Below are 133,580 nucleotides of genomic sequence, written 5' to 3' on the forward strand. Positions count from 1 at the left end.
CACAGCCTGGAGCCTGCTTGGGATTCTTTGTCTCTCCCTCTCTCTGCCCCTCCCTGCTGTGCTCTGTCTCTGTCCCTGTCTCTGTCTCTCTCTCAAAAGTAAATAAACATTAAAAAAAAAAAAAAAAAAAAGAGCACAGAGATTTGGGTCCTTATGTGATTTTTCAATAAAGGCTCAAGTTTCTAGAATTGAACAGAAAACTGTTTAGACACCAAAGGAAATAACTGCAAAATAGTTACCTATAAAAAATTTAGATTCTTAATTTTTACAAAAAATATCTAAAAACACACATTATACTGCCTTTTGAATTTTAATGACACTAATAGCTTTATTTAACAAACATTGAGAGACTACTATGTGCAAAGCACTGTGCTAGGTGCCATGAAAGATACAGATATGAAAAAGACATAGTCCCTGCCCACAAGGAGCGTATAATCTAGTGGGGGAGACAAATACACAAATAACTAGAATACAAGGCAGTAAACAACAGAGGGGCAGTGCTGACTGTGGCCTGAGTGTGACATAACTAGCCTCAAGGTTCCAATTTGAAACACTGGTGATCTGGTGTTGGCTGCTTTGAAAAAAATCCCATCTCAAGATCAGCATAACAGATGTTTAAATGGTCACACCCAAGCAGCTGGAGGCAAAAGACTAGGCCAGGTGGAGGGGCTGTTTGCAACTGTCATGCCTACATACGTGGTGCTGATACAAGTATGTAGGGACAGCTAAAAAACAAAAACAAAAACAAAACAAAAAAAATACATATATCATCTGTCCTTTGGTTAATGGCTATAGCTACTGTTTTAAACAATATATTTTTATATAAAAAGGAATTTGTATAATCCCAGAAAAATCAATTTAAGGATTAATAATAATTCAACAAAGAATCTTGCCATAGGCAATTTTCTTATTTACTAGTTGATTAAGTCTTTTCTCTAAATATCTATAAAGCTCTGTAGCAATTAAACAATTAGACATCTAAGTATTGCTGAGTAAAAACCTCTTATGTTTAGCCTTCTGAAGGAAATGGTCACATACCTGATAACCTGATATAATACTATTCTAATAGCAACAAGAAGGCTTTAAAGAGATTTAAGGAAAATAATTTTTAATGCTTCAAATGCAAATGGAATACACGCTGATTAAATACAATTCAATGTTCTTTGAAAATACCTCAGTGACAGCATTTGATACCAGTTAAGGCCAGCAAAATTGAAGTGAGGAAAATATCACATGTATTGTCTTTCATTGGTTTCGTAGATCATTGCCTAGGACCATGGCAACTCAATCTTTTCTTTGAAAATTCCATTTATTGGTATTGGTGAACTTTGATTTGCTTTTAGCTCATATGCTAATAACAGCTGCTGACCCCTTCCTCTTGGTAGTGCTATTTAATATAAATGTCAAAGTAGAAGCACATTTCCTGGCTGCTTTTCCTACTTCCTGAATTGGAGGATTCACTGCTTAGCCTGTTTCCTTCCGTGTGTCACTGTGATCCTGGGACCTCTGCTGCTTTCGCTCAAGGAAACGAGCACGTGCATCTGATATGGACTTATCATCATTTCTTCTTTGCATTTTCTTTAGGACTTCTTTTGAGATTCCATCTGAAAACATTATAAATTAATCCAGTTAAACTTTAGTTGTGAAACTCAGTACTAGAAATGTTAAGAGAAGGAGATGCCCTGATTTTCCAATGCCAAGGAGGAAAAAAAGAAAACTAAAATTTGCCCTTTCAAAAGAAACAATGTAGCCTATGGTTAAAAGATAAAGAGCATGCCGGCACCTGGGTGGCTCAATGGGTTGAATTTCCAAATTCAGCTCAGGTCATGATCTCACATTTTGTGAGTTAGAGCCCTGGACTGGGCTCTGAGCTGGTGGTGTGGGGCCTGCTTGGGATTCTCTCCCTTTTCTTTCTACCCCTCCCCCACTCTCGTTCTCTCTTTCAAAATAAATAAAATTAAAAAAAAAAAAAATTAGCATGGAGGAGTGCCTGGGTGGTTCAGTTGGTTAAGCATCCAACTCTTGATCTCGGTTCAGGTCACAAGACCAAGTTTGTGAGATCGAGCCCCACAATGTCAGCATGGAGTCTGCTTGGGATTCTCTCTCCTTCTCTCTCTGTCCCTCCCCTGCTCATATTCTCTCTCTCAAAAATAAATAAACTAAAAAAAAAAAAAAAAAAAAAAAAAAAAAAAAAAGAGCATGGAAAAAATAAATAAGTCAATTAAAATAAATAAATGAATGAATGCATGGAGGCCTAAAGAGCCAGAACAACTGACCCTAATTTAATCATGTACTACAGTTATATACTGCAATAGAACACTACATTTCTAAAGACTCTTCCAGATCTATTTTTCATGACATTAAAAAAGGATCATAAAATTTGCTCCATAAATCAGCCTCAGAAAGCTTTACTGAAAAGCTTTTTGTATATGTGAGCTGAGAATTAAACTTTCTGTCCTACTTCATTCAGTACAACTGTTTACACCTCCCAACTAGGGATCTCACATTTCACAGAAAAATCCCCTGGGTGGGGTGGGGGGGAGGGGAAGATGTTCTGAAGTAATAGTCACAAAATTTTATAAACAAAATAAAAACAGCAGTGGACTACTGGGAAACTGTATGGCATTATGGTTAAGAGTTTAGGTCATCACGTCAGTTTCCTTGGATTCAAAATACAGACTCACAAATTATTAGCTATGGGATTTTTCAGTAAATTATTATACACTGCTAAGTATTTCGTCATCTATAAAGGGGGGATGTGTACTTCCCTCATAGATAGGGTTATTGTGAAAACTCAATGAGGTAATTAATGCAAGTTGTTAGCACATGGTAAAAGCTCAACAGATATTGTTTTTATTAATAATGTTGTTGGACAGAGGGATTAAGGAAAACATTATTAACTGGAAGAAAAGAAGGAAGTCAAAGTATCAAAGTCTGAGACTCATGACAACTCTTTGCTTTCTGAGGAGATAGAGCCAGAATCTAAGCTCTATACAGTATTTCCATAATTATATGAGAATTTGGATATTTATGCTCCCTGGACTTAAGTTACTAGAACAAATGACTGACTCACCCTTTAGATGCTTTACATTTTCCTTATTTGTCCATCTCCTTCTTGCATCTTCTCTCACTTCACGTCGGGCCACACTGCTCAAATCATGTGCATTAAATTCATGCAACTTGGGTAACAAGTCTCTCACCCATTCATAACGGATTGGACACACAATTCTTGCGTAGACTTTGGTGGTAACTAATACCTCATGAAAAATGATCCATTCGAGTTTGGTTTCTTGTTCATGAAGCTATACAAAAGAATTTATTTAAGGATGGTTAACTCAGTAACCTGCCTTATTCCACATTAGACCAGCCAAACACTAATAGCCCCAAATCTTCTGAATTAATTCCTATATTTTTCAATCAAACAGAAGGCATGGGCCAAGCAGTGCCTTTACAGCTTTATGTAATAAAGATATATGCTAGGGGTGCCTGGGTGGCTTTATCAGTTAAGCAGCTGACTCTTGATTTCGGCTCAGGTCGTGGTCTCAATGTTGTGAGGTGGGGCTCCACACCAGGCATGGAGCCTGCCTGGGATTCTCTCTCCACCCCCACCCCCCAAATAAATAAATGGACTTAAAAAAAAACGGACTAAACATAACCACAAAGTGAAAAGTAGAAAACATTTGTGTATTACTTATTCCCATACCTTTACAAATGTCTTCCCTTTATTAAAAAATAAGACACTTAAGGGGCGCCTGGGTGGCGCAGTCGGTTAAGTGTCCGACTTCAGCCAGGTCACGATCTCGCAGTCCGTGAGTTCGAGCCCCGCGTCAGGCTCTGGGCTGATGGCTCAGAGCCTGGAGCCTGTTTCCGATTCTGTGTCTCCCTCTCTCTCTGCCCCTCCCCCGTTCATGCTCTGTCTCTCTCTGTCCCAAAAATAAATAAACGTTGAAAAAAAAAAAATAAGACACTTAAAAAATAATAATAGGCACTTACTGCTGAGGAAGGATGAATGTGGACTGGGCTTCCACGCCCATCCATTGTGCAAAATGTTCTCCCAACAGATCTAAAAACCAAAAAACCAAATGATAAAGATAAGAACACTAAAATAATTAAATAAGTAGAGCACTAAGTCTAACAATGTACAATTATAATAATGTGTTCTACCACAAAGAGTTTTATAAACAGAAGTTTAAACTTACTTGTCACTATAACTTCTCTACCAAGCCATCTTAAATAATGATACATCTTAAACAGTCATTTCAGTTAAGTAGAAACATTTCTTGTTAATAAGTATTAATGTTAACAATATTGATAATATTTATGCTTAAACATTTCTAAAATGATTTTGTAATAAATCCTCAAAACAACCTATGAGTTTTGAGAGTAAGTTACTTTTATTAAGAGGTCAAAACAGATTCAAACAAATCAACTAGCCTTCCAAAGGTCACAGAGTTAATGTATGGTGAAATCAAGTTCCAAACATAGGTCTTCTGACTTAAATCTTTATATGATGATCTCTTTTTAAAGGGATAATTTTCACTATTCTAAAATCTGATAATTAGAATTTTGCACCTATCGTTTCTGTAATTCATGTTAACTTCAAATTCGTATCCTCTTCTACAGTTCCTTACATAAATGTTATTCCAAAAACTTGTCAAAATATTAGCCCTAGTTCAACCATCACCACAGATGATTTCCTATAATACTTTATATACATTCCCATTATAACCCAGATCAGATTGCATTATAATTATTTATATACTATGCAATATATATATATACATATATGTATATGTATATACATACATACACACATATGTGTGTGAAATATATATGTGAAAAGTAGTATATGTGTGTGTGTATGTATGTATATACATATACGTATATATATATACATATACGTGTATATATATATATATACACACATACATATACGTGTATTTATATATATATATATTTGTACAGTACAAAAAAACATTTTTTTTTTTTTGAGAGAGAGAGAGTACCCATAACCAGGGGAGGACCAAGGGGGGGAAGAGGGAGAGGGAGAGGGAGAGGGAGAGGGAGAGGGAGAGGGAGAGGGAGAGGGAGAGGGAGAGAGAGAGAGAGAGGGAGGGAGAGAGAGAGAGAGAGAGAGGGAGGGAGAGAGAGAGAGAGAGAGAGAGAGAGAGAGAGAGAGAGAGAGAATTCCAAGCAGGCTCCACACCTAGCTCAATCCTATGTACTATGAGATCATGACCTAAGCCAAAATCAACAGTGGGATGCTTAATTGACTGAGCTACCCAGGTGCCCCCAAAAAATCTTTTTTACTTGAACCATTTGAATTAGTTACCAACCTTATGCCCCATCATCCCCAAATATCTGAGTGTGCATTTCCTATAATCAAGGACATTCTCTTAAATAACCATAATACAACCATCAAAACCAGGGAATTAACACCAATACCATCACTAACATCTAATCCTCAGACCCCACTGACGTTTTAACCAGATGTCCTAATAAAATCTTTTATAGCAAAAGAATCCAATTCAGAATCGAATATTAACTTTACGTTTCATGTCCCCTTAGTCTACCTCATTATGGCAATCTTTCTTTGACCTTCATGATCTTGACAGTTGTTTTGTTATCTATCTATCTATTTATTTATTAAGTTTATTTATTTTGAGAGAGAGAGAGAGAGAGAAAGCAAGCATGTGCGTGGCCAAGGGGCAAATAGAGAATCCCAAACAGGCTCTGTGCTGTCAGTGCAGTGCCCGACTTGGGGTTTGTTCCCACGACTGTGAGATTAGGACCTGAGCCGAAATCAACAGTCAGGCACTCAATCAACTGGGCCCCTATTTATCTTTTTTGAAAGAGAGAGAGAGCTCATGAGCGGGGAGAGGGGCAGAAGGAGAGAGAGAAAAAGTCCCAAGCAGGCTCCATGCTCAGCATGAAGCCCAACTCGGTGCTCAATCCAATGACCCTGGGATCATGACCTGAGCTAAAATCAAGAGTTGGATGCTTTACGACCCTAGCCACCCAGGCGCCCTTTGACAGCTTTTTGAATAGTAATTTTTTGTACACCCCTCAATTTGAATTTGTCTGTTTCAGGATGATTAGATTTAGGTAATGCATCTTTGCCAGGAACATCACAGAAGTTAAGCTGTGTTTTTCATTATATTCTATCAGGAAGAACATGGTTTCAATCTGTTTTATTACTAATGGTGTTCACTTTGATGGCTTGATTTGGTTACCATCTGCCAGGCTTCTCCATGAAAAGTTACTTTTTTCCTTTTTCCCTTAGTAATTAAGAATTTTGTGGAGGGGTGCCTGGGTGGCTCAGTCTGTTAAGTGTCCAACTTTGGCTCAGGTTGTGATCTCACCGTCCGTGAATGAGCCCCATGTTGGACTCTGTGCTGACAGCTCAGAGCCTGGAGCCTGCTTCAGATTCTGTGTCTCCCTCTCTCTCTCTGCCTCTCCCCTGCTCTCTCTCTCTCTCAAAAATAAACAAACATTAAAAAATTAAAAAAAAAAAAGAATTTTATGGAGAGGTGCTCAACTAATTCCATTTGTCATTAAACTTCTAATTTATTCATTTAGTAATTTATATGACTATAGACCCATGATTTCAGATTTTATTTAGTGGGCTATATAATCCATTACTATCATTATTTATTCTGATGCTTAATATGTCCTATATTTGTTCAATTGGAGCCTATTCAAGCTAGCTCCAGTGTACTTCTAACATGGCCTCAACCTTCATTGATCCCTTCTTGCTTGCTGGCAAAATAAGATGTTCTCAGCTCATCTTGTACTTTCCCACCCCTATTTCTCCAAACAGTTCTGAGTCCTTTATGTGGCAGATGGCTGTTTCAAGTCAAGATCAAGGGCACTGAGTATATTTATTGCTATTACGGTGTTACTGCTCCCAGTGCATCTGAGAGCTAGGGTATTTTTGTATGTATGTATTTACACATATACAAACACATATAACATATATATACCATAACATATATTTTCATTCCCACATGTATATATCCATCCATCTAACTATATTGAAAACCATAAGTTCACAATAAAACCCTGAAATTTCAATCCAACACCACAGGGTTTATTCTCATTTTCTCCCGTTCAGTATTTATAACTCCCTTCACCATTCCTTAATATACTGAATTATGTGATTAATTCCTTTCTATATAATGAATCTCCCATCATCACCATTGTTACCCCTTTCCCTAAGAAGATGCCCTCCTTCTCTAACACTCAGACTCTAACACTCAACACCAAACATATCCCATATGAGTGCCTTCTCCATCCTGCTCAATTACTAACATTCCACACCACCCTATCTTTCCTCAGGGATGCCATGCTCAACGTGTTTGTCTTTCATACGCCACACAGAGCCTCACTCCTCTGCAAGAAAACCCTTGTCATTCAACTTAGGTGCTGATATCCCATGCTAGACAGCTGTCCTACAAATTCCCTCCTACCAAACTTGAGTTCCAATATCCCACTCTGTGCCACTGCAGTTCCCCCGGCACAAGTGAAAATCATTAAGAGTCATTGTAATTGATGTCATCATAATCACGGAGCTTAAATAAACCACCAATCTTTAATATTAAATAGTTCAACATTGTAGCCAAATACAGTAGTATTCTTTATCCATTTCTCAAGCTCATTATTGCTTACCTTCGAGCTACATTTTTGAAATAGCCTGCACAAAGACATCTCCGTAGTACTTCATGTTTAGGGCCTTCAAAGGTCTCTCTTGGGAAATCACTTTGCTATAGAAAGAATATATATACAGTGGTAATCTCACAGAATAATATGAAATGATCTTTTATTTTGAAAACTACATGTTTCTAAAGACTTCTGTTTCTGGCCATATGAAGTAAGAGGGATTAGATTTACACTTCTGCTTGAAACAACCAAAAAATGTTTTATATGAAATAATGATTTCCAAAACACTGTATATCAAGTAATAAAGGACAGTGATCTCTGAGAAGTAAATGAAGTATGGGAAATAAGTGAAGTAAGTCCAACAACTGCCCCAGGTTACGGTCAACCTTGAGAGAGATTCTAGATGAAGGGTCAGGGAAGGAAAAACCCAGCGGAACCTGAAGAACACCCTGAGCTACAGAGGCAGAGCTGAGAGTCCAGGAAGACCAAGATGGCTAGAGTTCACAGGCCAAGAGTTCAGGAGAGAAGAGAACTCAGATAGAAACAGAACTCCAGAGATCTGCAGGAGAGCCTCTGCCAGTGTTCAACTGAGCACTAAATTAGCATATAAATGTGAGGAAACTACCCAAGGCCAGGGAAAGAACTTCCCCAAAGGATAACAGTGAACAGTGCTTGGTACTCACGCACACAGTTAGGAATGGGGTCTATTCCTACAAACCGGAGATCAGAATACCTCATAATTTGCATAGTTTGGGGTACAGTACTCAGAGAATCTTGCCAAAATTTGACTTAAGAAAAGATCACTATAGCAATCACCTGTTTAAGCTTCCTGATTAGTTCTCGAAGTTGAGCTTCAACACGAAATGCTGAAAATAAGCATCTCCAATGAATCCAGTGTTTTTGGCACCACGAAGCTGGAGCTCCACTGCAGAACAAAAATACTGGTATCTTTAAAATACCCTCTCGAAGTGAAAGTCTAACAGGTGCACCTGGCGGGTTCAGTCAGTAGAGCATGTGACTCTTAATCTCAGGGTCATGAGTTGGAACCCCATACTGGACATAGAGTTCACTTAAAAAAAAAAAAAAAGGCAGTCTAACATTCTCATTTCTATTACAAAACTAAAAACAAATAAGCATCAGTTAGCCCTTTTATGAGACCTGTCCCATTACTGAGAAAGCCACTTAAGGAATTTGAGGAAACAAATTAATGTAGATGCCTCTGAGTGAATTAAAAATAATTTGTAAATTAATTTCTTTTTATACATATATGGTTTAACAAATATCCAATCATTTTCTCATCTAAGGTACTTCTAGCGAATCAAAATTCTATAAGGTCATTTTCTTTTTTTTTTTTTTCATGTTTATTTATTATCGAGAGACAGAGAGACACAGAGCGTAAGCAGGGGAGGGGGAGAGAGAGGGGGAGACATAGAATCTGAAGTAGGCTCCAGGCTCCCAGCTGTTGGCACAGAGCCCAACCCGGGGCTCGAACTCACAAACCGCGAGATCATGACCTGAGCTGAAGTCGGATGCTTAAGCAACCTAGCCACCCAGGCGCCCCTATAAGGTCATTTTCAAGAAAGAATTAGGAAGAGAAGAAAGAAGAGAACTAATATTATATAATAAATGCCTACTTAGTAATAGTCACCCAACATAGATAAATCTCACTAATGTTCACAAAAATGCCTTAAGGTCAACAGTATCCCCACTGAACCTTACTGTCTAAAGTCACATAGTAAATACATATTGGAGCTATATTTTAAACTGACACTTTCTAGGGGCATCAGCGTGGCTCAGTCGGTTAAGCTTCCGACTCTTGGTTTCGACCCAGGTCATGATCTCAGGGTTCATGAGTTCCAGCCCCACACTGGGCTCTACCCTGACACCACAGACAGAGCCTGCTTGCAATTCTCTCTCTCCCTGCCCCTCCCCTGCTTGCTTTCTCTCTCTCAAAAAAAAATTAATAAACTTTAAAAAAAAAATTAGGGACACCTTGGGCGGCTCAGTCAGTCGAGCATCCGACTTTGTGTCAGGTCATGATACTGCGGTTACTAGGTTTGAGCCCCAGGTCGGGTTCAGTGCTGACAGCTCAGAGCCCAGAGTCAGCTTCAGACACGTTGTTTCCCTCTCTCTCTCTCTGTCCCTCCCCTGCTCGTGCTCTGTCTCTCTCAAAAATAAACATTTAAGGGGCGCCTGGGTGGCGCAGTCGGTTAAGCGTCCGACTTCAGCCAGGTCACGATCTCGCGGTCCGTGAGTTCGAGCCCCGCGTCAGGCTCTGGGCTGATGGCTCAGAGCCTGGAGCCTGTTTCCGATTCTGTGTCTCCCTCTCTCTCTGCCCCTCCCCCGTTCATGCTCTGTCTCTCTCTGTCCCAAAAATGAATAAACGTTGAAAAAAAAAATTTAAAAAAAAAAAAAAAAAAAAAAAAAAAAAAAAAAAAAAAAAATAAACATTTAAAAAAAATTTAACCTGACAATTTCTAGTACAAAAACTATTTCACATTACCTTGATTTGCACTGTTCAAAGATGACAGCTAAAGTTGCAAAGTCATTAAATCCTCCAGCTTTAGCTGCCAATTCTCGATGTCTTTGTTCTGCTTCCTTCTGGTACTCTGGATCAACTAAAATGACAAGTTGAGAGGCAATTTAGTTATACTTTACATCAAATGCCTACATTCATTTTGTTTATTCAAGGTCAGTAGAATCTGCCTCACCATCTGCAGTGGAATAAGACAGAACTATATTAATTCTTGGGGAAGGACTCTATTTACTTCCATTACTTCTTTTCTTCTTTTTTAAAAAATTTTTTAAAAATGTTTGTTTATTTTTGCAAAAGAGAGAGTGTGAGTGGGGGAGGGGCAGAGAGAGATGGAGACCAAACTCCAAAGCAGGTTCCAGTCTGAGCTGTCAGCACAGAGCCCAACTCGAGGCTCAAACCCACAAGCCTTGAGATCATGACCTGAGTTGAAGTCAGATGCTTAACTGACTGAGCCACCCACTCTTCTTGTTTATTTTATTTATTTTGAGAAAGAGCACGAACGTGCACACACAAATTTGTGCACACACGAGTGGGGGAGGGGCAGAGAGAGAAGGAGAGGATCTTAAGCAGGCTCTGCATTGTCAGCATGGAGCCCGACTTGGGGCTGGAACTTAAGAACCATGAGATCATGACTTGAGCCGAAACCAAAGGTCAGACGCTTAACTGACTGAGCCACCCAGGAACCCCACTCCTTTCCTTCTTTTAACCATACTTCAGAGATTTAACCAGAACAGTAACATTAATTCTCTCAATACATTTGCCTTTAAAATAGTATTTAGCATTTATTTTTTAAGTTCAGTTTGATCATAAGAGTAACCCATGTTCATGGTAAAAAAATTATGTAAAAGTTCAACATTCCCCACTTTTGTCACATTACCCATAAACCAATCCTCATGGCTAACCACTGTTATGAATGTGTGTCCTTCAAGATATTTTCTTTCTTTTTTTTTTTTTTTTTTTTTTAATATTTATTGATTTTGGGGAGAGTGCAAGTGGGAGACGGGCAGAGAGAAGGGGACAGAGGATCCAAAGCCAGCTCTGCACTGACAGGCTGACAGCAGAGAGCCCGATGTGGGGCTCGAACTCATGAACCCTGAGATCATGACCTGAGCTGAAGTTAGACGCTCAACCGACTGAGCCACCCAGGTGTCCTGTTCAAGTTATTTTCTATATGTATACCAGCCAATGAATACAGTGGTTTATTTTTACATAAATCCATTATATGTTTTGAAACTTCATTTAATAATGGGCTTCATGTCAGTACAAGTAGAATTATTCATTCTCAAAATAGCTTCATTGTACTCCCCAGGGATATAAGGAACATTTGAGGAACACAATTTAACCAGTCCCTATTTATCCAGTTCCTATTTATGGGCAATTAGACCATCATATAAGCAGAACTGAACTACTACTAGCCTTTTGTTTTTTTTAACTTTATATTGAAGTAAAACATGCATGCAGAAAACTACCAGATCACAACTGTACAGCTCGATGTTAATAAACATAATATACCAATGTACCCAATACCCAAATCAATAAACAGAATATTACTAACATCCAGAAGCCCTCTTTTTGCTCTCCTTCCAATAACTACCTATTCTCTTCCACAAACCATGTTCTGACTTCTGACCCCACAGAAGGCTTTTGTATAAATTTTGTATAAATGTACTTCATGTGTCTGATTTCTTTTGCTCAACATTTGTTTTTGAGATTTATCTCTTACTGACATTGACCCTATCCCACTCAGGATTGATATACTCTCTGATTGCCCAAGTTCCCTACATACCACTTTGCCCAAGCTAAATTTCTTTCAGAGTACCACTTTTTTTTTTTTTTTTTTTTTTTTTTTCAAAATTTCCTAGGGCTCCTTCATTCATCGTACCACATCGTACTGCGGTTTGTTCTCCTTCAGTAAACCCATCACAACTAGATTTAGCATAGGCACCATGTTCCCTGGTATTAGAGAGAAGTACTTATATAGACTATGAAGTGAATCTGCAAAGCAGCAGACCCTGGTCTTAGGAGGAAAGGAATCTGATTAAAGAAAACACCCATGAAGATAAAAAGTCTTTCATCCCAGGCTTTAAGTAGCTTCGACCTTTGTTACCTAGGTGACAACTAAAGGAAGCAGTTAGAAACAAGAGGAGAGAGAATATGATTACGGGCCATACAAACAGCCCTGTCAAGGTGAAAATACAGTTCCCATCTCCTGAACCACTCAGGGAAATTGACTTTTAAGCCAAAACATTTAATTTCAAGCACTGAATCACCACTGCCCTAAAGATATTATGACAAAAGTCAAATTGCACTAGACTCAAGCATCACCCTGACCTGGCTCCCAACACTAGGAGACAAGCCTATCTATCAGACAGGAGCTCCTGGATCAATGAATTGTGTTTCCTGCTATAGAATTGTAGAGTGCCAGTTGCCTTGGACCCCTGGGGTATGAACCTTCAGAGACACTTCCTACCTGGGCTCAGTTCTTCCTTTCTCTGCCTCTAGCTGACCATTCAATTTGGCTGTAATACCTACTAGCACAATTTACACAGGTGGCTTACTATCTCTTATTAAAATGTCAGAATAACTGCAACAAATTTTAGTGTAGATTAAAATTTTAAGCTCAGCTCATATTCTGTGAAGATTAACTCTGTGTAGTTAATGTTGGATCCCTGCTGTTTAGAGCGGTGGCTTGCTCACTCACGTTTTTAAAAATGTAGAGAGCATATCACTTCCCTGGTTGTCCATCCCACATTGCTACCTTCTCTATGTCTCTGTCTCTTTCCTTCATTATTCTCAAAGTCAAGAGAATAGAAACATTTTTTTGTTCCTTTTCCCTGACTCTCCCCCCAAAATAGACTAATTAAAATTAAAACACGCAGAAGTCCCATAGTAAATTCCGGATATGTACAGGAAAGTCACAATCCATATCATACACAGTTCCTACAATCTCAGCAAGTTTATCCTCTAACTAAACAAAAGTTTGACTAGCCATCTTTATTTTCCAGTAGGCTTGTCACTGTCTTTAATTTATTATCTTTCCCCAGATGAAATTCTATTATCAGTTTTATCTCATGCAAATAGGCAAATATTACTGAGGGAAGAACTGTAAGAAGGTGAAGCAGCAAAACAAGGTTATATCAGCTGAACCTTTCCATTTGGGAAAATAATTTAATACTTTTCTATATAGCAATCAATCAGAAAGCAAAACTATTTCACAGAGGATATCAATAATAATAACAGTCCTCAGAGTTGAAGCAGAAGAATAAAACAATGAGTGTCCCATACACATAAAATACCCTTTATTTCTAAAAATATCACAGTTAAAATGAAAGATTTAGAACCTACCCAGTGTTGTTATTTTAAATTTGTTCCATTTTAAGGCAATGCCTTTAGGTGGTTTAAAAAAAAACCTAGAAAATATTTAACAGCCCTCACTCCATTGTCTGACTTCTAAAGTAGTCCCTATACTAGGAGACATTGTATGCAGTTCACTACAGCAAAAGAGAGATTACTAAAAATGTTGACAGTATGATCATTTTGATGTTTATAATCTCTGTTTAATGTTAGATCTGAGAATACTACCCAGTTTTACCAGTAAGGATACAGTAAACCAAATTAGATGATCTATAAAGACCCAAGCCAGAAAGTACTGCTTAACTTATAAAGACTACAAATGCAGCTGGAAAGCCAATACACGTTTTGGGTATAACAAGATCTCACCAAGTCACAATCTCAAAACCTGAAGCTACATTTTGCAGCAGCTAAAGTTCTTCATGATCCAGGTTTAAAAATTAGGTGTATATTTATATATAAGCCATAGTATCTAAGTATGAAGAAAAAACTGGTAGCAATTGTTGCCTCTAGGAATCAGACCTAAGGACATGTTTAAGAGAGAAGAACTTACTTTTCATTTAATACTTTGTGTAGTGTTTGAATTTTTAACTATATACATGTATGGGGAATAGTATGAGGAGTTAGGTGAAACCTCTCTTCCAGATAGACATTTGTTACACTAGTCAAAATTACCAAAGACAATCATTCAAGGTCTCTGGAGATTGACTGAATCTATGGAATTCAGTAAGAACAGTAGGCAGCATCACATCTGAGTAGGAACTACACTCAACCCCCCATAGTTTTGTGTGTGGAAGAGGGCTTAGCAGCCTGAAAGCGGCACCCTTTTCCTCACCTCCAGCTCCTACTCTGTAAGGAGGATCAGGTGCAAATAGCTAATGAATGGGGGAACAGCTAATGACAGTGCATCACAGCTTTCCATTCCCTTACAGCTCTGTAACGCAGAAAAGCTGTCCTAGTGAGCACGACAGCTGAGTGGTAGCTCCCGCTACTCCCAGTTTTCTAGAGCTATTCCAGGTTTCTGGGTTGTTGGGGTTTTTTGGCAGCTGGTAAATATCTGCAGAGGCCATCTCACCAAGCTTTGTGCTGAAGAAGATGTATACTGGGCAGTGGTGGTAAGTGAAGCAACAGTTCCCACCACCTCTCACTTCAACCTTCTGCTCTATAGACAGGATCCTGGTGGGGCAGCCAGTGAATAGTAGATTCCCAATCTACTCCCAGCTCCTGCTCCATAGCACAGAGTTTCTTTCCAGGAGAGGATGGAGATAAGCACTGTTAAAAACCAGCAATAATTTGTCCCTGCCAAGGTGGATGGGTAACTTTATCTGGACTAGACTTTGGAGCAATTTATGCCCCAAGAACACTGTCAAAAACAACAGAGAAATCAGCAAGCAATCAGTGGAGACTAATAGCTTAATCTGTTACCATTTGAGGCAGACTAACAAAAAATTAGGCAGATAGGCCAAATCTTAACAGAAAAATCAGAGAACCTACTAAACCCATAGTTGTCCTGATATTCTAAAAGACTATGTAGATGCCCAAGGTTTTACCTTCTGAGAAGCAAAAGGAAAGGCAACATCTGCGCCTCTGGTCTATGGCTGAACACAGAAGAAACTCATTAACTCTCTGAACTATGAAAACAGTCTCCAGACCACACAACACAGATCCAAAAGTAAAGGGTGAAAACATCACTAGCTTAAGTCTTAAGGACAACCTCCAACCAACTAGTAGCTGAGTAGCTGACTCTCAATAGCAGTGAGGGCTGGCAGAAGAATCAGCAAAATATACATCAAGAGAGAGTATGCAATCCAAAGAACAGAGAAAAAAAGAATGATGAAAGATGAGCAGTCTCAGAGAAATGATGTATAATGGACTGTCAGAAGGAAAGAAGAGAAAGAGGCAGAAAAAAAGTTAATGAAATGATGGTAGAAAAATTCCAAAATCTGATGAAAAACATTAATCTACACACTGAGGAACAGTAACGAACTCCAAGTAGGATAAAAGAAAAAAGATCCACCAACACATAATAGCCAAAATACTGAGAATAGCTAAAGAAAAATGACTTATTATACACAAGAGAAAGCCAATAAAATTAACAAAGGACTTCTCATTAGAAGTGATAGATGCTGGAAGACTGTGGGGTGATATATTCGTAGTGTTGAAAGAAACTGTCAACTAAGAATCCTACATCCAGTAAAACAATCTTTCAAAATGAAGGCAAAATAAAAACATTCCCAGATAACAAAACCTGAAAGAATACATTGTGGTAATACCTGACTTACTGGAAATAATAAAGGAAGGTAATCAGACTGAAAGGAAGTGACACTAGACAATAATTTGAATGACACTGAAAAAGAGCATTGATTAAGTATGTAGGTATGTAAAAAAGAGAATATAATTATTTCTTCTATCATATCCCCTTATGTGATTTAAAAAGAAATTGCATGAAACATTATCTATAAAATTGTGTTGTTTGGGGGCACCTGGGTAGCTCCATCGGTTAAGCACCAGACTTTTGGTTTCAGTGCAGGTCAGGATCTCACGATTTCATAGGTTTGAGCCCTGTGTAAATAAACTTAAAAAAAATTGTGTTGTTGGGCCTATAACATAGAAATATATTTGACAATAACAACTCATGTATATGTATTATCTATTTGTTAAATTTATCTATTTTGAGAGAGAGAGTGCATGTGCGGGGAGTAGGGGCAGAGATAGAGGGCTCTGTGCTGCCAGCATGGAGCCCAATGTAGGGCTCGAACCCACAAACTGCAAGATCATGCTCAACTGACTGAGCCACCCAGGCGCCCCTATTTTTGAAAAAAGAGGCCGAGGTCAGTATTTATGGGGAAAAAACCTCAATCCTGTGTCTGACATAACAATAGAAAAGGTCACTGCTTTATAGCTACATTTTCATTCTGTGGAATTTAGAAACACTGATAAATCTCTGAGATACCTTAGTACTTTCAGGGTCATTCATGTTTCATATCCATTTACATGACCGACATCAAGCGCTTCACAAAGGCAAGACTTAATCAAAAATATCGTACCAAATCAAAGCACAGACTCTAAGACATATTCTTATTGGTTATAATCTCTGAATAGTCTAAAGAGTTAGATTTATGTCCACAGATATCTAAGACCGAGTATTAGGATCACAAAGGGAAGTCTCTCATTTCCTTGAGTGCCTACAAATATAATTCACTTTCAAATAATGTTTTGCTAAAGTGTAGGTCCCAAATAAAGGCCTTTGAGATACCAAAAACGAACTTAAGGACTTGATTAAAAACAAAACAAAACAAAAAACCACACACAAACATAGTTAAAATTTAAGACCTGAAAAACCTAAAAAGCTAAGAACTTGAGTCAATAATCTTCTGAGACAGATTAGAAATAAAAATTTTAAAACCAATACCTGGACTTCTGCATCCAGTTCTGGAATAGACTTAATTTTTCATCCTTTCTTGCTTAGGTACATTACAAACCCCAAATACAGTATTATAATATTTCCTTTAAAACTTCCTATGTTTTAATATATATGACAACAATTGCACACACCATGGAGGAGTAAATGGAACTAAATTGTTGCAAGGTTTCCTATATTCACATGAAGCAATATTCATTGAGTAAACTGTGATTAAAGATGTATATTATAATCCCCACAGGAAGGACATGTTAAGCAGAAGAATAAAGAGTTCAACATAATCCATATCAAAATTCTAACACGCTTTTCTTGAAAAAGCTGATACGTTGATTCTAAAGTTTATACAGAAATACAAGGAATATAGAATAACCACAGTGGTATCAAAAAAGAAACAGTGTCAAAAGACTTATAATACCTGATTTCAAAATGTATCATAAAGCTATGTAGTCAATACAAGGTGACACTGACATAAGGACAGACAAATCAATGGAATAAAATAAAGTCCAGAAATAGGCTCACATATATACAGTCCATAGATTTTCCACAAAGGTGCCAACGCAGTTCAATGGGGGAAAGAAATCTTCTCAGTAAACGTGCTAGAATAAGTGGATATTCACAGAGAAAAAAAGTAACCTAGACCTCTACCTCATGCCATATATAAAACTTAATTTCAGATGGATCACTGTACTAAAGTTAAAAGCTAGAAACTGTAAAGCTTTTCCAGTTTTTTTCCAGATCTCTTAGCATTCAGAAAGCAATAACTACAAAAATATAGTAATTGATGTATTAAACTTTAACAAAATTCAAAAGCTCCCTCATCAAAACATACTGTTCAGAAAGCAAACAGAAAACCCACCGAGTGGGAAAAACTATGTGCAATTCATACATACCAAATAACTTGTATCCAGAATAAGTTAAAAACTCTCAGATTCCAAAAATAATTTTTAAATTTATTTATTTATTTTGAGGAGATAGGGAGCACAGAAGAAGCAGCAAGAGAGGGGGAGAGAAAGCATCCCAAGCAGACTCCACACCATCAGCACAGAGCCCAATGGTGAACTCACAAACTGTGATATCATGACCCGAGCTGAAGTCAGATGCTTAACCGACTGAGCCACCCAGGCGATCCCAAAATCTTTTTATAAATTTAAAACATGGATAAAAGATGTTAACAGATAATTCACAGAGGAAGACAGATAAATGGCCAACAATCATGATTAAGTGCTCAAAAATATTAGTTACCAAGAAAATGCAAATTAAACCATAAGGAAGAATCACCAATACATAATAGAATGTAAAAAATAAAGTGGCAACATCAAACATTGAGGAAGACATGTGGTGCAAATTGCACTATCATTGCTGATGGAATTTTAAAATGGCATAGCCATTTTGGGAAAAGGGGTGGCAATTTTGTTTGTTTTTGTTTCCATGGAGCAAACCTAGAGCTTGAATTCACAACCCTGAGATCAGGACCTGAACTGAGATTAAGAGTCGGATGCCTAGGGGCACCTGGGTGGCTCAGTCCGTTAAACATCGAACATCGACTTAGGTCATGATCTCATGGTTCATGAGTTTGAGCCCCGCATCAGGCTCTGTGCTGACAGCTCAGAGCCCAGAGCCTGCTTCAGATTCTGTGTCTCCCTCTCTCTCTGCTCCTCCCCTACTCGCACTATGTCCCTATCTCAAAAATAAATAAACATTTAAAAAAAAAAAAAAAAAAAAGAGAGAGACACTTAAACCAACTGAGCCACCCAGGTGCCCCAGCAATTTCTTTTTTCTTTTTTTATAATTTTTTTTAAATGTTTTATTTGTTTTTGAGAGAAAGAGAAAGAGAGAACAAGTGTGCAGGGGAGGAACAGAGAGAGAGGGAAACACAGAACCCGAAGCAGGCTCCAGGCTCCGAGCTGTCAGCACAGAGCCGGATGCAGGGCTCAAACCCACAAACTGTGAGATCATGACCTGAGCCAAAGTCGGATGCTTAACCAACTGAGCCACCCAGGCGCCCCTCCAGTAATTCTTAAAGTTAAACACACACCTACTCAATAATGCAGCAATTTGCTCCTAGGTAGTTACCTAAGAGATATAAAAATATACATCTACAAAAGACCTGCAGAGGAATGTTCAAAACAGTTCTATTTATAAACAGCACCAAATAAGAAACAATTCAAATGTCTATCAATAGGGTAATAGATAAAAACTAATTTTAATACGTTCATACAGTGGAATTACTACTCAATAAAAAGAACAAAGCACTGATTAAATACATGGATGAATCTCACATACATGATGCTGACCAAAAGAAGCCAAACACAGAAAAGTACATACTGTATAATTCTATTTATACAAAGTTTTACAAAAGCCAAATCTAAAAAAAAAAAAAAAAAAAGATAGAGGAATGACTCACTGAGGGAAGGTAGGGTAGCATCTGACTGGGAAGGGGCATTGAGGAAGTTTTCTGGAGTGATACAACTGTTCCATACCTTGACAGGGGTGTGGGTTATATGGTATGTGCACTTTGAAAAATTAATTGAATTATACACGTAAGATTTATGTTTCACTACATATAAACTTTACCTTAAAAAAAAAAAACAAAAACTGTAGGGGCACCTGGGTAGCTTAGTCGGTTAAGCATCTGACTCTTGGTTTCAATTCAGGTCATGATGATCTCACAACTTGAGAGTTCGAGCCCCACTGCAGAGCCTGCTTGGGATTCTGTCTCCCTCTCTCTCTGTCCCTGTCCCACTCATGCTGTCTCTCTCTCTCTCTCAAAATAAACAAACATTAAAAAAAAAAAAAAAACACAAAAACTGTAAGCAAAGAATGGTATACCTAAAGAATTTTAAAACTACTTTTGTATATTCTAGGGAAAATGGACAATTTGAATATGGACTCTGGACTAGATAATAGTATTATATCACTGTTAAATTTCCTATTTTTGATAAATGTTCTATGGTTAAATAAGAGATTGCCTCTATTCTTAGTAAATATATACATATATATAAATATTTTGTGGTAAGAGAGAGCAATGTTCCCAAATGATTCAAACAAGAAAGAAAGAAAATGCATATATGTATATCAAGAGAGAAAGAGAAAAAGAATAATAAAGCAAATGCAGCAAAATGTTAAAAACTGCTAAAACTAGGTAAAAGGTATAAAGGAATTCCTCTACTATTCTTTCAACATCTCTGTAAATTTGAAATTGTATTACAATAAAAAAGGTAATAAAAAAGAGCTAACACGAGACTGGTATTATCTATTTAAATATTCCAATGAGGAAAACCAATTCCTTTTTCTGGCCTTAGACTGGATCACCCTAATCTATTCTAATTCCCCGGTTTCACAAATGAAAAATGAAGTCCAAAAAAACTAGGCCAATAGATAATTAGACTGGAGTGGAGTCAAGTTAGAACTCTGATCTCTTCACTCCTACTTCAATACTCCTGCAATAGTTTTTAGGAGTATTTTTAGCTTTGAAAAATAGCCAAACTTATTTATTTATTTACTTATTTTTTAAGTTTATTATTAAAGGATAGTTGACATACAATGTTATATTAGGTTCAGGTGTACAATATAGCGATTTGACAATTTTATATAATACTCAATGTAAGTGTAGTTACTACAAAACATTATTACAGTATTATTGACTATTTTCCCTATGCTGTACTTTTCATCTCCATGACTTATTTATTTGGTAACTACAAGTTCATTTCTCTTAATTCCCTTTACTTATTTCACCCATCCACCGACCCACAACCCAACCTTATTTATTGCATATGGTATTTACCAGAAAAAAACTACTGTAGCTAGGGGTATTACTAGAACCAAAATTCTGACACTTAAGACTATAATCTATTTGGGAGAGGCAGCACACTGATTAAACCAGAGTATTTTTATAGAAAAATATATCCTCCATTACAATCTTGGCAATAACAAACCAATCTGGACCAAACGCTCACAGTCTATAAAGGGATAACACCAGGATGATAGTACACACTATTGTTAGTCTAGGCTGTAGGCAAGATATACTGTCTACTCAGAAATTCCTTTGAGGGGCGCCTGGGTGGCTCAGTTGGTTAAGTGTCTGACTTCGGCTCAGGTCATGAACTCATGGCTCATGGGTTCGAGCCCCGCATCTGACTCTGTGCTGACAGCTCAGAGCTGAAGTCTGCTTCAGATTCTGGGTCTCCCTCTCTCTCTCTCTCTGCCCCTCCCCAGCTCACACTCTGTCTCTCAAAAATAAACATTAATAAAAAAATTGGGGGTGCCTGGGTGGCTCAGTCGGTTGAGCGTCCGACTTCAGCTCAGGTCATGATCTCTCGTGGTTTGTGGGTTCGAGCCCCGCGTCGGGCTCAGAGCCTGGAGCCTGCTTCGGATTCTGTGTCTCCCCCTCTCTCTGCCCCTGCCATGCTCATGCTCTGTCTCTTAATAATAAATAAACGTTTAAATTTGAAAATAAATTGTGATTTTCCCCCATTAGAAGAAATTAAAGCTGACATGGGATGAAGTAAGTTGTGTCCCACACCAAGAAAGGAAATAAGCAGAAGTTTAAAGGCATGGAAACTTCAAAACAATTCTCTTAGAGTACAAGGGCTGAACTTCGATTTCTTTTGTTTCTAGAGGGAAAAAAAAGTTAATGTATTACTAATGTACTATAACAGGGCAAAGGTCCACCATACTATCTTTCTTTACCAGTGAAAGGACTCTCAGCCAAGAACATTATAACTCTCTATTTCAAACAACTAAGTTAAAGGATAACAAAATGTAAAATTCGTTTATCCTCAGTTTCATGTCTCATAGGGCTAAATATATGGTAATAAAAACCGCCCAGTGAATTACTGGAGAATATAAATAAATGGAGAGATACTTCATGTACATGGATAAACAGGCTCAATACTGTCAAGATGTCGGTTCTTTCCAACCTGATGTATAGATTCAACATAATTCCAAATAAAGTCCCAGCAACTTATGTTATGGATATCAACAAACTGGTTGTAAAGTTTATGTAGGAAGGGAAAAGACCCAGTGTTGAAGGGGAGGAGCAAAGGCCAAGAACTGACCCTATCCAACTTTAAGAGTTACTATAAAGCTCTAATAATCAAGACAGTGTGGTATTGACAGAATAGAAAAAGAGATGAATGGAACAGAATACGGGGCCCAGAAATACACCCACAAAGTACAGTTAAATGATCTTTGACGAGGGGGAAAAGCTTTTCAATGGAAAAAGGATAGCTTTTTGAAAAATGGGGCTGGAACAAATGGATATCCAATTCCTAGAAGATAACATAGGAGAAAATCTAAAGGACATTGAGTATAGTGATGACTTTTCAAATGTAACAGCAAAGGCATGACCCATGAAAGAAGTAACTGAAAACTGGACTTCATTAAAATTAAAAGCTTCTGCTCTGTGAAAGACCATGTCAAAAGAATGAGAGGACAAACCACAGAATGGGAGAAAATAGTTGCAAAAGATATACCTGATAAAGGACTGTTTTCCAAATATACCAAGAACTCTTAAAACTCAACAATAAGAAAATAAACAACCTGATTTAAAAAGACCTGAGGGGGTTGGTGGCGCCTGGGTGGCTCAGTTGGTTAAGCATCCCACTTTGGCTCAGGTCAAATTACTGAGCCAAAGTGAATTACTTAAAAATAAAATTTAAAAATCTAAATGGATACCTCACCAAAAAGATACAAAATGGCAAATAAGCATATAAAAAGATGATTAACATCATATTTCATCAGGGATCTCCAAGTTAAAATAACAAGATACAGGGGCGCCTGGGTAGCTCAGTCAGTTGAGCGTCCGGCTTCGGCTCAGGTCATGATCTCAGTTTGTGAGTTCGAGCCCCGCATCAGGCTCTGTGCTGACAGCTCAGAGCCTGGAGCCTGTTTCAGATTCTGTGTCTCCCTCTCTCTCTGCTCCTCCCCTGCTCATGCTCTCTCTCTCTCTCAAAAATAAATAAACATTAAAAAAAAATTTTTTTTTAATTAAAAAAAAATTTTAAAAATAACAAGATATCACTACACACCTATTAGAATGGCCAAAATCCAAAACACTGACAACACCATATGCTGGTGAGGATGTGAAGAAAGAGCAATTCTCAGACTCATGGCTGGTCAGAATACAAAACGGTACAGACACTTTGGAAGAGAGTTTAGCAGTTTCTTACAGATATAAACATATTATACTATAACTCAACAGTGAATTGAAATCCAATGTCAACACAAAAACCTGCGCATGGGACATTTACAGCAGCTTTGTTCATAACTGCCAAAACTTAAAAGCCACCAAGATGTCCTTCAACACGTGAAAAGATAAACAAATTCCATAAAATGGAACATTGTTCAGCAACAAAGAAATGAGCTATTATGCTACAAAAAGACAAGGAACCTTAAATGCACATTGCTAAGCTACAGAAGACAGTCTGAAAAGGCTACGTACTGTATGATTCCAACTACCTGGCATTCTGGAAAAGGCAAAACTATGGAGATGTAAAAAGATCAGTGATTGCGAGAGTTTGGGGTAAGGTATGTAGGGATGAACAGATGGAACACAAGAGATATTTAGGGCAGTAAAATCAGTTAGTATATTATTGTAATGGTGGAAATGTGTCATTACAGATTTGTCAAAACTCAAAGAATATACAAGATAGTGATCCTTTTAGTTAATGATAATGTATCAATACTGGTTCATCAATACCAAATGTACCACACTAATGAAAGATCTTAATAATGAGGAAAATGTCTCTACTTACCCTTAATTTTTCTGTAAACATAAAACTGGTCTAAAAAATAAAACCTATTAATTTTTTAAAAACTCACCAATAAACTTCTTACCAGGTCTAATGAAGACATTTTCCACAGACAACATTGCTGCTATTGGAAGTAGTAGATCTTCACAATCTAGAGAAGCAGCCTTGATTACTGCACATGTCAGATGTGGAGGGAGAGGAAATTCCACCATAGACAAACCCAATCTGGTCACATGGCCACTCCTTAATAGAAAGAAAAGGTTCTTAAGTCTTTCTACCTTGGGAGAGTACAAATGAAATTCATTCGGAATTCAGAATAAATCAGATATAATTTATATTACCTTAAATCAACTCTAGAAATTCAATTCAATACAAGAAATATGATACACTGGTCATTGATAAAAGAAACATGAAGATGATAAATTCCCTGCTTTGGAAGGCCAATACATCCAAAAAACTAAACAATGAGACACAATAAAGTAGTATGATAAAAGACCATACAAATCGGTATAGAGGCATAGAGGATGATGTCCTTAAAGAAATGAGAGAATGATAATTACCAAAAATTTCCCCATTACACAATCATGAGAACAAGGACTCTGGCTCTGTTATTATTTTGATATACCCAGATTAATGCCTGGCACTGAAACGATACTCAAAAATTACCTGTTAAATAATACTAAATATAAACATAATTTTATCATAAAATTTTTATTCATTTGTTTTTTTAAGTAGGCTTCACACCCTGCATACAGCCCAGCATGGGACTTGAACTCACAACCCTGAGATCAAGACCTGAGCTGAGATCGAGAATCAGATGCTTAACCGACTGAACCACCCAGAGACCTTTATCATATAATTTTTAAATTCAGAATTGTGGCAAAGAAAAACTGAGGGCAAATTCTAATTTCAGGTAAAACAATCCATTCAATTCAAACAAATCATTTTCTGCTGATAAAAGAAACTATTAGGAACCCTATTTTAAAAGGACATTGCAGTGCCTGGCTGGCTCAGTCAATAGAGCATATGACTCTTAATCATGGGGTTGTTTGACCTCCATATGTGGCACAGAGTTTACTTAAAATAAAAATTAAAAATTAAGATAAAATAAAATAAAACAGAAAGAGATGTTAAGAGATTAACAGATGTTAATCTGTTGTGGTTTAATTTTTGTTGTTGTTGTTGTTTACCTGTCAATAGCATCACACTGGTAAAGTTGTTTAAGAGCTTCCAAAATAAGCCTCTCATTAGGTGGATCCAAATAGGGAAACCTGTGTGTTTAAATGAGATATGAAATAAGATTCCATTCCCTGACCATGATTAAGATTTCATACAGACTCGAAAATTTCTTTATAAGGTTTTACTTCTCCTATTTTTCAAGCTCTCTTTCTTTTTCCTAAGCATTTTATGATCATAACCGGCATTCAGCAGAGGAAATTATTTTTTCTGAATCACACTCTTCCTTTAAATTCAAGAAGCACTTCTTTTTGATTCCCCCTTAGCTGGAACACTCACCATTCTTCTCTGTTTATCTTAACCCTGCCCCATTCTTCATTAGTCAATGTCAAATCTACTCTGTTCTGTAGCCCACAATTTTTATTACAGTTTTATAAACCAGTGGAGAAAATTAATTGAAAGTGGCCAAACACTACAAGTTGTTTAAGAGCACTTAAACATGTTTTTTAATAAAATGGTAAATATATTTGATTAATTTTACTATATTTGCTGTATGTATATTCTTATTTTCTCCTGAACTACCTGAAAACAAGTTGCAAATACAATGCCAATTCACTCCCAAAATACTTCAGCATGCATCCTCTGAAAATTAAAGACGATCTCTTACATAACCACAATACCATTAATGAACATAAGACAATCACATTCACAAGGGTGGCATATAACCAAACATGAATATATGTATTACATATATATATTTTTTTGTTTTAATTAGAACAATAATTGCTTAATGCTATCTGCACTAGATTACTTTTTCCACTATAAGTCTTGAGATGGTAAATCATCTACTCCAATTTCTCACCTTGAAAAAGGTCCAACAAAGGACAAAAGGTCCAATACCTTACACAAAAGTCCATTCCAGGATTCACAGCTCTATTTAAAAACAAATAAACAAAAATCTTGTAGACTGTTCTACAGTCAGTTTTCCTACAACTTGTACCAACAAGTCCTGGCATCTTCTAGAGCAAGAGTCGGCAAACACTTTCTGTAAAAGGCCAGATAGTAAATATTTTAGGTTCTGCAGGCCATATGGTCTCTGTCACAATTATTCAATTCTGCTATTGTAGTGAAAGCAGCCATACATGAATGAACAGACATGGCTGTGTTCCAATAAAACTTTCTTTACAAAAACAGCCAGTGAGCCTGGACCATAGTTTTCGACCCCTGTCCTAGAGCAGTATCAAACCAGTCATCCGTTTCTTCTGTAGAAGAGCCCTTTCAGATTTGTAAAAACTACCATTATTTCTCTCCCTTGATTATACCAATTACCAATTCTGTCAAGCACTCCTTGTATTATTTGCTTTCCAAGAGACCCACTATACCTAATTACTATCTTTTAGAAACACTCTAGTTTGTCAAACTCCTCATAAAATGTGGTAATATCCAAAACTGAACTCCAAAGGTAGAGCGACCAACACAGAACAGGAATGCTATAATTCCAGTCATTTGAACTTTGCAGTCTATTAACATAACCAAAGTCTACGCCAGCAGAAATTTTTTCTTGTTTTCTAAACAGAATTAATAATTGCAAGCTCATATTGAGTTGTGGTGATCTGATCATTTTAGATCTTTTCCACATTAATTTCCTTAATGTACAACCAAAACACAGGATATAAGATGTAACCTTTCAGACTTTTGCCTTGTTGATTTGACCTGTGAGATCATTCTAAACCTTCCAGTTTTAATCATTGATTAGATATTAAGACATTTTCCAGAAATCTGATAATCATGACTTCAATATCTTTACTTAATACTGGCATTTAAAATGCTTATGAAGAAAGAGCAAAAGTCAGTTTACTATCAGCACATCCTCCATCTAGGATATACTACAAAATTAATCAATACTTTCTGAATTTGGCTCTTTGGCAACTACTCTATTCAGCAGTCCTATCACCTTATTCACAAAGATGTCAAATGTAATCTTATTAAATACTGTGTAGAAAACAAGAGACATTAGGTTATCATTCAATAAATACTTATAGTGCACCCATTATGTGGACAGGCCTGTATTCAAACTGAAAAGGAAATGGTTTATTATGACATAGTCTTTGTGAAACATTTTGATTCATACCAATTACTATAAATCACCATTAAATTCTCTAAAAACATTTTCTAATAAAAATATGCTAGAATTTGCTAAGACCAATTTCAAGCACACTGGGCAGTTGTTTACAGATTCTGCCCTTTTCCTAAATGAAAAAATCAAGACATTTGTATTTCTCACAATTTTCTGGCAACCTGTTCTGCATAATTTCTCATAGATAACCCAAAACCTACAAGTTATTTTAGTGCCATGGAAATAATTCCTAAAGCCTCAAGACACTCATTTAGAGTCATTAGGTTTTATCTCATTTCTTAATCCATCTTGGTCATCAATTCCTTTTTATTTAGACTTGTGTTCATGTTTTAAAAACATTCTTGATAATGGAGAAAAAAGAAGCAATAAATGAAAAGCTCCATTTTCTTTCTGTCATCTATGAGTACTATAACATCTATCCCAAATACTGGTTCTATTTCTATACACATTAAAAAGAGAGAGGAGAGGGGTGCCCGGCTGGCTCAGACAGTGTAGCATGTGACTCTTGATCTCAGGGTTGTGAGTTTAAACACCAGGTTAGGTGTAGAGATTACTTAAAAACAAAATCTTTTTTTAAAAAAAAGGGAGAGAGGAAAGAGAATTTTTTTTTTTTTTTTTTGTCTCTTGCATTTTGGGGACTTTTAGTACATTCTAGTCTTAAAACTTAAGATGGAAAAATAACTCCGTGCAGAAGTTATTCGGTAATTATTATTCCTATTTTTCTAACATACATTTATTCTTGATTACATGCCACTCTTGATATTATTCCTATCTTTCTAATACATATTTATTCTTGATTGTATGCTGTTCTGTGATTATATATTATTCACAAAAATAATACTATGAATATTGTTTTTAAATTGGGCTCATCTGAAAGCTTTTTGTTTAGCCATATGGAACTCTTTAGATGATTCTTCTTTCTCGCTGGTATCATTCATGATTACAGTTAGAATTTCATATATTATATACTTTCCTCTTTTTAATTATCTACATTCTCATTTAGAACATCTCTAGTCTTAACACTATCCAAAAAATTTTTTAATTGGTTTTCCAAGAGTATATAACACATATTTGGATATATCTAGTAATTACTTCCCTTCTTATGAACTTACAGAATGCATGGTCACCTCCCAGGGTTCCTGACACTTTCACATTCATAGACAAATAAAACTAAAATTAAGAGCAAGACAGTACTTTCCTTCATTATTTCCTCTATCACATATAATATGAAATTTCAAGCCCCTACAACAATATTTCATCCTATACCAATTGATTATATAGTTTAACATTTGAGTAATTTAACAGTTGTTCTACTGTTTGCTTCATGTGTCTGAATCTTGCTTCCTTAATATAACTTAAGTTCAGTGAAAGCAAAATACTACTATGGAGTATTATTCTGCCTCTCACAATACTTGGTACAATGCTAGTCATACAAAAGATGCTATGAGAAAACCACTTTCTGATTGGAATAAGGGTCATTATATACCTTTCATTACAGATAAACAGTGGTCACTAAATGATCCAAATAAACTTCAGCATGAAGCACCCCATTAAGCCAAGGTTAAAATATGAGCAAGGGATCAAATCACAGGAAAGCAATGCAAAGAAGCTTTTTTTAAAAAATTTTTTTAATGTTTATTTATTTTTGAGAGAGACAAAGACAGAATGAAAGTGGGTTGGGGCAGAGAGAGAGGGAGGCACAGAATCTGAAGTAGGCTCCAGGCTCCATGCTGTCAGCACAAAGCCTAACGCAGGGCTTGAACTCACAAGCTGTGAGATCATGACCTGAGTGAAGTCGGACGCTCAACCGACTGAGCCACCCAGGCGCCCCAAAGAAGCCTTTTATTTGGGCTTAGGTAAACCGTGAAAAGATGTGATATAGGAATCAAATACTTCAAAAGAATTCTGGCTCCACCCTAACAAATTTTTCTTTTTTCAAATTGTCTACATACCTTATAACATCGTGTATGGCAAGGCACTTTAAGGTCAGAACTACAGATGTCAAACTAGTTCTCTTGATCTCAGGGATCACATGGTCAGGCATACACTGGTTCCAAAAATCTTTACTATAGATCCGAAAGCATTTTCCTGAGGAAGTCCTGCCAGCTCGGCCACTTCGCTGTAACGCCTCACTCCTTTAAAAGGAAAAAACAAAACAAAACACAAAAGTCCCCAAAACATACTGCAGGTTTCCTAAGTAGTTAACATCATACCCCCAAGCCAGCTAGAAATGATCTAATAAACTGTTCTCTGAATAAAAAAGCTTTAGAGACTTACTTTGAAATTGGAACCACCTCCAGGATATCCAACCCTAATCTGGGATTGTGATTTAACTGCTTCACAAAGCCACCATCTACCACATATCTAAGAGGAATGAAAAAGTTATGTTTTTAGAAAATAAGGAAAGACTTGTTGCATTTTGGTCACTTTGTATTCTCCTTTTCTACCAAACTAACAACTACATAATGACTTTTATGTTAAACGTAAAACTTGAAAGTCAAGAAACTGCAACCCTGTACATCACTAATGGGAATATGGTTAAGCCAATGTGCAAAACAGTTTAAAGTTTCCTCTAAAGGTTTAACAGAATTACCACATTATTGAGAAACTGCATTCTTAAGCGTATACCCAAAAGAACTGAAACAAGTACTCAACCAATGTTCGTAGACATATTTTCATAGAAGCACTATTCGTAAGAGCCCAAAGGCAGAAATAACCTAAATGTCCATTAGCCATTAAGGGATAAATGGATGAACAAATTATGGTATATACATGTAATGGAATATTATTCAGCCATAAAAATGAATGAAGTGCTGATACATGCTACAATGTGAATGAACCTCTCAAAAGCATATGAGTGAAAGCAAGACATATTGTATGACTCCTTATAGATAAAATATCCAGAATAGGATTTCATAAAAATAGAAAATACACTGGTGGTTGCCAAAGGCTAGAATGGAGGAGGGCATGGGGAGTAATTTGCTTAAAGGGCACAGGGGTAATAAAAATGTTTCAGAAGAGAAAGAGTTAGTATTAGTTGTAGTACATCATAGAAGTACTAAATACTAACTATTCACTTTTAACTGTTAATTTTATATTATGTGAATTTCTCCTCTAAAAAACAAACCTGAAAGTCACCTCTAGACCAACAATACCATTTAAGTCAATTAAACAGAGAACAAGTCGAGTAAAAAACTAAGTTAGGAGTAATAGCAGGTTTACCATTCACTAATGGAACATTCCAAAACACACTATTTAATGACTTTTGCCATTGCTGGAAACAGAAAATTGCAGAGGTTAACTTACTTCAGACAACTGCTCTCTTAAGCCCTTAGTGAAACCATTATTTTTAAAGTAAAGAAGAAAAGAAAAGAAAATTAAACTGCCTCTCAGATCTGATCATTTTACCCAAAAGAAATATATACAATCTTTGAGATTCACATCCAGCCTTCCTATAGCAAGCAGGACATAAAATATTAGTCAAGGACATAAAATATACTGGATTAAAGATAAATACCCAAAAGGGCTGTGGGTTAACAGTCTGAAAGAACTTCACATTAACCATCAGTCTAGATTTAAATTTTCCAAGTGTTTCTCCACTAAATTTACTCAAAAATTTGATGTATTATTGATTACATAAAAAAATAAGAGACTCGCAGGGCACCTGGGTGGCTCAGTTGGTTAAGCGTCCAACTTCAGCTCAGGTCATGATCTTGCGGTTCAGGGGTTCAAGCCCCACGCTGGGCTCTGTGCTGACAGCTCAGAGCCTGGAGCCTGTTTCAGATTCTGTGTCTCCCTCTCTCTCTGCCCCTCCCCTGTTCATGCTCTCTCTCTCTCTCTCAAAAATAAAAATAAGAAACATTTTAAAAAAAGATAAGAGACTTGCATTGTAGTTCATTTCACAAAAAGGTGAAAAGTGAGAAACAGTACCTTCAGAAAAACACTTGGATATACAACACTTACTCCACCAAGTGAAAGTGTCAGATGAGAAAGGAATATCAGATCATCTTAGGTATAGGCTGATAATGAGCAGAGACAAATAAAAATAGCTTTGGTTTTCTATCTAATGAATAATGAAACCTGTGAAACATTACGTATCATCTTAAATTTTGGAAGAGAAAGCTACAAATTGCCAAATAAAAGTAGTTAAAAAGTATACTAAAAGTATACTGTGTACCTCCTACTCTATTTTCTAACCATGGCAATCAATAATTACAAAAAAGTGATAGGTGATTACAAGTATGTGAGGAAATTAGTGTATGACACAGAGGAGGAAACACAAAATTAAGTGGCTTCCTTAGCTTTAAAAGAAAACTTAGGGGCACCTGGGTGGCCCAGTCAGTTGGGCACCCAAATTTGGCTCAGGTCATGATCTCGTGGTTCATGAGTTCGAGCCCCACATTGGGCTCTGTGTTGACAGCTCAGAGCCTGGAGCCTCCTTCAGATTCTGTGTCTCCCTCTCTCTCTGCCCCTCCCCTCCCCGCACTCTATCTCTCAAAGATGAATAAAGATTAAAAAAAAAATTTTTTTAAAGAAACCTTAAAAGTTGTACCTGATTCCATCTATTGTCAAAGATGTTGCAGAAATATTGGTGGATATGACACATTTTCTAATTCCAGGTGGAGGTGGCAAAAATATTCTCCTCTGCTGATCTAAAATACACATAAAGAGAAAATGTAAATTTACAATATGCATTTGTCAAACTCCACTTTTGAGAAACTTACTTCTTTTCATTAAAAGTTACGTTTCCTTGGGGCGCCTGGGTGGCGCAGTCGGTTAAGCGTCCGACTTCAGCCAGGTCACGATCTCGCGGTCCGTGAGTTTGAGCCCCGCGTCGGGCTCTGGGCTGATGGCTCAGAGCCTGGAGCCTGTTTCTGATTCTGTGTCTCCCTCTCTCTCTGCCCCTCCCCCGTTCATGCTCTGTCTCTCTCTGTCCCAAAAATAAATAAACGTTGAAAAAAAATAAAATAAAATGGGGTAGATTTTAAGATTTAAAAAAAAAAAAAAAGTTACGTTTCCTTCACCTCTTTAATTATCTTGAATTCAAAACAGCAAAACTTATCTTTGCCTCCTCACCTCTTGCTGCTAAGATTTCTAGATCCATTAAATCGCAGATTATTATTGCTAAAATAAACTACAGCAGGGTCCTTTTATGTAGGTCATAGTTCCCTTTGAGAATATTTTAAAAACTGTGGCCCTCTTCTCCATTAAAAGACACATATATACACACATACAAAAATTTCAAATAATTTCAGCGTGTTCAGGGATTCTCTGAAGCCCATCCATGGATGACACATTAAGGACCTCTCTCTGCCTTAAAGACTGATTAGCTAGGTGGTTTTTACTTTTTAGGGAGTCTTTCTGATTACTCATGGCTACCTCTCTAAGCAAGTAACACCATACTCCTTCCCCTTAGCCATACATTCTAAAGGATGAACCCAAGCAGTAATGCTTGTAGTACTGTACCTTGTTCCTCCAGCCATAGTTTATGGCACCAAAGATAAACATCTCCCCCCAAGCTGGGGCAATCTGAATCTCCTGGAATTTGGAATAAGGTCCAAAAGATGCCAATTTGATTAGGCTACTCTCTGGCAAAGATGAAAAATAAACTTGTGAACCATACAGAACTGGTTAATATACATGGAGGAAAGTCTAAAAGGAGAAAAGAATGAATTAGCCACGAGAGTTGACAAGAGAGTACTTCTGGGCTCCTGGCACTTCCCAGGCCTTAAAAGGACTGGGTGTAAAATAAGTAGCAGACAGATTTGGCCAGACTTGCTCTCTTGCAAGGTTAAGCACAAAATAAGACAAGAGAGTTAAGTATGTTTGCAAGGGAATGATTATAGTATGGGTGAAAGAAGATAAGTGACAGTTGATAAAGGACAGGTGTCAAAGCATTCTGAAACCTGTTGGATTAGAAACAGTGGAGTGTCTGGCAAAAATATAGGAAGTAGTCATCAGAAAGATGTTTAAAACTGCGATCAGGGGCGCCTGGGTGGCGCAGTCGGTTAAGCGTCCGACTTCAACCAGGTCACGATCTCACGGTCCGTGAGTTCGAGCCCCGCGTCGGGCTCTGGGCTGATGGCTCAGAGCCTGGAGCCTGTTTCCGATTCTGTGTCTCCCTCTCTCTCTGCCCCTCGCCCGTTCATGCTCTGTCTCTCTCTGTCCCAAAAATAAATAAATGTTGAAAAAAAAATTTAAAAAAAAAAACAAACAAAAAAAACTGAGATCAGAAATGATGGTAATGATAAAGTCTAAGATAGAAGCTTCTGAATGGGTGGCTGAGGTGGGGTAAAGAAAAAGATCACTTAAGCTATAGAAATCAAGGAACTCTGAAGCAAGGAATCTGAGTGGATCACTGTATTTCAATAATTTCCAAAAATTAGGAGTGATTATGCCAGTGAGTACACAAGTCAATCCACTGGGGTATGAAAAGAAATTATTAGCATTTCTATCTATAGTTTCTATAACATCTTTTTAAACTGTTATATGTATTTACTATTGTACATTATATATTAGAACAATAAGTACATATACATACACCTTAAGGAAAAAAAATTAAACACCTGGCTGTATTAGTTTTACATGAGATATGCCCATATGTGTTTAGAAAAGTCACCTTTTCTACCTGAGCAATCTCAAATTGTTTTCCTTTCCGTAGCCAAGAAAATCTTACAAAACCTGCTTTGAAATAATAAAGTACAAAACCTGTTCTCAAATAAAATCTTTCAAAGATCCATGTATTCCCAGTATATGTAACAGACCAAAGCTAAACTACTATTATAAGGGAGAAAAGGAGTGCACACACAAAAAAAGGAGTGGCACAGATGAACAGTTTTAAAATCATGGAACTAGGCCAGCCATTTCATTTTACAGATGAGAAAACTAAATCCCAGAGAGGTCAAGTGACTTGCCAAGATTTACATACAGACAAACAAATTTGAAACAAGTAATGTTGCTTTTCTTCCACATTATTCAGAATTTAATTTCACAAGTAAAAAAAGTGCTAGAAAGGCAGCTTATAAATCTGTGGGGAAATTTTGAGGTGAATACAAAAATAATTCCAAAAAGATCTACTTCTTTTAGATTTATAGTTTTTTGGTAAAAAACTTAAGTGTTAAGAATAATTTTTTAGGTATTAGATTTAGGTAGCTCATTTCTTCCAGATGGTTCAAACGAGTTGTATACTACTTTGTAGTTCAAGTTATATGTTTATACATTATTTATGGTCTATTTATTCTGCTACAATGTAGCTCCATGAAAGCAAGGACTTTCTTTTGTTCAAGACATATATCCCCCACTACACAGAACAATGTCTGGACCATAGAAAGTGCTCAAAAAAGTCCAATAAACTGATAAATTAAAAATGCATTATATAAATAATAAATTAAGATCCTTCTACCTTTAAAATTCCTCACTACCCTAAAACTTTACATAAATGTTTACATTTTTTACATGTTTATTTATTTTTTAGAGAAAGAGAGACAAAGCACGAGTAGGGGAGGGGGAGACAGAAGGAGACACAGAATCTGAAGCAGGCTCCAGGTTCTGGGCTGTCAGCACAGAGCCTGACACAGGGCTTGAACTCATGAACCATGAAATCATGACCTGAGCCGAAGTGGATGCTTAACTGACTGAGCCACCCAGGTGCCCCAAAACTTTACATAAATTAAAAACATCCTTTCTGAACATATTTATCTCTAATCAAATCTGTTTTTCAATCAACCCATTTCTAAAAATATCTAATTTTTAAGTCTTCAGTTCAAGCAAAATTTCAGTTTCATTTACCATTTTGTTCACTATAATCAATTAAAAAGTCTTGAAACTGCTGTTTTGACAAGACTCACATTTATTTCATTTACATTTCATCCACTTTATTTTCTTTAATTTTTATTAAGCTTATGTATTTATTTTGAGAGAGCATGTGTGTGTACGTGGAACTGGGGGAGGGACACAGAGAGAGAGGGAGGGAGGGAGAGAGAGAAATTCCAAGCAGGGTCTACACTGTCAGCGCAGAGCCCCATGCAGGGCTCGATCTCACAAACTGTTGAGATCATGACCTGAGCCAAAGTCGGACGCTCAACCGAGCCCCCCAGGTACGCCTAACCCACACACTTTAATACCATATTCCACAAGGATAAACACATACTAGGTTTTTTTTAAGTTTATTTTTTTTAGTAATCTCTACACCCAATGTGAGGTTTGAACTCATGACCCCAAGATCAAAAGTCACATCCCCTTCCGACTAAGCCAGCCAGGCACCCCAACACATACCACTTTTATGTTGGTTTATAAAGATTTGGAAAAAAGTTAAATACATATATCTTAAAGCACATTCTCACTCTCCAGGAAGGAAAGGGGAAATGGAATACTTTCATTAGGATGTAATAAAGTACTAGGATGTTATTAAGGGGGGAGGGGGGCACTGGCAAAGAGGCAAAAAAGATACTCCAAAGTCTACCAAGAAATGAAGATACCGAGAGATCACTCAATACTCATAATGGAGTAACACTCCTAGAATATGTGCATATGACATATTATATGTCAAGGCCAACTGAAACTTCCTCATAGAATTTCTTGTCCCAACTTCCCCCAAGATTCCAAACCAGAACTATTTCTGAGAGTGAGACAGACAGAGAAGGAGAGAAAGAGAAGGAAAAGAACATAACCTAAAGTAATAAACATAAACCATCAATCAATGGGGGAAAAGATGATGATTCTGGAGAAGAAAGAGGCATAACACTGCTCAGTTCTAACTCTACCCCTCCCCCAAGAAGTCATTTTTGGGTGAGTCAGAAATATCGAGAATTCTCACTAACAGCTGAAAATCAAACTCTCGACACCAAAAAAAGGCCTGAGATAATCAGTAAATGCAACTGAAAAAGTAACTAGGAGGAAGTTAAAAAATATGGATGACAGGCAATCCAACATAAGAATAATTGATATCCCTGAAATACAGAAACCAATAGATAGATAAAAATTATAGTCACAGATACAACGCTATAGAGTCTCCATGAAATAAAGGTTTGAATTTGCAGATTAAAACAACACATCATAAAAGTTCATGTTTATGGTTGGTCGTCATTACATGGGTACATACGTTTGTCAAAATTCATTGAACTGTCTATTTAAAAACCAGCAGTTTATTCTATGTAAATTATACCTCAATAAAGTTGATTTTTTTAAGAAAGCACATCAAATTCCAGGAAATTTTAATATAAAACACTCAACACCAAAAAATATCCTAATTAAAACCACTGAACTTTAAAAATAAAGAGAAATTTCCAGGCAATCAGACAGAAAAAGCAAATGACTTACAAGGAAGGGAAAAAAAATCAGGCTTGGCCTCAGACTTCTCTGCAGCAACATTCAATGCCAGAAGACAACTGGACAACGTCTACCAAGTTCTAAGGAAAAGAAAGTGTGACCCAAGAACATAAAACCCAGCCATGATGTAGTTCAAGTATAAAGGCAAAAGCCGGACATTCTCAAACATAAAAAAATAACAACAAAAAATAACACGTAAGAGCCCTTTTATCTATTAACAAAAAAAAGCTTAAAAAATCCAGGCAATCTAAAATTAACCAAAAGTAACTTGAGAATAGAAAAACCAGGGGCATCTAGGTGGCTCAGTCGGTTAAGCATCTGACTTTGGCTCAGGTCATGATCTTGTGGTTCGTGAGTGCAAGCCCCATGTTGGGCTCCTCACTGCCACCTCAGAGCCTGGAGTCTGCTTTGGAGTCTGTCTCCCACTGTCTCTGCCCCTCCCCCCGCCTCTCTCTCTCAAAAGTAGATAAACATTAAAAAAAAATGGAAAAACCATAGTGAAAGGATTGACGATAAATACTGATACATCTAAACAGTGTAAAAATAACTAACAGAAGGGAAGGATACAGAAGAATAAAAGTACTTAAGTCCTTATTTTTCAAATCAGACAATCAACAGCTAAGATCTAAAACGAAGATATTAACTTCAGCTTCTTAATACTTTTCGTCTTTTTAAACTTTAAAGCAATCTTTTATAAAATATTCTCATGTGGTAAAGATTTACTCAAAGTTTAACAATTCCTTCAAGTAAATTCAAGTAAAATTAAATACTTTTTTAAAAAGCAACTAAGAGTATAAGTATTTCTATCAACCTGCCTATATATTTACTTATCCTTCTGTATGGTCACACACACATACACACACAGATCTAAATGTTTTCCTAATGTTAAAGATGTTTATTTTTGTATGGACAAACTTGAGATGATTTCTTTACTTTCACCTTTGTAATTTTGTACACTGCTTGAATTCTTTATAATGAAAATCGTATCATTTTTCCTTAATTGACTAATATTTCTTAAGTGAATATTGGAGCAAAAATGCTGAGACATTAAGAGTGTGTTAATTCTGCATAGTGGGAAATAGACTGTTTTTGCACTTTTCTATATTTTAAAAATTTCTACAAAGGGCTGAAGAGAAAAACAAAAGAAAACACATAATATAATGCCATTTTTTGTTAGAAAAAACTAAACAATAAAAATATATTTAAATATATAAAGAAAAAGTTCATATACCTCAAAATATTAATAGTGATTATTACTTAATCATGTTGGTGAGATCTAATCTTAATTACTTTTCTTACTTTTCTGATTCTATTTTACAACTATGTACTCTTTACAAGACAAAAGAAAAATTTTCACACTGAGCATGAAGCCTGCTTAAGATTCTCTCTTTCCCTCTGTCCCTCTCCATTTGTGCTCTTTCTCTCTCTAAAAAAAGAAGAGAAAATATTGCACACTAATCCAAGGCAAATCTCCTTTCATTTTCTTCATGTATTCTGGAAACAGGTACTCATTTTTTCCGTCCCTACTGAATAGATAACCAGTTATGGAATGCAGTTTTACCCTGTGACCTCAGGAACATCACTTAGTCTCTATCTGTAAAATAAAGAAGTCTGATTATGCAAAAAATAAATACATGGGTATATTTGCATTTTTCTAGAGAAAGAAACCATGGCTTTATCTTTTAAAAAGAATCTGAGACTCCATCCTCAAAAAAGGTTAAGAACACTGAATTAGATAACTGCCAAATTCCATGCAAATATTTGTCACTTATGAAATAACAGGTATATTTCAGTATACCTGAAAAACTGCAAAACTTTGAACAGGTTTTGCAAGAGGGAAGTCAGAAGAGCAAAAAGGTTTGAGGGAAACAAGAATAAGGTTATAGACATAGCTAGCATTTGATGCAAAACATCAACAGAATGTCTAGCAGAAAGTGAAAACTCTGGAACTCAATTTAACAAACATCTGATCAGGACTTTTTCAACATATAATACTCAAGTAGTTCATAATCTCATAAAGGAGATGAGGCGACCATAACACAAGGTAAGATGTGTGAAGTGCCACAAGAGGAACAGGAAAGCACAGTGAGGATTAAACGAAGACGAGATCAAAGCCAGTTGTAAGGTGGGAAATCGGGAGGTTTTTATGGAGGTGGTTGCACTCATGAAACAAAATAGCAGGATTTCAGCCAGTAAGAGGGGAGAATAAAAGGCAAAGGAGGAGTTCAAGTTAAGGAAATAGCAGATGCAACCACAAAAAAGATGTGGAAAGAGAGTAAAAAATACTGCCTACACTTTGAGCTTGAGAGAACATCACAAAGGGTGGGGGGTTAGTTCAGCCCAGGGAGCAGGATCATATAATCTTGCCAGTAGAAGGGATACCACAGCATCTCTTCACATTTGACATTTGAGAATTTTTTTGTCAATTAGAGAGATACCTTAAGATGTCCCTTTAAAACAGTAAGCCACCCTCATAGCTAGCCCAGAAATAAAAGCAAACAACATATCCACCTCAAAATCTTCACTTACTCACTAAACCTAGGTATGAGTCATTTTTGAACCCCCTCACAACAGGCCACAGGCAGGAAACCCTTCTTTGCTCTCCTCACTCCCAAGTCCAAGTTTTCTATTCCTAAAGCATAATGGGAAATAAAAGAAATAACATATAGTGTTTCTCTCCATCACCCAAAGTAGCAATAATAAAGAAAATATTATAAGTATTATAGTAACCAGGCTTTTAAAAAAAGAGCCTATGATCCCAGGAATCTGCCACTCTCTCCCAACTTCACGTTACCCATTACTCAGTACCTCATTAGCTCAATTTGAATGCCTCTCTGCATTCTTATAAATTGCTCCAATAAATATTATTATGCTCATAATGGATCACCAGTAGCTCAACTTTATCGTGCCCTTAGAACCAGAAGGGAAACTAAAATAAACAAACAAAGCCCTTCAGTAATGGTTCTCCTGACACCCAGTTCTATATCTTTACCATTCACACATACACACCAACACAGAAAATCTCATACACTGGGAATTAAGGCTGAAAGCAGGTTGAAATCACACTGGAAGGATAATAAATGCCAAGTTATTAAGTTAGTATTTTAATTCAGTTGGTAATAAGGAATGGCTGAAGATACCCAACAAGAAACTGACACAATCAGAGATGTGCTTCTGAAAGATTAAAACAGATTAGCAGATTATGTTAACAATTTAGGAAAGCAAACTGAAGATTCCAACTCTAATGATGACAATGAAAAATGAAAAAGAATGAATGAATGATCTGGACAAAAGACCAACCCCCCCCCCCCAAACACACACACACAAAACACCTATAGGTGTGGTCACATTTGGATTGAATGATCTAGGATGATATGATGCAGACCAGTAAGCCCCATTAGGAAAACCAGGAGGTCCAGAGTTCAGGAGAGAGACTGAACTAGAGACAGTCATCCATAGAGAAGTGACAGGTGAGTCCTAGGATCCAACCTCTCCAAAACAAAGAATTCTAAGAAAACAGAAAACTAAGGATAAAACCTTAAGCAATAGTCACATTTAAAGAGAAACAAAGGCTGGGAAGGGTGGGAGGGCAGCACACCTAGAGAAAGAGTGGTCAGGAGAACTAGGTAATTAAATATTATCCCAGACGACAGCATTTCAGGGAGACTTATTATCACAAAACCAAAATACAAACTAATGGAAAAAAAACAGTCATGAGATTTGAGAAGTAGGTCATTAGCAACCTTTAAAAGTATAAAAACTGGATTTCAGGACATTAAACAAGATGCACTAGCAGACTCAGCATGTTATTTTCAATATGACAAAGAATGAAACTATTTATACAGAAAAATGCATTTATATTATTAATAGTTAATAACAAAGCAACCGTGGGGCGCCTGGGTAGCTCAGTCAGTTAAGCATCTGACTTCAGCTCAGGTCATGACCTCCTGGTTCATGGTTTGAGCCCCGTGTCCAGCTCTGTGCTGACAGTTCAGATTCTGTGTCACCCTCTCTTTCTGTCCCTCTCCCATTCTCACTCTCTCTTTTTCTCTCTCTCTCTTAAAAATAAACATTAAAGGGGCGCCTGGGTGGTGCAGTCGGTTAAGCGTCCGACTTCAGCCAAGTCACGATCTCGCGGTCCGTGAGTTCGAGCCCCGCGTCGGGCTCTGGGCTGATGGCTCGGAGCCTGGAGCCTGGAGCCTGTTTCCGATTCTGTGTCTCCCTCTCTCTCTGCCCCTCCCCCGTTCATGCTCTGTCTATCTCTGTCCCAAAAATAAATAAAAAATGTTGAAAAAAAAAATTTTTTTAAATAAACATTAAAAAAATAATTTAAAAAAAAATAACAAAGCAACCATAATTAGTTTTGAATTACCTTAGCAGTTAACAAAGTAAATTATAAAGGAGCCAGAGGATCAAATCTCCAGAAAACAATGAAAACCTTAAAATATCAAATAATGACCCTAAGAATTCCCTTAAAGATATAAAAACCTAAAAGAAGATTTCAATATTGAGGGCAAGGGCCTAATATCATCACAAAAGAGATTTCCAAACCAGCATGTGGTCTACAGTTATTTATAAAAATATATATTCCTAAACTTTTTTTCTTAATATAAGAGTAAGAACTGGGCCGCCTGGGTGGCTCAGTCGGTTAAGCAGCCGACTTCGGCTCAGGTCATGATCTCGTGCTCTGTGAGTTCGAGCCCTGCATCGGGCTCTGTGCTGACAGGTCAGAGCCTGGAGCCTGCTTCCGATTCTGTGTCTCCTTCTCTCTTTGCCCCTTCCCTGCTTTCTGTCTCTGTGTCTCTCAAAAATAATAAACATTAAAAAAAAAAATTTAAAAAAAAAGAGAGAGTAAGAACCACCTCCTCAACGAAACAAAAATACACATAAAATATAAAAACACTCATATTATTTTTACATTAAATGCTAATCACAATCAAATTATAAATAACTTCTCTTTAGTTTTACATATCAAATTCCATAATAAAGTAGTTTTACTAAACAAATCCTAAACCTAATTCATCACTATTTATTATGAACAAATATCAGGGTAAGAGTTTGCATTTGCTCTTTGAAATTACAAAAGAACATCATCATTCTTGAAAATCAGATTAATATGTGCTATTTCAAAAGAAAACCATCTACTGTGTTTATGTCTCAGATGTACCTAGATGTATGTTTCTAGAAATTCTTTGGCACTGGCAAATTAGGTTTGACTTATGGTACTTTTATCAAGAAATTATAGCCCTGGGGCGCCTTGGTGGCTCAGTCAGTTGAGCATCCAACTCTTGTTTTCATCTCGGGTCATGATCTTGCAGTTTGTGGGATGGAGCCCTGCATCAGGCTCTACACTGTCAGTAGAGAGCATGCTTGGCATCCTCTCTCTTCCCCTCCCCGACTTGCGCATGTGCACAGGAAAAAAAAGAAAAAGAAAAAAAGAAATAATAGTCCTCATTTCAAAAAAATTACCAACAATATTTTTGTTCTGTTGGGAGAGACACAGTCCACTCTTAACACCAAGGGTTGTCCAAGGCTCTTGAAAAAATGAATATGAAAAGACTTCAAGGGAAAATCCCTTCCCTAAGGAAGGCTGGTTCCCTTAACGTTCTGTTTTATGATCTAGGTGCTGGTTACAAAAATGAGTTGTTTGTAAAATTAATTGACCTAAATACTCGGGATCTGTGCACTATTCTGTACATATGTGATTTTTCAATAAAGTTTTTAAAAAAATTAGTCAAATTATCTATTCTAGTGAGGAATTACCTGTTGTCATAGATCCGTAACATGGCAATATTAACAAACCATCCAGAGTTGTATCTTGAACATCATAATCATAGTCAACAGACTCCGCCATCTGAAAAAGTAACTCACAACTTTTTTCAATTTCAAACTGACCTGAAATGAGGGAGGAAAATAACGTCAGCAAATGAACAGCAAATATTATTTAAGAATGGGGGAAAAAAGCCTTCTAGATTAAAATTAGTTTTGCATAATAGTTATTTTAAATCTCATTTGATCTAAAGGAGATGAACACATAAACTGTACCAAATCTCAACAATAAAATTAAAAACTGAACACCAGTTCCCAAGCAATTTAAACCTCTTCAGGAATAAAAATGTTTATAATCTTCAAGACTTTTATCTTGTTAACACAGTATTTGAGAAAGACTCAGTAAAGTTAATCATTAATATAGGAGTATCTAGTCCAAGAGATACCGCATTTAGGTGTATTTCAAAATACTTAAAGTAATCTGAAAAAGGCAGCAATTGTTACAATGTCTCACTTCTGACAGTACAAGGCAGAGTAGGAGGAGAGCGATGAAATGACTCATTTCTGTTAGTAGGATGCTGCTAATTGAAGAATCACACTAGTTTAGGATTTAACTAATCTATTTTTGACTTCCAAAAAAGGCCTGTCTATGAGACATGGATTTAACACCTCGTGTACTGCTATCACACAGTACCATCCCACCACTCAAAGAAGAAAGGAGCTGGTAGGATGTCTTTTGAAATAATGGAATTAATCATTCAGATCCAGGACTGTTTAGTGTGGTCACACCTCTATATAAGGCAGACTAAGAAAAATATTAATACTTTACCATTTAATATCTTTTTACTAAAAGGTCAGTGTATTTTATGTATGTTTACTAATGAGACTGGCAGTTTTTATGGCAGTATAGAATTCTGTTATATTTCTTATATAAGGCATGACATCTACAACTATTCAGATAAATCATAAAGAGGCAATGTGAGTTAAATATGAGCTCAGATTTCCCAACAAAAGTAACACTCTATTGTGCCACATTTGCTTCTCATAAATAGTTAAATTTTTAAACCTGATACTGAATGCTCACCAGTCAGGAAAACCAATATGTCTCCAGCCATTTCATTTAAATGGATATCCATGGTCACTTTCACAATCTAAAGCAAGAAACACAAGCATAATATGCTATAATATAATATAGTGGAAATAGAGTACCCCACTCCCAATCATTTCCCCTTGTTCCACAGGAAAATTAAATTTGGTTCTCAAAAGTGCAAGGAACTATGAGGGCTGCCATTAAAATAAAAGGGAACAAATGAATTACTAAACTACTTAATCAACTAGAATCAGAATATAAAAAAAAGACATAAAAAGGATGTCAAGTACTACCGCTTGGATATAAGCAGTATTTTCTCTGTCTCGTGGGCCAATCAAATTGCAGAATTTTTCTCTGACTGGATAAAGCCTTCCAGGTATATCAAATATTGGACAATTTCCAAAGAATGCAGAGAGCTTGGCTAATTCCATAGTTGCTGACATCACCACAACCTTCAAATGCTCTTTCCTGTTAGGAGCCTTCTCCTGAAATAATTTCTTTAATAAGCCAAATAAGATGTCCTGAAAAAAAGTAAATTTCTAGTAAGTCACAAGTATACCTAAAAACCAACTTATTTTAAATATTTTGGTTTCCTAACCAAAGAACTCCTATTTCAACAGATTAAAATGTAAGTAAGACCAGACAATTCTCTACAAGGTAAAAGTTACCCCAAAGAAATAAACTAATAAATAACCATTATATTAAAATACTCACTGTAGTTAGAGTTCTCTCATGGGCTTCATCTAAAATGATGACGCTGAACTTGGTAAGATTTGGATCTCCCAGAATATGTTTCAGTAAACATCCATCAGTCATATATTTGATTGCAGTTTCCTAATGTTCAAACAGCAGAGTATATCAACTTACATATACAGTGTTACAGAAATTCACCCCTACTTTACAGACTAAAATTTCCCCCAAATGTACAGACATTAGGTATTCTAACTAATCTGACTAAATAAAAAAGTACATAAAATAGCCTAACAACAAGGATGGTAAATTATAAAACACGTGACCTACACAGGGACAGAGATAAGGAACTAAGGTGGATATTCTAGGATAAAGCAACAAAAGTGACAATACGGAGATATAAAGTAGTCAGGGGAAAGTGGTAAGATAATGCAATGCCTTCACATGAGCAAGCTGTAGGAAGCAGCAATGAAATGCGATCCATCTCTGTCTCAGCCACTGTTTTAGAGGACTCAGGAGAAAAGGTAGACGAAATAGGTGCACAATTTCTTCTCACTCTCTTCTTCCCTCACTACTCTCTTATTTTAAAAACTATGTAAGCCGACTAGCATTAAAAACAAGGTGAGAATAAGAACCAAAGGCTACGAGTTAACAGCAATATAAACATAAAACAAGGGAAGACAAAAGAAAGAAAATTCCCCACTTCCCACTAGGAAGGCAAAGACAGTATTTTGGGGAGTCACTGTGTGCCATAAATGATGGCCATTCCTATTAAGAACCATATTCGAATAGGGATTGTTTTGTATCTGATACAAGATTTAAAAAATCCTGAGGGAATATAAATTGTGACCATTAACTACTAAAAATAAAACAATTTTAAACTTGTTGGTACCATGAATACAGAAGATACTCGATAAATACTTGCTTACTGACTTTTCTAAGTTGTCCATTTTCCATTGACTTTAGCAATACAAATATACAACATGGATGAACCTTGAAAATATTATGATAAATGAAACAATCCAGACACAAAGGACCAAATATTATATGATTCAACTTATAACTGGTACTTAGTAAAGGCAAATTCATAGAGATGGAAAGTAGAATAGAAGTTACCACAAGCTGGAGGGAGGGGGGATGGAGGGGCTAATGTTTAGTAGATATAGTGTCTGTTTGAGATGATAAAAAAGTTCTGAAAATAAAGAGTGGTGATGGATACATAAGATTGTGAATGTATTTCATGCCAATGAACTGTACACCTAAAAATTATTAAAATGGTAAATTTTACATTATATATATTTTAATACTATAAAAATTGTTTTAGAGAATGCAAATGTAAATTATATATCAAGGATTCTTACAGCTAAAAAATAAGAGAATCCTTAAAAAAATAAACATGTCACTTATAAACTAACTGAGAAGACAGAAAATAGGAAAGCTAATTCATTCACAATGGGCAACAAATCATTAACAATGGGCAAAAAAAATTAATTTCTTTTTTTTTTTTTAAGTTTATTTTTGAGAGAGAGTGAGACTGTGAGCAGGGCAGAGGCAGAGAGAGAGAGAGGGAGAAAGAGAATCCCAAGCAGGCTCTAAGCTATCACTGCGGAGCCCAAAATGGGGCTCAAAACCCCAAACCATGAGATCACGACCTGAGCCAAAATCGAGAGTCGGATGCTTAACTGACTGGGCTCAGGTGCACAAACAAGATTAATTCTAATCTGAGGCTTTGTTTCTTAAAATTATAAATGCAGGGGCTGGCTCAATCAGAAGAGCAGGCAATTCTTGGATCTCAGGGTTGTGAGATCCAAGGGGAAAAGTGGTAAGATAATGCAAGCCCCATATTGGGTGTAGAGATTACTTAAAAATAAAAACTTTAAAAAATAAATAAAATAGGGCGCCTCGGTGGCGCAGTCGGTTAAGCGTCCGACTTCAGCCAGGTCACGATCTCGCGGTCCGTGAGTTTGAGCCCCATGTCAGGCTCTGGGCTGATGGCTCAGAGCCTGGAGCCTGTTTCTGATTCTGTGTCTCCCTCTCTCTCTGCCCCTCCCCCGTTCATGCTCTGTCTCTCTCTGTCCCCAAAAAAATAAACGTTGAAAAAAAAAATTAAAAAAAATAAAATAAAATAAAATACAAGTGCAAATTTGAAGTTAAAATCTTTCATAACTTTCTCCAATCTGTCTATAAGTTTACAGGACTTATAGCAATAAAACTTTTGTACCTTAGAGCTGCAATCATCAAAACGAACTTGGTACCCTACTTTGGATCCCAAAGTGCATTTCATTTCTTCAGCAACCCTCTGAGCAACTGATATAGCAGCTACTTTTCGTGGCTGAGTCACCCCAATCATACCATGTTGTGAAAACCCTATCAAAAACAGAGGTAAAAAACACAAAACTGTTAACAACTGCTTCCAATTAGAGCTAAATTGTTTCTGACCAATCAACACAAACTGTTCAAATGTTTCCAAAAGAAAACCCTGCAAATTAACAACATACCGTTTTACCCAATGTACCATGGAGATTTTAGTAATAAAAAAATAAAAATACATATTCAAAATATACATATTTTAATTAGCTTTTTCCAATTTCAGTCTAATGATTTACACTAAAGAATAAGTCTAAAATTTTTAATCCCTAGGAATCCCATAAATTCCACAGAATTCCTAGATTTACTTTTGCCACAGAAGTTTAAACATACCACCTTTCATATTTTTACCATTTTAGTATTTCTGAAAGATGCATCTTACAATTGATGCTTTTTTCTTTATTAATTAATAGGATGCAAAACTATACTATTGCAAAAATAGTATGCAAAAACAAGACATTCCATGTCTTAAAAAATGGCACATCAGATTTAATGGATTAGAATAAGTTAATATCAGAGAAGAAATTTTCATCTTTTATATGAATAACATCCAATATAATTTTGCTCTATACCAACCTTATGATAGGAAGTTTTACCATATTGAAGTTAAAGACACTTTAAGGGTAGGAAATTTGTTAGTTGGCTTGGTGTTATGGAATCAGGGAATAAATATTTACCTGACAACCCTCTGGAGAAGGAACCAAGAAATACTAATGTCAGCAACAGATATCACTATATCCCTTCCTCCTGAAAATTATTTCAATACCCAGTGGTTAACTGCAAGACAACCTCATTCTATAGCAGAGAATCATTATCTACCTATAATTTTATTTGAGATTATTATGACAATTAAAAATGGAAAAAACGTCATCTGAATTACCTCCTGAATGTGAAATAACACCATAAAAAAGCAGGAAAGATGTAGGGAGGGTGTGTCAATAGAAGAATCGGGACTGTAAAACAAATGGTGGGTATTTGTGCAATACAGAGTCCTATTAGCTTTTAAGAGGATTTTTTTTAAGTTTATTTATTTATTTAGAGAGAGAGCACACACTCGCACATGAGAGGGGAAGGGGCAGAGAGAAGGGGAGAGAGAGAATCCCAAGCAGGCTCCACGCTCTCAGCAGACCTGGACTAGGGGCTCGATCCCACAACTGTGAGATCATGACTTCAGCCAAAATCAAGAGTCAGAGGCTTAACCAACTGAGCCACCCAGGTGTCCCAAGAGGTTATTTTTTAAATACTCCCAATATTATCCCAGAATAAAATTACCTGCTTCATATAGATATTTTGGGAGTTGAGTGGTTTTACCACTTCCTGTATTTCCAGTAACAATAAGGAATGAATTGTCCCTCACAGCTTGAATAAGCTTTTTTCTTTGTTTTTGAATAGGAAAAGTTGGAGTAGTTCCTCCCTCCTGTGATGTGCATCCTTTCTCTTCTGTAATAACAGAAAAACAATTGTGCAATTAAAAGGCCTGTAAAGATATCTCTAACTCAATTTCCCAGAACTGAATAGAGAAAGACAACAGAATTTTGGGGCTGGAATGGATCGATCCATGACTTCTCAGGTAAGTCACCTTTGTCAAATTGGTATGTAAGGGTTTACAAGCCCAGAACAACTTTTTAGTAAAATCTAACAACGTGAGTACTTGACAAAGTAGGCCTAGCACAAGGCAATGTACATGCGAGCATACCCATACAGAAGCACCAAGCCCAATTTTATTAAACAATAGACCAAAAGCTAGAACACTGCAGGAAACTCTCGGCTGAATTTTAAAAAGCCACCTGTGTTTGCTTCTGATTCATGGTTCAAGTTAGGTCCCTGTTCAGAGTGACTGATATCCCAGAAGGCCAAGTGGTGGGTAACCATGGAAACTGGCTCCTGGAAACTGGCTCCCTTCATACCATACCCAAAGGCAAGCTGGCGGCCCGACGAGCGGGGCGGGGGGTGGGGTGGGGGGCTGGATGGGTAGAGAACAAAGGCTTTAAGAACCTGTTTAAGAGCAGAACGCGTCTAGGCGTTGGGGTTCACTTTTTTGTCCCCCAGCAGGGTTTTCACCCAACTTGGATCTGGGACCGCCCCCCTCAAAACCAAAGTGCTCACTGGAGGCAAAGTTCGCCTCCGGCTTGGACGGCGAGAAGAACGCTGCAGCCTCCTCTCCACTTTTCTCTGCTCGCCAAAGGCGTACTTTTATCCCCCCAAAAGCCCCCATGCCGAAACTCCCGCTGGCCTCCGCAGCGTCCCGCGGACCGCACCTCTATCAGCGATGGAAACAGCCGAAGGCCGCTCTTCCTGAAGGTCTATTGACCGCTCACCCTCCTCCTGCCGCCTTGGCGCCCTGCCCGCGACGGCGGGAAACCGGGACATAGACCTGGCCCGGAGCGGAGGTGAGCACGTCCACCGATCTGGGGAGATGGGAGGGGAAAGGCGAAGACGCGCCCTGATGACGTCGAGGTGTTTACTTCCGCGCGTGCGACTTGGAGCGAGGGGAGGGGGAGCTGTTAGGTGACGTGGCGCCCTGCCGCCGGAAAGCTTCCCCACGCCCGCGACCTGGCCGGGCCCCCAACCGGTAGCCCACCCCCGAGGGTTTCCCTCCACCTTCGGGTGTGTGCTTCGCCTTGGGCCTTGATGCCGCCCCAAGGTCCAGGAGGGCCCTCTCCCACTTGTGCGCAGAAGAGCCAGGTGATATCCCTTTACTAAGCTACTGTGGTCAGTGTAACCCTGTTCTGCCTGCACACACCTATTGTGATGTGACCCTTTGCCAGAACTGGAACCTTTCTGAGTGCAGCGTTTCCAGGACACAGTCTCACCTTGCTCAGTCTGTAATCACCTGTTCATTTCAGAACTACTGCGTTGCAGAGCTGAACTTCGAGTTCTGTAGTGTCCAAAACCTACGGCCCACACGCTATGCATTTCCTTCATAGGACCCTGCATTTCAATGTATTTTCTTCCTCTTTCTCACAACTAGACACAAAAGCAGGAACTTTAGAAAACCACAGTACATTTCGGCCCAGCAAAGTAATTCAAAATAAGCCATCAATATTTGTTTAATTTTCTGGATGGATTAATGAATTATTGATTTTCACAGGATTTAAGCTCACTTAATGGATAATGGACTTCTTGGAAACCACAATAGTTGAAAGGATAAACAAATACACAACAGAGGTGGGGCGACTTTTTCAGAAAAGGTATTTGTGTGTGTGGGGGGGGGATCTTATTATAGAACCTTCCAACTTTGTAAGTAGTATCAATTGTAACAAAATCAATGCTGAAAGAAGATTGTTTCCTGGGCTTTTCAACTATTCTTACTGTTAGAATTAACCAACACTTCCTGCCAAACAAGACAACTCAAAGTTGTCCCTTCACCATTAATTAAAGGCCACTATGCTCCTATCTGATCAGGCTTCAAAAGATGTCATTGGACCCCAAGATTTTTCTGTGCTCATAAAAATGTACCAACTGCTTTTAGGTGGCACTGATTAACATCTCCTAAAATGCAAACTTATTGGATTTTGAATGGTACCAAATGAAATCCAGCTAACAGCTCTATAGCTCTAAAACCTGGGTGCTACAGGAATAAACCTAGCAATAGGAGAATATGTCAGATTTCTCTCATCCATTAAAGGAATCTCCCAACCTTCTAGATTCTCTTAGAAATTCAAAATATTTACAAGTCAGAAAACAAAGCAAAAAACACATTTGTAATACAAAGTATTGGTGAATAACAGGGCATGGTATTTTAGTATATGGCACTGTACTATCAAAGTCACTTCATAAGAAAGTGAACAGAATCATTTCAGACCAATGATAGTTACCACTTATTGGGCACTTAATAGTCAAGCATTTAATATAAATTTTTTCATTTATTCCCCACAAAAACTCAGAGAAGTAGGTTATTGTTATACCTAATTTTCACATGAGAGAATCAAGGCTCACACACTTGCTCAAGACAATAAAACAAAGAGGTAATAGGACCAAGATTTGCCACATTAATAACCACTATACAGTGATGGGAGATGGAATTCTCTAAATTATCTAAATCTTGGTGCCTAATATGTTTTCTTTCAATGTTTTCAAGTTAACTATTATAGAATGACTCCATTCTTGATTGAGAATCACCTAATGAGTGTATCCAGGAAAAACCCCTGCAAACCGAGAATAAGGAAAAGTAAAAGTGAAAAACTCAAATGTTGTTGATTTTAAAATCAAGGACATTTAAAACATGTCACCATTAATAGCATATGCTCCAGGCTACTCCAAATTAAAAGAACAATTATTTCCCGTGGAGTTAGTTTACAAATTTCAATGGCAAACAAGATACAAATAGACAATAAAAATAGAAAATGCATGGGTTGAATCTAAGAAGAAAGGTTAGTATTGCAAACAACATTGAATCTATTTCCTGTTATCTTTGGGTCACAAGAAAAACCTGAAATAAGTTATATTTAAAGAAATGTGAGGAGTATAAATTGCACCCTGCTGCTATTATCTCATAGGCAGTCTTTCAAAATATTCTTGAATCCAAGAAATTTGTTTCTGACCATCCAAAAGACAGGAAGAAACCTCAATATTAGAGATGTACAACAATGGAATGGAATTTTAAAATCATCTCCAGGAAAGATAGGAGAACATAGAATCAATGTTACAATGTAAAAGAAATAACTGGAGGGGGTGCCTGGGTGGCTCAGTTGGTTGAGCGACAGACCGGCTCAGGTCATGATCTCGCAGTCTGTGAGTTCAGGCTCTGTGCTGACAGCTCGGAGCCTGGAGCCTAATTCATATTCTGTGTCTCCCCACCTCTGCCCCTCCCCTGCTCATGCTCTGTGTCTCTCTGTCTCTCAATAATGAACTTAGAAAGAAAGAAAGAAAGAAAGAAAGAAAGAAAGAAAGAAAGAACTGGAGCAGAAAGAAAAATTATCAAAGAAATTAATGCAAAAAAACCCAAAAATTTACAAATGCCAGACAAGTGGTGAGATGTAGAAAGTTAATCAAAACAGGAAGTCAGGGAAAGATAGTGAGCAATGGTGTCAAATAAATGGATTTTTTTTAATTCATAAATTTGACCAAAACAATGGTTGTCTTGGTAAAGAGAGGCAGAGAGAAGCCAGATTGTAAGTGGGTGAAAAGAGAATTAGAGAGTCAATTGAAGACATACATAATGAGTTTGGAGATGTTTGGTTAGAATCAACCAAGGTAAATGAAAGGGAAAGAAAAGGATAGCCAGAAAAAGATGCCACTGCTACAGTGTATATATGATGATTTTAAAAAGATGTGGTCAATGAAATCATCGGGGTACCGTTAGAAAGTGTGTTTCGAGAGCTGAAACTGATGAAGAGAGGTGCTGATGAAGGAGAAAATGCAAGTTCACATTTTGAGAAAAGATGCAGGATTGGAAGAGAGAGAACAAACTTTTAGTCAGGGTAAGTGTTATAAATCTGCATTTGTAGCAGATTTGTATGCCAAGATATGAATCTGATTGTTTCTCTGTATTTTCCTTCTCTATTTTTATCTTACTTGTAAACCAAGGGCCTTTCTTCCTTTTCAGCCCTCACCCGAGTAGAAACAAAGATTCAAGGACATTGCTGACCTGAGGGCCAAGACTAGAGCCTCCTGTACATGAAGAACTGGTTATTTTCTCTCTCAGGACTGATAGGACTGGGCCTAGAAATAGGGAAGAAAGAAGGAAGAATGTAATGAAAAATAAGGAGCACTAGAAGGCATAGAGCCCTCAAAGTGGGCAAGAGAAATAGGCTTGAAAGTTCTAATAGAAGGAATTCAAGAAGATGAACCATCCTCACATGTGGACCCCTCCTCCTTTAAAAAACCAAAATCTATGACGTTTGTCATTTAGCAGTCTTGGATATGTAGCCCTGAAAGAGAGGGAGGGGAGCTTGTACATTCTGGAGGGAGTGGAAGCATGAAGAAGAACCTCACTCCTAAACCAGGTAGAACTAGATAGAAACAGTTGGGAATTTTTCTATGAGTGATGTGATCGACACCATATCAGTTTCTTTGTGTGTGTGTTGGGGGGGGGTAATGTTTTTAAGTTTATTTTTGAGAGAGAGAGAGAGACAGAGTGCAAGCAGGGGAGGGGCAGAGAGAGGGAGACACAGAATCCGAAGCAGGCTCCATCCGGGGTCTGAGCGGTCAGTGCAAAGCCCAATGTGGGTCTTGAACCCACCATGAGATCATGACCTGAGCCAAAATCAGACACTTAACCTAATAAGCCACCCAGGCACCACCATGCCACTGTTATGTATTCTATTAACATGTCTGTAAGATATTAGCAACTTGGAGATTTGGAGGAAAAATAGACAGACATATCCTAGAACTTAGCGAAGTACCCATCTTTCAGTTCAAATGTAAAAGAAACTATCACACTTTCTTCTCTTTTTAATCTTATGTTTCTGTTGTCCACATATTAAGATGTGAGTTAGTATCATAAAGATCCTCACCATGCAGTCATTAATTCACTCATGAATGTTATAATTTAATCAAAAGATTAATAAAGATTGAGACACTTCTAATCATTGTCAATGAAAATTGATGCTTTATACATATGCATATAATCTTGAATAAATGTGTAGAATTCCATTATTCTATTAGTAAAATAGACCCTCTTTCAAATGAAGGCTCAGTGATGACTCTGACTTCCTATTCATTCATTCATTCATTCATCCATTCATTCACATATTCATTCAATAAATATTAGAATACACAACTCTCATTTGTACACTTTTGTTTTGTTTTGCTTGGCAGGATACAGTATACTTTATTGATGGTACATGATAAGGTAGGGCTCCCCAAGCCCCTCCCCTTCTTCAGGGGGTCTGGGATGGAAACTGGAGGTCAGGAGATTCTCAGGTGTGTTGGGGGATAAGTTGGGGCAAGGACTCTCCAGCAGCTGAGAGCCTCTCTCTTCTTCCTCTTGCTGGGGCTGGTGGTCCAGGGGGCTCTTACTCTTGGAGGCCATGTGGACCGTAAGGTCCACCAACTGGTTGCTGTAGCCAAATTCATTGTCATTCTAGGAAATGAGCTTGACAAAGTGATCATTGAGAGCAATACCAGCCCCAGCGTAGAAGGTGGAAGAGTGGGTGTCACTGTTAAAGTCGCAGGAGACGACTTGGTCCTCGGTGTAGCCCAGGATGTCCTTGAGGGGGCCCTCTGGTGCCCGCTTCACCACCTTCTTGATGTCACCGTATTTGGCAGCTTTCTCCAGGTGGCAAGTCAGATCCACGGCAGACACATTGGGGGTGGGGACACAGAAGGCCATGCCAGTAAGCTTCCCATTCAGCTCAGGGATGACCTTGCCCATGGCCTTGGCAGTGCCAGTAGAAGCAGGGATGATGTTCTGGGCAGCCTGTAAACCATCATGCCACAGCTTCCCAGAGGGGCCGTCCACGATCTTCTGAGTGGCAGTGATGGCATGGACTGTGGTCATGAGTCCCTCCATGATGCTGAAGTTGTCATGGATGACCTTGGCCAGAGGGTCCAGGCAGTTGGTGGTGCAGGAGGCATTGCTGACAACCTTGAGGGAGTTGTCATACTTCTCATTGTTCATGCACATCACTAACATGGGGGCATCAGCAGAAGGGACAGAGAGGATGACCCTCTTGGCCCCACCCTTCAAGTGAGCCTTCTCCATGGTGTTGAATACCCCAATGTACTCCACACAACATACTCAGCACCAGCATCACCCCATTTGATGTTGGCGAGATCTCACTTCTGGAAGATGGTGATGGGCTTTCCATTGATGACAAGTTTCCTGTTCTCAGCCTTGACTGTGCCATGGAATCTGCCATGGGTGGAATCATACTGGAACATGTAGACCATGTAGTTGAGGTCAATGAAGGGGTCATCGATGGCGACAATGTCCACTTTGCCAGAGTTAAAAGCAGCCCTGGTGACCAGGTGCCCAATATGGCCAAATTCATTGACTCCGACTTTCACCATGGTGTCTTGGGATTCACCTGGCACTGCACCAGAAGATGCGGCTGTCTGTTGAACAGGGAGGAGCAGAGAAACTTATATGTACCCTTTTTAATAGCCATACAAAGGCATAAAAATATGTGTAAGACATGGTCACTACCTTCAATGACATTACATGTATTTAAGAAGATAAAATATTTAGAGGAAAAACTAGCTAGAGTGATCAGGGAAGGCTTCTTGGAGTTAGTGGCATTTGAACTGAGCTTTGAAAGTTGGGAATATTCCAGGAAATGTCAGGGAAATGTCCTGGTAGAGAAAATTTCACAAAGGCAGTAATAATAGAGTGATCAAAATATGATTGATTATGGATTATTGAGAAATCTACAAAATTTAATGTTCTATCTCTGGTCATGGTCTCTGTAAATCTTTCACTTGCCTGAAGGTGGCAAGCTGGGTTTATTCGAGAAATTTCATCATCAATATTATTTGAAAGAAAAATGAAACCGTAGTATTTCTTTGAAAAACAGTTTTTTTCATTTCATAAAATCAAAAAATTTTGAAAAAGATAAAAAATTACAAACAATCTTTTAAATACTGTATATATTTACTATTTTTTTTTTTTTTAGATTTTATTTTTAAGTACTCTCTACACCCAGCGTGGGGCTCGAACTCATAACCCCGAGATCAAGAGTTGTATGCTCCTCTGACTGAGGTAGCCAGCCACCCCTAGTATACTTATTTTAAAGCATATACATTTTATATTGCAGGTATTTTTAATTTTGATATTTTAATTTTATGTTCCTTATTGATTCCCTGTTATGATACAATTTTTTCATTGGAAAAAAAGGAGACTATATTTGTTATTTTAAGTTAATTTATTTATTTTAAGTAATCTCTCACCCAAAGTTCAAACTCATGACCCTGAGATCAAGTCACACACTCCTCCAACTGAACCAGTGGGGTACCCCTCAAAGGAGCTTATACTTTTAAGTGTTACCATTAAAATCTGTGATAAGCATTGTTTATAAGTCTTTTGAGAGTAGTCATGTTTGTTGAAGGATAATTTCCAAATGGCAAAACTCATCTTTTTTTTTTTTTTTAGCGTATAGTTGTGAGTTTTATGAATTTTGACAAGTGCATATGGTTTGTAACCACCGCTATAATAAAGTTATAAAACACTTCATTATTTTAACAAATTCCCTTGAGCTCTTTTGTGATCAACCCCTTTCTTCACCTCTAGGCCCTGGCAACCACTGATTTGTTTTCTCTCTCTGTATTTTGCCTCTTCCAAAATGTCATATGAATGGAATCATATAGGTCTTTCATTCAGCATAATTACCTTGAGTTTCATCTAGAGTTGAATATAGTTATAATGCATATCAGTAACTCAATTCTTTGGGTTATTGAGTCATATTCCATTGTATAAATATACCACAATTTGTTTATTAGTTCATTAGTTGAGGGATATTTATATGGTTTCCACTTTTTGGTGATCATGCATAAAGTCACTATGAACATTGACATGCAGGTTTTGTTTTTTTTTTTTAATGACCATTTTCATTTCTCTTGGGTATATACCCAGAAGTGGAATTTCTGGTCAAATGATAAATGTATGTTTATAAGGACTGCAAAACTGTTTTTCCATGGAGACTGGAGCATTTTGCACTTCTACCAGCCATCTAGAGAATTCCAGTTGCCTTCATCCTTGCTAGGACTTGGTATTAACAGTATTTTTGTTTTGTTTTGTTTTGTTTTACCCATTCAAATAACGAGTAGTGGTATGTCCTTTATGGTTTTAATCTACATATCCCTATGGCAATGATGTTGAACATCTTTTTACATATTTATAGTCCATATATCTTGGATTCAAATCTTTTCTCAACTTGTGTGAGAGAGGGAAGGGTTGCTTATTTTCTCATTATTAAGTTTTGAGAGTTACCTATAGATTCTGGATTCAAGTCCTGTATCAGATATATACTTTGCAAATATTTTGGCCTAACCTATGGCTTGTCTTTTAATTTCTTAATTATGTCATCCAAAGAGAAGTTCTTGATTTTGATTAAGTCCAGTCTATCAATATTTTCTCTTTTGATCATGCTTTTGGTGGTATCTAAGAAATCTTTGCCTAATCAAAGGTCACAAAGATTTTCTCATGTGTTTCCTTCTAGAGTTTTGATAGTTTTGAGTTTGACATTTAGGGTTTAAGCCATTTTGAGTTGACTTTTGGGTATGGGTCAAGGTTCTATTTTTTCACACAGTTGTGCAATTGTTCAAGCACCATCACTTCATAGTAGAAAAATTTAGCAAAGGGACTTGCATTTTTAAATTATACAGTTAAAATCTGTGATAATCTTGTTTGAGAGTTTTCTCAACTTTTGTTTTTAGGTTTTTTTTAGCTTTATTTTCCAAATATTACATCCTATTTTTAAAAGAGCAATTTGTGTCTTGGTTCTTCTACCTCTCATTTTATTTAATTTGGCAGTGTTAGGATTTCAATGTATTTTCAAATGACACTGTGTATCTCTACACTCTCTAGAATTGTGGAATTTAAAACTGCCAACCCCCTTTTTTAGAGATGAGAAAATTGAGACTTAAAGATCTTCAATGAGTTGCCCACAGTCATACAACTAGACAGAAGCAGAGAAAAGCCCATGGTAGTTTTCCAAATCTCCAGGCCAACTGTGTATGTCACGAAAGTTTATTTCTACTTATTAAATATGGATATTTGCTATAAATTAGGCTTTTATCTACAATTGCATTTTCAGTGCTTTTCCATCTAATACACAAAATTTGACTAAGCAAAATTAAACCCAGTTGTTAAAAAATACCACCAGCCTTTATCAAATGCCACTGTGTTTACAAATATCATGACAAGGTAAATAGACACACACCAAGGAAACATAATCTAGGCAAAGGAAACAAATCTAATTTAGTAATCTAAGGATTACTAAAATGCTGACATTCAGTTGATAATTCCAAGACTTTACACTTAGGCATAATTTTTACATTAAATTAGCTGTGTCTCCTTATCCAATTGCAAGTTAGACAGAAAATTTATCTTTTTCACTACATGGGACTTTCAACAAGCTGATTAATTAAATCTGAGTGGTCTATTCTTGCCTTATGCAACAAAAACATACATATGCTTGTAAAACCTAAGGGAATAAAATCCCTAGATACCAGAAACCGGTAGGAAATGCAAATCTATAGAAAAATTAAAAACTGTTATGTGGGGACAGTCTCCTGTGAGGATGCTTTCAGAGTGCAATATAATTTCCATAGAGTAAACATATCCAACTAAAGATGAGCTCACAACGACAAAAAAATTACACGTCAGATGAAGAAATAAACCATCATGAGAGAGATCAGGAAAACAAGCAAATAGGAAAACTGTACCCCAAGAACTAGAAATAATAGGAAAGTCTTGAAGAGACTACAAAATAAGTGTTTTAAAGTATTAAAAAGACAAAAGAATAGAAACCATAATTAAACAAGAGAACATTATAAAAATAAACACGCAGGTGTCCCTGGGTGGCTCAGTTGGTTAAGCGTCTGACTTCGGCTCAGGTCACGATCTTGTAGTCTGTGAGTTCGAGCCCCGTGTCAGGCTCTGTGCTGACAGCTCAGAGCCTGGAGCTTGCTTCGGATTCTGTGTCTCCCTCTCTCTCTCTGCCCCTCCCCTGCTCACACTCTGCCTCTCTCTCTCTCTCTCTCTCTTAAAAATAAATAAACATTTAAATAAATAAACAATAAACAGGCAGATTCGAAAAATAATAAAACAGTCAAAAATAAAAATTCATTGAAATTAAAAATTCAGTGGAGGGGGACCTGGTGTCTCAGTCAGTTGAGCATTCAAATCTTGATTTCAGCTCAGGTCATGATCTCGTGATCAAGATCTCATTCCTGAGATGGAGCCTACATTGGGCTCTTGCTGACAACATGGAGTCTGCTTGGGATCCTCTTTCTCCCTCTCTCTCTGCCCTGACCCCAGCTCACTCATGCATGTGTGTGTGCGTGCTCTCTGTCTCAAAATAAATAAATAAACTTAAAAAAATAAAAATAAAAACTCAATGGCATTTAAATAAATCAAGAGAAAGTAATCAAGTAGAAGACAAAGCTAAGGAAATCACCTAGAATGTAGCACTTAACCATTAAGAGATGGAAAATACGAAAAGGAAATTAACAGATATGAAGAAGGTAATGAAAAGGCCACCTATATGTTCAAATGTTCCAGAGTGATAGAATAGACAGAGTAGGAAAAAAGCAATATTTGAGCAGAGAATCTCTGAGCCCTATTAAAGGAAAAATGAAAATCATGTACACCTAAACAAAATGAAACACAGCAACAATAGAAAGAAAATCTTAAAAGCAACAAGATAAAAAAAAATTCCTGCAAAGGAACAATAATACATTATCAGCAGATTTCTCATCAACAAAAATTGAGGAGAAAAGACAATAGAATAATAGGCATGACCACACTGTTAATGGAAAACAATCAAGAAGTCTATACTCAAACTGTCATGCAAGAGTGTGACTGAAATCATGGGGTGCCTGGGTGGCTCAGTCGGTTAAGTGTCTGACTCTTGGTTTCAGCTCAGGTCACAATCCCGTGGTTCATGGGTTTGAGCCCCACACTGGACTCTACACCAATGGTGCAGAGTCTGCTTGGTATTCTCTCTCTCCCTCTCTCTGCCCTTCCCCTGCTCACGCTCTCTCTCACACAAAAATAAATAAATAAACTTAAAGAAGAAAGTGAGACTGAAATCAAGATTTTTTAGGACAAATGCTAAAATCGTTTACCAATAATCAATTGTTACTTAAAATATACTCAAGTATTTTCTTTAAGTTGAAAGAAATTGGATACAGGAAACAGGATTTTCAGCAAGCACTAACTGTGAACAGAAAAAATAGTAAAAATATGGTAAATCTAATTTAATGTTGAGTATTAAAAAGCAGTAATGATAAATACTTCAAATATAAGAGGATTTTTTAAAAGGTGAAACCAAAATATTAAGTAACATAAATAATGGGAGGGTGAATCTTCTAATATTGTGTGTTGTTCAAAAAAGGCTGACAATATCTTCGACCTAGTTGAGTGTGCATGCTATAAATTTAAGAGTAAACATTGCATAAAAAGAAAGTGTATATTTTCATAAATCTAAAAGAGAAGCAAATTCTTAATTTTACCACTATGAAGAAAATATACTTGACAACCATGAACTTCTCAACAAAGGAAAATTCAGAAAGCAAAAAAAAAAAAAAAAAAAAAAGTTTAAAGTCTAATTACGTTTTTATTTATTTATTTATGTTATATGTGTTTTTTTTTTTTTAATCTTTAATTATTTTGAGAGAGAGACAGAGTGTGAGCCCAGGAGGAGCAGAGAGAGAGGGAGACACAGAATCTGAAGCAGGCTCCAGGCACTGGGCTGTAAGCACAGGGCCTGACACGGGGCTCGAACTGATGAACCGTGAGATCACGACCTGAGCCGAAGTTGGAAGGTCAACCAACTGAGCCACCCAGGCACCCCAATGTTTATATATATTTTTTAATGTCTACTTATTTTTGAAACAGAAACAGAGACAGAGTGTGAACATGGGAGGGTCAGAGACAGAAAGACACAGAATCTGAAACAGGCTCCAGGCCCTGAGCTGTCAGCACAAAGCCTGATGTGGGTCTCAAACTCATGAGCTATGAGCTGTGAGATCATGACCTGAGCCGAAGTCAGACACTTAACAAACTGAGCCACCCAGGTGTCCCATAATGTTTAAATGTTTAATGGCTAATTACAATGAAGAAAAGACCAACTTTATTTTATTTATTTTTTAAGCTAATTTATTTATTCTGAAGGTGGGAGAGAGGGCATGCGTGTGCATGAGCAGGGAAGGGGCAGAGAGGAGAGAATCCCAAGCAGGCTCTGTGCTGTCAGCACACAGTCCCATGTGGGGCTCGAACTTACTAACGGTGAGATCATGGCCTGAGCAGAAATCAAGAGTTGGATGCTTAACCAACTGAGTCAACCAGGCTCCCTGAAAAGACCAATTTTAAAATTGTATAAGCCTATACAAAAATAGCAAGTTTTGGGGCACCTGGGTGGCTCAGTCTGTTGAGCATCCGACTTTGGCTCAGGTCATGATTTCATGGTTCATTGGCTTAGGTCATGATCTCACGGTTCATGAGGTCAAGTCGCACGTCAGGCTCCATGCTGACAACTCGAAGCCTGGAGCCTGCTTCAGATTCTGTGTCTCCCTCTCTCTCCGCCCCTCCCCCCCCCCCTCTCTCTCTCTCTCTCTCTCTCTGAAAAATAATGTTATAAGCATTAAAAAAAAGAAAGAAAAAGAAAAAAGAAAATAGCAAGTTTTGTTTTCTGATACTTTTTCTATATCACATAAAGCTTTATGTAAATAAACTTGAAGCTGCAACTGTTTACCAGAGAAACTCTTTTTAATCCCATAATAAATAAAGGTTAATATTTTAAAAATATTAATATATATTAATATAACATCCAAGGCAGTAAAGATGATAGAAAAACAATTCAATAACTCAGTAGAAGTCAGGAAAGTATAGAAAACTAAGTAAAGAAAAACTATGGTGGGGCACCTGGTGGCTCAGTCGGTTAAGCGTTGGACTTTGACTCAGGTCATGATCTTACGGCATGTGAGTTCAAACCCCACATCAGGGGTTTTGCTGACAGCTCAGAGCCTGGAGCTTGCTTTGGATTCTTTGTCTGCCTCTCTCTCTCTCTCTACCCTCCCCAACTTGCTCTGTCTCTCTCTCTCAGAAATAAATAAAAACATTAAAACATTAAAAAGAAAAAGAAAAACATTAAACAAACATTAAAACATTAAAAAGAAAAAAAAGAAAAACCATGGTAAATGGAAAACACAAAATAAAATAGTAGAAATAAATTCTACTATATTAGTAAAGTTGGAAAAGTGTACTTATAGCATGATATCGTTTAAATAAAAATTTAAACACAAAAAAATAATAGCATGGACCATACCTACATAGTAAAATTATAGAAACATGGGATACATACTAACTTCTGGGTACCTATAGTAAGTAGGAAGGGAATGAGGGAAGGTTGTTTCAAATACATTTGTAATTTGTATTTCTTTTGAAAGAGTATGAAACAAATATGGCAACCTGTTAAGATTTGTTGTCAGATACATAGACAGTTAGCATCATGTTATTTTCTATACTTTTCCGTGTATCTGAAATATTGACTCTACATTAGAGAATCCCAAAACAGTGGAAAGCCACTGTATTATACCACAGGTCTTCCTAGTTATCTCTATGACCCTCTAGCGGCTTGCAGAAAAGTTGAAAATAGATTCCTGTCCATATGATGCATCCAAAACACTCTCTTTACCAACGCTTGGTATTTTTTAAAGGAAGGAAAGAAATCAAGCCATATAAAAGGTACATACCTCTTATGGGAGCTTTGTTGCTTCCATGTTTTGTTTTTTGTGACTCTCTGTATGTTCAAGGTAATGTGTGTCTTTTGTCATTGGGAGAATTCTCAATGCTGGAGAAGACAGAGAAGAAAGGACAAGGCCAAATAAAAAAGAAATGGGATCGAAGTCCTCCAAGTTATAATTGGAATGTAATTTTCCTCACTGTAACCCATCTCAAGCTTCAGACACGAATTTTTTTTGAAACTCATTTTGAAATTTTGTCTTCATATAAGGCCTTAAATAAGGAGCAGCCTAAAATATGAAATCACAAATTTACTTTTTTCTCTCCCTGATGGTCATAATTTTTTTCCATTTTTATTTTATTTTTTTCTTCCAAGATTTTATTTAAATTCAAGTTAGTTAGCGGGGTGCCTGGGTGGCTCAGTAGGTTAAGTGTCTGACTTCACCTAAGGTCATGATCTCATGGTTTGTGAATTTGAGTCCCACATCAGGCTCTGTGCACTGACTGCGTGGAGCCTGCTTGCAATTCTCTCTCTCTCTCTCTCTCTCTCTCTCTCCCTCTCTCTTTGCCTCTCCCCTGCTTGTGCTTTCTGATGTTCTCAAAATAAATAAACTTTAAAAAGTTATTTAAAAAAATAATAATAACTTCAAGTCAGTTAACTTGATGGTCATAATTTTTGAGCACCATGGCAAAAAGAGCATTTATTGCTCCCTCAAAAAGAAGCTAGAACACTATTTTTTAAACCCCTGTTCCCAGTTGTCTTGCAGGGGAAGACAGGATGCCCTGTCTGCCATCAAGATGGAGCCATACAGTGCCCACCTCCTAGTGGAGTAGAGGATATGGAGAAAGCCTATTCAGAAGGAAAGAAGAAGTAGAGGGTGAAGGGCGACCTTGGAAGGGGAAAGAGGTCCCTGTGACTTAAGGATCCTTCCCCAGGGCAACTTTCTAGAGAAGGGAGGTAAGTTAGCATGAGGAGAAAGCTGAAGTTGGAAAGTGGCTTGCTCTGCTTCCATTTGACTTGGTACAATATCCAATACAGTGATTGTTCAGCAGTGACAAAGAGAAGCGTGTGGATGGATTGGCCTTAAGCAGTGGTCCTGGCTCCTGTGTGGCCTACAGGGCATCCTGGTAAGAAAGGACAGAAATAGAGAAGAGTCTCATAGAAACTAAGAGGCTGCAGTATTTAGAGAGGTTGGCCTAAATCATAGACCCAGCGATTATACCAGCACACTACCTGAAGGGCAAGTAAGACCTGTCACATCCCAAAGGGGCCCTCAATGGCTACCAGTCCACAGAGATGCCATTCTGCCACAAGGCCAAATTTGCATCCTGAGACCCCACAGGCCTCTTCTCTCCTTGACACTATGAGATCACAAATCCTTCAATACAGCCAGACACTATTTTGAAGAGAAACAAGGGTAAGGAGGAATCAATGTGGAAGATTTTTGCACCTACCCAGAAGAAAATGTATTATTCAACAGTGACTGCTGAAACTGAAAAAGGTTGTTGCCTTGAATTGACAAGCTTAAAGTTTAGGGTTTTTTTCCTCCCACTGTGGAAGCTTACAAGGAAAATTATGTTCATCAAAGAAAATAAAGAGGAATATATTCTTTGCATATTGGAATCATAATATGGATAAAATTTTTGACCCCACTATATGAATGTTTATAGGGGTATTTTTCCAGGTTGTTTTTTCTCCTGATGTTGTTACCCTTTCTCAATTCGCATGTATTACTCCTTCTGAAATGAACTGCAGTCCCCATTGTATTGACCAAGGAGGCTCCAAATGCAAATACCAGCTTTGTCTATTCTGGAATTGGCAGGAGTAAAGCATGAAGCAAGAGGCGGTAAGGTTAAGAATAGGTTCAGTTCTTTGTAACCACAAGAAAATGCCCACCCAGCCATTCTGCCCTTTTTAATTTGTTCCTTTCCTCTAAATGCAGTTACTATGATCAGAACCATAGAAAGCCATGTGCACTGAGACCGCCATTATTCACCACTGTGACCATTCCCCTGGGTAACACAAAACATTTAATAGGCTTGTCCCAGCATCTAATAACAGAGGGAAAACACATCGCAGATCACGATAATGATTTTGTGTCTTTCTGTAATGATGAAAGAAAAACCTGATCCCGCATAATAATCTCTTTGTTATTCATGAAACTTAAATGGCATTTCCTCATGAATTTTAAAGTGCCATTCTTTCTCTCACTACTTATCCCGCAATTCTATGTGAGCCTTTTCAGAACATCATTCTCTTATCTCTTTCTTTCCTCCAATGATATAATTATTCTATCTAAACCAAAAGGCTTTAGGATGTTGTTTTTTTACTATATTGGCAACAAAGCTGGTCTAAGTTGACATTAAATAACCTGGAAAGATCAAACTGTGCACTTAAGATTTCTGTACTTTTTTTTCTTGTATGTACGTTACTTAATTTTAAAAGTAGTTCACTTTTTTTTTAGGGGCGCCTGGGTGGCTCAGTCAGTTAAGCGTCCGACTTCAACTCAGGTCGTGATCTCACAGTTTCTGAGTTTGAGCCCCGCCTAGGGGCTCTGTGCTGACGGCTCAGACCCTGGAGCCTGCTTTGGATTCTGTGTCTCATTCTCTCTCTGCCCCTACCCCACTTGTGCTCTGTCTCTCAAAAATAAATAAATGTAAAAAAAATTTTTTTTAAGTAGTTCACTTTTTGATATTTATCTGGAACATCATGCAATCATAAATTTGTGCCATTTTAAAGAAATAGTAATTAGTAGCATTCATGATGTTACATCATTTTGTTTGGTGTTCTAAAAGTTAGGGAATAGTTTGCAATGCTTTTTCTTCTTATTCCTTATTAGTAGGCATAATTCACTTTGAAATTTAGTCCCATATTATTTGTAGACAAATAATCTCAAAATTATATACAACTAGGCTAGATTTTAAGCTATTTAAGGACACAAACTGTCTTACTTATCTTTGCATTCTATGAAGTATCTAATGCAAGGACTTCCAAATAGAAGACTTTCATAAATACTTGCTTAATAAATAAAAAATATCTTGTGCAGAAAACAAATCAGTGTTCGCTAGGTCTGGGGTGGAAGGATGGAATTATCTGCAAAGGGAGTGTAAGGGAATTTTTACAGTGATGTTAATATTCTACACATTGATTGTGGTGGTGATTACACAACCATATGCATTCGTCAAAGATTGCACAATGATAGTCGATTAATTTTGTTGCATGTAAATTATCTTGGTAATGCTGATTAAAAAAAGAATCTTGTGATAATATCATAGTTTCTTGATAGGAAATAACTAATGGGGTGCCTGGGTGGCTCAGTTAAGCATTCAACTCTGGAGTTTGGCTTAGGTCATGATCTCACAGTTCGCGAGTTCAAGCCCTGGGTCAGGCTCCACGCTGAAAGCATGGAGCCTGCTTGGGATTCATTGTCTCCCTCTCTCTCTGCCCCTCCCCTTGTTATATTTGCACATGTGTTCACTCTCTCTCTCCAAATAAATAAATAAACTAAAAAAAATTTTTTAAGAAATAACTAATGACACATGCTGTTAACAAATAACTAGCACATTCTTTACATGAACAAATAACCTGGTTTTAGATCAACCTTGAAAATTCCTAATTTCTTGATTGAATGACCAATAATTTACTAAATACTACTATATGTCTGGCCCTATACTATGCCATTTTAATTTTAGTCATTTTTTAAATTATTGCACAAACAAGTACTGCCAAATAAGAATTGTTATTTCTATACTATACTAAGTATAGTATATTTTTATACTATACTAAGGCTCAGAAAGTTTAGGTAAACTTATCCAAAACCAGATATTTTAGTTTTTAAAAAAATCAGTGCATGCATAAATATAGTTTCAAAGAAGCTAAGCTAAACACTTATTTGTAATTTAGGAATTCTGAGGAGTTAGATGATTTTGTTCAAAAATTAACTATAGTATGGGATGCCTGGGTGGTTCAGTCAGCTGAGTGTCCAACTTCAGCTCAGGTCATGATCTCACAGTCACGAGTTCAAGCCCTGCATCGGGGTCCACACTGACAATGTGGAGCCTACTTAGACTTCTTTTTCTCCCTCTTTCTGTCTGCTCCTTCCCCCTCATGCTCTCTCTCTCTCTCTCTCCCTTGCTCTTGCTCTCTCGCTCTCTCTCACAAATCAATAAGCATTAAAAAAATTAACTATAAAAATAAAAATGTTAATTCATCAAATAATACTTTGCTTACTCTGACAGACACTGTGCCAGATATTTCAGGGAATGTAATGCTGAGCATATATAGACTTTGCTTTCAAAGTACATACCATATCACATGGATATGAGATGCATGAATAAATGGCAATAATACCAGGCAAAGTGCGGAGCTAATATAAGATAGAAATAACCTTGCACTGAAGAAGGAAGAAATACCTTCAGTTTCTGCTAAGTTGATTAATTTTAAAATGTTTTAATGTGTATTTTTTGAGAGAGAGAGAGAGAGCTGGAGAGGGCCAGAGGGAGAGGAAGACACAGAATCTGAGCTGTCAGCACAGAGCCTGACACAGGGCTTGAACCCACAAATAGTAAGAAAATGACCTGAGCGGACGTCATCACCCAGGTGCCCCTAAGTTGATTAATTTTAAAAATGCAATCAGCCACCAAGGGGAATTTAGGAGAGGTTCAGGCTTAGATGGTTTTGAGATGAAAAAGAAATACAAAAATTTTTCTCCTTCCCTTGCTCTATTTATTTATTCTCAGTTCAAAGTTAATCTGACAAACAACTTATGTGTGTGCATTGTAGGGTGCTAGTCCTTAGACTTTTACTTGAATACCTCTCTGACTTCACGTCTCTGCTTAGGTTTCCTTCACAGGGACACAGAGAGGCCTTTACTGACCGTGTTACCTAAAAAAGCATTTTATCAATCTCTATCTATCCCCTCCTTTGTTTTTCTTCATCATTTATTGCCATCTGGCATTATGTTAAATCTTTCTTTCTTTCTTTCTTTCTTTCTTTCTTTCTTTCTTGAGAGCTAGAGAGAGAGAGAGAGAGAGAGAGAGAGAGAGAGAGAGAGAATCTTAAGCAGGCTCCACAGAGCCCAACGCAGGGCTCCATCCCACAACCCTGGGATCATGACCCGAGCAGAAATAAAGATATAGACTCTTAACTGACTGAGCCACCCAGGCAGGCCTGTTAAATATTTCTTATTTGTTTATCATTTGTCTCCTCCAGTAGTATTTAAGCTCCTCGGGGAGAGTCCGTTTGTCTTGTTCACTGTTGTGTCTCCAGCACCTAGGTTAGTGCTTCACATTCTTTGTTGAATGAATTAAGGAATGAATTTTAGACAGGTCTTTCTGACTGCAATATCTCCTCTTCATGTCTTTTAGTCTTCACTTGAAATTCTACCAATTTTTCACTTTATGGTTACTTGACTTTTGTTAGATAATAATATTTTAACTTATTTGAAGTAGAAACATACTTTTTTTGCAGTAAGGCACACAAGAGAAGAGTTTGAACTCAAAAGTATGTCTATGTTTTATGCAATTTTTCTGAAACTGAATTGTGAGAACTCTTCTTCTTCTCTATGTGTTAGCCTGGGTTTTCTAGAAAACAAAACCTAAGACAAAGTTTAGAGAGCTAATTTTTATTGCGTATTGGAGGTGTGTGGAGAGGGGAGATGAGTGTAATTTCAGAGAAGGAAGAATAAGGAGGAAAGGGCCACAGCTTCCTGGAGAGACACAACTGGCTGCTCAGTCATATGAGATATCTCTGTATGGATCTTAGAACAATCTGTTGGAAGGTAGGGAATAAGGGCAAAAATTCCTCTCCCGTGCGTTTCTGAGTTGTGCTAACTGGTTTCTACAAAAAGCCCCTGGGAAAGCCAGAGACTGCATGGGTCCAGTCAGGTGGACCAGGTTCTTGAAACTGCTGTGGAGTCCCCTACTCCTCACTGCCAGCAATTTGCCCCACCCCATTCCCATGGCTATAAAGCCCTTGACTCTGCTATCATCTCTTAATGTGTGTTTGGCAAGGAAGTAAGCCGAGTAGCCAAGACCTGGGGGCAAGTGGAACCAAGCAGAGCCAGTGATGGCATAAACTCCCAGAAATTATTCAGGGCAATTATTTCTAGCAGCCAAGGCTCCAGCCACATGTGTGATACGTAGCTATATCTAGCCTGTCTCCAAGTGCTCACTCCTTGGTGTTATTTCCAGTCTAAATTCCCTAATTCTGCACCTCATTTGTTCCACATGTCTACATCCTCGTCCAAAGTAGTGGGTTGTTGTTGTTTTTTTTTTTAACTTTGAGAATTTTGTTCAGCAATTTGAAATGAAGAATTGCTTTAAGCCCTATGCATGATATAGTTAATCTTGAATGTCCCTTGTTTTTTAGATTGGGAATCATTAATTCTATCAGCAGATATTTATTAAGCACCTACTATGCGTTAAGCACTGTTCTAAGCACTGGGACAATCAATAGTGAATAAAACAGTCAAAAATGACTGCATCATGCAGCATACATTTTAGTGAGGGGAATGAAACAGACAACAAATCACAGGAACAAATAAAGTATTACGTTGGATGATGATAAATGTTATGGAAAAATAAAGAAAGGAGGTTTTCTTTTTAATTCAGTGATCTTTTGCATAGACAACTATGAACCTTCAGGGAAAAAGAGAAAGAAGAAGTGAATGAAGCAGTTAGGGAACAAAGAGTTCTCTGGGTTTGGAACTCTGGGTTAGGCCTATAGACAGAGAGTAAGGAAATAGCCTAGGGGTTGTAGAGCATCATGGCTTCTCTGTGCAAGACACAGATCTTTTTTTCTTTAACTTTTTGATGCATCATTTTAACTTTTTTAAGTTTATTTATTTTTTTGAGAGAGATAGAGAACAAGTGGGGGAAGGGGCAGAGAAAGAGGGAGACAGAGAATCCCAAGCAGACTTCATGCTCAGTGCAGGGCTTGATCCCACAAACTGTGAGATCATGACCTGAGCCAAAATCAAGAGTCGATACTTAACCGACCGAGCCACTCAGGCACTTCTAATTTAATTTTTTTAATGTTTATTTATTTTTGAGAGAGAGACAGAATGCAAGCAGGGGAGGGGCAGAGAGATAGGGAGACACAGAACCTGAAGCAGGCTCCAGGCTCTGAGCTGTCAGCACAGAGCCCCACATGGGGCTCAAACTCACGAACCACAAGATCATGACCTGAGCCAAAGTTGGATGTTTAACCAACTGAGCCACCCAGGTGCCCCTAATCTTATAATTGAAGTGTAGTTGATATTATGTTAGTTTCTGGTGTATAACATAGTGATTTGACAAATTCTATATATTACACAATGCTCTACCATGGTAAGTGTAGTTACATCTATCACCATACACAGCTACTGCAATATTATTGATTATATTCCATATGCTGTAATTTTCATCCCTATGACTTATTTATTTCATACCTGGAAGTTTGTACCTCGTAATCCCCTTCACCTATTACATCCACCACTCTCCTCTCTAGCAACCACAAGACACAACTTCTTAAAATAAATTTCTCCACACAAATTATAGACAGGACCCGTTGCACAGAGCATTGTATCCATGCATGGGAGATACAATTGCTGTTAACTCAGTTTTGCTTCACAAACATATTACATGAAGTACACACAACATAGAGCTGACAGTTCCATCTATAGAACTGAGATACAGTTACCCATAACTCCCAATTATTCTTCACTCCCGTAAGAAGTACATGAGCTACAAAACTGAATAAGATACAGAGAAGCAACACTTTATTCTCCGAGAATATTTCAGTGCATGCTGCACAGTTTTATATTACTTCTTTGTGCCAGATACAAATACTGGAAAGTAAGCCCTCGTCTCCAAGTAGAGTACCTGAACTGTCCTTAACCACGGGAGGAACTTGGAAAAACTACAAAAGGACTCGGCCAAGAGAGCTTGGGGAAGAATTCTCATGTGGTAAATATTATGTTGAAATTAAATTAAGTGGAGATGGAAGACTTCAGAGAATCAGACAGCAGATGTCAATTATTGATGAGTGGTTTGATAAAAATGAGGATCTCCAGGGCACCTGCGTGGCTCAGTCGGTTAAGCATGCAACTCTTGATTTCAGCTCAGGTCATGATCTTATGGTTGGTGAGTTCAAACCCACATCAGGCTTTGCACTGACAGTGTGGAGCCTGCTTGGGTTTCTCTCTCTCTCTCTCTCTCTCTCTCTCTCTCTCTCTCTCTCTCTCTCTCCTTCTCTCTCTGCCCCTCCCCTCCTCAAAAATAAATAAATAAATAAATAACAAGCTTTTTTAAATGTTAAAAAAAATAAAAATGAGGATCTCCAAGTAAAACTTCAATTAAGTTGGACATGTGTTTGATCTCAGAGCTGTAGAGCTCAATGGTCTTAACCAGGTTAGATGGTCAAGTTTCATGATGTCAGGACTCAAAGTAATGTTTGGGTGCCCAGAAACCGAAAAGTACAAATACTAAAGGTTACCCCATTAGACCACTAGGTAGATAATTCACCCTTGCTGAAAGGACTCCTTCATTTTTTTCAACTAATTACAGGTGCTTAGAAATTACTTAAGCCAGGGACTTTGCTAGCTGTTGGAGATACAAAAGTGAGCAAAAATTGAGCTGGGCCTCATGGAGTTTGTAATTACAATTATAACTTTAACACAGGCCATTAAGAAAAACTCAGCTGAGTGCTGAAAGTATGTACCTGGAGGATAGACATGGGAAGTGAGGCTTAGGCTGAGATGTGTAGGCTGGGGTGGGGGGGAAGAGTAAGCAGAAGAGTGAGCACTCAAGAATTTATTGGTTGTTAAGGATTTTGGTCTTTTTTCTAAGACCAGTTGGAAAATCATTGCAAGTGTGTTTGTTCGTTTGTTAAGTAAACTCTACTCCCAACTTGGAGCTCAAAGTCACAACTCTGAGATCTAGAGTTGCATGCTCTAATGGCTAAGCCAGCCAGGTGCCCCCCATTGTAATTTTTTAAGTAGGAGACTTGAATTTTGGGAAAAAAAAAATCACTCGATGTTGATGGAGAGCAGATTGTAGATGGAGAAGAGAGCGTTCAGAAACACCATTTAGGAAGCTATGGTAGCAATTCCAGGCAAGAGACAATAGCTTTGACTAGGGATGTACTTCACTTCCTCCCCTGAATGGCTTAAAAAAACATTTTTTTTTTTTTTTTTAGTGTTTATTACTTTTGAGAGAGAGAGAGGCAGAGTGAGCAGGGGAGGGGCAGAGAGAGAGGGAGACACAGAATCCAAAGCAAATTCCAGGCTCCGAACTGTCAGCACAGAGCCCGATGTGGGGCCCAAACTCATGAACCCTGAGATCATGACCTGAGCCTCAGTCGCATGCTTAACCGATTGAGCCACCCAGGCGCCCCAATGAATGGCTTTTTAAAGTGAACTTTATGGGGGTCCCTGAGTAGCTCAGTTGAGCAGCCGACTTCAGCTCAGGTCATGATCTCACAGCTCATGAGTTCAAACCCTGTGTCCAGCCCTGTGCTGACAGCTTAGACACTGAAGCCTGCTTCAGATTTTGTGTCTCCCTTTCTCCCTGCCCCTACCCCACTTGTGCTGTCTCTCTCTCTCTCTCTCTCTCTCTCTCTCTCTCTCTCTCACAAATAAACACTAAAAAAAATTATGAAGTGAATTTTATAAGCCTTTCTCCTTCTGTCTCCATCTCCTTTCTTTCCCCTGATCTCTTTTTAAAAGCCTTGTTTAGGGGCGCCTGGGTGGCGCAGTCGGTTGAGCGGCCGACTTCAGCCAGGTCACGATCTCGCGGTCCGTGAGTTCGAGCCCCGCGTCAGGCTCTGGGCTGATGGCTCAGAGCCTGGAGCCTGTTTCCGATTCTGTGTCTCCCTCTCTCTCTGCCCCTCGCCCGTTCATGCTCTGTCTCTCTCTGTCCCAAAAATAAATAAACGTTGAAAAAAAAAATTAAAAAAAAAAATAAAAGCCTTGTTTATAAGGACATCCAGCCGTTAAAACTGTGAGGTCACAACCCCTAAAATGCACATACCTAAATGTTTTTCAATGTCTTTGCCTCCATTTTTACTGATTCCAACAGATGATCTCCACAAGTCTCCAGGCACTCACTGAGGTCATTTCAGGCTAATATGTGTCCTTTGAATGTTGTTTTGTTCTAAATAAAATAATTGAGAAAATGTACCATAAGAGTTTTTGTCAATTAAATGGAAGGTGATCTCTCCTTTTTGAGAGATGCTTTTTAAAAATCTTGCCTTATATGCCATCACATACACCACCTGCTTATTATGGGTACTGTAAGAACTAGGGATGCAATGGTGAAAAGTACGTAGTCCCTGCTGTCACAGAGCTTATATACTAGGAGGGGAGGCAACTAGAATAAAACATAAGAAGTACAGGGGAGTAAAGAGACATGATTAAATGCAGTGTATTATCCTAGACTGGATCCTGAAACAGAAAAAGGACATTAGTGGAAAAATTACTGAAATCCAAATAAAGAGTATAGTATAGGTAATAGTAGCATATCTATGTTCAGTTTTAGTTTTGACAAATGTGCCACAGTTATGAACATGCTAATATTAGGGGAAGTTGGGTAAAGGATATATGGGAATTCTGTACTATCTTTGCAACTCTTCTGAAAATATAAAATTATCCCAAAATAAAAATTTTACTAAAAATAAGGAGGAGAAAAAGAAGAAGAGCAGAGTGATTTGGGAGCACCCAACCTAATTTGATGGTCAAGGAAAGCTCTCAAAGAAAGTAATATTTAAGCTGAGAGCTGAAGGACAAGTAGAAGTTAACCAAACAGGGATATAGGCATATATCCACAATAGTATGTATGTAGAATGTTTAAAGTTCCAGAAGCAAGAGAAAGCATGACAACTTCTAGAAACTGAATACAATTCAGTATGGCTGGAAATTAGAATAGAATGGGGTGGGTGAGAAGGAAGGGAATAGATAAGATAAAGCTAGACTGGTGGACACAAAGGGCCTTAAAAACCATGTGTAGGGGGCGCCTGGGTGTCTCAATCGGTTAAGCGGCTGGCTTTGGCTCAGGTCATCATCTCAGGGTTCATGAGTGTGAGCCCCACATTGGGCTCTGTGCTGACAACTCGGAGCCTGGAACCTGCTTTGGATTCTGTGTCTCCCTCTTTCTCTGCCCCTCCCCCACTTGTGCTCTCTCTCCAAAATAAATAAACATTAAAAAAAAATTTTTAAAAACATGTTGAGAAGTTTGCACCTTAGGCAATTCCAAGAAGAAATAAAAACTACTAGTAAATATATATATATTAAAAGCTTCCTTTATTGGTAGTCAAAGAAATGCAAATTAACTGGACAATATTTTAATGTATTCAATTACCAAATACTTTTTAATTAGAATATTCTCTGCTGCTAAGGGTATGAAGAAGGAGTTTCTTATACTCTGCTGGTAATAGTAATCTTTCTGGAAAGCTTTTTGGCAATTTAAATACAAGGTTCCAGCAGTATTCAAATAACTTTATCCCTTCAGTTTTATTTCTGGGATGTTATGTTAAGGAAATAATTAGAAATAGATCTTTAAAATAATATAAAAAGACATCCTCATCATAACAGTATAAAACTTTATACAATCTCGGTGCCAAAATAGAAACACAGGGGCATCTAGGTGGCTCAGTCGGTTAAGTGTCCGAGTTCAGCTCAGGACATGATCTCACAGCTTGTGAGTTCAAGCCCCATGACAGCTCAGAGCCTGGAGCCTGCCTCAGATTCTGTGTCTTCATCTCTCTCTGCCCCTCCCCTGCTCGTGCTCTGTCTCTCTGGCTCTCAAAAATAAATAAATATAAAAAAAATAGAAACATAATTAAATACATGATTGCTTCCATATGATGAAATATTATGCGAGTATTTAAAATAACATTTAAGAAGAATTTTGGAGCTTTAATGACATAGATTATAAACATATATGCATATAATTCATAGATGTGTATATAAGAATGTCTGTAAACAGAACTGGCTACACAATTTGCAGGGCTCAGTGCAAAATGAAAATGCAGGACCTCTTGTTCAAAAATTGTTAATTCCAGGGTGCCTGGGTGGCTCAGTCAGTTGAGTGTCTGACTCTTGATTTTGGCTCGGGACCTTGTTCTGTTTGTGTGGCTTGTCATGCATTTCTGCCAGAGTTGCACATACACACTCGTGGAAGGCTTAGTTGGCTTCTGCTCCATATCTGGCCTCAGGATCAGAATTGGCTCTTCTGTTCCTGATACCAAGAGGAATTAACTTGCCGCCTTAAACCAGACCAGGCTGGCCCTCTGGAATGGATCAGGGAGGGAAGAGAAATATGCAGACACCCAGGATCCTAACATTGTGAGATGTGATAAGAGAAACAGAGAAAAACACCCAGATTCTCAGGATGGCACTTAGGCAAACTTAATGACTAACCACAGATCACACACAGGGTAATGTTGCTCTGTCAGGAATAGTTAGAAGCCTCACCTGAGGGGAGGATGCTCTGCCCAGGACCCTCAATCGGGACTCCAACTGGGCTGTTATCTGCAGGACTTCCCCAGCCAGAAGGTTGGATGTTGTGAGTCCCTGATTTAATGTTTATTTATTTTTGAGAGAGAGAGAGAGACAGAGTACGAGCAGGGGAGGGACAGTGAGAGAGGAAGACACAGAATCTGAAGCAGGCTCCAGGCTCTGGACTCTCAACACAGAGCCTGATGTGGGGCTCGAACCCACGAACTGTGAGATCATGACCTGAGCTGAAGTTGGACACCCAGCCGACTGAGCCACCCAGGTGCCCCTGAGTCCCGATTTAATGTACTAACCCTTTTTTGTTCTTCTCTGTACTTCTCCTCTTTATGTTTACTATAATTGTTTAGTTCCATATATTCCCTTTCCCTTATAATTAATAAAACTTTCCTCCACGAAACAGAAAGTGCAGCTATAGTGAATTACTATTATTTAGAAAAGACCTGATCTCACATTCCTGAAATCGAGCCCCATGTGGGGTTCTGCACTGACAGCATGGCATCCTCTTGAGATTCTCTTTGTCCCTCTTTCTCTCTGCCCCTCCCCCTTCTTGAAATAAATAAACACTAAAAAAATTATTAATAATTCCAAGATAGCAGTAGTAAAGCCTTACACCAAATGTAAGGCACTTCTGAATGAGTCCTGCACAGGTCCCATGCCCTTGAAACTGGCCATCCTTATAGAAAAAATACTGAAAGAAAATATCCCAAAACGTTAGTAGTGATTATCTTCGGGTTTTGGCATTATTGATGATATTTTTTTTTACTGGTGATTTTTATTTCATTTCTTTTAAAAATTTCCACAGCAAACATAGATTGCTTTCTTTAAATCTTCAAATGGATCTATTTCATGAAGAAGAAAAAATATTCTATAAGAAGGAACTAGGATACAGGCTTTTAAAGGTGAGCAAATGAATTAGTATAAATGAAAACACACTTAAACAACTGTTTGCTTATAAAACAATTATATTGCTGATTCAGTTATCTGTTGCTGCATAAGATTACCCAAAAACATAAAGACTTAAGCAAAATAACAAATTTTTGTTCTGACTTATTCTGCAATTAGAGCTGGGCACAGATGGCTGTTCTGTTCCCTGTGGTATCTGATAGGGCTGCAATGTTCAAAATGGCTTCTTCCTTCATGTGTGGAGCCTCACCTGAGATGGCTGAGACATCTGGGGGCTAACTGAGCATCCTTGTTTTTCCCCGTGGATGCTGCAACAGAGTTGCTGGACTTCTATACATAGTGGTTCAGAGCTCCAGTCTTCTGTTTGTACCACGTTGGTCAATCTAAACCACATGGCCAAGCTGAGCTGATGTGACAGTAGATGACACAAGATGACACAAGACTATACCAAAATATACAGTTTATGAGGGCCACTAATGTCTGCCACAATTGCCTAGCTGTGGAGTTAAAGTTGGATTTATGGTAACAATAATGTATATTAATGATAGTATACAAAAATAGTCATAAATTGAGTTTTATTTCATATATGTATACTTTCAAGAGTTTCCAACATTTTATATAGTGCTTCACTTGAGATATACAATATATTTTGAATGTATTGACTTGTTCCTTATTCATTCATTCATATTTTCTAGGCGAAGGGGATTCAGAGTACACTTATTGTGATGAGCACTGAGTAATGTATAGAATTGTTGAATCACCATATTGTACACCTGAAATGAATATAGCATTTTATGTTAATTATGCTAGAATTAAAATTGTTTTAAATTATGCAGTTGTCTAATAGTAACTTAAAAAAATGTTTTTTAAACTGAATATAACTGACATGCAATATTACATTAATTTCAGGTGTACAACATGGTGATTCAACTTCTTTATACATTATGCTATAGTCACCACAAACATATATTGCTTTTATAACCAGTGAGAAAGCAGTACGATTCTTTAACATGCTCGCCCCGCCCCCCTCCAAAAGACCTGAAAGCAGATGGATCTACAGTGAATTGCATTCTATTTTGCTTTTAGGCTCTTTTAAAGATCCATTTGGGGCCACTGAGAATAACAGATACTTTTTTTTTAAGTTTCTACACTACATTTTTAAGTCACTGTAGAGAACAGAGCAGGATATAAAAATGAAATCAGTTGCTAAGTCAAAACCGCAAGCCAAGCTGAATCACAAATAACACATTTCCATCTATTTTTGTCCCATATAGAATGAGCCATTTGGTTGGACATTGAACATTTGCTTGTATGGTGCAATGCTGAAAATTTCTTCAGTGTCCTTAGACCCACATTCATATAACAGCCCCCAGTGGCAAAGGAAGGAAGACCTGCCAGAAGCCTATTGCATCTTGAGCACTTACTCATTCAAAGCAAGATTAAGCAGTACATTTTTTTTTTTAATCAAAAGGGGCTGCATATGGAAGAGAATAAAAGACACCTTAAGTGAGAGAGCATGAGTGGGTTAAAAGTCACACAGAGAGCATTCACGATGCAGTCTTTTAGAACTTACACAGAGAAGGCTTAACAAGTTGAGCTGTTAGTGACAAAACTACCATTCTGGCACTAATGAAGTATACAAGCCAAGGCAAATCACTTCATTATTTTAGTGCCCCAACAGACACTCTGTCTAGGTACAAAGGATTGTCCTTGCAGCCTTCAAATTTTGGTATATTCTGTGCTGTACTGCACACTCAAATAATTTCCCCCCTTGTGCAATTTCAAACAGAAGGAATATGAAGAAAAGAAAATGATTGTATCCCTTTTCTCTCTCATCTTCTATTAATGGTGTATCATGAGAAAAGCCTTTCTTCAGAGTACCAGCTAAGGAGGTGGGGATCTGAACTGAAGAAGCCAGAAGAAGACCACGTGTTCCACTTTAGGAAGGGAACGAGACCTAAAGAGGAAGATCTTGGGGGAGAAAGAGGAAGAGGAGAAGTGAGAGTATCAAAGACAGGGAGGGAAGTTGAATAGATTTGAGACAGAGAAAAGAGAAACATGTAATGCCAATGTCTGAGTATCTTCAGTGAGAGAAAAATGTTCAAGAAAATATTTACAAGATGCTGCTGGGGCACCTGAGTGGCTCACTTGGTTAAGTGTGCAACTTTGGCTCAGGTCATGATCTCACACTCCATGAGTTCAAAACCCGTTTTGGGCTCTGTGCTAACAGCTCAGAGCCTGGAACCTACTTTGGATTCTGTGTCTCCCTCTCTCTCTGCCCCTCCCCTGCTGGTGCTCTGTCTCTGTCTCTCTGTTTAAAAAATAAACATTAAAAAAAATTTTTTAAAGATGCTGCTAGTGGTGTATTATGACCACTTCTCTGTTTCCCTTGAAAGCTTCAGTAAAAAATAATTACTCACCAATATTTTTGCAGTAAGATTTCTGTTGATTGGGTGAGATGACATTTGACAATGGCCTCTGTGGGGAGTCAAAGAGGGCCAAGGAATGTCAGGTATGTTCATGTTACAGGCTAAAGAGAGCAAAGGGGAATCCTTTCTTTCGTGTTTATTTTATACAAGTGTAGGAGACGAAAAAGTTTTCCCTGACCCTCTTAGGGTCCCCGGCGGCATCTGCAATTTAAACTGGCAAAGAGACAGAGTAACAGGAGAAAAGCATACAAAAATCACTTAATGTAAGTTTTGCGTGATATGGGAGCCTTCATATAAAAATGAAGACCCAAAGAAATAGACCTGAGTACATTTATGCTAGGCTTGATGAAGAGTGGTTATTCCTTTTTGTTGTGAAAAAAGGGACTGAGATGGAGATCACAGTGCCAATCCTAGTTTAAATAGAACTGCCAGGGAAGACTTCTCTGAAGAGTTAATATTTAAGTTGAGGAAGTCACATTTGAGGTCTAAGGAAGACAAAATGCTAGTCAAGTGAGATGACAGGGAAAAGCATTCCATCGAGGGGAAGAGCTTATATGATGGGCTTGAGAAAGGAAAGTGGCTTTTTTGAAGATGGCATTACAATAATACCTACTTGTCTGTGGGGATACATTCCAAGACTCCCAATGGATGCCTGAAACCACAGATAGTACTGAACCCTACATATACTGTATTTTTTCTTGTATATACATACATATGATAAAGTTTAATTTATAAATGAGGCACAGTAAAAGATTAACAACAATAACTAATAATAAAATAGAACAATTATAACAATGTACTGTAATAAAAGTTATGTGAATGTGCTCTCTCCCAAAGTATCTTTTTTTTTTTTTAGAGTGAGAAAGGTGCGAGCCAGGGAGGACAGAGGGAGAGAGAGCAAGAATCTCAAGCAGGCTTGAGCCCAATGCAGGGCTCAATCCCACGACCCTAGGATCATGACCTGAGCCGAAATCAAGAGTCAGCCACTCAACTGACTGAGGTATCAGGTGCCCCTCAAAATATCTTATTGTACTATAGTCACCCTTCTTCTCATGATAATGTGAGATGATAACATGTTTACGTGATGAGATCAAGTGAAGTGAATGATGTAGGCACTGTGATGTAATGTTACACTACTATGGACCTTCTGGTTTTCTGTCAGAAGGAGGATCATCTGTTTCTGAGCCTCAAGTTAACAGTGGGTAACTGGAACTGTGGAAAGCAAAACTGTGGATAAGAGGGGACTATTGCACCTGAGAAGTGGGCCATAAGAGGTTGGAATTCAATTCAGAAAGTTGACAGATGGGCTCTGATTGGTCCATTCCAAGCCATAAACCAACCTCTGTCAGTAAGGTACTGTGAATAACATGGGAGAAACTAGGGTGAGGTGCTAAGAAGACAGGAAGGGAGATAAGAACCCAGGAAGCAGGGTGACTCTCCTTCACATTCCATAGAAGAAGGACTTGTAGAAATTGATTTCCTGAGGGTTCTGTGAGGGTACCATCTTTTTCTATACCATCAAGTAAGAGTGACTTGTGATTAGTGACATCAGGACAAACCATTTGAAACAGGAGCAGTGGACTGAAAAAAGGGGTCTAGAGTCTTATACCATCAACTATGGGTGATACGCTCTGCTGACGACAGGGTTTATGAGACAGGCCATGACCCTATGCACTGCTGACTGAGGAAGTATCCTTCGTGCAGATCCCCACTGTCTCTAGAATGGAGTTGGAAGACCTACGTAAGAGGAGACCTGGGAAAGAGACCTTAGTTTAGCCTCAGGCTAAAGCCACTTTACCTCCACACAGTTTACAAGGAAATCCTCCCTAAATCTGTTTTCAAATGGATTGGAACTTGAAGGGGAAGATAGGGGAGAGATCAGCCCCAAGATCTCCAGCAGGTGGATCTTGGTTAGATATGTAAATATCTTGAAATAGAGTTCTATTAGTTCAGACTATTAATTATAAAGACAAAATTCAACTCAAACCAGCTTGAGCAAAAAAAAAAAAAAAAAAAAAAAAAAAAAAAAAAGGTTTATTGGCTCACATACTGGAAAGAACAGAAGTATGTGTGAAATCAAAAGTTTCTGCCTCGTACATCTCATCTCTATCTGGCTTGGCTTCATTCTCTCACTTCATATCCTCACTCTTGGTGCTTTTCACCCTTCTCCATGTGGTAGGGAATAGCCCAGTAGCTCAAGCCTATGTCACAGCATATCTACCCCACTTTTCTCTCCAAACTTGTACACATCAAATTCTAAGGAAGATCTCTGGTTGGCCATCCTTGGTCAGTCCTAAACTCTGAACCAATCACTCTGGAGGGACTCTAATTGGCCAGATCCTAGTCATAGGACCACCCATGAGGCCAAGGCTATCAGAGTATTGTGACTCAAAGTCCTATGAACTAGCAAGGGTTACTTCTCCAACACCAAGAAAGACAAAAATGACAAAATTCAGAACAATAAGGAAAGTTAAGGATGAAGTATTTTTATGCGAGCAGCAACAAAAGAAGTGTAAAAATTACTCCAATCCAGAATGGCCTTCCTCTACCAGCATTCAGTTAAATTGCTCTTCTCAAACAGTAACTTTCTCATGAAATAAAACTCAGGGTATTGAGAAAATGCAGCAGGACAGGAAATAATCTTATTCTCCTCAGAAATGTAAAGAAGGGAAAGAACTGGATGTAGGTTCCCACCTACAAGGCATTGAAAAGGACAGGTAAAGCTCTGGATCTTGGGACTAAGTTTACCTCCAGAAGGTAGAGTAAAAGACCGCAAGCTACAATCCAAGAAAGCGTGGGCCCAACACAAAGAAGTTGGAAGGTCTCAGATGGTAGATGTTGCATGTTTCTCCAGGTAGATTTCCAAATAGTGAGAGTCACCTATCTGCGAGGTATTTAGGCTGAGATTATAATGCCTACCTTCAGTCCTTGGTCTGATAAGAACAGGGACTGATAAGAACAAGGCAGTGCCTTCAGGTCTAGAGAGAGTATGGTTCTCAGCAAATTTCTAAGTCAGGGATTCAGGCACAGGGAACAGATAAAGGTGTAATTACAAGAATTGATTACCAGAAAGTCTGGTCTTGGAGACAATTCAGAAACCCGTTGTTGGAGCATGAGGTTAAAGCTGGTCTAAATAGTGTTTGTAACTTCTTGTGCCAAGTTCCTGGGTGATAAGCAGGAGTGCATTTCAGAAGCTGAGATTTATTTTAGGGGCCAGGTTTATTTAGGGAGAGGGAAGATTAGAAGTGGGAAGTCAGGCAGGTTCTGACAGGTACAAGGAAAGATTATTTACTATGCAGGTTTAATTGAACGTGTTTTGATCAGATCAAGTTCCAGAGCTGTATCAAAATATTACAAGGAAGATATTTTTTAAAAGAGGTACGGTCCACATCTGATTTGAAGCACCCAGAGCTATGAGAATACCATGATCAATAAATATTAGGTACAATGTTGGGGCACATTTGGATAAGAATAATTTGAGATCTTATATTCATCTCTAAGATGTGCCTCTCTGTGTGAAGCTGTATGAATAAAAATGTGTCTTCAGTTTTACTCACAAATTAAAAATACAAACATACCTCCAGTAATGTAGATAATGCTGTGGGTTGAATTTTTTTCCTTATTAAATTCTAGTTAAGCCATCCATCACTTCAAGAGACAATTTTCTCAAGTGTGCTACTCTTAAAACCATTGAATTTTACTTATTCTCCTAGATCATGAAGAGTTTTGACTCCTAGGGGAAAATCTCATGCACGTGCCCATCTGTTCCTTTTTTTGGTGGGGGGAAGAGTTTTCTTCCATCCTTTCTATTTGAAAATTATTGCTTTCCCATTCCATGAGATTCTGATGGGTCTGTCGGTTACATGGGCTTATGACCTAGGCTGCCCAATCAGAGTACTTAATTCCCCTAGACACGCAATTGGTCCAGGATGGAGCAAGTGACATAATCTAAGTTCTTTCCAAAGATTGATGTAAATCTGGAGGCAGCAAGAGTCCCCCTCTTTTCTTTGGAATTGTTCACTGTGAAAATACAGTAAACCTGGGCTATTTGGTGGATTATCTTTGCTCCTATATGAAGAACGCCTGCCTGAAAATGAAGCCACACAGAGAAAAACAGAGAGACAGAGAGAAAAATGTGGGAGAGATCTAATGACATAATTTGCACTCTAGAACCAATTATGCTCAAAGCAGGCCCTATTCATTGGTCTTCCCATTTCTGGGAACCTATACAATTCTCTTTGTTGCTTAAATTAGACTGTGGAGTTTCTGTCACTTCCCATTGAAAGACTCCAGACATTTAAAAATCAACAATCCAACCACACAGAGTCTCATGGTACTGTTGCTAGCCCTGGTCACCACATGAATACTGACCAGAGGTAAGTTTTACTCATTTTTACTCTATTGGAGGAATATTTGAGAAACAATTTTGTGTTGTGTAATTTTCACTTTTTGCCTCCATTGTCTACTTATTGGAATTGCATGCAATGAGGGCATATAAAATAGATTGAAAAATTAATGGGCTTAGTTTTAATTTAGCACAAGGGAATTCATATCAAGCCACAAAACTTTAGACATGAACTTGCTTTTCTGATCATCTTTTAAGTTTATTTATTTATTTTGAGAGAGAGAGAGAGAGAGAGAGAGAGCACACACAGTAGGGGCAGAGAGAGAAGGAGTGAGAGAGAATCCCAAGCAGGTTCCACACTATCATCACAGAGCCTGATGCAGGGCTCAAACTCACGAACTGCAAGATCATGACCTGAGCTGAAACCAAGAGTCGGATGCTTAACTGACTGAGCCACTCAGGCGCCCCATTTTCTGATCATCTTGATGACAATGTTTTGACAGAATTTAGTTCATGTACATGCTTGCAAGTAAGGACTAATCTTGCATGATGTTAGAGTAGATTACCTTGGGAATCAGTGAAGTTTCTTTGTATTATCAGGCATTTGAAAGAATGTATAAAAATCACATGACAAGGGGTGCCTGGGTGGCTCAGTCAGTTAAATGTTTAAGCGTCCCACCTTAGCTCAGGTTATGATCTTGCAGTTTGCGAGTTTGAGCCCCACATTGGGCTCTGTGCTGACAGCCCAGAGACTGCAGTCTGCTTCAGATTTGTCTCCCTCTCTGTCTGCCCCTCCCCTACTCACGCTTTGTCTGTCTCTGAAAAGTGAATAAACCTTAAAAAAATTTTTTTTAAAAATAAAACTTCATTAATTACACAAAATAAAATGAAGCAGTTTTATCTATACAGATTTCAAGATTATCTTTTCAGCGTGAATGAAGACTTATTACAAGGTTTCCTTCTAGAAACTAACCTATTAATATATTCATAGCATTGTCTCTCAAAAAGTAGTTAAAATAAGAAGAGCTATTTCACTAGATAGAATATATATTAAAATGAGGGGCTGTTGCAGACCCAAAGTGCATATTTTCATAAATATAGATTTATTCAGGAACTTTCTCTCTGGAGATTTTTAAATTAAATGAATATCTTACTTAATGTGTGGAGAATTAAATTTTGATGGTGGAGTAAAATTATTACTGTATATTGCATTTATAGTTGGAATAATTTTAATAGACTAGAAATCTAGATGATGATAATAAAAGAAGGTAAGTTTCACTGGGTGCTTTGTATATGGCAGATACCTTCTAAACACTTTGTTTCTCTCATTTAATCTTCACAGCAACCCTATGAGGTAGGTACTATTATTATCCCCATTGGTTTTTTTTTTTTTTCCTTTTTCATTACCATTTATTTATTTACTTTTGAGAGAAAAAGTGTGTACAACCTGAGGAGGGGCAGAGGGAGAGGGAGAGGATCCTAAGCAAGCTCTGTGCCCAGCACGGAGTCCACCACAGGGCTCCATCTCACCACCTTGAGATCATGGCCTGAGCTGAAATCCAGAGTTGGATGCTTAACCGACTGAGCCACCCAGGCACCCTGTCCCCATTATTAAGATAGGAAACTAGTAATTGGTGGAGATAGGATCAAAATCAGGCAGCTGAGCTCCAGAGTCAGCTCTCTCAATGACTAAGCACCTCCTCTAGGTACAGCCCTAGCACAACAGAGAGAATTTAAAGAAATAACAGACATTTCCCTAACTTCCAATGGTATCTATTTGCATTCTTTGGTTCAAGAAACAGAAACTAACTCTGGCAACTCAAGCAGAAGAGTGTTTATTGGAAGTTAACGTGATGAACTTACAGAACCCATAGAAAGGCTGGAAAAGCAGGCTTGGGTTCAAACTGGAAACAAGGCAGATCTAGAGGGTCAGAGGCACGAACTGCAGGGAAAGCTTGTGGCACAGGTGGTATGGTCAGGATCCCTCTCGACTGGGATACACAGACTCCAAATATTTGCAGTCATTTCCCATGGTTTAGGACAGGAATTACAGGGGGTGTTCAATTGGTTTAGGTTGGAACCGCTTGAATCAGGGAAGAGGGTGAGAGCATACTTACTGAGGAGATTATATTCTGTAGAGGAGAGGTTATTGCTATGAGAGCCAGATTTCTGGAGTTTAATATTAGCTTTACCACTTACTTAGTAACATTGGTAATTTATTAATTACCAATGGCTCAGTTTGCATATTTCCTAAAAATAGGGATAAGAGGGGCACCTGGGTGGCTCAGTCAGTTAAGCATCTGACTTTTAATTTCAGCTCAAGACATGATCTCAGGGTCATGAGATGGAGCCCTGAGTCGAGATTTTCTCCCTCCATCTCCTGCTGTCTTTTCCCAGCTTGCGTGCACATGTGCGTATACTCTCTCAAAAAAAAATTTTTTTTAATTAAAATAGGGATAAGGATAGTATTAATCTCTTAGCGTTGTTTACTGAATTAACAAGTTAATACTCATGAAGCTCTTTAAAAAAATTTTTTTTTAATGTTTATTCATATTTGAGAGAGACAGAGCGCGAGTAGGGGAGGAGCAAGAGAGAGACACCGAATCCTAAGCAGCCTCCAGGCTCTGAGCTGTCAGCACAGAGCTCCACACAGTGCTGGAACTCACAAACCACGAGATCATGACCTGAACTGAAGTCAGATACTTAACCGACCGAGCCACCCCAGGTGTCCCACTCATGAAACTCTTAAAAGAGAACATGGCACATAGAAAACCTATGATAAATGTTTACTTTGATTATATACAAAATTAAGTATAAATGGATATATTAATGATCAATTAAATAAGAAAAGGCAAAACTGGTTTTTTTCTCTTCCTGTAGCTCTCAGAAACTTTTAGACTTTTTGATCAGAATAAAGATATGCCTCAGAAATGCAACAATACAGAGGACACATTGATCTTATTAATATTTTCCACTTGTGTGCACAGGTTTTTATTTATGATAATTTCACTTTCTTTTAAAAAAAATTTTTTTAATGTTTATTTGAGAGCGAGAGAGTGTGTGAGCAGGCGAGGGGTAGAGAGAGAGGGAGACACAGAATCCGAAGTAGGCTCCAAGCTGTCAGCACAGAACCCAATGTGGGGCTCAAACTCAAGAACACTGAGATCATGACATGAGCCGAAGTCGGACACTTAACCGACTGAGCCACCCAGGTGCCCCGATAATTTCACTTTCTTTGAACTTGCAAAGATTTTCATATGGGTCCCAACACTGAGAGAAGTGGTAAGCTTCTTGGTATTAAAAAAATCTAATGTTAGTAGGAACATGAAGATATGAAAAATTGAACTGTCTCTGGGGGTCATATTGTATGGGGTTCTGTGCTAAAAACTAAACTGGTTCCTATGCATTCCTTTGAGCTAGTCTGGGAAATGTATTTTCTAGAACTAAAGCTCTGATAAGTTACAAGAGTTTCAACTTCGATTTATCTAGGGAGACATAAAAAAGGATACGCATGACTCTGAAATATTAAATGTAGCTGTAGGAGCTCTCAAAAATCTCATTGGTTGAAATTAATTGAGTTCTCAATAAGTAAAATTTATTTATTAAAAATTTAGGAATTAATATATTTAGTAAAGGAAAACAGTTTATTATTATATAAAGGTCTCATTATATTGGATAAGATAGATCTTTTCATAATTAGCAGCACTTCTTACATGCTAATGATAATGAGTAATTTAGAGATCAAGAAAAATGAACACATTTGTTCCTCTAATCTATTTAAAGTATTTTTAAAATTTATTTTCTTTTATTTATGTTTTTTTAATGTTTATTTATTTTTGAAGGAGAGAGAGAGAGAGAGAGAGAGAGAGAGAGAGAGAGAGAGAGAGACAGAACATGAGTGGGGGAGGGGCAGAGAGAGGGAGATACAGAATCCAAAGCAGGCTCCAGGCTCTGAGCTGTTAGCACAGAGCCCGACATACATGACAAGGAGCTGGAACCCACAAGCCGCCAGATCATGACCTGAGCTGAAACCAAGAGTCAGATGTTCAGCCGACTGAGCCAGAGCCAACTCTGTCAGCACAGAGCCTGCTTTTGGTATTCTCTCTCTCCCTGTCTCTCTGCCCCTTCCCTTCTCTCTCTGTCTCTCACAAAATAAATACACATTTAAAAAAATAGGGAAGAATGGAATAAAAGAAGTGAAAATATGTGTGTGAACCAAGAAAAGAAGTATATAAAGAGCAAAAAGTGAAGAGAAATGAAGAGATAGAAAACTGACAGAAAGATAAAGGGTATAGTACTTCATTTTGATGTGTAAGCCAAGGAGAAAATTATAGGGGTTTTGAAAGTTTCCCTACCAGTGGAGAAGTGGGCAAAAGAGTTCTATTACTTTAAAGGTATAGTTCTTTCCTTTATTATAAAAGTATTCCATGTTGGGGCACCTGGGTGGCTCAGTCAGTTAAGCGTCCGACTTCATCTCAGGTCATGATCTCACGGTTCACGAGTTCGAGTCCTGCATCAGGCTCTGTGCTGACAGCTTAGAGCCTGGAACCCACTTCAGATTCTGTGTCTCCCTCTCTCTCTGCCCCTCCCCTGCTCACTCTCTGTCTCTCAAAAATAAATGTTAAAAAAAATTTTGTTTCAAAATATTCCATGTTCATTGCAAATTTTCAGAAAATACAGAAAACAAAATTTTTTTCAGCTAAAACCCAGCCATTTCACAGGCATCAATTTGCATAGGAATGTTTTTAAGATTCAGGAGGATGTAGGCAATGAGAGCAGAGTGATCAAGACGGTCTGCCAGGCAAAAGCCACTGATAATACAACTATTGTCAAATAAACTTGGGTTTGTAAGCTTGCTGCAGCAAGGGAGAATGCACACTTGAACACCTGGGGGTGTCTAGGTTAAGAACCAGTGGGGAGGGTCTTGTTAGGACTTGGACTTACACTGATTGATTTGGGGAGAAGTGAGGGTTTGTTTTAGATTGTGTTCTGTCAAGACGCAGGGACAATTCCATGATTGGATATCTAAATTTTACCTAGAGGGCTGGAGTCACTCACATAGCTAGAACAGGGGAGTGTTTGCTTATTTTCCTGGCTGCTTAACGTCCTCATTCTGCCCGTGTTCAGATATGATTATTACTGTCTTTTTCCTACCATAGTCACAGAAGTGACCTTGTCTAATTATTGTTACTCTGTTTCTCTTCAGTGGGGGAACACCATAGCCAGCTATGTGCTGCCAGCTAAAAACTGTCAGGGACTTTTTTTTCACTTTCTCAATCAGTTATTAATCTTGGATTCAGACTTGTGCTCAAGTTTCCGCATGGGACTCTATGAAACCCAGGTGACAAAGCGTGACCAAAAGTGTGGAAGAGGAATACCCCTGTTTCTGTATAGTTGCCATGCAGCACTTGGAGAGTTTTCCATTTTAGAAATGCTATGGGCCTGATGACTGCATCCTCTCCAGGGCTAGGGTCAAAGGTAAGAGGGAACTGCTGCCCTCCAGTGGCTTCCCAAGTAATTACACCAGTGACTGTACCCAAGCTCATAGGGAGACTTCCTGAGAACTTGTAAGAAGGAATACCTCAAGTGGGCCAGAGGAGAAGGAGGATAGATATGCCTAGAAACAAGAGGCAGGAAAATTTCAGATATTACTGGTTTTCAAAAAAATTTTTTAATGTTTATTTATTTTTGAGAGAGAGAGACGGAGCATGAGCGGGAGAGGGGCAGAGAGGGAGACACAGAAATGGAAGCAGGCTCCAGGCTCTGAGCTATCAGCATAGAGCCCGACAAGGGGCTCAAATTCATGAGCCACGAGATCATGACCTGAGCCGAAGTCAGATACTTAACCGACTGAGCCACCCAGGAGTCCCCAGATATTACTGTTAATGTGACCCTGTCAGTACTCTCAGCTTGGTGAAACCTGGAGAAATATCGGTGACATGGATTGTAGGTTTTCAATAAGAACATATTTTAATGTTTATTTATTTTTATTTATTTATTTTGAGACAGGGAGAGAGAGAGAGAGAGCAGCGGCGGGGCAGAGAGAAAGGGAAACAGAATCCCAAGCAGGCTCCACACTGCCAGTGGGGCTTAAACTCGTGAACCGTGAGATCACTACCTGAGCCAAGATGAAGAGGCAGACGGTTAACCAACTGAGCCACCCAGGCACCCCAGAACATATTTTATAAACACAGAAGGTATATGTTTAAGATTAAGAATTTAAACATTTATGTTGGACTGAGAAAGGACCATGCAACCTAGAAATGCAGAATAATTAAAGGTGAGGGGTTAAAAAACATTTTAATATCAAGAATTATATAATAAAGTTTATATAAATAAGGTTGAAATTTTACTAAAGGTGGGAAGGATATTGAGAAATTGGAATCCTTGCGCATTGCTGGCAGGAATGTAAGATGGTACAGCTCTATGGGAAATAGTATGGCAATTCCTCAAAACGTTAAACATAGAATTACCATATGATACAGCAACTTCACATAGGTATATACACAAAAGAATCAAAAGTAGGGCCTGGAACAGATATTTGTACATCCACATTCATAGCAGCATTTTTTCATAGTAGCCAAAAGGTAGAAACAACAATCAACAAGTAAGTGGATATGGTATGTCCATAGAGTGGAATATTATTCAGCCTTAAAAAGGAAGGAAATTCTGACACATGCTACACAACATGGATGAAACTTGATGGCATTATGCCAATGCAATAAGCCAGACAGAAAGAAAATATTGTATGATTCTATTTATAGGAGGTACCTAGAATAGGCAAATTCATAGACAGAAGGTATAAAATGGGTTACCAGGGACTAAGGAGGAGTGGTGAATGGAGAGTTATAATTTAATATTAATTAAAATATAATATAATTTAATTAAATTATAATTAATTATAATTTAATGGGTACAGAATTTTGGTTTGGGATGATGAAAAAGCTCTGTAAATAGATAGTGGTAATGGTTACACAACACTGTGATGTATGTACTGCCACTGAATTATACACTTAAAAATGGTTAAAATGGTAAATTTTATGTCACATATATTTTATCAGTATATAAAATTTATGTAAATAAAATGAATTCATTATTTTATCTTTAAAGAAATATGAAATGTTCCATTTGTGTACTTAAAAAAATTGTTGGACTTTATTGACTGATTTTTATTACACAAAGGATATATTTTAAGAGTATTGGTATTATATACTTTAAGGTTATAATTTCATGGCCTTAAGCATAAATTCTTTGGATATGTCCCATGACCAGATGACATTAAATTGAAAGCTCCAGGTTTCCCACCCATCTTTTAGAGAAATAGCATTTTAAGGATTTTCTGCTATGTTTTTATTTACCAGGTACTTCTTGGTATAGAGGGTAAACTTAAAGATACTGTAAATTAGCTGTTCCCAACTAAATTAATAGTTTGGCTTGATTCATGATTACTATATTTAACTTTGATTACAATTAGAGAAAATAAAAGTGATTCTAAATAGAAGTCTACATAAAAGTATATTAAAAATTGGTTCCCCAAGTAGCCCCAGAGAAAATAATATATCTTGCTGCTATTGGGATTTGCAGTTTTTAAACATAAGGAAAAGAGTGTATTATAGCAAGAGGAACTGTGAAGCTGCCCAAAGACTTCATATCAGGAGATCTGAGTTCAAATTTACTTGGCCTTGTGTGAGTCTAACTGTACCCAGCACAGTGCCTGGAAACACAGTAGGTGGGCAGTAAATATGTAATGAATATGTGGATGATAGATAAATGAATGTCACTTCCTCTCTCTGAATCTCAGTTTTCTCATCTGAAAAAGGAGGGAGTTGGACAAGATGAGTAGGTCTCAGCTCTGGTTGTACATTTGAATCATCTGCAGAGCTTTTAAAACTCCTGATACTGGCAGCCTTAAAGAGGAATGAATTCTAACAGGTGCTACAACACAGATGCACCTTGAAGGCAATTACGCTACGTGAGCTAAGCCAGTCACAAAAACAAAACAAAACAAAACAAAAATTGTATGATTCCATTTACATGAAGTACCTAACACAGTCAAATTGATCAAGACAGAGAGTAGGATGGTGGTTAAAGAGGAGAAAGAGGGAACAGGAAGTTATTTTTTAATAGGTACAGTTTCTGTTTGGGAAGATGAAAAATTTCGGGAGGTCGATTGTGATGATGGCTGCATGACGTTGTGAATGTACTTAATACTACTGAACTATACACTTTCAAATAGTTAAGAGGGTGAATTTTATGTTTTGTATATTTTAATAAACATACACACAAATACTGATGTTGGGCCCCTTGCCAGATGAATTGAGTCAGACTGGGTGGGGTCTGGGGGCAAAGGAATGGGGCCTGAGTAAGGGCTTTTTATTAAAAAGCTTCTCAGGTAATTCTAATGCAAGTCAAGAACTCCTCACCCAGATGATGTTTGAGATTGTGTTTTACTTCAACCACCCATAATTCTAAGCAAGATGACCCAACAAGAGAAAATGAAGACTTCTAGCTAACATTCTTCTCCAATTTCACAAACATAAATAACTGCTTCCTTGGATAAATTGCCTGAATCCAAATTGCTAATGGAGTTATACTAAATCTTTTCTAAATTATTTTTTCTCTGTTTAATAGTTTTACTTCTTTTCCTTCTTTTCATAAAACTTCACTGGGCAGATGTACAATTCTCCACTCAATGAAAATTTGTATAAATAACAATAGATTCTAATATAAATTGTTCTTATAAAGAACACATATGTCCACATTGAGCAAGATACTGCTTTTTCAAAGCCAATTTTTTTCTAAAACCTGACATTTTCTGTTTTAGTTGTCACAAATATCCAAATAAGTTTTTAATCCAAGGCTTTATTTTAAAGTAATTATTGTAGAATACCTTTTTAGATAAAATCATTTTAAAATAATAGATTTGTAAACATTAAAAGCAATTAGAAAGTTTTCAACAATGAAAACTTAAAGTGACAGAGGAAAAGGAAAACATGGGTTACTTTTCTAAAAACCTAATTGTTTTGTAAAAGAAGGATTGTTTTACAATATTTCATTGTCTTGATGCAATAATCACAGGATATTGGGCCAGACTACAATATCAGAGTTAAAGCAAATTAAAGATGAAGTGGAAAATATTTTTAAATGCTTCCCATCTAAAATGAGAGAATTGATGCATGTGAAATAAAAAGTAATCGCTTTGATTCTAGATTTTTATGTATTTTTACATATAAATCTTCTAATGAGTTTCGAGTGAAAATTGTTCTTAACAAAACAACAACCTTAAGTGAGTTAAACTTCTAAATTTTTTGTTTTTGTTTTTGTTTTTTAAATAGACTGCACACCTAGCATGGAGCCCAACGTGGAGCTTAAAGTCACAACCCTGAGATCAAGACCTGAGCTGAGATCAAGAGTTAGATGATCGAGGCACCCCAAGTGAGTTAAACTTCTAGAATTCAGTTATTTTTTTTTACCTTTCTTTCCTTAGAACTTCTGAAATGTCCTCTTTAAAACATATATGATAACATTATATATTCTCACTGAGCCATGTAGCTTAAATGTGCTGTATACGAACTGTAGCTATTTAATTACTGAACTAACTTCACACTAACAGAGCAGGATATTTTTTATGCTTTTAAACCACATCAGATACTGGCTTCTGAGTTGTTGAGACAAGGCATTTATTCTTTAATTCAATTCAGAGTAGTCAAAAGTCCTGATAATAATATGTATTTTTTTTTAATTTTTTTTTTCAACGTTTTTTTTATTTTATTTTTGGGACAGAGAGAGACAGAGCATGAACGGGTGGGGGTCAGAGAGAGAGGGAGACACAGAATTGGAAACAGGCTCCAGGCTCTGAGCCATCAGCCCAGAGCCTGACGCAGGGCTCGAACTCACGGACCGCGAGATCGTGACCTGGCTGAAGTCGGGCGCTTAACCGACTGCGCCACCCAGACGCCCCTATATGTATGTTTTTAAAAGAGTGAACATAGTATTCTCTCCCTCTCTCTCTTTCTTCCATTCAAAAAACACTAAGCATGGGGCACCTGGGTGCCTCAGTTGGTTAAGTCTCTGACTATGGCTCAGGTTATGATCTCACAGTTCACGAGCTCAAGCCCTGTCTGGCTCTGTGCTGACAGCTCAGAGCCTAGAGCCTGCTTTGGATCTGTGTCTCCCTCTCTCTCTGCCCCTCCTCCACTCATGCTCTGTGTCTCTCTCTTGCTCTCAAAAATAAATAGACATGGGGCGCCTGGGTAGCTCAGTCGGTTAAGCGTCCGACTTCAACTCAGGTCACTATCTCGCGGTCCGTGAGTTCGAGCCCCGCGTTAGGCTCTGGGCTGATGGCTCGGAGCCTGGAGCCTGCTTCGGATTCTGTGTCTCCCTCTCTCTCTGCCCCTCCCCCGTTCATGCTCTGTTTCTCTCTGTCTCAAAAATAAATAAACGTTAAAAAAATTTTTTTTAAATAAATAGACATTAAAAACAAACAAACAAACCACTAAGGACTTATTATGTGCCTTGCTCATTCCTATGGATACAAAAACAATAAATCACATTCCTTGCCTTCAGAGAATAATTCACAATGAAGTGGAGGAGGCAGACAAATAAGCATATAACATGGAATAGTAAACATAAAATATACATATGCGATATGTTAGACACACACACAGTATATTAAGGAAGGCCATAGGAGAGGGGCCATGAACTAAGGAGAGAGGAAGGAAAGAAGGCGGTGGTTTCCCTGGAGCAGGGGACATCTGAGCATGTAATATTCCTTTGAATTAATTTATATGGAGAGAGCTCCTTATATTTTGTAAGTAAATACACATTTTTTAAAGTATTTAAATGTCCTAAATTCTTCACATGGCATTCCAGAATCTTCATAATCTGACCACCAACTTTCTCCCCAGCCTAACATTTGCTATTTCCTTTTGCATCTTTTGTGCTCCAGTGGTGTCTAATTGCTATTCTAAATAGGTCAGTGTTGGCTCACACTTTCACACTTTGGAGCACGAGGGTCCCCTTGCTGGAGAATGAAATGGCTCCTGTCCCTACACTCTTATTTAGCTATCACGTCCTCTGTGAAGCCACCCTTAACTCTCCAGCCTGGGTAGACACCTGACCTTTGATCACTAGAAACATTTGGGCACACACCTAAAGTTTCCTGAATAGAAGACTCATCTACAGTGTTTATTAAAAAGCATATTCCAGGACCTCGGAACTTCCATGGAAAAAGCTTGGTGATCTGTTTATTTAACAAGTCACCCAGGGAATTCTCATTTGCAGAAAAGTTTTGGAAACATTACTCTATATTATAGCACTTCTCATATTACCATTATTTGAATGATTCGTCTTTCAATAGCCTGCAAACTGCATTTGTTCATTATTATATTCCCAGTCCCAATACAGTGCCCATCTCATGGAAGGGAGCAAATCATGAATAAATGAGAAAATCTAATTAAAAATGTTTAATCTACTCTATTTCTTGTAAGAGTCCTAAAAACATTAAGAAAGCAGTTTTCTGACTTCTGCATTCTCTTATTCCATGATAACTATGCTTTAGCCTTGGTTAAGTTGCTCTAAAAGGTGTTTGTGCTTCTTAGTGCCTCGGCTAGCCACTTATTTCCCATTATCCAGGTGCTACTTACCAAGGTCTTACTATGCTGGGATTAAGCCTCAGTTTTCTGTGAATGAAGTGAGAATGTTAATAGTGCCTATCTCATAGGTATTTTCATGAGAAGTAAATGGAATTATATAGGTAACACTTAGCACAATGTCTAATATTAAGAAAGTGCTAAATAAATGAGGTAATAATAACAAAGACCAGTTAGGTTTTTTTTTTTAAAGCTTATTTATTTGGGGTGCCTGGGTGGCTTAGTTGGTTAAGCATCAGACTTTGGTCCAGGTCATGATCTCATGGTCCATGAGTCCAAGCCCCTCATCGGGCTCTGTGCTGACAGCTCAGAGTCTGGAGCCTGCTTCAGATTCTGTATGTGTGCCCCCTCTCAAAAATAAATAAACATTGGGGCACCTGGGTGTTTCAGTCGGTTGAACATCTGACTTCAGCTCAGGTCATGCTCTCATGGTTCATGGGTTCAAACCCCACATCAGGCTTTGTGTGGACAACTCAGAGCCTGGATCCTACTTCGGATTATTCTGTGTCTCCCTCTCTCTCTGCCCTCCCCTGCTCATGCTCTGTCTCTCTCTCTCAAAAATAAATAAACATTAAAATTTTTTTCTTAAATAAATACATAAACATTAAAAAAATTCTCTGTCTCCTCTCTCCCTGCCTTTCCCCTGCTTGCTCTCTCTCTCTCAAAAAATAAATAAATAAACCTTAATTTTTTTTTTTTATTTTGAGAGAGAGAGAGAATCCCAAGCAGACTCTGCTCTGTCAGCACAAAGCCTGATATGGGGCTCGAACTCACAAACTATGAGATCATGACCCAAGTGGAAATCAAGAGTCCAACGCTCAACAGACTGAGCCACTCGGCACCCCCAAGACCAGTTAGATGTAGTGATTATGCCTCTGTGAAGTCCAAGTAAGGAATCTACAATGTGATGCTTTGAGCCATTTCCTTGAGGGGTACACTTTAAGACTTTAAAATCCCTTTTCCAGTTGTCTCATTTCAAAATCCTTTCTGATTCAGCCTCTCTTCCCCTATTGTTGTAATAACCCACATGTCATGGCAAAAGATAATTTTATGAAGAGAGCTATAAGAGTGGCATACTAATATGAACTTTGTCCCTTTTTGGAAGTCTGTCCTTGGAGGTTTTCTCTAAATATTTGTCTTTCAAATTCTTAGGATCTTATAATGTCTAGTACCTGGCCATGAGACCTGATTTCCAAAGGATCAGAACTTTAATTACCATCTTGCCATCCCCCTCCCCCAAGATGTCCAGTTTTAATACATCAATACCAACGTGTTATTGATTATGGTTATCTATTAAGGGTATGATGATAGCCAAATATTCTGGGTCCAAAGAGACAGCAGGTTGACTGTTTAATAGATAAAGAAATGCAAAATGACAGAAGGCTATGCTGTTGCCTAATCCTGGAAAACAAAAGAAAAGAAATATTAACCCAAGAGATTTGGCTACATGCCCAGGGTGCTTAAGTGATAATCCAGAATAATTCTCAACTCCAAGTAATTATCCCATCCCCTTTTAAACCTCCTCACTCAGCACATTTTTCCCCTGCTAAAGGCCAATCTCCTTTAAAATATAATCTTTACCTACTTTAAACCTACCAGATCCTCGAGGAGCTTCCTAGTTAACCTTTTGAAGTTAACACTTTGATCTCGACAAATTTATAGTTTTTCCAAGCCTTGATATATGCTCCACTGAACTCTGGTGCTTTCTCTAAGGTTCAGATCAGGGTAATCTACGGGAAGGTGTAGGTGTAGGGAAAGTGGTCTCACCAAAGTCTACCCGTCCTAGACCTAGAGGGTATTATGCTAAGTGAAATAAATCAGACTGGAAAAGACAAATATCATATGATTTCATTTATACGTGGAATCTAAAACACAAAACAGGGACACCTGGGTGGTTCAGTCAGTTAAGCCTCCAACTTCAGCTCAGGTCAAGATCTCGCAGTTTGTGAGTTTGAACCTCACGTCAGGCTCTGTGCTGGCAGCTCGGAGCCAGGAACCTGCTTCAGGTTCTGTGTCTCCCTCTCTCTCTGACCCTCTCCTGCTCTCTCTTTCTCTCTCTCTCTCAACAATAAATAAATATTAAAAAAATTTCAAACAAAACAAATGAATAAACAACCAAACAAAAAGCAGAACCAGACCTATAAATAAACTGATGGTTTATTCATAACAAACTGATGGTTGCCAGAGGGGAGGGAGGTGGGAGAATGGGTAAAATGGTTGAAAGGGAGTGGAAGATCCAGGCTTCAGTTACGTAATGAATAAGTCACAGGAATAGAAGGTACATCATAGGAAATACAGTCAGTGGTATTGTAAGATGGCAGATACCTACACTTGTGGTGAGCATAGCATAATGTATAGAGTTGTGGTTTTTAAAATTTTTTAATTCCAGTATAGTTAACATACAGTGTTCTATTAGTTTGGGGCATACAATATAGCGATTTAACAATTCCATACATCACCCAGTGCTCATCATAACAAGCGCGCTCCTTAATGCCCATCCCCATCCACCTTCCTCGGGTAACCATCAGTTTGTTCTCCATAGTTACGAGTCTGCTTCTTGGTTTGTCTCTCTCCCATTTGTTTTGTTGATTAAATCCCACATATGAGTGAAATCATGTAGTATTTGTCTTTCTCTGATTTATTTCTCTTAGCATTATACTCTCTAGCTTCATCCATGTCATTACAAATGCTAAGATTTCTTTTTTTGTGTGTGTGTGGCTGAATGATATTCCATTGTGTCTGTATATACCACATCTTCTTTATGCATTCATCTATGAAAGGGCACTTGGGCAGCTTCCATAATTTGGCTATTGTCAATAATGTATAGTCTTGTTGAATCACTATGTTGCACACCTGAAACTAATGTAACATTGTGTGTCAGCTACACTCAAATTAAAAACAAACTTAAAAAAAAATCTATCCATCCTAGATCTATAACGTAATGAGACTTGAACTACAGAATGAATAATAAGACACGATGTACTAAAAAAGAAAAAGAAAAAAAAAAAGCCCTTTGCACAGTGAAGGAAAGCATCAACAAAACAAAAAGGCAACCTATTAAATTGGAGAAGATATTCGCAAATGATATATCTAATAATGGGTTAATATCCAAAATACATAAAGAACCTATATAACTAAATACAAAAATAACAAATAATCCAATTAAAAATGGGCAAAGAAACTGAATAGATACTTTTACAAAGAAGACATATAGATAGCCAACAGACACATAAAAAATGCTTAACATCGCTAATCATCAGGGAAATGCAAATCAAAACCACAGTAAGATATCACCTTACATCTGTCAGAATAGCTAAAATAAGAAACACAAGAAATAACAAGTTTTGGCGAGGATGTAGAGAAAAAGGAACTCTTGTGCACTGTTGGTGGGAATGCAACTGGTACAGCCACTGTGGAAAACAGTATGAATTTTCCTCAAAAAAGTTAATAATAGAACTACCATATAATCCAGTAATTCTACTACTGGGTATTTACCCAAAGAAAATGAAAACACTAATTCGAAAAGATATGTGTACGCTTTATGTATTGAAGCATTATTTAGAATAGCCAAGATATGGAAGCAACCCAGTTGTCCATGGATAGATGAATGGATAAAGAAGATGTGGTATTAAGAAGGAAAAGGAGAAGAGAAAGGACGAGGAGGAGGCGGGGAGATGGAGGGAAAGGAGAAGTAGAAGTATACATATACAATGGAATATTACTTAGCCATAAAAAAGAATGACATCTTGGCATTAGGAACAACATTATTGGACCTAAGTGAGGTAAGTCAGTCAGAGAAAGGCAACATGATTTCGGTCATATGTGGAATTTAAGAAACAAAACAAATGAATTGACAAAGAAAAAGACACAAACAGTTCCTAAATACACAGAACAAAACTGGTTGCCAGAGGGGAAGTGGGAGGGGGGATGGGTGAGAAATAGATAAAGAGGATTAAAAGTACATGTGCGCTTACACACACACACACACACACACACACACACACACACACACCCCACACACCTCAAAGCTAATGTATTTTAACGTGAAACAACCATAATAGCAACATGAATCTGAATGTGTTTTGGCCCTTATTTCACTTTGAGATGCACTCAAGTACCTTTAGTTGGAAATGCAACTTACTTTTCTTTTTCTGACTCACTTCTCAAATCAATGACACCATGTCAAATGATTTATTTATCTGGAATACATTTGCATGCCACTGTGTGGTCTGGCCATCTTTTCCAGATTTATAAAGCATTTATTGAGTACCTACTACGTTCTGGGTACATTCTCAAACATGCCTTATTTTTGTTCAGCTTATTTTATGGATAAGGAAACAAAACCTTGGTGAGGTTAAATCTCTTGCCAAATTTTCTTTTTTTTTTTTTTTTAAATTTTTTTTTCAACGTTTTTTATTTATTTTTGGGACAGAGAGAGACAGAGCATGAACGGGGGAGGGGCAGAGAGAGAGGGAGACACAGAATTGGAAACAGGCTCCAGGTTCCGAGCCATCAGCCCAGAGCCTGACGCGGGGCTCGAACCCACGGACCGCGAGATCGTGACCTGGCTGAAGTCGGACGCTTAACCGACTGCGCCACCCAGGCGCCCCACTTGCCAAATTTTCAACATAATTCAAAATCTAGTGCTACACAATCACTTCCTCTACCAAAATATAAAATGCAAGATATTTTTTGTAAAAGAGATTGAGAAATATTTTTTTCTTATTTTTCACAATTTTTTCATTCAGGAAATATTTATTGAACACTTACCATATACCAGACACTTTTCTAGATACTAGGAATGCATTCATGAACAAAACAATGATGCAAAGCTTATATCTAAATGGGAGGAGAGTGAAAATGATCATGTCAGTTGTCAGTATGTAAGACAGCAGTAAGTGCTAAAATAGCTCCACATTGCCCAGTAATAAAATTCCTGCCCTCGTTTTTCTTGTCCTAGAAATCAACACCTTTTGTAATTTTTACATGGCCAATCACTTCCTCCTTAAAGAATTTTTTTCACTATATACAAAATCAACCAACTCAACGGTTGTTCCTTCTCAGTGTTCTTTACTGGTTCCTCTTCATTTCTCTGACCTCTAAATACAGAAGTGTTGCAGGATTCAGCCCTCATATCTCTTCTTGGTCTATATTCATGTTTTATTCTGTCTCACAGCTTTAAATACCATCTATGCACTGATGACTCCCCAACATATATCTCTGTTCTAGACCTCTCCCCTAAATGTGTGAGTGTCAGATCTTGGATATCTGATAGAGATCTCAGGCTTAACAGAAAATGACTGCAATTTTATCACAAACTTCCAATCGCTCAGGCCACAGACCTTGGAGTCATCCTTGACTCCTTTCTTTCTCCTATCCCCACATCCACTTAGTGAGCAAATCCTGTCTGGTCTACCCCATATCAGTCCATTTCTCTCTGATTTCACTGGACACCCTGCCCTGGCCACCATCAACTCTCATCTATATTATTGCAGTTTCCTAACTGGATTCCTTGCTCCTACCTTTGCCCCTTCCATTCAACGATCCAATTAATTCTTTTAAAATAAAAGTTAGCCTGTGTCATTATTTTTCTTAAAACCCGCCAATGGATTCACATGCCACGTTAAGTAAAACTACAAAGCTCAAATGGCTGTCAAGGGCCTCGATGGTTTCAACCTGCTATTTCTCTGACATCATATTCTATTCTCACCTCCTTCCTTGTCACATTGCCAACACTTCGGCCTCATTGCTCTGCAAACATACGTCCACCTCAGAGCCTTTGAACTTGCTGCTCCTTCTTCCTGGAAACTTCCTACTGATTATCTCATGGCTCTTTCCCCTAACATACCTTAAGTCTCTACTCAAAGTCACCGTAGCAGTGAGTCCTTCCCTGAGTATCCTACAACATATCCTTCCTCTTACCCAGCTTTATTTTTTTCCCCACAAAACTAGTCACCAACTGATATACAATGTTTGCATATTTGCTTTTTTCCCTTCTTCTTTTCTTTACCCTAGAATGTAAGTTCTGAATATAAGTTGTAGGCCGACAAAGAGATGCCTATTTTGTTCACTGCTATATTTCTACACGGGAACAATGTCTGACACACAGCCAATACTGATTGGATGAATGACTATCAGGAGCCAGTTATTTTCAAGTGATGAAAATCCAAGCCTAAATTATCTAAAAAGACAAAAAAGAAGGTGAGGTGCCTGGGTGGCTCAGTCAGTTAAGCGTCCAACTCTTGATTTCGGCTCAGGTCATAATCTCACCATTCATGAGTTGGAGCCCCTCATCGGGGCTGGCAGTGCAGAACCTGATTGGGATTCTCTCCTTCTGCCCTTCCCCTCTCTCTCAACATATAAATAAATAAATAAATACCAAAAAAGAAGGTATTGGCTTAACTAGCTAAAAAGCCTGGGAATATACTGGTTTCAGGCACATCTGGAGTCAGGGGGTTAAACGATGGTATCAGGACCACAGCTCTCTGGATGTCTCTGATCTTCCTATCTCTCTGCTGGCTTTATTTCCAGGCATACATTCCTTTCATGGTAGGAAGATGGTGACCAGCAGTGGCAGGTTAATTTCCTTATAGCTCCAAGGACAAAAAGAAACTTCCCATTCCCAACAATCTAAAGTCCTGACATGCACTGGCCTAGATTGCTCACATGTTCCCCACAAAAGAATCATTGTGGCTGAGAATGCAACACTTCGGTTAACCAGGTGCCAGTCATATGACCCCTCCTAGAGCTGAGGGTGGAGCCAACAGTACAAACTCCAGATTTAATAATTTGTATTGCAGAGCTTCAAACATGTTTGAGTGCTCATCTGAGTCCATCCCTGGTGTGTGAAACTTGGGACCATGACACATGGGATGGGCCATCTGGCACATGCCCCTATTTTGATGCACTGGACTCCTCTGAACCCTGAGAGACTGCAGAGGTGCCCCCTCTCTATTAAAGCTAGCGGTCAGGTGTGAAAAGATACCAGAGAAGGCTCAACCTCACAAGACAACAGGGATCCCCATCAGCATCTGCCTCAGCTCCTCCCCTGGATTCTAGATCAAAAACTACATTAAGTGGCAGCATAATTGAGCTGGGTCTGAAAAAGGAGGAAAGGGACTATTCCCAAATGGAGCTGTAAAAATGAGCCAGCATGTTCCAGTAGGAGACTGAGAGTACTCGTGGGATGAAATTTTGAGGGTGCTTGATCAAGGGAGCCAGAACCTAACACTAGAAAAAGTACAGTTTATTGGAATCTCATATCTCTACCCTCCCAGGATATGGGATTTAATATTGAGCAAGAACCCCAGGGGATGGTGCAAATTCACTGCTAGGGCAGCTCTTAGAAACATGGAGAAAGTGATGGTCCACTCTGAATGAAGTCAAAACATCTGAATTGCTCTGACAGATGGTAGAGGAAAGAATCAAGAAAGCGAGAGAAGTAAACACATTGGAATAGATATTTTGTGAGGCCGGATGACCTACCAAAGGATACTACATGTATGTATATTACATATACCCAGACAACGCTACATTTGTCAAAGCTATCAGGAATATGCTAGTGAGAGAGGCACCAGCATCAGTTAAAGTTTCAGTGGTGGCTAGGGTTACCAGTAGGAGAGACTGTCATAGAGCTTGGCCCACTGACAAAAATGGGCCTGATGGGGCCCTGAAGCAGTAGAGACTAGGGGGCAGCACCTAACTACCATAAGCCAAGGGGGGGGGGGGGTGGGCGGGGATCCCACAATTATTGCCATGACCAGCAAAGTGGAATGGCAGCCAAGGGGGCTTGACTCAAAGAAAGCTGTGGAGATGGTTAATAGAATCCTAAGGGGCAAAATAGATAGGCAGCTAATGTGGGTATTGCTTAACATACATCATCCAAAGAAAGCTGGTATGGAGAGCACAAGGCTGAGAGCAGTTGCCCAATAAAAAGCCATGATTGGGGCATCTGGGTGGCTCAGTTGGTTGAGTGGGCGACTCTTGATTTTGGCTCAGGTCATGATCTTGCCGTTCATGAGATCATGCCCCACATGGGGCTCTGTACTGACAGAAATGATCCTGCTTGGGATTATCTCTCTTCTCTCTCTCTCTCTCATCTCTCAAAATGAATAAATAAAAAAAAAAAGTCATGATTGGGGAACCAGCAAGAACTCCACTTGAACTACAAGTTATGGCTCCTGCCTGGACATTTTTAATCCCTGTGTCCACGGATGAGCAAGCAAGACTCACCATCTTGGCAAAAGTAATTGGCTGTTGTTACAAAATGGCAGGAAGGAGGAATATGTATGGGATTCAGGTGATCCACTGAGTGCTTTATATAGTATCTCCTTGCCCAACTAAGAATGTATAGGGACAAGTACAGCAACCAAAGCCTGAGAAAGGTATGGTCACCAGTGGCTCAGACCCATCAGAAATGAAGGTTGTGTTTCACCACCAGGTAAGTCACTGAGACCAATAGAGATAATAGATAAGGGCAAATAAATTTAGAATAGATAGTGGAGAAGGGAGAGAATTAGTACCACTTGTGGCCCCAAGGCCACTGCAGTGATAAGGACTATAGTTCATCCTACTAACCTCCCTCTTCTAAGTTTCTCTGCAAGAAGAAAGACCCACCACAGTCCTGGAGGAGCTGATCGTCAAATGTGAAGTGGCGGATCTGGATGGTGAAAGGGTGGACTGTGACGGTCAGGAAGATGTACTACTTGGATCCCCCTTCGAGAAAGAACTTCCATCCAGCTGCAGGGGGAGCAATTAGCAGATGATCTCCAGCTGCAGTGTCTCAGACTATACTCAATTTTTGAGCTGAGGCCATGCTTTTCCCTGGAAAATAACTGAACATGATGGAAATATGAGAGCCTGACTAGTTCTGCCCAACAGAGATACCCTCTGATTGTCAATCTTTACTCCAGAGCTTCCAAGTGAGTTGGCCAAAACTTTGTTCTAAGCATCTCCTTATTCAATCTTTTTTCCTCCCTACTTTTCTTTCACAAGTGGCAGATCCACACCAGGGTCCAGAGGCTTTACCTGTCCTATCCTGCTTCCTCCCCCTTTTTTTCTATTACAGGCATTTCACCAAAATCAACTCCTTACACTCTAAACTCCATCTCAGGGTCTGCTTCCTGGAAGATGCAACTGATACAGAGGATTACAAAAGATGGCTTCCTGCCTGTATGACTTTGGACAAGCCACTCAATCTCTCTATGCTTCAGTTTTCTCAGTATAAATGAGGATATTAGTACCTCTCTCATAGGGTTGTTGGGGGCTTAAATGTGATATTTAAGAGATTTATGAGAATTAAATGAGAGAATGCATGTAAAATGTCCGGCAGTCTTGCACATGTGATAAATGTTAGCTGTTATGCTGATAGAAGAGATAAGGCAGACTATTGGAATTTTTTAGGTTTCTCCCATCCAGGCAGATATGTTCATTTGCCTAGCACTGGAGAATAGTTATTAGTTTTTTCCCCCAGTATGATTAACATCTTCACCTGTAGTGAGAAGTGTTGGTGATGCCAAATCAAGACAGTAACAATAGACCCGAAAGATAAGTAATTATAATTGTTTCTAGAAATGTGATTTTTTATTAATATAATAATGACAATCAAAATTTGAGATAGAAATTGAATTGTGATTTTGTAAATGAATGTAAATTTACATGTTAAAACAGGAAGAACAATATGCATTTTCCATATCTAAAAACAAGGATGATTTATCCTCCTGCAATGAATTTTGATGTAACATGCATGGGGTCACTGCTGTGATACATTTTGGTTTTCAATAATATGTGGTGTCCTTTTTAAATCAAACTTTTCATTTAATCTCATTCTCGTGTATAAACATGTACACATCTATTTTGGTTACAGTTTTCACAGAGGTAGGAAGAGAAATACCAATAGGAACTTTATCCAAAAGGTTAGAAGAGTCTAATTCAGCAAAAAAAAAAAAAAAAAAAAATGTTTATTAGTCCAGTGGCTAAAAGTGCCTATTATGTTATTTGAGCTGACTTTAAGTCTCATCTGAACTACATTTATGGTGAAAGGCATTCATTAAAGTACTTATTGGGGCACCTGGGTGGCTCAGTCGGTTAAGCATCCAACTTCGGCTCAGGTCATGATCTTGCAGTCCGTCAGTTTGAGCCCCACGTCAGGCTCTGTGCTGACAGCTCAGAGCCTAGAGCCTGTTTCAGATTCTGTGTCTCCCTCTCTCTCTGACCCTCCCCCGTTCATGCTGTCTCTCCCTGTCTCAAAAATAAATAAACGTTAAAAAAATTATAAAAAAAATAAAAAAAAATAAAGTACTTATTACTTCCTCTGGTGAGTCCCTCGGCTAGTGGAATTTTATTTTATTTCATTTTTTGAGCCAAGTTTTTAAAAATTTAAATACAATGTAACATTGGTTTCAGGAGTAGAATTCAGTGATTCATCACTTACGTACAACACCCAGTGCTCATCACCAGTTCCTTCCTTAGTACCCACCACACTAGCAGAATTTTTTTTTTTAATGTTTATTTATTTACTTTGAGAGAGAAGAGTGCAAGTGGGGGAGGGCAGAGAGACAGGGAGAGAGATGAATTCCAAGCAGGCTCTTCGAGGAGAGCCCAACAGGGGGCTCAAACTCATGAACTGTGAGATGATGACCTGAGCCAAAATCAAGAGTTAGACATTTAACCAACTAAGCCACCCACGCACCCCATGCTAGTGGAATTTTAAAAGACATGTAAGCTGAAGGATTTACTTAATTATATTCTGCATTTGATTTTTTTTTCAACGTTTTTATTTATTTTTGGGACAGAGAGAGACAGAGCATGAACAGGGGAGGGGCAGAGAGAGAGGGAGACACAGAATCGGAAACAGGCTCCAGGCTCCAAGCCATCAGCCCAGAGCCTGACGCGGGGCTCGAACTCACGGACCGCGAGATCGTGACCTGGCTGAAGCCGGACGCTTAACCGACTGCGCCACCCAGGCGCCCCTCTGCATTTGATTTTAATGAGGAAACCAATCATTACAATGCACTAAGCCATGAGGTAGAATTACCATCCTTTAGGAGAGAAGTTGACACTCTTTTATGTTTAATTTGGTAATTTTTTTTTTATCACCATGCCATTTTCTGCATCTGTTGCTCTTCAAATTAATTTTGAAGCAATTTTCTTACTGTAGATGGACACTGTGAGGATGAAAAATTCTCACCCTGGAAGCATCCTGGTACTTTATTTAGCCTTTCCACCAAGAACTCACCCTGAAAATCAGATTAATAAATTCACAAATGTACACATCATTTCTGAAAAAAAATTTTTTTTAACTCTGCGGGTCTAGTCAATTAAAACAAGAATGATTGCCTTTTCTGTTTCTTAAAATATTATCCTAAATTTCTGTTTCAACCACTATCCTAACAATCTCCTTGAAGATCAGTTGAATATAAAATCATAAAGATACACCTGGTCCAAAACAACAATTAAATACATTGTCCCTCCTTCTACTTTAAAGACACCGAAGCATAACAGTATATAGTCTACATATGCCATACCTAGTCATTAGTTGCTGTTTCACAAAAATAAAGCCACTGGTATATCATGTAATGTTTCTTCCTGATTCACTGCTCCTCCCTGTGACTGTTTAGAAGCTCTTTCTATCCCTATATTTGCTTCCAACATTGCACACATTTTCTTCTCGTGCTTAAAAAGAAATGTCAAGTTCCTGATCTTTTGTTAAAGATTCATTGCCAGAAATGGTTTCACAGCAGGAGCCTTCGTAGGGAGAGAGTTGGCTCACATTCCTGCTAAGAACTTAACCTGGGAATGATGGAAAAATAATTATAATCAATGTCAGAGAGCATATGGGTTTCTACCGAGAAGCCTGCCAAATAAGACCCACACTAATCCTTCCCATCTACTATCAGTCAGTTGACTCTAGCGGACAAATTCCTCATATTTGAATAAACGAAAGCCCAAATCTCACACATATTTCTCCCACATCTTAGAGGTTTCTGAAAGAAACCAGTAAGTGCCTTGCATATTTCTTAAGCTTAGTTTCCATAAACCTACAGTTACTGTGTTTTCATGTCTATAAATGTGGTAGTGCCTTATTTCTACTTCATCCCTTATTTCTACTTCATCCTTTAACCTGGGTGATCCATTATGATCAGTCTATAGATAGTGGAAGAAATGAGGCCATTTAAAAATATACACTGAAAAAAACCCCACATTTGAATAGCATTGCACTTTGTGTTGATGTGTCTTTCAGCTGGATACACCTCAACAGTATGTATCATTTCTGAAAGGGGAATAATGCTGAGGTGATTAAATGGAGGCAGAGACACCTGGTGCATATCATTACGGAATAAGGTCCTAGATGATTTAATTAAGATATTTATTGGTAAAGAGTGGCTTTCCAAACATTTTTCCACTGGGTTTATGTTTCACTTTGCCATCTACCCTGCTTCGCTTTTCTTGGGTTATGTGCCAGGTAGTTTATAAATATATATATATACACATATATATTTATATAAATGTATATGTATATATGTGTTTGTGTGCATATATATATATATATATATATATAGGGGCGCCTGGGTGGCGCAGTCGGTTGAGCGTCCGACTTCAGCCAGGTCACGATCTCGCGGTCCGTGAGTTCGAGTCCCGCGTCAGGCTCAGGGCTGATGGCTCAGAGCCTGGAGCCTGTTTCCGATTCTGTGTCTCCCTCTCTCTCTGCCCCTCCCCCATTCATGCTCTGTCTCTCTCTGTCCCAAAAATAAATAAACGTTGAAAAAAAAAATTTATATATATATATATATATATATATATATTTTTTTTTTTTTTAGGAGAGGATTTTCTGTTTGCAGAATCCCAGAACAGAGGGAAATCAGAGGCAGATTTGAATTTTCCTCACAAGCCTCTGTATTTCAAACATTTAAAGCCCTAGAATAATTTGCCTCTTTTCTACACAGTGGAAAGATAAAATCAAGCCTGTCTTAAACCAGCATTCTATTATTTTTGTAAGTGTAAATAAATCAATAAACACAATAAACATATTGCATTCTTTCTGGCTACGCAATGCAGAGAGTAGACAAGGTGGGGGGGGACATTCTTATTAAATATTGGTGGTTCTTATTTCCAATATTTAGAGAATTTTAAGCAAAGAGAAAAATGAATTGGAAATGAGGTTGCTGTTTGCTATTATGGAGCCCCATTTACAGATCTAGCATTTAATTAACAAAGATACAATATATTTGGCAGCTGCCTCTTTATCCTAATGCCCTTCTACTCCTATTGAGATATTCAATATAGCTGTCTGAGCATTCAAGTCATATTGTAAAACAAAGATTTTTAGAGAGGAATTGTATATTGACATGGTTATTCCCCTAGCCATGCAACTCAGCCCCAACTCCCAGTGCTAAATTTACAAAGATGAAATGGCATTTTCCCCAAAGCTGCATTGTCAGCTGTTAGGAAGACTTGCATTTCACTTCTTATTTCCTCCAGCATAGTTTGTAAACCCTTGTGAAAACTCCAAGATGACCAATATCCCTGAAATAAACAGGGTGCAATTCTGTATTTACAGACTAAAATGAACCAGAAATGGACATTCTCACATAGCAACTATTGAGAGCAGGATGAAAACCGGTACTCAAAGACTTTAAGGTTTTTGACTCAGAAAAAAATTCTAGCTATATTTTCTCTGTAACTGGATTGACAGGACCTAGAAATCTAATTTGCCAGATACTGGTCCCATGTATTTTGTGAGGATACTATGTATATTACCAAAATGCCTCATAATTCAATTTATGAGGTAGCCAAATAAGATAATGGGAGCTTTCTTTCTTTCTTTGAGCAGGCTGTGCTATGCTTATTAATAATAAAAACACCTCACCCACTCGTTCACTATAAAGGCACTATAAATGCCCTAGTGAATTATGTTCCCAAGTTTATTAGTAAGTTCGTTGCTTAAAAAATCCAAATGGTTTTTCCTTAGGCACAATGGTATAAATGGTAGTTATATTCCAAGCATAAACCCCAAATTTGATTGACCTCTAAATCATAGGAGTAAGACCAGTCTGAGTTACGGTTGCTAGGAGTCACATCGCTGCTGATCATTCTCCATTTATCACCTGCTCTGTGCTTTGAAAGGCTGGGCTACAAATGGATTCATTCACCTGCATTTCCTTGCAGGCTGGTTTTTACTTGGTTTTAGCCAAGAAAGGGCATGGATCATCGATGAGAGAGTGAGAGGAGAGTCAGGATGGGGTATTTCTTTGGCTATTCCTATCCTGCTTAGCTGTTGCCAATCTGGCAGTGGCTATGTTTCTCCAGACTACATCTCTAGCTGGGTGGCCCTTCCTCCAAAGCTCCAGCTATTACTGGGCCATAGGGACACCATTCGTTTGCTTCCTTTGTCCTCACCTTTTGGGGGGTATAATCGCTCCATGCTCATGCCAGTCTTTGGTGTCTCAACATCCTGTGTTGGTTCTCATAACCCTGCCCATGTCTCAGTTAGCAATTCCTTCATTAGGGGCACCTGGGTGGCATCTGACTCTTGATTTTGGCTTAGGGCATGATCTCACGGTTTGTGAGTTTGAGTCCCACATCAGGTTCTGGGCTGAGAGTGCAGAGCCTGCTTGAAATCCTCTCTCTTTCTCTCTCTGCCCCTCCCACACTCATGCTCTCTCTCTCACTCAAAACTAAATAAATAAACATTTTTTTTAAAAAAAAAGAAATAATTCCTTTGGGTGCCTGGATGGCTCAGTTGGTTAAGTGTCCCACTTCCGCTTAGGCTATGATCTCGCTGTTCATGGGCTCGAGCCCCTCATCGGGCTCTGTACTGACAGCTCAGAGCCTGGAACCTGCTTCAGATTCTGTGTCTCCCTGTCTCTCTCTCTCACAAAAATAAATAAACATGAAAAAAAAATTTTAAAGAAATAATTCCTTCATTAAAATATCTTCATTTGTATGATCCATCAAGATCCTGACTAGGACAGTGAAGGATGAATGGGAAAAAGAATTTCTTATTTCTTTCCTGGGTGCAGATGTTGCTGCCAGAATTTCAAGCAGGATCATTCATGTATCTAAGAGATACTAATTATGCTCTTCTTATGTGCCATTCAGTGTGAATAAAACAGATATAGTCCCTGCCTTCAAGGAATTGACATTCCTACTTGGGAAGACAAACTTAGTAAATACACAAACAAGTAAACAAAATGGTTATATATTCTGGGAAGTATAGTTTAGGAAATACACAGGATGCACTGATAGAGGATCATTGAGGAGGCAGGGCCATTTTGGATAGGGTGGTCAGGGAAGGGCTTGTTGAGAAGGTGACATTTCACTGAGACCTCAAGGTTGAAGAGGAGACAGCCACTAGGAAAAGAGCTGGCAAAGAGTGGAGAAGACGTGTTCCAGGCAGAAGTTGTTGAAAGTGTAAAGGCATGGGTGGGAGGAACGAACGTGGTCCACAAACCAGGACCTATGGCAGCTATTTGACTTCGAAGGAAATTGATTGACAGATATTTGCAAGCCACATGGGGGTTGAGGAATGAAAAGTATGACTGGAGTAGAGGCCAGGTGGAGAATGGTACAAGATGAGGCTTGAAAGTTTGCTCAGAGAGCTCAGGGCAGAGCCCTGTAGGCCAGCATGAAGAATATGGATTTTATTCCAAGTATTCCATGAAGAGTTTCAAAGTACAAAGTGATACAATCTTGTTGGGATGAGCACTGGGTGTTGTACCTAAGCCAATGTGACAATAAATTACATTAAAAAAACAAAACCAAACAAAAAAAGTGTTACAATCTAGCTGCTCTATGGAGAAGGGCTTCAGGGGAAAACAAGTGGAACTGGGGAGAAGAGTCAGAATTCTATTACAATCCAGGACGAAGATGACTATGTTTTGCTGTAAAGAGGAGGGAGTGGAGATGTAGAGAAGCAGACCTCTTCGAGTTTCATGTTGGAGATAGAGCTGACAGGACTTGATAGGGAAGGGTTAGGAATGGGGTGAGGCCGGGGAAAGGGAAGACTCAAGGTGACTCCCAGGTTTCTGGCTTGGGCCACTGGCTGAATGGTGGAGATGTTAACTGAGAGGAGAAAGACTAGGGGAAGAATAGGGATGGAAAGATTGGTACGGTGAACATGTCTAAGAGTCACCCAAAGGTAAATGTCAAGCAGGCAGATGGCTCTCAGAGCCTGGGGCTCTGAGGACAGATTTGAGTTGTTTCTTAGTCAAGTAGATTCCTCAGGCCAACCTGGCTTAGGCCAAAAGTGATCTCCACCAGGCCTGGATGTAGTCACTAGAAAGCCATATGGGGTTTAGGTGTAAAGCATGCCTAGATCTTGCTTTGTCATTTGTGTGCATATTTTCTTTGAAAACCTCAAAGAAGGAAATGGCTGGTTGAAAACAAGATTTGAGAATTCCTAGGTCCCTGATTAAACACCATCATAATCTTGCCTCTAGAGTTCCTATTTTAACATGACTTAATGGTATATTTAAAGAAGAGCCTCCAGAGTCCAGTTTGGCAGACGTACAATAATGTCCTTATGGGGAGGCACCCATAATAAAATATAAGGTTCCAAGGCTTTCATTCCGGTTGTCATGGCAACAGCAGCAAGCGCTCTGGAGGTAGGAAGAAGGAAGAGGGAGGCGAGTGGAGAAACCAGGAGCTGTGGTGTGGTGGCTGTTAGTCTTGGGAAGATAATTAAAGACAGATATTTGTAAGCTGAATAGAGAACATACCCTATAAATTCAGGCAGTTATAAGTATATAGTTTGTAATTGGACAATTTGTTCATTCTAAGGACCGGAAATGCACTTAAAAGCTTTTTCAGACCCGGGGCCTGGGAGTACATCATGCAACTGTTCTATCCCCTGTGCCCATTGCACTGCCTGGAGCTCCATGTACTTGATGAATGAGCAGATGAGTTCCCAAAAGAAGAAACACTACTTATTTTATTTGGGTTTTAAATTGCTAGGTGGACAGATCCTTTGGGTAAAGATTCTATTTTACATCAAAACCATATACATCTTAACTACAAGTGTTGGTGAGGATATGGAGAAAAAGGAACCTCATGTGTTGTTGGTGGGGATGCAAACTGGTGCAGCCACTGTGGAAAACAGTATGGAAGTTCCTTAAAAAAGTAAAAATAGAATGACCATATGATCCAGCAATTCCACTACTGGGTATTTACCCAAAGAACACAAAAACACTAATTCAAAAAGATATATGCACCCTTATGTTTATTGCAGCATTATTTACAGAAGCCAAATTATGGAAACAAGTGTCCAGCGATAGGTGAATGCATAAAGAAGAATATATATATATATGATGGAATATCACTCAAACATAAAAAAGAATGAAATCTTGCCATTTGCAACAACATGGATGGAACTAGAAAGTGTAAAGCTAAGTGAAATAAGTCTGTTAGAGAACAACAAATAAACACAATATGATTTCACTCATATGTGGAATTTAAAAAACAATAAAACAAAAAAGGAAACAAAGAGACAAACCAAAAAACAGACTCTTAACTCTAGAGAACAGTTACCAGAGTGGAGGTGGGTGGGGGATGGATGAAATAGGTGAAGGAGATTAAGAATACACTTATCATGAAGAACACCAAGTACTGTATAGAATTGTTGAATCATTATATTTTACACCTGAAACTAATATAACACTGTGTGTTAACTATACTGGAATTAAAATTTAAAAAAAATTTTTTTTTAACGTTTATTTATTTTTGAGACAGAGAGAGACAAAGCATGAACGGGGGAGGGTCAGAGAGAGGGAGACACAGAATCTGAAACAGGCTCCAGGCTCTGAGTTGTCAGCACAGAGCCCGACACGGGGCTCGAACTCACGGACCGCGAGATCATGACCTGAGCTGAAGTCGGCCGCTTAACCGACTGAGCCACCCAGGCGCCCCTAAAGAAATTTTTTTTAAAGCATATTCATATTATGGTCAGTAATTATAGGTGACAAGCCTAAAACGAAGACTCACCCCCAAACCAAAAGACCAAGTCTGGAAGTCTCACTCTCTAGGACTGATTCTAACAATCATTCACTAACTGTGGATGGGATATTATATAACTACATACTTCTGATGAAGGTCCATTATATAATAGGCTTTGGATTAGATTCTTGAGGTGATTAAATATTATTTATAAACTGAGGATCCAGGCACTTGGGTGGCTCAGTTGGTTGAGTATTTGACTCTTGGTCTCAGCTCAGGTCTTGATCTCAAAGTCATTGAGTTCAAGCCCTGCGTTGGGCTCCATGCTGAGTGTGGAGACTACAAAACAAACAAACAAACAAACAAACAAACAAACAAACAAAATGTTTTAAAAATAAATAAATAAATTGAGGATCCTCAATGTATTGAAAGTTGTGAAAGTGAAGAAAGGTGACAGTGTGGACAAGAGATTCCTGTCAACCCTAAAAATCAAGGCGACCTGGAGAAGGAAAATTCGTTCAAGGGTATGTAGTACATCAGGTGCTCACAAATATCCAGACATTCAAAAGGGCAAATCCCCAATGGTATGTACCCATCCATAGCCTATGCAAAATATCTCTCAAAACCTTTTGTTTATTTTTGCTCTAATTCTGTGCTCACCAAGCAGCCAATATTGTAATTACTAATTCTGTTTCCTTCAGATGCTGAAGAGAGTACCCTGGATGAGAAACACATATACCCCAATAACTGGAAAAGTATATCCTCCTTCTTCAAGTTGCGCTGAGGATAAAATTCAAACCCCACCAAGGTCGCACAGACCTTATGATCTGGCCACTACTAATTTCTCCAAGCTCAACTCCCAATACTGCCCCCCTTCACTGTAAGTTGTAGTCACACTGGTTCCTTTCCATTTCTGAAACACTCCAAAATTTTCCCTGCCTACAGCCTTTGCCCTTCTAGTTTACCTGAGAGCAATGCTTTTCCTCAGATCCCCCTATGGCTGGTTACTTCTTACCAATCCTGTCTCAGCTAAATGTCACCTCCCCACACAGGCTTTCTGTGATCTCTGTGCCTACCATTGCAACCCTTCCCCTTTTATGCCCCCCCACCACCACCACGGTCCCTAGCTATCCCTTAGCCTGTCTTATCACTATATAATCTCTTGTTTACTTTTTTATTATCTGATTCCCAAACTGGAATAAAAGTCCAACATAGCTGCAGCCCCAGCAATGACCACAGAGTTAATACTCAATAAATACTTGTGAAATCAAGTGAATGGGATGGGGCGAGAAATGACATACGAGCTGCTCTGCACTAGAGAGAAGAGATACAAATAGGGAGTGCGATCTGAGATAAATGGAACCTTCCCTTGTGCCCACAATGTAACTTCTACAAAGCACCATTAAAGTACCAGTCATTGCATATATTTTTGGTTTTGTGTGTCCCTTTACCCCAACTCCAGTGTAGACCATGAACAACTTGAAAACAAGAACCATCTTGTTCTTGTTGGCATCCCCAATGTCCCAATAATGTTCACCGGATCCCTCAATTCCCTGCTGAGGGAAATCGGCAGTTCAGAGAAAAAAATAGAGATTTCCTGTTAGATGAGCTTTACTTCATTGGCTGGGTAAGCGCCTGCCAGAATGAGCAGTTTCCATAAGAAAACAAAAAGATACACCGTATGGTAGTGGCAGCACCAAAAGATAGCCTTAGGTGAATCCTTTAGCCCTCCATCTGTAGTCTCCATCAGCACCCTCCAAGTAACCTCCAAAAAGATTTCAGGCAACCCCCAGACAGATGGCCGGTGTGAGCTCTTCCTGCCTAGAAATGCTACCACCATGTCTGTCCATGGAAATCAGACAGAAACAGCGACTACTTGACAAAAGTCCAGAAACAGACTTATAAAAACAGCCTAGCTGAAAGTAAGGGTGCACAAAGGAAGCACCAGTAAAGACCAGCATTCAACAAGGAGTGACTGGAAAGAACTGTTTAATGTTTTAAACACTGCCAAGCTGAGTAACATGAGACCGAACTTGTTATTTTGCTCGACTATATATAGTTTGCATCCTGGAATTCACTCATACTATATATAGTAGAGTTTTATTCATGCACTCCAACTGATTATGTGTGCTGGGCTGAAGTGTTACAGTGGTGCCAGAAATGAAGAGAAAATGGAAATCTTCCACAGACCTATGGGCATGTTCTTTACGCCCACTGCCATTTTCACTAATGCGTGGCGGCGGCAGAAAGCTAATTGAGACCAGCCATGGAATAACAGGCTAGAACCTCTGCTGCAACGAATGCCTCTTTTCAGTCTTCTCCTTGTGGAGTATTTATTTATTTAAGAACTGGCTATGGTCATCATTCAGAAATACAAAGAGGGTTTAAAGGCCCAAATAATTACCCAGCTTTTATAACAAAAGAATAACACAAAAATAGTTTCTTGTCCTGTCTCACTCAAGAAAGCCAGTTCTATTAAACTGCTCATCATTAGCTGTTTCATAAATCTCAGTCTTTGGGATTTAAGTAATTTTTATTTAACTGCTGCTCTTTCTTGATTAAAATAGCAATTGTTCTGACCTGCTTCCTAAAGTAAAATGTTCTCTGAATAGCCTGTTTTAGGCTGAGAAACTCATTTTAATTTAGGAGTCTCAGGTCTCTTTTAAAAAGCTACTTTTGGTCATCTCCTTAAAACTGGAGATGTCTGGTAAAGTTCCTAAAGGGTCTTTACTGAGAGGGTAGTGTGGTAGACATATTTAGTGTTTTTACTGCCCAGCATCTATCATCCCTTATTGACAATATACCCCAGTTTCCCTTTGGGGTATTATTTCTCTCCTTTCTACCAACACACTTCCCATGAAGCACACTTCACTCCTGTGCCCACAGCACAGCCAATGGTAGCATGCTATCTCTTTGATTACAGGGATGGATTGGGAGTTGAGCACATGGTTCAAAATAGGCCAATCAAAACCCATAAGACTCGGGCAGCTGGGTGGCTCAGTCAGTTAAACATCTGACTCTTGATTTCAGCTCAGGTCATGATCTCATGGTTCATGAGTTCAAGCCCCACATCAGGCTCCATGCTGACAGTATGGAGTCTGCTTGGGATTCCCTCTCTCTCTCTCTCTCTATCTCTCTCTCGGCCCCTCCCCCACTCTCTCACTCCTCAAAATAAATAAATAAACTTAAAACCCATAAGACTCAATTCTGAGACTTTTACTGGAGCTCTTTGAGGAAAAGGTGGTCTTTTTTCTGTAATTGGTTGTGGTGGTCTTGATTGCCCATAGCTGCCATAGACCACTGGCAACTATAGAACAGAACTAACTCAGGAAGTAGAGCTGAGGATCCCGATCCCGATCTTCCAAGTATTTTTTATTTCAACTTAATTTTGTTTTTCATGATTCCAAACTAAAAGGTATACACAAATAGATTCTACTCTTTCTCTTGCCCCACTCCAGCTCTTTTCCTTAATGGGTAATAATTTTTATTGTTTTTGGTTTATTCTTCCAGTGTTTCTTCATGCAAATAAAATAAAATATGAATATGTTTTTTACTTCCCCCTTTTTGTTCTGCATGCATTTTATTTCTTCAATATATGTTCATTCAAGGAATACCCTTCTTTGAAATTCTATGGTGCCTTTGATTATTCCTGGTTGCTTTCCACATAATATTTGAAATGGCTCAGAGCCTTATTTAGCATATCCTACCACTTCTCTGCTTTGTTACCCTGGAGACATCATGATTTAATACTGGAGAATCCTATTTCACCAGAATTAGAGAATTCAAATTGAGGAGCTAAAATGAGGGTCCAATGCCAAACTAAAAAAAAGACTTTCTAGAAAGTCTAATCTGAATACTACCAAACAGAGACTATTTCAGGCAGTGGGGGAAAAGTAGAGGGGGATGCCAAGAAGCCTAATTTTTTAGACCAAAAACAGAGATTGGCAGTGACAGGTACCTGAGCAGATAACCCAGAAAGAAGAGTATACATTGCTACCAAATGATCCATTATTTTGAATAGATGTCAAATTCAGTTCTTTTGGTTGGTCAGAAATCTCTGATCAAAGTAATACACTGACCCACATGATCTCTTTTTTTTTAAATTTTAAATGTTTTTATTTTATTTTTGAGAGAGAGAGAGAGAGAGAGAGAGACAAAGAGACAGAGTATGAGTGGGGGAGGGGCAGAGAGGGAGGGAGACAATCTGGAGCAGGCTCCAGGCTCTGAGCTGTCAGCACAGAACCCGACACGGGCTCAAACGCACGAACCGCGAGATCATGACCTGAGCCAAAGTTGGACGCTTAACTGACTGAGCCACCCAGGCACCCCTGTTTGTTTGTCTTTTTAAAGTTTATTTTGGTCACTTTTTCTTTTCTTATATTGCAGAACTGTATATTGATATACCCAGTGAGGGCTGATATTTTCTCTGGCTAGGATAGATTTTAAACGGGTTACATAAACACATTACCATTTATGGTTTCGTGCAGGTCTTTTTCTTTTTTAATGTTTATTTATTTTTTTGATAGAGAAAGACAGACGGTGAGAGAGAGGGGGGCAGAGAGAGAGGGAAACACAGAATCTGAAGCAGGCTCCAGGCTCTGAGCTGTCAGCATAGAGCCTGAGGTGGGGCTCGAGCCCATGAACAGTGAGATCATAATCTGAGCCGAAGTCGGATGCTTAATCAACTGAAGCCAGGTGCCCCCATGCACATCTTAATAGAAGTAAATGAGCTAGGCATTCTGTTCTTTTATCCTTTAAGCATTAAATAAATAAATAAATGAATAGCATTTATTGCTTACTTTCTTTGTGATCTAAAATTCTAATTGGGGAGTTAGAAGAGTCATGAGAAATTTTTTTTTAGGTAAATATATTTGCCAATTGTGTTTTACCAAGCTACAAACCCCAAGGAATGAATGAAATACAAAGCAGATGTTCACAAAGAAAACAGACCTTATAACAATATACTGCAGTAGTCCTCTCTCCCCCCCCACCCCCTTCCCCCCACCTTATCCACAGGGATATATTCCAAGACCTCCAGTGAATGCCTGAAACTGCAGATAGTACTGATCCCTACATATACTGTTTTTACCTATACCTTGGAGATATTGTAGGTTTGGCTCCAGACGACCGCAATAAAGCAAATATCACAATAAAGCAAGTCAAATGAATTTTTTGGTTTCCCAGTGTATATAAAAGTTATATTTACACTATACTGTAGTCTATTAACTGTGAAGTAGCATTAAGTCAAAAAAAAACACCAATGTATATACTTTAATTTTAAAATATTGCTAAAAAAATGCTAGTCATTGTCTGAGATTTCAGTGAGTGGTTAATCACTGATCACAGATCACCATAACAAATATAATAATAATGAAAAAGTGTGAAATATTGGAAGAATTACTAAAATGTGACACAGAGCAGAAAGTGAGCAAATGCTATTGGAAAAATGGAACCAATAGATTTGTTCCCTGCAGGGTTGCCACAAACCTTCAATTTATAAAAACACACTATTTATGGAGCGCAATAAAGTGAAGCACAATAAAATGAGCTATGGCCATACATACATACCTATGGCCAGTTTAATTTACAAACGAGGCCCAGGGGCACCTTGGGGGCTCAGTTAGTTAAGCGTCTGACTCCTGGTTTTGGCTCAGATCATGATTTCAAGGTTTGTGAGTTGGAGCCCTCAGCCCTGCATCAGGCTTCGTGCTGATGGTGCCGAGCCTGCTTAGGATTCTCTCTCTCTCCCTCTCTCTCTGCCCCTCCTCTGCTTGTGCTCTCTCTCTCTCTCTCTCTCTCAAAAATTAATAAATAAACTTAAAACAGCAACAGATGAGGCACAGTAAGAGATTAACAACAAAAACTAATAATAAAATAGAGTAATGATATATTGTAATAAAACTTACGTGAATGTGGTCCTTCTCTCTCTCTCAAAATATTGTACTATATTCACCCTCCTTCTCCTGATGATGTGAGATAACATGCCTATGTGATGAGATGAAGTGCGGTAAATGACCTAGCCTTAGGCTGCTATGGACCTTCTGAGAGTCAGAAGGAACATTTGCTTCCTGACCACAGATGACTGTGGGGGTGGAGGTGGGGTGAGGGGGGGTTGGGAACTGAAGTGGCAGAAAACAAAACCCCAGATAAGGGAGGGGGCAGGGGATTAATGAATAGTTTTGGTAAAACGTAGCCTTTGTAACTACGGGATAAAGCTTCATCTTTTCTGTCCTAAAAATGAAATATTTGTTTGCTGGTCAGGTGATGTTGTGAATGCATTTCCAGATGCTGGATCTTAGGAAACAATTATTGAACATACTTTATTCTCAAATATGTGCTACTATTAATTAAGATAAATGTTTTATGCTATTGTCAAATTTCAGTAATTTTGTTTTGGGTGCAAGAAAGCCACCAAAAACATTTATTTTGGAGCTAATGCTATTTTTCTAAGAAAGCACATTTTATAAAAGCTAATTCAGCATAAACTTATTCTAGTCATAAATCCATAGACTCAAAATGTGATTTGGCTTCCAGATTTACACTTGTTTCAATTTAAAAAGGTTTCAATTAAAAATCACTAAGTTATGCCTAAACATCAATTAATTTTTGCCTCAGGGCATGAACCATTTCTATATTAAGTAGCCTAATAGAAAACACTTCACTTTAAAGGTTTTATTTCTTCACTAACACACCATGTGTGAAAATACATTCTTGGCACAATATATTATACAATAGAGTTTGATTACTTACGCATGTTTCTGACATTTAAAATACCTGTATTGTCTTCAGGAGGTAATACAGAGTATATGAGGCTATAGACTACAAACAATAGAAAAACAAGTTGGTTCACAATTTGAATAGACTGGAATGTGTAACCAAAGAACAATGGAGACACTCCTTGTTTGTGGCTTTCTTAGAATGTAGTAAACAACCGGGTCAGCAACCAAAAATTGCAACAAAATCTTAAGGAAGCCTTGCAGAAGAGAAACTAGTACTTTAGATGAGTAATCCAGAGTGGGGGGAGGGTGGTGGGACAAGGAGACAATGAAATCCACAAGAAGATCTGGCCATCTAGAAACCTGGATTTATAGGGGCACCTGGGTGGCTCATTCCGTTAAGTATCCAACTTCAGCTCAGGTCATGATTTCATCGTTTGTGAGTTTGAGCCCCACATCTGGCTCTGTGCTGACAGCTCAGAGACTGGAGCCTGCTTCAGATTCTGTGTCTCCCTCTCTCTCTGCCCCTCCTCCACTCACCCTCTGTCTCTGTCTTTCTCTCTCTCTTGCAAAAATAAACATTTAAAAAAATAAAAAAAAAAAAAAGAAACCTGGATTTATATACATTTATATAATACTAAGGGCATTTGATTCTGCTATGATGACGACCTAAAAGATAGTGGAATTAAAAACAAAAAACTGCAGGGGCGCCTGGGTGGCGCAGTCGGTTAAGCGTCCGACTTCAGCCAGGTCACGATCTTGCGGTCCGCGAGCCCTGCGTCAGGCTCTGGGCTGATGGCTCGGAGCCTGGAGCCTGTTTCCGATTCTGTGTCTCCCTCTCTCTCTGCCCCTCCCCCGTTCATGCTCTGTCTCTGTCTGTCCCATAAATAAATAAAAACGTTGAAAAAAAAAATTAAAAAAAAAAAAACTGCAATAATTAGTACAATCGCTCCCTTGTTTTTCTTCCCTCCTAACTGCTAACCACCCCATCACAGAGCTTCCACTTCCTCTTTCTTTGCTCACCAAGGACCTTTGATTCACTTTTACTCTTTACAAAATTTAATTGACAATGATGCTGTTATAAATATCAAATTATTCTTCATGAAATTATCTGCTTTATAATGACTAAATGTCACCATTATATTCTAAATCCACTTCCCTTATAAAAATGCCTTTATGGAATGAGTCATTTTTCTTTCAAGGCTTCTCAAGCTGAGAATGTCTTATCAGTCATAATTTTTTAAAATAGTATCAGGGCACAGATCTTCTAGGTCTCAAACCATTTTATAGGGCATTTAGGTCTAATACATTTGTGCCTCTGCTGCATTTGTGTGAGGGCTATTGTTAGCATTGGACCTGAGGTTTTACAAAGTAGTTAGTGAGGGATTAAATTAATTTAGATCAGACCTTTAGCCACTGGCTATCATAATAATACATTTTCTACTATTTGCATGTTTCCATATATTTCCAGAACATCATGGTTTTGCTATTTACTTTGTAGAATTTGCAACTCCTTCAATTACCTCAGTTATTTTTAATTCTTAAAACAAGATTAAATTGCTTACATTTAAAAAATGTAATACATACTATTTAAAATATATTTATATATTTTATATATGATTCCATATATAATGTGTATATGTATACACGCACGCACGCGCACACACACACACACACACACATATAATGGTGCCTTTGGAGAAAGAAGGAAAACTCCAAACTAAATGCAAGCGATATGGAAATTTCTTTGCCCTAGATTAATTTACTTAGAACAGAGGACTCTTTGTCCATGTCTGGTGGCAAAAGAGAAGTTCTAATGATCAATATTCTACAGGATTCTATCAAACAAGCCTGAACTGAGTTGCTTTTTTGAATGTTGTTTGCATAATTTAGTTAAAAAAGGAAATGTCTAGAAAGGACGGATGGGGAAAAAATAAATTTCTGTAATGTTAAATTCCTATATGTGCACTCTGACGATTTAAACATTACTCAACACACGTGCTAGTCAGCTTAAGTTGCTAACTGAATATAGGTCCCAAGAGATTAATAAATGTACCTACCACCTTTGGAGAACTCTAGTTACAGATCAGCCATTTCCTCTTCCTGTCCCTGCTTCTCAATAAGTGACTGCTGTTTCACATTATCCAGAGTGGCATAGTCCAACTTAAGTAAAACATCATGGTTCTTAATGAGAAGTTTCAAATGCATCTTGCCCTCATAGTTAGCTTTTAGTGAACAGCCAGGGCTAAAGAGCTGCTATTAAAAGAACGGTATTTTCTTTATAGCCGGTTCTTGCCCTGAGACTAAAGTATGTTTGGTTAAGGATACTAAGTTGAGACAGGCTCCTTCATAAAAAAGAAGAAGAAGATGAAGAAGAAGGAGAAGAAAAGAAATATTAAGAACAAGTTCTGTGATGTTTTTATAATAATTCAAACTGAAAGCAAACGAATGCTCCACTTTTTAGCATACAAAAAAGAATGAGTATATATTTCATTCTATTTATTTTTTGAGTTATTGCCAAGAAAAGACAGTTCTTTATACAATCCCATGTGGAATGAGTCTTAGGGGTAAAAAAAAATGGATTATGTGCCTTAAGAAGGACGATGCTACAGATTCAAGAAGAGAGGATCCAGAGGAACTGACAAAACTCTTAATTGCTCAGACTTGAGGGGACTGTCCCTGAGTTGAGATAAGTGATTTTTAGGATATGCGGTTTTTAAAAAATGGCTGCTTTGGTGGTGTTTACCTTTCATACTTTTCTTCTCTGCAACCACGCATGACCAAATTCAATTATTATTTTTATTCTCACACTTGAACAGGTATAAGTGCCCCTCTCACCACCTTCCACTTCCCCTAATACATGACTTCTCTCTTTTGTCTCCTTATTTTACCCTCTCTTTGCTCTCTCTTACCCTTCCTCCTGAGGATTTCCTAAGCAGTGTTTACAGGTTGCCTGCCACGCACCAAAAACATCTCTCACCATAATCTCAAGCCTTTTCCTTCTATATACTTCTTATGGGCAGCCTGTGTAAGAACTGCCCAGTCCTGTTATTCTGGAATCGCTCTCCCCTGTTCATTCTTTCTCTAAAGATAAAGCAAGGAACTCTAATGTTGAGAACATGTCTAACCAGAATGAACATGAAAACCAGCCAAAGAAAATGTCCCCATTTCCCCTTCTCAAATTTATGAGGAAATATATAATGTGGGTCTACATCTGTGTTATCGCACTTAGTTTATACAGTTCATGAGAGAAAGATTTGATTCCTGGCTCTGCTACTTATTGTCTGGGTGATCTTGGACAAGTTACTTAACCAGATGCCTGAAATCTTTTCTGGAACAAGGCAATGGTATAAACAAATAAATGATCTTGCTCAAACTTAATTTCCTAATTTAGAGGAAAGATAGCTTAGAGGTTAAAAGCACAGCCTCTGAACTTAAATATCCTTGGGTGGGAGTCCGGGACTTTCCATTGATTTGAAATAAGGCCTTAGTTTCCTCATTTGTGAAGTAGAGACAATAATAATATCAACCTCATAAGGTTGTGGTAAACACTGAGTGAGATGATGCATAGAAAGCTTTTAACACATGGGAATGCAAGCTGGTGCAGCCACTCTGGAAAACAGTATGGAGGTTCCTCAAAAAAACTAAAAATAGAACTACCCTACAACCCAGCAATTGCACTACTAGGCATTTATCCAGGGATACAGATGTGCTGTTTTGAAGGGACACGTGCACCCCAATGTTTACAGCAGCACTATCACCAATAGCCAAAGTATGGAAAGAGCCCAAATTGTCCATCGATGGATGAATGAATAAAGAACATGTGGTATATATATACACATCGGAGTATTACTTGGCAATCAAAACGAATGAAATCTTGCCATTTGCAACTACATGGATGGAACTGGAGGGTATTATGCTAAGTGAAATTAGTCAGAGAAAGACAAAAATCACATGACTTCACTCATATGAGGACTTTAAGAGACAAAACAGATGAACATAAGTGAAGGGAAACAAAAATAATACAAAAACAAGGAGGGGGACAAAACAGAAGAGACTCATAAATATGGAGAACAAACTGAGGGTTACTGGAGGGGTTGTGGGAGGGGGGATGGGCTAAATGGGTAAGGGGCACTAAGGAATCTACTCCTGAAATCATTGTTGCCACTATATGCTAACTACTTTGGATGTAAATTTTAAAAAATAAAAAATAAAATTAAAAAAAAAAAAAGAAAAGAAAGCTTTTTTTTTTTTAAACGTTTATTTACTTTTGAGACAGAGAGAGACAGAGCATGAACGGGGGAGGGTCAGAGAGAGAGAGGGAGACACAGAATCTGAAACAGGCTCCAGGCTCCGAGCTGTCAGCACAGAGCCTGACGCGGGGCTCGAACTCACAGAGCGCAAGATCATGACCTGAGCCGAAGTCAGACGCTTAGCCGACTGAGCCACCCAGGCGTCCCGAAAGCTTTTTTTTTAATGTTTATTCATTTTTGAAAGACAGAGAGAGACAGAGCACAAGCAGGGGTGGGGCGGAGAGAGAGGGGGACACAGAATCTGAAGCAGGCTCCAGGCTCTGAGCTGTCAGCACAGAGCCTGACGCGGGGCTTGAACCCATGAACTGCGAGATCATGACCCGAGCTGAAGTCAGATGCTCAACTGACTGAGCCACCCAGGTGCCCCAGAAAAGAAAGCTTTTAACACAGTGCTTGGAACTCCATATGATCACTGATGCTGTTATTTTTTTTTTTTTAATTTTTTTAATGTTTATTTATTTTTGAGAGGGGAGGACAGAGAGAGACACACACACAGAATCTGAAGCAGGCTCCAGGTTCTGAGCTGTCAGCACAGGGCCTGAGGCGGGGCTCAAACCCACGAACCGCAAGATCATGACCTGGGTGGAAGTTGGACACTTAACTGACTGAGTCACCCAGATGCCCCTATACTGTTATTTTTAATAAGGAATCATCATGACAAAATCTTGGAGGCTGTATCACAATGTTAAAAGTGAAATACCATTTTATGGAAATAATCTACTGTGAAATAATAATAGCCATATTATTATTTATATATGGCTCTGCCCTTGGTTCTTGGCTCAGAACTCCTAATACTCTTGTAAATAGGGGAGGGATGGTAGAAGAACTTTTTGTTCTAACGTGTAGTCTTTGACTCTGGTTCCTGACATAGAGCTCCAAAGATCTTTGTAATTTCCTCCATGATAGGACTGTCTTTTGTTCTAATGAGGTGACTCTTGGTGGGTTTCTAGATGGGAGCTGGTCACTAGAGAGACCAAGCCATGATTCAAAGCTTGGAATTTTCAGCACGCCCTCCCAATTCTCTACTCCAGAGAAGATGCATCATGCCTATGTGATGAAGCCTCCACAAAAGTCCCAAAAATACAGAGTTCAGAGCTTCTAGGTAATTATTTTCACATGCAAGTCAAAAAGATAAGACTTTTTAAGCAATCTGTTCAACCCAAATTAACAACAATCTCTTAATATAATCAAATATTTAGCATTTAAATTTCCAGTGTCTCAATCTCACAGTTCATAGGCTCAGGCCCCACATCAGGCTCTTTGCTAACAGCCCAGAGCCTGGAACTTGCTTTGGATTCTGCATCTCCCTCTCTCTTTACCCCTCCCCCAGTTGCACTCTTTCTCTCTCTTTCAAAAATAAGTAAATATTAAAAACAATTAAACTTCCAATGTCTCATGTCATAATTTTATTTAATGTGTGTGAATCAGGATCAAAATAATGACCACATATTGCAACATGCCATTATGTCTTTTAAGTTTAAAAAAATTTTTTTTGAATGCTTATTTATTTTTGAGAGAGAGAGAGACAGAGCATGAGTGGGAATGGGGCAGAGAGAGAGGGGGAGACATAGAATCTGAAGCAGACTCCAGGCTCTGAGCTGTCAGCACAGAGCCCAACGCGGGGCTCAAACTCATGGACTGCAAGATCATGACCTGAGCCAAAGTCAGACACTCAACCAACTAAGCCACCCAGGCGCCCCTATGTCTTCTAAGTTTAAATTCCCTTGCCATCCCATTTTCCTATTTCTTGCAATTTATTAGTTGAATAAATTGGGTTATTTGTCCTAAAATTTCCTATAATCTGGATTTTACTGCCTGCACCCCTGTGGTGCAATTTACTTACTTTTTTGGTTTTTTTGTTTGTTTGTTTTTCATCTGCATTTCCTGTATATTGGTAATTGGATATCAGTGCTGAATCAGATTCAAGTTTGATTTTTTTTTATCAACACTACTTGATGGGTGGTATTGAGTTCTTTCATTGGGAGGCACATAATATCTAGTTGTCTTTTGGGACATTGACAGTCATTGATGCTCAATGACTAGATCCATTAATTTGTTAAGAATTACAAAATGCGGGAGGGGGGGGTGGGCAGGGGCGCCTGGGTGGCTCAGTCGGTTAAGCGGCCGACTTCGGCTCAGGTCATGATCTCTGGGTCCGTGAGTTCGAGCCCCGCATCGGGCTCTGGGCGGATGGCTCGGAGCCTGGAGCCTGTTTCAGATTCTGTGTCTCCCTCTCTCTGACCCTCCCCTGTTCATGCTCTGTCTCTCACTGTCTCAAAAATAAAAAAAACGTTAAAAAAATTAAAAAAAAAAAAGAATTACAAAATGGGGGGAAAGAGAATTATAACATGGGGATATTTTGTTTCAAAGATGCATTTATCATTTTTTATCTGCAAGTTCCATAAAGAGAAATTTTCCTCTACCTACCATGTGGTTACCCAAGGATACAATTAGAATAGAAAAAGCAGAACGGCATAATAAATACTTCAGTCGTTTCCTTTACTTTCCAGTTTTCAAAACAGTGAGTTATTAGATTACTATTTAAAATTCAAGTAGGGACTTATTATGAAAAAAAAGAACTTTAGAATGTGTAGTGTATAAGCATCAGAGTTTTTGTTTTATTTCTTAAAATTTTAATGACACATAAAAATAAAAGGCTAAGAATTTCAAGGTTGGCAGCTGTGTACAGACCCAGAGAACATTCTATCTATACAGGAGCACAAAGGAAGATTCTGGAGAGCTCTGGGAAAACTGTGGAAGTGGCATGTGCTAACATTTGGGATACATTGTTAATAGGTACACGACTGGGTACTGAAATGCTTGGGGAAAATTGGATGGGTTCATGAACAAATAAGCAAATAAAAACACATGGCAATTTTTAACATAGGAAAAATAAAGATTGTTGAAGATAGGCGGTGTGGTTAAGAATGCAACTTGGCTTGTCTGTTAACAGTATTTGTTTGGCCATAATAATGTAAACACAGCCTTTGGTATAACAAAAGTGTTGATATGCTTATGCAGGGAACACAGGAAAAAGGGAAATGGGAAATGTGGTATGGAGATACAAAACCCTCCTCTCTACAGCATGGTGGGGAGTCAGTAGATTTTATCTAAATCATTCAGTCAAGAAGCTACATAAAAGAATATTATTTAGAAAGAGTAATAAATGTTAGGAAAAAAACAGTTAAAAGAGTTGAAGTGATTGCCTCTGGGGAGTAGAACTGGGTGGTATGTGGGGATGTTGCAGGGGACTGATTTTTTATTAGAAATCTTAAGCAACATTCATGCTATTATATACATGTATTACGTGTATAAAAATAGAAATTAACATAAAAATAAAGGGATAAATTGTCCATGCAAGATGAAAAATATAGAAAAAAGTGCTGAAGAGTGAAGTTTACTCTCAGGTCAGAAAAAACAACACACAAAAACGTTTCAGCTTGCATTTAATCTGTAGATTTAACAAAAATCTCTTTCACATACTCGCTTCTATGCCTAAAAACTTCTCTACTTCCAGTACATTCTTTTTCTTTCTTTTTTTTTTTTTTTAACGTTTATTTACTATTGAGACAGAGAGAGAGAGCATGAGCAAGGGAGGGGCAGAGGGAGGGGGAGACACAGAATCTGAGGCAGGCTCCAGGCTCTGAGTTGTCAGCACAGAGCTCAATGCAGGGCTCAAACTCACAAACTGTGAGATCATGACCTGAGCGGAAGTCGGACGCCTAACCAACTCAGCCACCCAGGTGCCCCAACTTCCAGTACATTCTTAATCATAACCACCAGCTTGCACTGCAGTCCTTCACAGATTATCCAGTCACTTTTGTCTTATGATCTCATGCCTAAATCTAAACCTGATTTCCAGCTAAATCCTCTTCTGAATCAGCATATCAACTACATTGATCTCACAAGCAGTATGTGATCAAGCCCCAGTAAACACTACAAAGGCTTGGGTAAACTTCCCTTTTTGGCAATACTGTGAGCACACGGTCACACACATCATGGTCAGGACTCCATGATCCCATGGCAAGAAGAGGGCCAGAAGTTCTATGTTAGGACCCCTCCTGGACTCTGCCCTTGTGTCTCTGCCTTGTCTGATTTTAATTTGTATTCTTTTGCTATATTAAAACTGAAATCATAAGGGTAGTACTTCCTGAGTTCTGTGTGTTGCTCTAGCAAATTATCGAATTGAGGGTGGTCATAGGAACCTCTGAATTGATAGCCAGCTAGTCTGAAATGAGGATGGCCCTGGTTTTGAAGTCTGGGGTGGTCCAGAGCCAGCGGCCAAGAAAGAACCCGCGGGCAGGAAGAGCTGCACCGGGGTCGTGAGGGGTAACTCATTATATACCCTCAGATTGAGAGGGGGGTCAGGGATAGAGTAAGTCTCAAAGGAATTTTGGAAGCAAGGTTTCCAGGACCTTGAGGGACTAGCTGTTGCTAGGGAAACACCATTTATTACTGTTTACTAAAACCTCAGTCATGAGACCGTTTAGATGTATATCAGGGGCCATAAGCTTGAAGTACAATTGCCAGCATATATCTTGGAGGAGTTGAGATAAAGGCAGTTTCCAAAGGAATTTTTATATTTTATTTTTTTTTTTTATTTTTTTTATTAAATTTTTTTTTTTTCTTCAACGTTTTTATTTATTTTTGGGACAGAGAGAGACAGAGCATGAACGGGGGAGGGGCAGAGAGAGAGGGAGACACAGAATCGGAAACAGGCTCCAGGCTCTGAGCCATCAGCCCAGAGCCTGACGCGGGGCTCGAACTCACAGACCGCGAGATCGTGACCTGGCTGAAGTCGGACGCTTAACCGACTGCGCCACCCAGGCACCCCTAGGAATTTTTATATTTTAAAGTAGACTTACAAGATCCTTCAGGTTGGAATAATGTTAAGCTAAGATTCCCTTCTGCCCCTAGCAAAGTGTCATCATCCAGGCAGCTGAACTCCTAGAGGGAGGTCACTCTACTAGTTTCAAGGACTTGTCAATGGGCTGTAGCCAGTATGGGAATTTAATTTTTCATTTGCCTCAGTTTCCCACAACACCATGGCAAGCATTTAAACCCCTTTCCTTTGTTCTTGGGTAGCCAGGAGTATCCGAGGAAAATCACATACATTCATATCACATACCTGGGAGTGGGGGTACTGTTAGCCTCCACTTTACCCCCAGCTTGCCCATGCTCCCTCATCACTGGGAACCCACAAACTTGTGACTGGTGTCTAAGTGAGAGAAGTCATGTGGGGACTGTTCCCCAAAATGTACACTTAGCTAAACTCATTGTAGTAGCTGAACATTAGGGAGGTGCCAGTGTAGGAAAGGCCACGTGGGAACTGCAAGTCCTTCTAAGTGAGTATCAGACTCTGCTCACTTCTCTAGTCTGTGCTGCAGCGCCCTCCCCACACCTCCAGCCACTGGACAACCACCTCAGGCTCAGCATGTCTTCCTATAGCCCCAGATCTCAGAGACCAATCCTGTCCTTAGACTACAGGCGTTTAAGGAGCTCTGGCCCAACACTCTGGGACTCAACACTAGCGCTCTGTCAGAGCACAGGGAGAAACAATCAACAGACCTGATGTAGCAGCCGGGGTCTTGTTAGAAAGAAGTTGACTAGGGCCTGGGTGGCTCAGTCAATTAAGTGTCCAACTGTTGATCTCAGCTCAGGTCTTGATCTCAGGGTTGTGAGTTTCAAGCCCCAGGTTGGGCTCTGCACTGGGCATGGAGGAAAGGAAGGAAGGAAGGCAGAAAGAGACGGAGAAGGAGGGAAGGAAGGAAGGAAGGAAGGAAGGAAGGCAGGCAAAGAAGGATTTAAAGGAATTTCCTACAAAAGGGGGGTCCCAGGCAACCAAAGGGATAGAGCAGTTGGTAGCCAAGAATAGCAGCCCTAGACTCACAGACAGAAGGAGGGAAAATGGAAGAGGATTCTGTAAAGGCAGCTGTTCTGTGCCACAGCCAGTGGCAAGTAACCTGTTTTTTCTTCCCCCTCGTCTGCAGGGCTCTCCAGCAACAGACGCAGCTGGAGTTAGGGGCAAGGGAGGCTGTTGACATAGCCCATGTAGGTCAGCCTATGGGGTGGAGAGAAACAGAAAGCAGATCTGGAGGTATAGAAGGGAGATATTCAGCACCTGGTTTCAGATCCGTTCTCTGTACCTACCAGCTGTGTGATCTTTAACACGTCACGTAAACTCAGTTCCCTCTTTGATAAAACAGAGGGCTTCAGTAACCAAGGACCAAAAGGAAATAATGTACATGAAGTATTTAGCATAGCAAGGTCATAGCAGAGGCTCTGTATCCGGCAGACAGTAGTACGAAGTAGGATTGCTGCTCTGCCTCTGCCTTTAAGCCTAGCTCTCACACCTGGGCTTCTGACTTGCTTCTGAGACCCAGATGCCCCCAGTACCCCATTCTGATAATAGGATCCAGGTTATTTTTATTGTGCCAGAGGCCCTGTTATTCACTTTATCCTACAGCCTCCTAGGAATGACACCTTGCTGCAGGCTTGTAGGTAACCATGGAAACCCGCTGCCTTCATCAGGTGACTAAAAGCAAATTGGTAACAGCCTGATGAAGGTGAAGGGGAGAGAAGCTGAAAACAAAGACTTTTAGGAGGCAGGTTAAGCAAAAACCATGCTCCTGACTTGGAGTTGAATATTTTGATCCCTAGAGACATTAGCACCCAGCTCCACTCAGTGAACCCCTCCCTTAAGTCACAGTGCACATAGGACAGAGTGTACTCACAGTGCAAGGCAGGGTTGGAGGCCCCCGTGCCACTCTGTCAGCTGACTTCCAGTGAGTTCGTAACTTGCAAACTCTGCAGGAGCCATTTTGATTAAAAAGCTCTCGGTTTCAATCAACCTCCTCTGAGAACTTGGTTCAGGAAACCAGGACTAGATTGGCCAGAAGCAGATGGAACACATCTACAATGTTATTTTTTGAAAAATTTTAAAGTTTATTTATTTATTTTGAGAGAGAGACAGAGAAAGAGCATGAGCAGGGGAGGGGCAAAGAGAGGGAGAGAGAGAATCCCAAGCTGGCTCCTTGCTGCCAGCACAGAGCCTGACGCAGGGCCCTAGCCCACAGACCGCGAGATCATGACCTGAGCCGAAATCAAGAGTCTTGACCTTTAACCGACCAAGCCACCTAGGCACCCCCAGAGCTACAATTTTAGAGAAAGGGAGCATATTAGATTTTTAGGGCTGCTGTTACAAAATACCACAAATTTCTAGGGGCGCTTGGGTGGCTCAGTCGGTTGGGCGTCCAACTTCAGCTCAGGTCATGATCTCGAGGTGTGTGAGTTCAAGCCCCGCGTTGGGCTCTGTGTTGACAGCTCAGAGCCTGGAGCCTGCTTCAGATTGTGTCTCCCTCTCCCTCTCCCTCTGCCCCTCCCCTGCTCACGCTCTCTCTCTGTCTTTTAATAACGAATAAACGTTAAAAAAAAAAAATTAAAAAAAAAAACAAAGTACCACAAATTTCTGGTTTTGACAGCAGAAATTTATTGTCTCACAATTCTGGAAGCTAGAAGTCTGAGACTCAGGTGTCAGCTTTGTGAGGACTGTGAAGAAGATTCTGTTCTGTGCCTCTCTCCTAGTTTCTGGGGCTTATCTGTCCTTACTTTGGCATTCGTTGGCTTCTAGAAGCATCACCCTGACCTCTGCCTTCATTTTAACATGACATACTGTGTGTGTGTATGTGTGTATGTGTGTGTGTGTCAAATTATCCCTTTTTGTAAGGACACCAGTCATACTGGATTAGCCCCCACCCCTTAATGACCTCATCTTAACTAATTGCATCTGCAAGGACCCTATTTCCAAATAAGATCATATTTTAAGGTGCTAATGCTTAGGACTTCAATGTATGAATTTTGAAGACACAATTCAACCCATAACATAAACATAAACATAAACATAACATAAAGTGGGGAAATTTAATCACGTGACACCTGTCTTGGTTCTTAAATATTGACCCTTCTGGAATTTCTCACCACTGGGCTACCTTCCTATCCACAAGCCTCCGATGTTCTGGGTTGTGCCTTTTGCTCTACACCACTAGTCTTGCCCATCTACATGCTCCCCTTCTGCAATCTAGCTCCCTCTGACCCCTGGTGTACGCCTCTGTATCTCTAATCTTCCACTATTTTTTCTGTCTGCATGCAAAAATTGAGTGTTTTCTTAGAACTGGCCTCACTTCAAGGGTGTGATTAATCCAGGTCCCTGTTTCTTTAGCTGTGCCCCAGCATCTGTAGACAGTGGGGCCAAACCTAGCTGCCTTCTAAGGGAAACCAGCAGTGTTTGAAGTTCATGAAAGTGAGGACATTTAGATCCAAAGTTCAGAACCAAGTAGGAGAACGCTTAGGTAAGCAGAGTTATAGTGTATCTTGGTAGATCTAAGGATGTTTACCGCTTGAATGGATGCCCCAGGCCCATAAGCTGTTTATGGCCACGTGGAGGTCTGCAGATGGGTCCTACCCGAGAGTAAAGCAAGAGTAATCTGGCAGTGGTTAGGAACATGAGTTTTGCTCACTAAGCCTTAATTTTTGCATCCATAAAATGAGACCCATAAACAAAAGTTATCTTATGGGATTTTTGAGGTGATTAAATGAATAATGAATGAATGGCCTTAACCCAGTGTCTGATAAAAAACTAAGCATTCAATGGGGCTCCTGGGTGGCTCAGTCAGTTCAGTGTCCGACTTTGGCAAAGGTCATGATCTCATGGTTCATGGGTTTGAGCCCTGCGTTGGGCTCAGTGCTGACAGCTCAGAGCCTGAAGCCTGCTTCAGATTCTATGTCTCCCCCTCTCTCTGCCTCTCTCCCATTCATCCTCTGTCTCTCTGTCTCTCAAAAATAATAAATAAACATTAAAAAATTTTTTTTAAAAACTAACTAAGCATTTTTGCTATGGTAATCATGATGGCCATTTATAGACATTTTACTGTTTCTACAAAGTTCTATGAGGTTGACAACTAATTTCTGGGTATGACAGATTAGAACTGCTGCTCCTTTCTTCTTGAAATTATTCACCCAAACAGGGGCGCCTGGGTGGCGCAGTCGGTTAAGCGTCCGACTTCAACCAGGTCACGATCTCGCGGTCTGTGAGTTCGAGCCCCGCGTCAGGCTCTGGGCTGATGGCTCGGAGCCTGGAGCCTGTTTCCGATTCTGTGTCTCCCTCTCTCTCTGCCCCTCCCCCGTTCATGTTCTGTCTCTCTCTGTCCCAAAAATAAATAAACGTTGAAAAAAAAAATTAAAAAAAAAAAAAAAGAAATTATTCACCCAAACAAAATTCCACAAACTCTTTGGGGGGAAATGTTAGCTATTCTTTGTGGTATTTCTACACAGTACTATAGCTAGGTTGTGACCATTGATCCAGAAGAGAAGCTACCAATTTGTGATCTACTTAGATATTAAGTAGCTCTCTTGGCATGAGCAGGAAAAGAGTAAAAGGTATCTTTTTCTTCCTCTCGAAATTCTATGGGTTCCTGAGATTCCATCACGGGGCTAGAAGTAGATCCTCTGAGTGATAACAATTATCCTACACACTTCCTAACTTAGCTCAAAAATACCCACACTCTTTCTAACAGGGTCAGGAGCACCTGATCATTTTGAAAAGATAATTTCCTCAGATGACACGTGAACTGCACAAGTAATCATTATGTGCATCCCCTCCTGCCCCTCCACAGTGTGATTTAATGTATTTTAGGAACCTAAAGTTCAAAATGTGAGTTTCCTGGGTAGAAAAAACAATCTGTCAGAAAGCACTTAGGAAAAGGCATAGCAGACAGATTAAATATATGCAAAGATCTGTCCTTGGCCCTCTTTTCTGTTTTCCTTGACAATGTCATTCAAATTCCAGTTTGTGTTGGAGGTTCAGGTCTCTGCCTGCAGCTGCAGCTGACAGTCTCTGGAAGGCTGGCTTCTCCATCTCTAGTGCCTACTGGAAGATCTACTGACACCATCATAAAAGCAATAGATCTCAGAGGGAAGTGATCATGTCTACTCTTCCAGCCCTGTGTGTGTGTGTGTGTGTGTGTGTGTGTGTGTGTGTGTGTTTCTGTATTTTTCTCATGACACTCTCTTAGTCCATTCAGGCTGGTAAAAACACAATAGACTGGGTGACTTAAACAACAAAATTTTATTTCTCATGATTCTGGAGGCTGGGAAGTTCAAGATCAATATGCCAACAGATTCAGGGTCTGGTGAGGCCACTTCCTGGTTCATAGATGGCCACCTTCTCGCTGTGTCCTCAAATGGCAGAAGGAGTGGGAGAGGTCTTTAGGGTCCCTTTTATTAAGCACTAATACCATTCATAAGAGCTCCACCCTCATGACTGAATCACCTCTCAAAGACCCACCTCCTACTATCATCACAATGGGGGTTAGGATTTCAACAAAAGAGTTTTGGGGCAACACAAACATTCAGTACATAATGGACATTTACTGCTTTCTATGTTGTATTAATTTCTTTATATACATGTCTTATCTCCCTTATAAAATTTTCAACTTCTTTTAGATAAGATCTGTTTTTAATTCATTTATATTGTACAGTGTGCCTCTCAAACAGTGAGTGTTGGCTTTAGAGTTGGTTAGTCCTGGCCATATATAGGACCTCAAGGACATTCCCAAAGAGGGCTATGATCTTCTCAGTTGACATAGTTTATACTTACTGGGGAAATGAAACAGGGATGATCTTTGAAAACAGTTTTGCTGGTGAGTGAGCCAAGTGGTTTAAATCTTCCCATTGCTTACTCAATATTAAGAGATACAACACCCCACAGAATTGGGCTCAGTTATAGAGAAGATTTCTGAGTAAACATATTTATTTATTTATTTTTATTTTAAGAGCAAGAGAGAGTGTGAGTAGGGGAAGGGCAGAGAAAGAGGAAGAGAGAGAATCCCAAGCAGGCTCCTCCCCACTGTCAGTGCAGAGCTGGAGATGAAGCTTGATCACATGAACTATGAGATCATTACCTGAACCAAAATCAAGAGCCAGACGCTTAACCGACTCAGCCACCCAGGCACCCCTGAACATATTTTTTAAATGACATTAAGATTTGTTAACAAAGAGGCTCACTTTATTGTCAAATTAGTACCAGAGGTGGGAACATCATAAAATGGATACAGGATTGTTGCATGATTTTTTTTACCGCAATACCTGAGATTTGTTGTCTCACAGCTTTGAAGAAT

The 133,580-nt window shown here is 38.6% G+C and overlaps 1 protein-coding gene, 1 long non-coding RNA gene and 1 pseudogene across 4 annotated transcripts; 1 reads left to right on the forward strand and 2 right to left on the reverse strand.

Moving 5' to 3' along the window:
• Window positions 1-297: 297 nt before the first annotated feature.
• DHX40 (DEAH-box helicase 40) lies at window positions 298-48,665 on the reverse strand. Its single transcript, XM_025916561.2, has 18 exons — window positions 48,534-48,665; window positions 47,548-47,715; window positions 46,130-46,275; window positions 43,933-44,052; window positions 43,512-43,739; window positions 43,213-43,279; window positions 42,123-42,254; window positions 31,585-31,684; window positions 29,310-29,396; window positions 28,985-29,167; window positions 24,910-24,990; window positions 23,805-23,962; window positions 10,163-10,277; window positions 8,476-8,584; window positions 7,669-7,763; window positions 3,994-4,063; window positions 3,074-3,302; window positions 298-1,604 (listed from the first exon to the last, which is right to left on the reverse strand). The coding sequence occupies exons 1-18, from the start codon at window positions 48,643-48,645 to the stop codon at window positions 1,465-1,467; spliced, it is 2,340 nt and encodes a 779-aa protein (XP_025772346.1). The 5' UTR covers window positions 48,646-48,665; the 3' UTR covers window positions 298-1,464.
• Window positions 48,552-112,799, forward strand: LOC147574229 (uncharacterized). Of its 2 annotated transcripts, none has more exons than XR_015244035.1 (3): window positions 48,552-48,665; window positions 91,131-91,230; window positions 112,079-112,799. It is a non-coding gene; the product is annotated as an uncharacterized LOC147574229 (long non-coding RNA). The 2 variants fall into 2 exon arrangements; XR_015244036.1 differs by lacking the exon at window positions 48,552-48,665 and adding an exon at window positions 84,096-84,205.
• On the reverse strand, window positions 53,037-61,650 carry LOC112854162 (glyceraldehyde-3-phosphate dehydrogenase pseudogene; annotated as a pseudogene). The gene is made up of 2 exons (XR_015244034.1): window positions 61,636-61,650; window positions 53,037-54,276 (listed from the first exon to the last, which is right to left on the reverse strand). The product of XR_015244034.1 is annotated as a glyceraldehyde-3-phosphate dehydrogenase pseudogene (transcript).
• Window positions 112,800-133,580: the final 20,781 nt, after the last annotated feature.

This window comes from Puma concolor, chromosome E1 (genome assembly GCF_028749965.1).
Source record: "Puma concolor isolate L17-30 chromosome E1, mPumCon1.1.hap2, whole genome shotgun sequence".
NCBI classification, from domain to species: Eukaryota; Metazoa; Chordata; class Mammalia; order Carnivora; family Felidae; genus Puma; species Puma concolor.

What these genes read in the sequence shown, in the direction of transcription:
- DHX40 (XM_025916561.2), bottom strand. Translation starts at nt 48,645, where the DNA reads ATGTCCCGGTTTCCCGCCGTCGCGGGCAGGGCGCCAAGGCGGCAGGAG. An exon ending in AAAATATCTATATGAAGCAG is followed by an intron (nt 46,276 to 47,547) that starts GTAATTTTATTC and finishes TGTTTTTGATAG; the next exon opens with GGTTTTCACAACATGGTATG. An exon ending in ATGAGAGAACTCTAACTACA is followed by an intron (nt 43,740 to 43,932) that starts GTGAGTATTTTA and finishes ACTTTTTTTCAG; the next exon opens with GACATCTTATTTGGCTTATT.